Source organism: Dermacentor andersoni, chromosome 3 (genome assembly GCF_023375885.2).
Source record: "Dermacentor andersoni chromosome 3, qqDerAnde1_hic_scaffold, whole genome shotgun sequence".
Taxonomy (NCBI): domain Eukaryota; kingdom Metazoa; phylum Arthropoda; class Arachnida; order Ixodida; family Ixodidae; genus Dermacentor; species Dermacentor andersoni.
The window spans coordinates 29,491,765-29,627,315 of NC_092816.1; the positions used below are offsets into that span (position 1 = coordinate 29,491,765).

Sequence of the window (135,551 nt, forward strand, 5' to 3'; positions counted from 1 at the left end):
ATGTTTGTGGTATTTTCGTGACGCATCCACTCATATTCTAAACGCAAAACTTTGTGAGGAGGCTGCTTTACGTTTACACTGTCTGAAAATATAGACCTTATGCGGCCCGAAACTTCGTTGCAATTTGTAGTCTTTAGAGATGTTGACAAACGGTTCCTGTTACACGGGGTAAGCCACTATCTGGCTAGTTCGAAGGAGTCAGAAGGAGCAAAAGCGTTTGCCCCCCCCCCTCTCCACTCGCAGGTGACGTAAGACCTGATACAACAACAAGCCTTTACCAGTGCTTTCTTTATCTCCCTATATCTGATACCTCGTGCGCTAAAGAGTCAGCGGAAGGTCTTCCGAGAACGACGACGCTCGGACTTCTGTAATTCGCGGAAATGTTTTTCTTCTCTGGCGAAGGGTTCGTGCACCCAGAAAGTGCATAAGACTATTGTGTTGTTTGTTTCTGCATGCGTTTCGCTACAGTGGACGCGCGACAGACATCTCGCCGGTTGACCGCTACAGCGGTGTACTTAGAAAGAAATTATGAATAAAGGGAAAATCAGACATCCGCCCGTTTGTAGCAATTGCTACAAAGGAAACCCATACGGGTTCCTCGAAAGAAAAGCCTCCTAGTTGAAGAAAAATTCGTCCTGGTCCGGGACTCGAACCCGGGACCACCGCCTTTCCGGGGCAGCCGCTCTACCATCTGAGCTAACCAGGCGGCTAGCAGATGGCAGGGCGAAGTCGAATTTTTCTTTCGAGGAACCCGTATGGGTTTCCTTTGCAGCAATTGCTACAAACGGGTGGATGTCTGCTTTTCCCTTTATTCATTACTTCTCTCCACCTTGCGGGTTTCCGCAGAAATACTACGTAAAAAACCTTAGAAAGAAATTATATTCAAATAATACCCTGTCTAATTATTTGTTTATTTAATCAAGCACTAAAAAACTAATTACTCTACTACCCAGTCCACCGAGGAAAGCAGTTCACATAGTATCTGGATGATGACATTTTTTTTTAATTAGCTGAACAAAACCTGTCCGATGTTTCGTGCTCGAACACGATTATCAATCAAGCGATATAGTTCGATATCCTCTTTTTGTAGGGGTGGTAGCAGGTAATTATATTCCAATATGTACGAGACATGCATAGGTTGGATTACCGAGATTGACAAGTGGATCAATCAAACGCCATAGAAGGTTACTACTTGTACATTCACCTTACCGACTATCGACATTGCTTTCTGTCTCGACCCCAGGTTCGGCAAAAAACTGAAAATAAAATTTTCATTACATATTTGATTTCTTTATTGATTAATTATTTGACTGAATCGGACTACGGTAGGAGAAACAGTACTAGGTTTTCTCATCACTTTTCTTTTTTAGTTTCAGCGTGAGTTTATTGGTTTTTTTTTAAATACAGTTAATGGGTTAGAGATAATATACAGACCGTTCAAGGAATAAACCTCGCAGTGGGTACGGTTACCGCTCTTTCATAGCGTTCAGCGCTTTGAGGAGCTCCTACACATGACGCAAGAACCGGTAGCTACGAAGAAATATTGGGCTTATCGCAGCCACGTGATTCCTGGGCTTATCTGTTCACAATCACACCAGAGACGTATCGATGCGAAATGTATTGTACAGGCCCTGTTCTCGCAACACTGTCAAGCACCACTCGAGCCAGTCGCATCGAAGTGGTTGGTTCGCTGCATGGTTGCTCTGTAGCTGGTTGCTTTGAAATATCAGCTCGATTTTCATTGTTATTACCGGCACGTCAATCTTATCACGCGCAAAGAACTCTTCGGGCCCCTCAAATATGAAACAAATGTTCCGGGAAGCTGCTGCATGGTCACCACAAGCCCTAGGCACCGAGGATGGAGTGACCGCGCCAACGTATCAATGAATCCGTTATCATCGATCACGCATCTGTCCACAGTGCTTGAGCTACGCGCTGCAAAACAAACAAACGATTTATTGCCTTCCTTTCGCTGCTGCTTACTTCGGGTGCAAACGCTCGTGAGCCCCGCCAGCACGAACATGACGGTCACATAATATCCAGGCCTGACCTTGCTGCTGCTATGGCATTACCATGCATTACTTTGCTCTTTAGTGCAGCGTACAAATGTCTTAGGGCTTACAGACAGACGTGCGGACAGATGTGTGAACGGATGTGTGGAACATGCACTGCTCCACCATCAACAACGGACATTTGAAGACTACCTGTTGTGGCTGTGCCCAGAAACGAGTACTACTCGAGAGAGGATTCTAAGAGCTGCAGCCAAGTGCTGCGAACAGATCAAACAGTTATGGGCGTTGGCTCATGGATGATGCGTTCACTAAGCCACTACTGAAGCCTCTACACAAGAAAAGCATCCACCCTTTTGTTTACATACGCATCTATACCACAGGCAAGCTGCGCGAAAATAAGTATGCGTGGAAGTTTGTATACGACAGAGAGGGCAATGGCGTCGGTCTGGCGTCGACGCGTCTGATATGGTAAAACTTGTAGATAAGTAGGGGTGGGGTGTTTGAGCAGCCGAATTACCGAATCGAATCGAATACCATATATTTTTTTTTTCATTTCTAAACAAAGTGAAATGGGAAGGTTGCGTAGAATCCGTTTGGTTGAGGAGTATATTGAGGCGGAGGCGGCAGGCTTGTTTACGTTAGTTGATGCGTTAGTTGTGAACGGTATATCATGCATGGTACCGTTCACAACTACGTATACTTCTGGTCAACTGAGCAGCTTGCAAATGAGAAACAAGTTGAAGGCGATCGCATCTTAGCGCAGTAATGAAACGCGTAATGAAATGGCAATAATGAAACGCGGGAACAGCACATCACCGGCTGTCAAAGAAGCAAGATGTAATACTACAGGATCGCGCATCCTTTTAAAGAGATGCAAACATGGAGATTGTCCAAATAATAAGTTGTTAGCCTAAGTCGAGAAAACAAGCTCGTTGGCTGCCTAAAAGCGAGGCATACTTATTTATCTATACAGTCAAACCTCGTTATAAGGAGAAATAATTAAATAATGTGTTTAACGAAGTGAAATTCCCTTTCAAATCCTCATAAAGACAGATACTGCAGTACATGTGCGATAAATGAAATAACGAAGTAATGAACATAACGAATTAAGTTTGCCTCCCCAAGGCAATACCTTTATTATAACGATCTTTTACTGTATTGGAAATTGGCGAGTTGTAGGCAGCTGCAGTCCATGCGTTCTCTCAGAAACTGTCTCCCATCTCCGTAGCAACCGCGGTTATAATGTTGCAGAATCATTAGGGATAGCCACCACTTGCATCTGTCTTCATTCCTGTAGACTAAGTGTTGCTATCTCTCACAGTCTAAGAGAAATGAATACACGACAACTTCGAATAGTGGATTCTAGAAGCGAATACGAATCGAAAAACAAATACTATTCGAATAGTATCCGAATTTTTTAATATTCGCGCACTCCTGTGCCTTAGTGTCTCTTAGAGACGACAGGACACTTCACACGGCATTCTTATATACACGCTCTGCGATGGCTCAAAACCAGGGATGTCACAGAAACCGGAAACTAAATGGCGGGGAAAGATACGTGTCGAATGACGTCATTGATGGCGACACACCATGCGTATACAGGCAAGGAGTCTCGAGAGGCATATGCGAAACAGGGGCGTTATCAACGCGGGCATTTGTTAGCCGGTAAGAAGAAATATATCTTTGTTCTATTGTCCCAGCTTTGTGAAGCTGCTCCCTCTATTTGCTGCATAACTGCAGATCTCGAGTTGGCGAACGGCACTCAACATTTCCGTTTACCTCTCGACGCCTCGGAGAGTGTATTTTGTGCTTAATAAGCTTGCAGTAATCTAAAATTGTCCCTCTACTCGGAGTCGGCGAATATCGAAAGACAGTTGTCATATGAAGTATTGGGTTAAGTAGGTGGCCAAAATTATCTGGTAAATAAGTTAATTTAATTGAACTGCATCGACTACGCGTGTGTCACCGGCCTATATATCGGATGCTTTCTTTATTATTCATAATCATTAAAAATTTCCTGAGGCAGATAGAGCAATTTTACTCCTTGAGCTCGATATTACTCTAAGAGCCAGACTTTACAAGGCTGACATGACTTTTGAACTCACGCGCTACAATTTGTAAATTGCAATATGTGCGCTAGAGTAAATACAGGTATACTATTGTCATGAAGGTAATTAGATAACCTACTAATGAGTAAATGAAGCATTTCAGCCTGCCTCGTTGAGTAATTCATTGAAAGGTGTATTGCGCTATCTACCATAAGCAAGCTTTAGAAATTCGCTAAACGATAAAGTGAGACACCTGGTATATTAGGGAAGACCCGCATATTCGGGCGAGTTCAGACGTATATTCGGACGAGTTGGTTCATGTTGAAGGTAAATTGAAGCAGCGCGATGAGACGGAAGGCAGACATGGAAAACACACACAACGGGACTCGTGGCGCAATGAAACAAACGCGTCATCAAGTTTGCGTAAAGTGCTTTACTGAGCCCAGTTCGAAAAGAAGCACAGATGAATTAGAAAGCACAACGAAGACTCAGTGAAGAACTTGGTTCACCTGAGCGTATAAGGCTATATGTACTGTCGCCCCGACGAGTCATATCCAGCCTCCGAGTCTGATCTTGGCCGGTATGTACGACTCGGTCAAGAAGTGCTGTCCAATGCCGCACAGGCTCTGAATCTCGGCCTTGCGCTGCATCGAGTCCAGCAGCAACAGCTGCTTCTTCCACTCGCGGTTGGCGTCCGCGTACGGCCGGGACAGCAGGTCCCTCAGCTTGGACTTGTCGCCGTGGCTCAGCGGAGGGCAGTCTCTGAGCCGAAACTTCTCAATGTCCGAAGGGTGGACACCCAGCCAGCGTATCCCGGGCACCGCCAGCGAGTCCGTCTCGCTCGCCATCGCCAGCGAGCCGTAGGCGTAGACGCACAGGATCTCGATGCCGTAGGGGTCGGCGTCCACCAGGGCGTAGACGGGCAGCTGCAGCTCGACGTGCAGGCGCCGCACGAACTCCCGCGTGTTGACGTCCGGGAACCCCTTGCCCGTGACGAGCACGCAGCGACCCGATGAGGACGAAGCGTTGAGGAAGCCGTCGTCCAGGATCTTCTGGAAGCTGGCGTCCTTCTCGACGACCAGTATGCAGGAGGCGGATGAAGCAAGCTCGCTGATGCTGCTCACATCGGTCGGCATGAGCGTGACCGCGACTGAGCCGTCCACGAGGTTCCCGCTGGCGTCGCGGAACCGGATGTCACCGGTGAAGACACCTTTTGAAGTGGCCAGGATGTTGAGGCAACGGCGCGGGACCTGTACAAGCACACGGGTATGTTGAGCATACCTTGTGATAAGGTAAACGTTTTGTCAAAGAAATTATTGGGGGCAGATTTAAAAACGTGTCGGCGACCTTACACGAGATTTACCACAAAGCTCAGATATTTAACTTATTTTTATTTGGCACCATAGATGCCAGAAGTAGTCACTCACTCACTCACTCACTCACTCACTCACTCACTCACTCACTCACTCACTCACTCACTCACTCACTCACTCACTCACTCACTCACTCACTCTATACGTATACATACAACCGTCTCGGTCGGTGGACCGAAACTGTTGGATGGACATTACAGCCGTCACCCAGAGAAACTAATTATATATGCTGCATTATTTTTCGAAGCCAGGTCTGCAGCAGAACGAACCACATTAGCATGACCACAAGGTAAAAAAATGCATCTTCTTTCAGTTATGAACAGACATCTTGGTGTGGACTTAAGAGGAAGCTTTAGCTCGGGCCCAACTCCGATGCGGCCTATTCAAATACATGTAAAACGCAAAAACGTTTTTATGAGATAACCCCTGGACCGATTTTGATGAAATTTGTTGCATTTGAAAGAGAAAGTTAAATTCTAGTGACTGTTGGAAGCGGAATTTCGATTTAGGGCTTGAATTTTCTTAAATCCGTTTTCAAATATTTGACCGTTTGAAAAAAATGGAAGCACGAAGTTTACAAATTCATAGCTCTGCATCAAGAACTGATGTCGCGGTTCTGTAAACGGCATCCATTAGATCATTCAAAGCGGACAAATTCAATATGTCATTTTACATCTTACGTGAATTTGTTACGTCGGTTACAACGGTCTTGCAAAAGTTGTATTTCCCTATGATTAAATATTTTTTATATTCATGTGTAACACATCAATTTTGTCCGCTTTAGATGTACTATTAGATGCAATTCACAGAATCGTATTATCATGTTTAGTGGTTGAGTTACAGAGTTGTAAACTTGATAGTTTCGTTTTTTGAAAATTTTCGATTTTGGGCAATTTTTAATAAAAAATTCACGACCTAACTCAAAAATTCGAAACCAACAGTCACTAGATTTTAAGTTTGTCTTTTAAATGCAACAAACCTCGTCAAATTTGCTGCAGTGGTTGCCGAGAAAAACGAATTCTCCTTTTACATGTATTTAGATAGGAGCACTCGAGCTAAAGCTTCCTCTTAAGCCATATATTAAACGACGCACACATACCTGTAGCATACAGGCGATATCCTCCACAATGGCGTCCACGATCGTCTGAGAGCCGAACAGGGCTACGTCCTCGTAGAAAATCTGGCGCTTGGTGCTCTTGGTGTTTGTCAGCAGCAGGTAGTGAATCTTGGAGAGGACCTTGAGCATGAGCGCGAACTTTCGAATCGACGTCGCCGAGCCGAAAGAAGTAACCGTTTTCGCGGAATTGTCTTTGCGAACGAGTCCTCTGCGGTGGCAGTAGACGACGCTATCCCAGTCCTGTCGGCGGTCGTACACAAAGCACGGTGGTTCGTCGTTCGCGATCTGCCTGATCACGGAGAGGACGATCGCCTCGATTTTCAGAATGATGGTGTACCTATCGGGGACATTGGGTGCGGAGGGCGGTTGGAGCGCACCTCGCGCGAGCTGCAGCGACATGTATTTCGACATTTAGTACTCCGGTGGCACGCCTATAAGCGTTCTGTTCTTCCTGACGACTAGGCCTACTAGGCGGCGCGGAGCAACAGCTTCTGTACCAGACGATATTACTAGCCAACCGTACGTCAGCTTGATCCGCGAAAAGAAACAAAGCGAATTGAATCTCCATAAAAAAATAGATGCGTTAGTTGTTTTTTATAAAGTGTTTTAGCATAGCGCGAAATGCTACTTCTGCATGACTATACCGTCTGCTAAATTCCGCCTGCTCCTGCGGTGCGTGTGCTCACCTGCGTGTGCTCACTTGGCGCACCGCCAGGTGCCCACACTCATAGGAAGTCGACCCCATTTTGCTTTTGTTACGCAGATCACGTTTAAAGGCAAATGTGTTAAGGCGACATAGGGACTTGACCAACGTGAGCCGTAGCGTCGTAGCACCGCGTATTACAATTCTGCACGACGTGATCCTAAATTAAAATTAAATAAATTGTGGAGTTAAAAAATTAAATTCAGGGGTATTACGAGCCAAAACCAAGATTTGATTATGAGGCACGTCGTAGGGGGGCGGGACTCTGGTCCAATTTCGACCACGTTTGGTTCTTTAACGCGCCCCGAGTGCACGGTACACGGGTGTTTTTGGATAGAATGAGGGGTGCATAAGCGACGGAGCGCTTAAATTTTTTTAATGCACTATGTTCGGGATAGGCCCACATATTGATGTATAAAAACGTGTTAGCTCATTTTAAATAATTTCTGAGGCCAAAACCATGATCTGATTATGAGGCACGCCCCGTTGTGGGAAAAAAAAAGCGTCCTTGGCGTAATGATTACAGTATCGGGCTTCTGCAGTAAGCTATAAGCTAGAGGTCAACTGTTCGAATCCAGTCATTGGACAATTTTATATATATGTACTGGGTATGTGTATGGACCAATAATATATATAAATATATATATATATATATATATATATATATATATATATATATATATATATATATAAACCGAGCTGTACTAGCCCGTTCTAAACTTATGTACCAGCTCCTACCGTGACAATAAGCTTAATATTGATACCTCTAGATACTTCTCCAGAAATGAAACTCGGCCAACGCGACATAAACAAACACTCAATGAGTGTTCTTTTCATACAGATTGCTTTAAGAGTTCCTTCTTTCCTTTAGCGATAAGAGAGTGCAATAAACTGAGTGAATCCCATTAGTAACAGCTCCTCATTAGATACATTTGCTAATTCAGTGGAAAAACATCTCCTCGCCTTACAGCTCTGATTTACTTACTCCGGTCTGTTACCGATCTTCATAGCCTAACACTTTAATCTATGAGTGTTCTTTTTGTATGATGTATTATACGCATGACTGCATCCTGTTTGTCATGTTCATTAGGTGTTTTATATCACATCTGTTTACAGGTGGTTTTTTTTTCTTTCTTATTTGGTTTCTTCTGTTCTCAGATTCCTCTTCGTTATAGTATATTATACCAAGCCAAAATATTGCATTTGTGATGAAGAACTTAATTCTTTTGTTTAGCGAAGCCAAAACCTTTGTAATAACACACTCGTGATTATATAATGTATTTATATTCTTTGTTCGCAAATACTACCATATGTACTCGCCCTTCCTCTTATAATCCCATGAGGGATTATAATACATACATACATATATATATATATATATATATATATATATATATATATATATATATATATATATATATATATATATATATATATATATATATATATATATATATATATGCACACTACGCTACCTCCGGGATCAGCCCACGAAATAGGCTAGAAACATGCCATACACGGAAGAGCTTGGGCAAATGACCAAGGCTTTGTCTCGAAAGACAACCCAGATCGAGCAGCTACAAGCTAGCAATTGGATAGTTAACCATATATTATCTAATAACTTATAGTAAACGGATGGTTTCATCATTCATGTAAAAAGAGCGAGAGCCATTGAAACGATCATCGACGTTTCTCCGTTACAACGTACAGTGGTGGGTAAGACGCACAGCTGGGTGATTGCTGGGGTCCAAATGCGGTAACAGTGCATCACAAACGCCCTCACCTTCGTGGTATACAACAATGCATCAGCCCAGTGGCCCCAGCGACGGGGAGTGACTTTTTGAAACTCTTTTTAAGATAGCAGCTTTGACACTGCCGCGCGAAAGCGGTCGCGGGTCCTTGCACTGAAACCGTCATGATAACTTCTTACCCAAGTAGATGGAATGTCCGTGAGGCCAGAACGGGCAGGCTGAACACATCGCCTCGCATTGTCAACTGGGATGTAGCTTTCTCGCAGAAATTCACGGACACATATGGAAATTCACGAGTACAAAAAGCACGCGCGTGCCTTGCAGTAGCAAGCACCCCAGTCCACTGCTGCTGCGTTCATGCGCGCCATGCGCGCCATTTCGAAGCCGGCGCGGGCAACGGGTGCGGGAGCGCCGGTAATCAGACGTGTAACCAAACACCCGTATTTACGATGTCTCAGTGCTTGATAGCGTTTGCAGCGAGTGAGCCCGTACAGATGGCCTCCGGTACGGTGAACTAGACCTCTGCTGCGTATTATTCTAAAGCTGTGCAGGTCATGAGGTCAGTGCGATGTGGTGAAACTGTCTTGCCACTTCTTGAAGACCTGTCGAGATTAGCAAAGTCAGAATTTCGCAGCTACCTTGTGGAATGTTGTTGTGTGCTTCCGAATGACAAATTAAGTCAACAAAAATGTTTTGCACCGATATGTCACAGTTTGTGTTTTAGAAGGTTAGAAACAGTATGTGGTTCTGCTGAGGGTAGGAATTGGGTGTAAAACCTGCTCAAACCCCAATATTTCTTATCTGAAGCTTTGTCGTCGATGATTTTGCTTCTTGTACTACGGCACAGGCACCGGTAACCTCGAGTCCTTGGACGGCGCCCACAGCTACTTGCCCACAGCTCCCACAACAGGCACTTGATGAAAGTAGTGAAGTTTAGCGGGAAAACAAAATGTACACGGATCAAGTTGGCAACCAAACCAAAACACTGCGGCGGCCGCGCAGCACGCCGATGGTCCGTAGCGTAAACATGGCGTGAAGCCGCGCAGCGAAAGTTATGGTAGAAGCTAAATAAGCTTGGGAGATCCCTTCTTTATGTTTCACTCTTTCAAGGTGTTTAAACCTGTGAACTGACTAACATATTGCTAAACACACTCAGCCATATAAACTCTGTACGCGCGCACCCGTTATGGAAAAGCCGGAGTCAAAATCGGTGCCTACGTCGGAGAGGTAAACGGATGTTTGCGCTCATTTACGCGTTCATATCTAATCTTTCTTAGTCATACAGGCGACTTCAGCATAAATAGAAGTGTGAGCAGGGCTAGCATGGAATAGTTTTAGCCACTTCTATGTTTTCTTGAAAGAACCAGTTCTCTAATAGGTGACGAAACACAGTACAACTCTCCACACGGCTTCGCCTTTAGGAGCATTAGGAAATAATGTATGTTACCTTGCGCGTATTTGCTGCAATAAAACTCAAAGAAAAACCTACACTCTCAATGACAGATTGCATCAAAACTTTTCTTTCAAAAGTCGCGTTAAGACTGTTAGCAATCTAACAACTGACGTTTCGTTCTTGCGATTGTCATGCCGCTTGCTGCGAATTGCAGGAAGCAAGCCATACTGAAAACAATCGAGAGGCGAGACAGCTGCAAGAAAAGAGCCGCGCAGATCGTGGAGGAGATGCTGGAGAGCTCGCTGTCCGAGGATTGGCTGCTTGGAGTTGTGAGTAATGTCTAAGTGAAACTGGAAATGTTCATAGTGTGGGCGATCTGCGAGGAACTCTGGCCAATGTCGTTTGCTTGTTATTGGATTTGCGCAAACACGCGTGAAGTGTGTTTAATTGTTTACCTGCCGAACCGCATAATCTGCACTGAAAAAAAGAAAGTGGTTTGTCACTGCTACATTGGTATTAGTTTACCCTCATATTATAATTCTGCCAATGGGATGTGTTAACCTTTACACATTGTGTGTTGCAATTAATATCTGGAAGTATGGAAATAATTCAGGCACCGATTGTGAACTGGCATAGGCTCCCGGCGTCAATATACTGCTGAGTTTTTGTTTAGGGTGGCCAAGCATTGGTGGGCGCCCACCGCCAGGTGTACGAAACGACACAAACTGAGCACAAAAGAAAGCAAAAGGCTTATAATGGAGTTACACCGAAACAGCGCTTGGGCGTCCCAATCTAAAATTCTCCGCAAGCAGCAGGTGTCTGCCCGTTTCCACAACTTTGATTGCAAAACTAATTACTGATTGCTTTGGTCATACACTTGATACTTTAGAGACCATGTTCTCATTGCAGATTTGAAACCAGGAAGGGCTTATGGTATGTGTACTTTGTAGGTACCACAAGGCCAGCAATACTTTTGGCATATCCATTACCAAAATCTGTCTCAACAACTGTTCGTGTTCTGCATAGCTTTGTACTGCAGTTCTTATAGAATGCTTTGTGGGAAAATATTGTATGGAATGACGATGGAATTGTTTGGCACTCTTTATCCATACCTTGCTTTTGCACCATAAATATTCGTATATCATCATCGACCAATGCAATTGTCTCAGAAATTTCTGCAATTCGTTTTTCTGCAATTTCTGCAAGTCAAGCTGCGTTTATGTCGCAGCTTTTTTCCCGCATTCCACACCACACATTGTATCTTTGCCTCATGTATAAATATGTAAACATTGAATCACTGTGGTGAAATAAACTCCAACTCCAACTCCAAACCTGACATATTGGTTGCTGCGGTGTAGCTTAACTTCGGATAACTTGGTAAGGTCTCTGAGGTCTCTTCATGTTTGTTTGAAAGAAGACAACTGAGCTATTCTACATTCTTTTTCAGTTGCATGAACTATCTCAACAAGACTATCAGGATGCCGTTGAGGAAAGAACAATAGTGCGGCTTTGTGGCTATCCGCTCTGCAACAAGAATATCGCTCAGGTAGGCCTTGTATTTCTCTGTATTTGTTCTGCTGTAGTCCTGCTTCCACTCATTGGAGGAGTCTAAGCAGCTTTCTATATGGTCTACATGTTGTTTTTGGTGATTAGCTAAGTTGATATAATTTCTTTGTTACATCTTTAGGTACCAAAGCAGCAGTATCACATCTGCATGAAAACGAAGAAAGTCTATGACATTACACATCGCAAGGTGAGGAAACTGCAATTTAAACCCACTACTATTTAAACCCATAGCCCAGCATAAGAATTAGCATGGGAAAAACTGCATGCTGTTGTATGGTGATTAGGGCGTATGTTATTAGATTGCATGGGCCATCACACATTGTTGCTTTGTACTTGCAATTTATGTTCTGTTTGGAATTTGGGGCTTTGTGATTTATTGCATTCTTTGTACTGTTGTTCCGCAGCAAAATTAATTACATGTGTCATTCTTTTCTTTCTTTTCCTTGTTGGTCTTGCTTGATTTATTCGGTATCCATCATAAAACCGGAGTGTAGATAAACTTCGTTGTTAATATCAATAATTCAAGAAAAGCCATTTAGATTTTCTTCGTAGCCTCATGATATCTCATGATATCTCATGGATGGAAATATTTTCTTCTTATTTAAGTACCCTAAAAGCCTATGCAGGCATTACCTAGGTGTGTTACGATAAATCAGGTATTATTAGAGTACACATTCAAATGGATAATGCATGTTAACATCTTATTTTCTTTCATTAATGTTCCTCTACCCTGCAGACTTTCGCAGGAGTTGATGATTAATTCGACCTTGCTCGGCAATTTGCTATCCTTCTGGCTAGCTCATATGATAGTAGAGCAACCACCCTGGAAAGGCATATGTCCCGGGTTCAATCCCCAGACGAGGACAAATTTTTCTTCAACTGCAAGGCTTTTGTTCGAGAAATACACATGGATTTCTCAGAAACCACTTCCTTGCCGTGGACAAGCTGTGTTCATCCATGTGTTTCATGGGGGCCAAGGACGAGCTTAGCTCCGGGATGATGCTTCTCATTTTCTTGCACTTTTCATTTTATCATCGACTGTACTTTCCACTTTCTTGTGTAATGCTGTTTAACATCAATTTAAATAAATGGCAGATAATAAATGGTTGATATCTTTCATAATAAATGCTTAAAATATCGACTCTATTGTTCTTTATAAAGGATTCCACAGTAAAAAGTTTGGTCATTCTTGGTGAGAATTTAGGATAATTGCATGATGCCAAAGAGGTTAGGACGCCCTTCAGCCAAGTGAAGCTTCTATCAACTAAAACATACACATGTCCTTGCCATTGGCATGGACATTTTGTGGCCCTTTGTTTAACGGTGATGTTCATACACATGATGTTTAATCAAGTGATCTTTTGCTCTACCTTTATCTGTTTCACCTTGTTCTAGCAATACTGCAGCAACACCTGCTATCGTGCATCAACATTTCTGAAAGGCCAACTGTGGGATGGGCCACTGTGGCTTCGAGATGAGGCAGACACTGCTACAAAGTACAGAGTTTACCATGAGGAAGAGCACCTTGCACAAAGGTACCATCAACTTATTCAGGCTGGTTTTCCGCAAAACCCCATCAACATTCCCAGATTTTCAAACATGATTCAGAAGTGTAGTGATACATTGCCAATTAAGCACAGATAGCTGAGGAATAGCATATGGCCTTCTGCCAGTGATATAGAGTACTACAAAAGCTATTACTCTTCAAAGTGGCCTCTATTCCTACATGTCATGAAGTAATGAAAAGGCCAACACAAACATCTTATCCTTTTATCCTTATCAGCTTGCACAGCTTTCTATCATACTAAGCCACAAGGTATACTGTAGAAAACTCGTCATTGCAAATTTATATATGGAAAATAATTCTCATTGATGAAGCTTTCGCAACAGTAAAACGACCACTCCAAGTATGCATCATGTGTACTTGTTCTGGTTGTTTTATTGTTCTTAAACTGATAAATATGCAATGTTTGTGTTGTCGCTTTCATTCCTTTTGTGTCTATGTTTTCTGCACCTAGTTTTCCAAACTATGAATGCCTGGTGACACGCACAAACAGAGACCACTTTTAGAAGTTGTGGCTTCCATAGTATCGTACTCACTGGCAAGAAGCCATCATGTTTCACGTGCAATTTAGAAATTAGGGTGCGTCATATACAAAAGAGAGAGAAAAATACAAGCATTACAAGATGCACGCAGTCCGAGATTCCACATGGTGGGGGATAGTAGTCTAAATAAACCTGCATTGCCTTTGCAATGAGTCGGTGTCATTAGTGGAACAATGTGTAGACGAGGTGTTTCTAAATTAGGGTGCGTCATATACAAAAGAGAGAGAAAAATACAAGCATTACAAGATGCACGCAGTCCGAGATTCCACATGGTGGGGGATAGTAGTCTAAATAAACCTGCATTGCCTTTGCAATGAGTCGGTGTCATTAGTGGAACAATGTGTAGACGAGGTGTTTCTATGACATTGTAGTGTTCTGTTGTCAATGAAAAGTCAGCAAGGCAGGAGAGATTCCCCTCAAGAAGGCGTGATGCACCTGCAATTTATCCGTTCACTTTTTACAGAAAATTCGGCAGCGACACTTAAGACTTCTTACGTGTGGGAATGCGAAAGCATTATGCCATTTGTAGACCTCAGAATGTCATGAACGCGCTCATTTTATACACTCAGGACATAGTGCCACCACCTCCCCATTGGCTGTGCCACAACGTGTCCAATGATGCACACACTAGGCCTCACCTTTTGCTAGCTAGATGGCTGCAACCTGACTTGTGCAATGATGCATGCACTAGGCACACCTTTAGTCAGCCAAAACCATAGAGCTGCCGTGGCGTCCGGGTAGCAGGCTTGCTTCGCTCTCCGGATGCATGGGTTCGATTCCCACACAGACATAAATATACCATATTTTCTTTTCAATGCCATTAATTTACTTTGTTTACTGCAACCTTCCTGAGAAATTTTACCCCAATCCAAGCATTTCTTGGTGTGTTTTTACTCCTTGCGCCATTGGCCGTTTTTGGTACCATCTTTTGGTCACGCCGATGCTGATGGACTTTTGCATAATGGGGCATATAATGCTTTTACATTAAAATTCGCTTTCAAATGCTACAGGTACAAAGAGGAGGAGCCCAAACTGTTCAGCTGTGCACACTACGGTCATGCACCACATGCGTGAACAGCCGAAATTTCCAAGTTGAAGATAAAGACAGCTTACAGCACAAACAGGCCATCTGAATAGGTGATTAGAAGGAGAACCTCATGCAAAAAGCACCTCCTCCTCAAGAGCCTTTCTCCACCACCTTAATTGTGTGTGTGTGTCAATGCTTAATGGCCGCTGCATAAGAAAACTCCTCAGCAGTGCGAGGGGTTTTGTTACAAGAAACCATCTGAGAAAATTGAAGGCGAGGACATCGATGCAGAGAATAAGGAAGGAAAGGGGACTATAGGCAAGTTGATTCACTGGCACATGTACACATGTTACCTTGAGAGACACTTGCTGCTGTGTTTTTGACCTGTCACTGAACATAGTACTGTTGCTTCTTGAAGTCATGCTTTATCATGTCTACTTGCACTTCGTTGAAATTAAGTCCACATTTATGTTCCTAGTATGATGAATAAGCAACCAAACAAAAGTAATCGTTTTTTCCTCCAGTGTAAAGAGAGACGGCCGTGGCGAGGAGGTAGACCTTGGTCATAGCCGCCTGTCTGCGAAAGATGTTGAAGGCCCTCAAGAGAGCCCACCTGCAGATATGCTACGACCTGCGAAGGACGTCTCGCCTTATGTGACTCCTGATGCTTTGAAGAAGTTGGCAGATAGCATTGACAAAATGACCCTGGACAGTCCAAAGTCCACAGCCCAGGCAAGGTGACTGTTGATGTGAATGCAATTACCAGACAGCCTGCTTGAAATTTATGCTAAGTAGCGTTGTTTTCACATTATAAGCTGTGCTATTTTGTTTCTTCATTGCATTGTGATTTAGCTGCAAGGCACTGGAGCTCTTTCTATGTTTCTGTAGTTTCCTGTTTCAGATACTACCTGTTGTGGTAGCTTAGTGGCCATGGCGTTGGGCTGCTGAGTATGAGGCTGTGGGTTTGATCCTGGCCATGGTAGCCATGCTTCAGTGGGGGTGGAATGCTGAAACGCTTGTGTTTAGTGCTTTGGGTGCACTCTAAGTAACCCCAGCTTGTCAAAGTTAATCTGGAGACTCCCTCTACAGCATGCCTCATAATCCGTTGATGATTTTGGCAGGTAAAACCCAAGAATTAAATTTTTTTGTGTTGTTTTATATACCCTCAAGCACTGCAGCATTGTGAAGGGTAGCCTGTTACAGGGGAGGGGGGGTCGCATCAATTAAAACAAGCAAATAGCACTCCACAAATGTAGACTCTAGTAAGTTCAAAGTGCACTGCTGAGCCAAGATGACTGTTCATAAAAAAATGTAAGCAAGAAAATAGCATTGTCAACCAGCATCATGGGATAGAGAAGATGAGAAATACAATGTTGTGCTTCAGAGAAAAGCAGAAAAGTGGCATATCAATAATGCTTGCAGTTATGCATCAGAACAAGAATTAAAGGTGCTGTAAGTGAGCAATGAAAAAGCAAAGTGATGAAACACATGTAAATGTTTAAGCTTCTTTTACAATGTACTACAATAGACTTCTTTTTTTGGATATGAGGTACAGTGTGTGACCAGTTGCTTGGTTTTTCATAGACCCAACAGAAGAAGGAAAAGGCAAAAAGAATTGACACTTTCGCTTCAAGGATGAAGTATTAAAAGTGGTAGCAAGATTTAGCGATGCACTGAAGCTCCTTCGACAATGTTTAACAATGTGCGAGGGCAATAGGCTGGTGCAACACAGCATATGAGACGACTGCTGCTCTGCAGCAGAAACAATGGCCTGGCAGCTATTAAGCACCTCGCTATGCTAGTGTGAGGAGGATCAATGCCACTGCTGATACAGGCATTGCACCTTGATGGGGCACAAAATGAGGCTTGTGGAAAACTGTCGCCGTTTGTCACCGTCTGTCACCGTTTATGGTGAACAGATATTTGTAATAGTTACAATGTTGGTTAATTTGTTTCTATAAAAGAAAGTAACAGAAAGAGAAAACAAGACAATTTGTCACCATACTCAAGCACTTTTGGCACACAGCATGTGTCGTCTGCTTTTGTTACAATCGGCTCCATGTTGTCACAAGCTGCGCTATTAGTGTTGATCTCGAGGGTTCTTTTGGTGAGGAGCATGAATCGCCCTTGTTGCGTTGTGGGTTGCAAACCTAGCGATTGGCGTCAGGTCGAGCTGTGACATCGGGTCCCTCTGCAAGGCAGTATGCGAGAGGAGTGGCTGCAGTGCATCAGGCTGTCGGTATACAATCAGTGCCAGGAACTACGCATTTGCAGCCATCACTTCACACCAGAGGATTACTACCACAACAGAGAAATTTAGCATATCCGTTATTCCGATAAATGCAGGTGGACTGGGCGTTTTGGCAGATGGGCAGAGGCACAAACGTGAGCAGTCCGCAAGGTGCAACCACCTGGTGGCACAGAGCTTGACCATACGAACACAGAGCTAATGTAGCAGTAACCAAGCGTACTCTACTTTGCTGCTGGCGTAAATTTTCGGCAACAGCGTGATAATGAGCATGTTGTTTTTTTAAGTGCTGAAAGAGTTTTACGCTTGGTTACAGCAATATTAGTTTGGCTGGTAAGCTCTGCGCCACCAGGTGGCTGCACCACCCAGGCCGCTCACGTTTATGCTAAAGCCCCTTTATCGCCATGTAGTAGTAATATGGAGGGACTTTAGTTTACAGCCCCACCCATCTGTTGAAACACCGAGCTCGCCTGCCTTTACCAGAATACCGGACATGCTCAACACTGCAACAGAATGCTCACAATGCACGCTGCTTGGATAGCTCTCGCTGGGGATCAACGGTCAGGCGGCTAGTGAAGAGGTTGGAGAGGCTTCACGCGCTGGCTCCAAGAAACCAGAAGTAGATGACACAACCTCATATCATGATGTAGAGCCAGTGAAGGCGGAGCTTAGCCCTGATCACTCGGCGAACAAGTTCAGGGGAAAAAGCACGGACTGGAGAGGAGGGTAACTTGTAACCGTCTGTACATCTCTTAATGAGATACCTCACTTAAATTGTGGTGCGACTGTTTTACTGCAGCTGTACCCTTTGAGTCTACAAAATTTCTTCGAACCATTTCAGGCGCCCTTTAAGTAAGAATGCATAGAGCAGCACTTCCTATTATGCAGATCCAACAACTGTTTCTTTTTACATCTGTATTTTCATTTTAATTCTGTTTCTTTCATTATTTTTTATTGTGGACATTTGGGCTCACCAGTAATATAGCGGCTTTTTAGTTTTGTGGATTACTTCTATTAGCACACGCTTTTGATACGACAAACGGATTTTTATGATCCCTTTGAGTTCGTCTCGGTGGAAGTCAACTGCCTATCAACTGCACTCAGCAAGTTCATCCTTCTATCTATCAGTAAGAAAAAGTACAGTTTATGCACTTACCATATTGCATCGTCGGTCCATGACATGACGCTACAACTTGATTGCGAACCACTAAAGCGCTCTAAAAGAAACTAAAGTTTCTGCATGACAAGAAACTAGATGAGCGGCTCTAGTAGGGCCACCATCTAATGTACATAAGCACTCAGCACTTCTCTTATCAGTGCAGAGTAGCAGACTAGAGCACAATAGCTCAAAATGACCTCCCTGTCTTTTCTATCAATAAAATCTCTCTTCTATCTCTTGTCGCTCAAATTTGTTTGTTTTTGCTTGTATGATTCCATATTTGATTAGGACAGGAGTGCAAAATTTGGTATCCTTTCACGAATTAGCTCTATGAAAAATTTCTAATATTCGTTTTTGAGGAACTCAAGATGAATTCTCTAATAAGTTAGATAAATAAAGTTAAATAATTTGTGAACCTCAGCTTAGTTAGTTTTTGATTTCGTGCCCTTGAGTTGCTGCGATCTTTTCGTACGACAGATTTGGGGGGGTCCCTCTGTGTACATCTTAAAGGGTGTCAGCTGTGATTGTTTATTCTTATTCCATTCATTGGAGTGTGTTCTCGAGCATATGCATTATTGCATTTCAATACTCAGACAAATCCATGTCTGATTTGTTTCTCCTTTAGAAACATTGAGGAGTCAGGCACTTATGATCAAGAACTAGGTGAGTATATATTCATTTGCTTCCTGGAAGTGTTTTAACACCACTTTGCAGATAACTCATGGATAGACTGAATAGTCATTAAATAATGATGTGGAAAGGCTGGACTGAACTGGTATGCTTAAGTCTGCTGCTATTCTTCAGGAATATCAAAACAGGGTAGCCATTTAAAAGGGTAAAATCTGGTAATGCGTTTCAGTTGACAGCCTGCTGCTGAGCAACCTTTCCAAGTCTTGCAGATCATTATTGGGCCACAAGTGTTTCACTTCCACTAATACTATGCAGAGATAAAATAGTTTTTATACTTCACAATATGACAATGTGCGACTAATTAGCAAGAAAAGACAAGTTTCTGAAGGAATGATGTGATGAAAAATAAAGTGACTAAGCATAATAGTTGCTCTGTAAAGGAGCATATGGATACTATAGTATCCAAAGATGCAGTAAACATAAACAATAAGTAATAAATAAGAATATATACTAGCACACACATGCATATGCAAACATATACAGTGCTACTTTGTTCATAAGTTTTGAAAAGAAATGCAAGAAATATCTTGATAACCGGGAAAGCGTACAATCCAAGTTCACTAAATAATTTGGCAGACTCAACTGTAGTTGACATCTATTTTATGGGAAGTGTTGGACAAATCGTTGCAGCACGAGATGCTGACGCATGTTGAGCTGGTGGGTCGCAAACGACCTGCGATGCACGTTGTCGTTTTTGCAGCTTCGGCAAGCTCACATTTGGGCTCCTTGATTTCGGCCTGGGTCAGCAACGTGTTCAGGTGGGGCATTCTGGCTGGAATTTGTTACTTGCCCACTCCGCGAGAATCGGTGCGACACAAGACACCGACGTGCATCGAGCTTGTGGGGCTTGAGTGGTCCGAGACACATTTTGTTGTTTTCCTGCTGCGCACTGTTTTAAGACAGCGATGAGAAAGTGAAACAAAATCGAGCATGTTGGCAATGCTGGAATGTGACGCTGCCAGAGCAAAACATGATGCTCACTTCTTGCTGTTGGGGGACGGCAGGAAACGGCGGTGCGTTTTGCTTATCGTCTATTAAAAGCGTGCAGTGTGCTTCTTACAGTGCTACTACACATGCTGTCAAACAAATAAATGCAGATGCTTATCGCGATAGGGTTAGCAGCGACAGTTGTGAATGCAATGTGTGATGGCCCGTGAGATTTGCTGGTACCGGAAGAGGAAACTAAGTGTGTGCTGGCATTTTTTCATTACACGGGCTGGTGAGTATTTAGGGAAGCTACCGTGGTAGGCGCCTATACATGATCTTGCAGCCAAAAAATGTATCATGCGATTACAGTTTGGCAATTTACTGCATGTTGATGCCCGAAGACTGTGCTTTCCGATAGCGTATTAACCAGTAAAACAGAAGCGCAACTGTATTGGGCCATTCTTTGTGTTCTTGATCGTGAACATTGGTGCCGAGAAATCGTACGACATGGGATCGTTTTAACGATGTTTTACTATGTGTGTGCGTATATATGTATACTACATATATGAGTGAAGCATTGAATCACAGGGTCCTGCAGTAAAACAGCTAAAGAACTAGAAGCAGGTAGAAAAAATAATGCTGGGAAAAAATGTATACTATATTCGAAAAAAATATTTCAAGGGCAGAGACAGCTGGAAGCTAACGAGGAACCTTGCACAGCAGTCTTGAATTCAATTCTGCATAATGAAATGCCACTATTATGGCTCCCTTGGTTATAAATGTCAGATAGTGATTTGTTAAACTTCTGTTGTATTCAACATTGTTTAACTGAACTCTGTAAATTATTCTAAGACATTCAGAAGTCTCAGTCAATATGTCCGTACATTTATAATAACGTAAAAGCTCGTTTATTTTATTATGAGATAAACCAACCTTGCTCTGCCATTAAAAATGTGTTGCATCGTAAAAGAAAGGTGTTTTTGAGGTAGATGGTGCCTTAGATTGTTTTTAAAACTGCCTGTTCCTGTACGTTCGCAGAGGATGGCTATGACTATGAACGTGAAAGCCCCAACACATATGAGAGGCATCCTGCAGCAACTTCGCTTCCACACAATGACGAACCGACAGCAGCTCAAAAGTTGAACAGTCAAACAAGGAAGAGTGTCCCCATTCGCAACCAGAAGTCGTGGCAGCAGGCATTGGCGAGTGAGCAAGCCAGGGCAGTAAAAGCTCCTACCACAAGTAGTGACACAGTTGGTCCTCCAATGGAGCGAGTCAGACATGCCCTGAAGCAGTGGATCACGGCGGAGACAGTTGCCTTTCTTGTTGGAGCTGGTGCAGCCAGGCGATTTCGGATTAACAATAGGAAGCGGGAGGAAGCCATCAAAGTTGAGCGCTATCATGCGCTCTATTCAAAGCTCTGCAAACGCCTCGACGAGGAGGAGAGGGCCGAGGAAAGGCTCGGGGCAGCTGCATTGGACTCTGATGATGATGAAGATGTGCAGGTTTCAAAAAAGCCATCAGCTCCTATGCCGACAATGGAGCAGCTGCGACAAGATTCACAACGAAGAAAACTGGAAATTCGCGAACGGCATCAGGATAGCTTTAAAAAGAGAGAGGTGCATGCAAAACCGAAACAAAGTGCTACGTCAGTGTCAAAGACATGTGACAGCAAGCCAAGAAAAGAAAAGCAGACAGAGGTATGTGGGAACGCTGCTCTTGCTGCCTTTGTATTACTTTATTTTCAATTAAGTTGTACCTTCATACTATGAAACCATATTTTCAATGAAACAGTTGATATTTATGTCATATCCGTGTAGTGTACGACACACCTTTTTATTCGACTGGCAAGATTTAATGTGACTATGGACATATGTACTCCCATCATGAAGTAGCACTGATCTTAGCAGTGTTGTACAAATGCAAACTGGAAACAGCCTTCTGCATTTGAATAAATTTAGAAGCTGTGTATAGATTTCAGCCAAGCTCGTCCTAGCTTGGTGAGGCTTGAATTGCCATTTTTCCGAGGTGCCTTTTGCTATTCCTCAGGGTTTGTGTTGAAACTTTCCTGCAATGGTTATTGGAGAGGAATCTTGTTGTGTCTCCTGCTATGTGCATTAGAGGAATTATCTTGTGCAGTATTAAATACATTGCTAGCAAGTGCAGAATAATAGTGTACAGTAAAGCCAGTGTCTGTAAAGTACTGGGGTCCCACGTCTTGTGTTACCCTTCGATGTGAGATGTGAGATGAATAGGGCAGAATTTTCTTGACAACCTGCAGTTCGCTAACTGGAACAATGTTTTCAGGACCCTGACACGACAGAGTCATGTGAACGAGAACCTGTGCTTCCCCTTGTAGACAGCCATGCTCAGAATGTTCACCGACGCAGGATAGTCCTTAACTGGTTGAGGAAAGTGTAAGTAGCCTGACACAATATTTGTGATTTGGCATATTTTCGCAATAAATAAACACTGTAACCATGGGAAGAATACTCGTGAGCGTCAGAGCAGTTAAATAATTTAATATGATACGATAAAGCCTCATTGTGATGAATTTAAAGGGGGAGTCAAAGTTACTTTGTTATATCCATCACTTTGTTATATCCAACATTCCATGTACTGCAATATGAATCTGTGGATATTTAAAGTGGAATTTCACTTCGTTACATCCGTTATTTCCTTATATCTAGTTTCATTATGACAAGGTTTGATTGTACATGTTTTTACGAACCAGTCTTTATGTCGGTGTCCGAGACGTGGATGCATCATGACACCACGTTACTCTGGCACGTGTGGTCACTGGGATTACTGTGGTAGCTGCACACAAGTGCAGTTAGAGGAAACATGTGCAGCGCACTTGTTGACTTTTTTATGATCAACATCATTGTACCTAGCCTTATTGCTAAACAATGTCATCAGATTTTGCTCTGTGTCATGATGTCACAATGAAATTAACGGCGCCAGGTCTGGCATTCTGAGACCAAGTTTTGCATAAAATTAAAATATATTTCAAGTGTTACCAGACCTTCATGCTTGCCATGTGCCATCCTTTTATGTGCAAGTACAACTTCAGAAGTGTGTGTCCGTACTCCTTTCATATTGGATTGGATTGGAGAAACTTTATTTATGCCTGCAGTTGGGCGCTCGTGCGCCCCGACGAGGGCCTACGTCATCCTCGAAGTTGCCGTTACTCGGCGCGGGTCTCCGCTCGCCGTTGCCGGCTCGCTGGGTCCGTGCCTTTCGAGCGCCTCGAGGACCTGCTGGACGGCCCAGAGCTGATCGTCTCGGTCGTAGCTCTTTGCGGCTGCCTCGAGCCGCAGTGGGAGTGTTCTTGATTTAGCGTCTTCTGGATATTTAATGCAGTCCCACAAGATGTGCGTGTAGTCTGCGGTCTCCCTCCGGCAGACTCTGCACATATCTGTCGGATATGTCTCGGGGTACATGCGATTCATCAGTTTCAGGCTCGGTAGCGATCCGGTCTGGAGCTGTCTCAGTACTACCGCCTCTGCTCGACTCAGTCTCGGGTGCGGGGGTGGAAGAGTCCTGCGAGCCAAGCGGTAGGCCTTCGTGATTTCATTGTAATCCGCCATGCGGTCCTTAGTTCCGAACCACGTCGGACGGTCTGTCGCCGGGGCGCGGTTGGTTAGCGCTCGCGCCGCGGCGTGTGTCGTCTCATTATGGTTCTCATTGCGTTCCGACGCGTCGCCCACGTGCGCCGGGAACCACTTGAGTCGTACTTTTCGTTCGTCTAGTTTTACCGCTCGCAGTACGCGCTCAGCCTCCCTGCAGATTTGCCCTTTGGCGAAGTTTCGCACCGCCTGTCTAGCGTCACTCAGCACCGTGTGGCAGTCTGCGTCGGCGATGGCCAGGGCGATGGCTACCTCCTCCGCTTGTTCCGCTTCGGTGCTTCTTACGCTCGCTGCCGTCCTCGTGGCGCCGGTTGACGCCTCTATGACGACCGCTGCGAAGGCGTTCCGTTGGTATTCGGCCGCGTCCACGTACCGCGCGTGTTCGTCGTTGGCATGCTGGTCGATGAGAGCCTTGGCCCTCGCCGCTCTTTTTCCCTTGTTGAACTCGGGAGTCATGTTCTTCGGTATGGGGTCGATTCTGGTCTGGCGTTGGACCTCTTCGGGGACGGGGAGCTTCATCTCCACCTTGTTCGAGCGTCTTATTCCCAGATCGTCCAGTACCTTCCTCCCGGCTTTGGTCATGGACAGCCGCTCCAGTTGAGAGGTCCGTTGCGCTTCGGCTATTTCTTCGAGCGTATTGTGTAGCCCGAGCTGTAACAAGCGGGTTGTGCTTGTGGACTTGAACAGGCCCAGCGCCGTCTTGTATGCTCTTCTGATGAGCACGTTGATCTTGTTTCGTTCGTGTTGCAGCCATCTGTGGTAGGCTGCAACGTACGCGACGTGGCTGATGACGAAAGATTGGACGAGCCTAATTAGGCTCTCCTCTCTCATGCCAGCCTTTCGGGAAGTGACTCGTTTGAGGAGTCGAATCGCGTTGGCTGCTTTTGCCTTGAGACGGGTGATGGTTTCGCCGTTCCTTCCGTGCTTTTCGATGACCATGCCTAGGATCCTAATTTTGCCGACCTCGGGGATCACGTTGCCGGATTTGGTCACGATTCTGATTTTTTCGTTTTCGCGTTGTCTGGTCTGGTCTGATTGCGTGTTGTGTAAACTTTACGGGTTTACTGCCAAGAATTTGCTGTAGCTAAGTCTCGTTTTGAAACGCAGAACCCATTCCTGCGCAAGAAGTGCAGTTGCGTTCGATATGAGTTGCAACGCGGTTCCCATGGTTGCATAGGCTCCAAGACTACACCAAAGTAGGAAAAAATAGAGAACTAAACACCTTTCACATTACTTCAATCAAGAGAGGAGTTTACAGGAAGATGGAAGCTTGAAGTGATGAGCAGTAGTCAAACAGAATTTAGCTGAGGCCAATGTTTCATTACGGGAACTTTTCTTCATCAGGGCCCATTACTTGTATTTTTTAACCCAATTTTTCGTATGTTGGCGCCGCCGTGCAGTCTTGGAACCCCTTCAACAACAGGCACCGTGTTGCAGCACATACTGAATGCAACTGTTCATCTGTATAGTGATGAGAAATAAATATGATAGAAATTGTGATCTTTGACCTTTATCCTTGGACCCCCTTGGAAACTTTTATCCTTGGTAAAAGAGTGGTGTTCAGTTCTGTTTTATCTCTGATAACTGGGCACCTTGTTTGTGTAACGACCACAAGGGCAGCAGAAAAGAGTGTTTATTAGGCAGGGGTGACAGGGAACAAACCAAGTTTTCTTTCACTTCATGAAGGGGTAAATTCATCCTTACGGTTGAAAACGTATTCCTAGCACATTTCTCACATCTTCAGCATCCCTGAAGACAGACATCAGCAAAATGCTGTAGAAGTTGTAAATTTCTCAGTGTGTTCGGACACTTCGTTAAAGTAGGCCGCTCACTGAATCCTGACAAATATTTCAAATAGAGAAACGAAATTATCTGTTTCAATGCAGCATGCTCAGAAGACCCTTTGGGAATTCCAGAAGCTTACCTGATATACCGTATTTGTACAATTATAACATGCACTTTTTTTGGATAAAAAGCGCGTTCAAATTTGCATGCACGTTACCGTCGTAACTAATTCTACTCAATGTAAAGAATGAAACCGATACTTACTAAAAAAAAAGCTCAATGCAAGGTAGCTAGCCATATTGCCATCAAACGTTCTTTTTTTTTTTTTTTCTGGCTTGGTTTATGGTCGCCATTTTGCCGTTTGCTGTACGTATGACATTCCTAATGCATTGGGTGGAGCAGTTGCATTAGATGTAGCAGTTGCATTAAACTACTGCTACAGGATTATAGCCATCATGGCTGGCTGGTCTAATAAACTGTGGCCATCGTGGCTCCCTTTTTGTGCCACCTCCACATCACAGTTGTAGACAGCACACCTCGGAGAGTTAGTTGCTGGGGGCAGAAGAACAGCCACAGCTCGTTCTCTACATACAGCAAAACTGTGCTTCAGGGAATGGCATGTTCTTTTATTTTTTTTTAAATTGTGAAGTTTTCGTTGTTTCATAATGATGGTTTGCAGGATGAGTTGGTATTCCAACCTTGAGGAATTTTGCACTGCTCAAACTAAGATTTTTATTGTGTACTGCACACAATGGATCTGACATCTGTGTAAAAAAGAAATTGACAGAGGACGCCATGTCCCTTTGCTTTGGTGACAATTGTGCCAACCTTTACATTTGGCAGCTTTAAAGAGGAGTGCTAAGGATATGTAGATTTAATGGAGACATTATGCAATATTGCTGATGCACATGAACAAGAAAGATTTTTTATTTCAGGCTTCCCGACATCTTGGATGTGCTGTACATGGATCTGTCAGAGGTGTCATCTTATTTGACGGAACTAATCTTGACGTTCAGGTAAGAAACTGGTGCTAATTGTGTTACTGCCATACAAAGTAGTCTGTGTGACATGCTAATACATGCAACTTTGCCCTGATTTTCTCTTGTGGCAGTTAGTGTGCGGGACGTGGCCACCCACGTAACAATTTCCAAATCACCAGTTTGGAGGATTCTAAATCACTCGCCCTTTCACTCGTACCACCTTAGCCAGCAACAATCTTGAAGACGGGGACCTGCAGAATCATCTAGATTTCTTGAATTGGTTCCTCACAAAAGCTTATGATTTACCGGACTTTTTGAGCAACATCATATGCACAGATGAAGGCAATTTTCGCAGAAATGGTCAGGTAAATTTGCATAATGCACACTATTGGAGTGACTCCAATCCATACCAGGCAAAGCGCACTTGGGACAGTACCAGTGGGCGTTCAGTGTATGGTGTGGAAATTATGCCGGTGCTATAATCGGTCCCATCTTGTTTGATCACACACTGACTGGGTAGGGTCACATGGACGAAGTAATTGAAGGAGTGGTGGATTAGTTTCTCAGTGAAGTCCCGTTGCCGCATCTTTCACTTTTGTGGTATTAGCAGGATGGGGCGCCAGCACACAGCAGCAGCCGAGCACGAAACTGGCTGGATGCAACTTTTCATGTGCAATAGATTAGAAGGCGCGGGCCTGTAAATTCGCCGGTTAGGTCACCTGACCTATCTCCACTTGATTTCTTTCTTTGTGATTATGTGAAATATTGTGTTTACATGATCGAGGCAACCGCGTCATATGAGCTCAAGGTAAGGATAATGGATGTCTGCCATAGAATTCCAGCGTCGGTCATGAAGAAAGCCACTGAAGATGTGGTAAAGCGGACTCATTACTGCATAGCTACAGAAGGGCACCTATTCAAACCCGTCCTCTAGGCACCAACTGTGCTTACGAATTCGCAGATAATAAAGGCACACTTTAACTGATGGTTTCCTTCTTCTGTTGTTTTTTGTGCAGACGTCCTGATTGCCTATTCGGCTCATTAAGTGCTACATTTACTTCCTTGAATGCATCGGTTTTGCCCATTCTCTACACGTGGGTCATTTCCCGGTCCGTTTATTCGCTTTTATTTTTGCCACGAGCTTGTTTTTGCAGCAGGTATGCACTCTCGTGAAAAATAAAACTGTCATTCTAAATTTGCTTTGGTCCGAGGCAAGTTTCTGGCACGAAATATAGCAATATAGCTATGCACACACTCTTTCGATGCAGTGCGAGCAAAGCCGGGATATTGAAACATTCTATGCCTATTCCATTGCTTCTTGCATTTCGTGTGTGGTAAGAGTGGCGGTTCGGCCACATTCTCAAAGGGCTTTTCTTATCAATGTGATCAGTTGACCTTGAGATACTGATAAGTGTGACATATAAATGAGAGGAAGGAATAGCTGCGAAGCCACGAGACTTGCTGTTGGTGCTCCTTCCGTACCATTATCAACGTGATGCACTTTCTTTTCAGGTTTGCAAAAGGGAAATCAGTTGCTTTCAATCAGTTTATTTGAGGGCACTGCTTTATGATGCGAGTTGGAGCGCAGTCACGTGATGTTTTCCATATTTCATGGAGTATCTTTACCAGTCGTAAATGTTTAGTATGCAATTAGTGCATCGCTGAAAACACCACAGTTAGATGTCATTTGGGGCTACCTACAAATGCCTCATTGACACTTTGATAACTAGGACAGTACTTCTTGAGTTAGATAATTAATTACTATTACCTCAATAAATCTCAGTAACGAAAATATTACTGGCGGCTACTCCACTGTACTGGAAACAATATGCACTAGGTTTTCTTCGAGTAACGCAATTGCTCTTATTTAAAGACTTAGTGCATGATACTTGGGACACCCTGTATAATTTACGCAATAGCCGAAATGAGGCCAGGCTGGATTCACTCGAAATCAAAATCAACAGCAGTCATGTGCAACAGCACTTGTACTTGGACTCAAAGTAAAAAAAGAAGAAATAGAGAGAGAGCCAGAGCCTGCAGTTTCTCCGGAAAGGCAAAGCAGTATTAGTGATAGCGAAGTATACGACAAGTACACGAAGGAAGATTACATCACTGAGAGACGCCAGATTCTTGGTGGTGCGAGAAGACTCCGGCTGTGAAATTGAACTGTCTTTTACTATGAGGTCTTGTAAATACTCATATAAGGCTGTCACTTCAGAGAACAATTCTTCGAGATCACACGAAGTTTCTTCAAGTGCAACTGTTATTAATATATATGTGGTGTTTGGAAGGCTGGTCGAGGCCCAGCCCCCCCCCCCCCCCCCCTGGAAAATGAAAACTTGCCGCCTATGGTCAGCAGAGACATTGAGGATGGAGTTCGTGCCAGTTGAAGCTGCTTGGAAATATTGACTAACAAAAATTTACAATAGCGATCAAGAAGTCGTCCATGACCGTGTTACTGTTTCAAATGTTAATAAACGAACACTGGATGCATGTAACACACTCAGCAAACTATAGTTGCAGTTTTTAGAACTTAGTGGCTTGCCTTTTCCCGTGCTTTTAGCATGGCTGACATCTACTGGATCTACTATGCTTCGCTAGTTTCAGTATGGGAAGGCTCCAGCAACATGGCTGGTGGCCATGCCCATGATGTATGAAAACAAAAATATTGCTCTTTCTGCACAACTCATTGGCCATATTAGCACTGTGTAGTGCTGTCTTAACTCCAAATTATCGAACCTTGTGCTCTAAGGTATCTGAAATTTTGGTCATTCTTATGCAATAAGTCTAAGGGAGCAGTGCTGCGAAGCTGTGCAAATAATCATCGAGCATGGTTGGCGACTGCGTGCACGAAATCATGAGGATTGGTGGTTGTAGCTCAATTTTTTCAAGTTATGGCTGCAGTCAGTACTCAGACTTGCAGCTAGTAAAGGCATGTCTTAGCATGCAGTTGGTATTGCATTATATTGCTGAACAAACCTTGTCATCTGTGGTAACTACCATGAAGAATACTAGAGAAATGACATTCATATTTTAGTATGGACATTATTGTAGTACACATAGAAAAAAAAAAAAGGTGTCTGAAGATCTACTTATATATGAGTTGTTATCAGAAAGCTTTAAAGTGAGCTCTGTTTTCAAGAAAGTAATTTGTTGATCTACATTCAAACACTGTCACCTTCGAAGTAGTCCCCCTGTACAGCAATGCAGCCTTCCCAACATTTCTCCAGCTTTGCGAATATGTCCTGGAAGTCTTCTTACCAGATCAAGCTGGGCATCTTCTGCAATTTGCACTTAATTTCAGCAAGTACATCAGATTTATGCCCTTTTGAGCTGGTTTCTTAATTTTGGTGAGAGTGAAGTCACTGGGAGCTAAATTTGCCTAATGACCCATATTTCATGTTAAACATCATCACAGGGGGTAACTAAGAGTCTTCGCAGTGGAAAAGCGCATCATCTCTACAACCAAGGCAGGCTAGGCAAGGGCTAGAATTCAAAGCATTCTGCATCAAGAATTTTCCTAGAATGGCGAGACTGTCAAGAGTGCACTTTACTGTCATATTTTAGGGCATCTTAAGGAGGACATAGACATTCGGTGACAATGCATCTGTGGCTCAGAAGCTGGATCACCCTGTCACAAAGCTTGCGACACACGCATGAGTTTCTAATCGGAAACAGTGTGGTTTCTCTTCCACACCCATTCGAGTTGCCAGATTTGGCTTCTGCTGACTTTAGCTTTCTCCCTGAAATTAAAGGAAACCAGCTTAATGACTCCAGGTTGATGTGATTGTTGAGATCAAGCCCAAATAGCAGAAGGTGCTAAATTCGTTCCCGAAAGAAGACTTCCAGGACATATTAGCAAAGTGTGAGGCACACTGGGAGCTCTATATTGCTGTGCAAGGGAATTATTTCGAAGATGAGAGGGCTTCGATGTGCATAAATAAATTGGTTTATTGAAACCAAGTCTGAAATGCTAAGCCATAGTCTTAGTACTTTATGATTGCAAATACAGGTATAATATATCTGCCTCCTATAAGGAGGGATTGGTGATTAGGCGAAGAATTACTTGTCTCTGTCTCTCTCTCTTTCTGTGCGTGTGCGCGTGTCTGTGTGTGTTTGCACTTGTTTTATTACTGCTACTGCTTCTACACTTTAGGCTCTCTGCTGAAAACATCACCTTCAGGTTGGAAACCTGGACACATATAGCAGCTGCGATACTGGTCATGTGAGTTGTACACTTTTTCATATCAATGCCATGGCAATAAAGGCCAACTGCAATGATACAATGGCCTAATCACCACATGACGTGCGTCATCTGGTAACACGCTGTTTTAATCTTGTTAGTAATAAAAATAAATGAGTTACCAGCCTTGGAGCTTTGTTGAGATTCTTTGATAGTATATATACTGCCCATTTATAACAAAATTAGCCAATGTAAAGTTTCATTGCAGTTGGCCTTTAACTGTGACTGCACCGTCCCACATTTGCACAGCAGTGGCAGCCAAACTGTGACTCACAATCTCACATGTGGTTCTTTTTAGCTGTGCTTCTTACTTGCACTTGTATACTTGGTCAGGCTGTCGCATTTCATTGCAATCCATTGCTCCTCATCCAATGCACCGAATTTCATGAGCCTTTTGCATTTGAAAAAAAAAGAAGTTAGGATCTAACTACTTTAGGAAGCATATCTTTTATACATCAGCTTTCTTTAGCAGAAATCATCACTAAACATGAAAGAAAAAAAATTCAGAAGCATTACACTTACAATTTTTAAACTCGGAAATAGAAAATGATGCCACATTTCTTAGAGTGCACCTATTAAGACATCTAAAGTAGGAAGAATGGATGTATTATACAACACACTTATACATCTAATTTGTGAGAGGAATTTATGCAAAACTCTTATAAATATTGAAACAATTTCATGTAAGCTGTAAACTTGTATGACACATTTGTTCGCTTCAGAAATTGTAACAGATACAGTTTACAGAACTGCGAGATGTATTTTTTCGTGCGAAGTGGCAAATTTGAAAAGCTAGTGCTTCAATTTTTTGTAACTTACTAAGTTTTGGCAATTTTCATTTTTTATGAGAGCCTATATCAAGCTTCTGCCTCGAATAGCTGGTGGTATTCAATTTTCTCTCTTAAATAAAACAAATTTCTTTAAAATTGTTTCAGTGGTTGTCCAGTGAGAGGAGTATTTCTGCATTTCACATGTATTTGAATAGGGAACTGAGAGTTCATCCCAAGGTAAAGCCTCTTCTTAAAGGGCTCGTGAAACGGTTTGGACAAATTTTGTATATGCATAAGGTACAGCTAACGTTAATCATTCGCACCACAATTTGTGTGAGGTGTGTCATATTAAGAGAGCTACGGACGGTTACAAGTTGCCCTCCTCCATAGTCATGCATTTTCTCCTCAATTTGTTCGCCGAGTGATCGGGGCTAAGCTCCGCCTTCGCTGGCTCTGTGTCATGATGGCACGTCATGTCGTCGACTTTCGGTTCTCTAGGAGTGAGCACACGAAGCCTCTTCAATCTCTCCGCCAGCTGCTTGGCAGTCGACCCTAAGCGAGAGCTATCGAAGCAGCGTGCGTTCCAAGCATTCTGTCGCAGTGCCGAACGTGTCGGGCATTCCGGTAACCACAAGTGAGCTGGGCATTTCGATGGATAGCTGGAGGCATAAACTTGATCTGATGAAGGAGCTTTACCGTAGACGTACGTGAGTGGCCTGATCGGTCTGCATGTTCGGTCCTGATCGGTCTGATCGGTCTGGCAGTGGCCTGATCGGTCCAGCCACCTGTTGGCACAGAGCTTAACCAGCCAAACAAAGCGCCAATATTGCTCTAACCAAGTGTAAAACATTTTAAGCATTTACAAAAACAACATGCTGATGATTACACTCCTGTGGAAAATTTACATCAGCAGCAAAGAAGAATACATTTCGTTAGTGCTACTGTGTCTGGTTGAGCTCTATGCCACCAGGTGGCTGCACCGTGCAGACCATTCACATTTGTGCTTCTGCTCATCTCGTGAAATGGCACGGTCAAACAGCCAGGCCCTGTCCCCTTGCGCTTGCGTTTACTCGAATACCAGACTCTCGAAACGCTATTGCGGTAGTAATCCTCCGGTGTAAAGTGACGACCGCAAACGCGCAAATCCTGGCGCCGATCTGATAGCGGCAGTCTGATGCGCTGCAGCCAGTCCACTCATCTGCTGCCTTGCAGAGGGACACAGTGTCGCAGCTTGACATATTGCCAGTCGCTACATTTGCAGCCCACAACGCAACAAAGTTGTATCATGGTGCTCGCGAAAAGACTGAGACCAACTTTGAGAGCGGAGCCCTCGTCAAAATGGAGCATGTTGTAACACAAGCAGACACAAGCTTGCTGTGTGCAGGAAGTGCTTAAGTGTAGTGAGAAATTGTTCTTGTGCATTCCTTTTCTGTTACTTTTTTTTATTAAACAAATTAACTAACATTCCAATTATTACAAACAACATTTGTTCCCCATAAAGTTGGAAAAATTATTGATGACGCACCCTGGGCAGCCAATCAGATAGCTTGCCCTACCGATGTCATTGGGGTAAATGACGTCAAATGGGTAGCGGTGGCTTAAAATTCAGCTGAGCGATGTGCTGCGATTGGCAGCAATGCACATTTTTTTAAAACATTATAATAAATTACACGCTTTACGTGGAGCACTTAGATGCATCAATTAATGATCAGAAGGACCTACTCTAATGACTCGGTACATTTGTACAAGATCGACAAAATCGTTTTGGGGTCCCTTTAAGTTAGGTTAGGTTTGGTTTCAATGCACACCTTTTGTGATTCACTAAATATTGCCACAATGTGCTGTTATTGAAGAAGCAGAAGCAGTACCAGAAAGAATAAATAAAAATAGATCTTCATATTGGGTAAACTTGTGCCCAGAAAGCAGGCAGCACTAAAGTCGCAACAATGCCACAGCTGGCAGTTGTTGAATTACGACTGTAAGTAGCTGGCTGCTATTTGTATATGATGTAGGAGGCTATTGATAACTGTTGTAAAACAGAGCAAAGGTTTGTGAAGGAGCTCGAAGGTGCTTTGATCTTTTTCACAGACCCGCTCCTTCAAGAACTCTATCAGAGTGAGTTCAAGACGTATTCTAATGAAGTATAACAGCTCAAGTTTAAAACAGTGTAGGTGTGGCGATGTGGTATTGGCCAAGCAATGTGACAACTCTAGCTTCTAAACATAAAATGATAGGGTCACTTGTCTGCTTAGTAAGAAAAAATGTGGAAGGCGATTGAACTTCCAGTTGAAGTTGATGCAAGGAAATGTTGTCTTTGGCGAGGTGGATGGGAGAATGGGATGTATGAACTGTATAATTTATTGAAAGCCGTATTGGAGCGACAATGTTTAATCGAGGTAATCTAGAGGTTAAATCGCCTTCCAACCTTTTGTCATCAGCTATCATCATCATATCATCATTGTCAGCATCATAATAATTATCATATTCATCATCAGCGTGGCTTTCAGTATAAATTGTATGGTTTATCGTCATCATTCATTATCGTCAGCTTTGTGACATTTTTAGACTACACCGTCTTTGGTATCGGCCCATAAAAGAGGCTAGAAACAGACTGTAGAAACCTACATACCCGTTACGAAAAAATGACGGTAACTCGTCAAGGAAGACATTATCTTCAAAAATAAGATTAAAAACAGTAAAGCAACACATCACACGGCAATACTATATCTGTTTGGCAATACCTGTTATATGAATTCGAGGAAAGTGTGTTGAGAGGCTAGTTGGTAAGACATTATTTCGTTGTTAGTCTGCATTCGTCCTGTCTTCTTCTGCTTCGGTGTCTCGTCCTTAGCGCACTTTAAGTTCACGAAACCTGTTATATGACATGACACGTTTTATTCACTGCTGTAGCTCTTAGCTTTATAATAGTGATAGCCTTGGAATTTTACTCTTGCGATATATTGTTAAGTATAATTTAGCTGTAATGATATTTAAAAGGTGCACTTTTTTTTAGTTGCAAATAATTGTGTTAAATGGGTTGCCATTAGTCTGTATGAGAGCTTACTTGTAGAAAGTTATGCAAGCTTATGTGGCTTAAAAAAATGTTGCAGCAAGGCATTACATTTCAGTTTCATGTGGCTTGTCTTTGAGACTGCTTTGCTTGTTTTGGACTGACTTAATGCCAGGCGTATGGCCATACAGCTAGAAATCTTCCACATTAACAAGCTGTTCATGAAACCATGGTGCTTGATAAACATCCGCACAATCCAAACATAACAATGGACAGATTTGTTTATTATGTTCAGGGGAGAGGTTTTGAAGGCCCTCATAAAAATAAAGTGTCATTTTAATGTTTGGACACTTTCTGGCTCAGTGTCATTTGTTAGCAATAAGTAACAAGCAATGCTTTCAATAAGGCCATCACTGATTGATGCACAGGGAAGCATAGGAGAATTAACAACACTTAGTGACATTTTTAATCATAAAGAATAGTATTACCATATTCTGTTCTGGTATATGTTTTTTCCCCTCCTGTCATAGACATACCTACATAGGTTGATTATATATCATCATTACAATCACAATAACAGTTATCACAACATCCAAAACACCTACTCTTAGCTTTGAGGGCTGCTACCTTTTCTAGTTGCTGCTTCATGGAACAGTTTCCTACATTTTGTGATTCCTTTTGTGAAATGTTGTTTTAGGTCATTTTATTTTTTTCGTACTATTACTTGCTGATGAGCCTTGTGCAAAGGTGTTGCATAAATTGAGTAATGGCTATCTGATTTTAATGCATGTAATTTTTATGAACTAGGCCTTGCAAAAAATGTAATGCCATCTGAAATGTACTGTATCTAACGACCTTAATTTCTCATTTTCTGCATCACAGGCTTTCGAGAAAGTGTCCACCACTGAATTCCGCCATTATGATGGAGGAATCGCGGAGGCGCTTCTCCATATTCTTGGAAGACAGTGGACTTTCTCTGCAGGACACAATGCATATGGTTGACGACTTGCTGGGCAGTTAATGCTGCCTCTAGGCTTTATGTATATTAAATAAACTAATTACATGACCACGTTACATGATAGTGTGCAAGATGAGACACATCAGTAATCAACGTTTGGACAAGGGAGTATCGATACAGTCGACTTTTGTTAATTCGACCCTAATGGGACCAGACAATATTGATCCAGCGTTCCAGCGGGTCGAATTAAACAAGGTGCAGAAAAAAACACCGAAATTCACCGCCAATGCATTTGGAAGTATTTGCCTAAAGCGCGCCCACTTTCTGGGGTGTCCAACATAGAAAAACTAACATAAAAAAGACAGTTTTGCCGCAGTACATTTGTATTATGCGGTAAAGCATACGAACGCCGCGAAGGCAGTTTTGGTTTCATATCCGGTTGCACCGTGCAGGCAGTTTTCTGCCCAATTTCCTGTAAAAATAAATCAGTAAAGGCACGCGTTAGAAGCGGGTAAATGATCAGACATTGCACTCAGCTTCAAATACAGTTAATTTCTTTTTCGATTATCATGCTTGATTTGTTTGAAAAATGACAAAACTGCGGATGTCAGCCTGCTGCGGTGGCTTAGCGGCCATTGCGTTGCACTGATAAGCACGAGGTTGCGGGTTCGATTACCCGCCGTGACAGCCATATTTCGATGCAGGCGAAATGCGAAAAATGCTTGCGTACCGCACGTTAGATGCAGACTAAAGAACCTGTGGTGGTCGAAATTAATCGGGTCCCCTACTATGCGTGCCTTGTAATCATATTGTGGTTTTTAGCGCGTAAGACTGCATAATGTAATTTTACTGTTATTAAAATTGATGTCTTATACAGCATGCGAGGGGTGTTGAAACGATAAAGCATAGGGATAATTTTGCTTGAAGGACTAAAACGTGCAAGGTGGCCTGAGGTCATGGGTTCCGAAAGAAAAATCAGGACTCCCCTAGGGAAAAATGAAGCAAAATGACTGCAGTTCATCTTCTACGATCTTTCAGAGACACACGTGCGCACACTAGAGCGTATATCGATTCTTCTTAAGGAATGTGTCAATACTGCAGTGTCTTGGAATAAATATTTGCGAAACTGTGCCTCTTCATAAGCTTCAGAGTGTTCATTTGCTAAAGACAGAACTGAACAAGTTGGTGCTCATTCATGCAGGCACAAGTTGGCACTGAACGACAGGCGCACCGACTATCAACCGATTTATTAGTAAAGGAAACACTAAAGGACAAAGAAAAACATCTAACAAGAAACTGCGCATGAGTCAATAGAGGCTACTCGTGTTGTTTTTCCACAGACGGTTCATTTGTTGCTCCCAATAGACTACTTTGCTGCGCCAAAGGGCACTCCAAAGCGATCGCCATCACAGTTAACAGAGTACAATCAATCAATCAATCAATCAATCAATCAATCAATCAATCAATCAATCAATCAATCAATCAATCAGTATTTATTATGTTTCAAGAAGATGAAATTCGTACATTCATAGATGACTTGAAGAGGTTGTTTTTCCTAAAGAAAAGATTCGAGAAGATACTTATAACGCTGCTTCCTGCAGCATGCCCGTAGCACTTGCACTTGCGCCTGCCTTCGCGTTCGCGGCTGGCACTGCGTCCCTGCGGGTTTTGTTCTTTTGCGCTTTCCGGACGAAGGCGATGAAGATTTGCTCCAGTGTGTTGTCGGACACGAGAACGTGCTCGAAGGCAAAGTTCTTTTCCAGGGCCGCGATCTTCTTGAACAACTGGCTCCATGGAAGCCTGTCCTGCGTGCGGCACTCGACGGATTTCTGCGAAAGGCAAATTTAAGTGGTCACAGAATGTGAGACATGTCACGGAGAAGAGAATAACAACGGTCCCGGCCACATGAAACCGGACGCTTCCTCGTGTTCGTCCGATTTCGCCATTTCCGTGATCGAGAACTTACTGTAGCTATATCCTTACTTTTGCAAGTGTGCTGATGGTATTCTCTCTACGTGCTGTGAGGCTACCAATCAGTTCACTCTGTACTATACTTCAGGCATGGCGTTGACAGTGCTGTTTGCTGTAATGCACTGAGCCTAATGTACGAGGTCAGAGAAGAAACTGATGTTAATGCTATCGCTTCTCGCCTATAGGGACCATCCCTTTCTGCCTTTGCCAAAAATAAATAAATCATTCACTAAGGAAGCCCTTCAATGATTCAGTGAAGACTCCACATAGTGTGCAGTAGGGAACCAGGGACACCACGACCGCCTTTCGTTCTAAAGAACTGCACTATGATGCTTAAACGCTAACACAAACGTTACCAAATTAGCGAATTACCCTTCTAGAAGACAAAAAAAAGAAAAAAAAAACAGACTCTACTCATACTGTGAGCAGGTGCGTGGTAAGCCAGAAAGGACGCAAAACGGAAAGACAAGTGGCGCCGCCGCCTTGAAGTTCCCGCACCGCCCCGCCATGACGTCATCGATTTTGGCGCCGCCAGCTTGTGCCTAGTAACATCTTTATCTAAAGATCGAGCGCATAGTGTTATAATACACTCAAAGACGGAACTTGGAAAATTTCAAGGGCATTGAAAGGGACACTAAAGCGAAACGATTAATCAGTTTAGACTAATGAAGCATTCTTTGAGAACCCTGCAGGCAGTCATTTAAAAAAAAAGTAGTTTGATTATTAGATGAGAAAATGAAGGTCGAAATGTCAGTATTTGAATTTCGCGCCGAAACCCCAGCGCCGGTACGTTAGCGTGACGTCAGGGATTCCAAAGTATGTTTTCGCATTTGGGCCGCGTTGGCTGAATAAAGGTTCCTGAAACTTGCCATGTTTAATATTTGGTTCCTTTAGAACACAATGTAGTCAATCTGTACCGCTATATATAATTAGTAGGCCCTACAAGATGCCATCAAAATGCAAGACGTCACAGCCCTCAGGTGCGGGAACTTAAGTAGAGGTCACCACCCGTATGTCGTTCTTGAGCTTTTTCTGGCTTACCAAACGTCTTATCGTTGTAAGCGTGGTGTTTTTGGTGTTGTAGAAGGGTAATTTACGGATGCAGAAGAAATCATTTTTCACTTTAGTGTCCCTTTAATGAGCAACAACGGCCGAAATGTGTAAAAGTATTACACAATTCGTGACGTCACATTTACGCACCGGGCCTGGAGCTCTGGCGCGAAATTCAAAAATCTAACTTTGACCTTTTTTTTTTCTATAGTCACCCTATCACCGTGAAATCAAATGAAAATATAGAGTCCGGGAAGATTACTTTATCAATTTAGAATGATTCAGTGTATCTCTCCTGTGTCCCTTCAAAAAATCAAATGCAATATAACGCTCAAAAACCAACGTCTATGTGACTTTTATATGCACGACTTACGTAAGCCTATACAAGGCAATTGAAATGCTTTCACTTAAGAGGAAGCTTTAGCTTGGGCCCAACTCCGACGCGGCCTATTCAAATACATGTTTTTCTGTGATAACCCCTGGACCGATTTTAATTAAAACTGTTGCATCTGAGAGAGAAAGTTAAATTCTAGTGACTGTTGGAAGCGGAATTTCTATTTGGCGCATGAATTTTGTTGCAAGAATTTTCAACCGAAAGCTTGAAAAAGATAGAAGCACGAAGTTTACAAACGCATAGCTCTGCATCAAGAACAGATATCGTGGTTCTGTGAACGGCATCCATTATATCATTGAAAGCGGACAAATTCGATATGTTATTTTACGTCTTACGTGAATTTGTTACGCTGTTTACAAGGGTTCTGCAAAAGCTGTATTTCCATGTTACAACGTTTTTTTTGAGATTCATGTGTAACATATCAATTTTGTTCGCTTTAGATGTTCTATTAGATGCAATTCACAGAATCGCATTATAATTTTTCGCTGCTGAGTTAGAGTTGTAAACTTGATAGTTTCGTTTCTCGAAAACATTAGATTTTTGCCAATTTTTAATAAGTACTTTACGACCTAAATCAAAAATTAGACACGAACAGTCACTAGATATTAAGTTTTTCTTTCAGATGCAACAAACCTCATCAAACTTGGTGCAGTGTTGCCGAGAAAAACGAATTCTCCTTTTACATGTATTTAGAAAGGAGCACCCGAGCTAAAGCTTCCTCTTAAGTGATCACCCGGCGGTGCTGCAGACAATGAGATTAAAAACTAGCTACTTCCCACGTCCAAAACAACTTACGCGTATTCTTCAGGACGTCAACGAAGCACCTAAAATTTTATAGCTTATTTTGTATATCTTCATTACGAAGCTTGGCACGATGTGGGTCGGCAGACGCTTTGTGACTTCAGTGTTACCTCAGTACTTTGTGTGTGCTTGTAAGCGCCTGCCGAAAGAAATGCAAATGCTGCGCATTGAACTTAACAATGCCATAATGTGCCGAATAAAACTGAAAGCACAAGAAGAAAATCCGTCAAGGTCGAGTCAAGTGACCGATAGGCACGCATGGCATGTGCCACTATGTCCGTGTGAATTTCAGAAACGCGTACTGTATAATTCCTTTTCTTACTAGCAATGAATAAAATAAAAATTCCACCAAATCTCCCGTAAGCGGAGGTATGTGGGCTATGCGAAATAAAAACGCTTACTATATTATTCTTTTTAATAGCATTGAGTAAAATAAAGCTTCCACCCAATCTTCGGTCTCCGTCTGCAGAGGTATGTGGGCTATGCGAAATAAAAACGCGTACTGTATAATTTTTTTTTCTTACTAGCACTACGTAAAAAAAAAAAAAAAAAAAAAAAAAAGCCGAGGACACCTAAGCACTATGAGTTGTGAATGCGAAAGCACGAATGTCCAATGGAACGCCGCTGAGTGGTCCTTCGAGTTTTCTCCATTAGCGCTACGTGCTGGCCGAGCTAGCAAGCAGCACCAGCCGCCTGGCCGACGCCGCATGCCACGGACGCCCTGCGCGACGGGTGACCGAGGAAGCAGCAGCGGCCACCAAGCCCGGCAGGCGCGCGCAGCAGCTAAGCCCATGCAGTGGGGGAGGGGGGGAGGGGGGAGACAGAGATAACAGACTGTACGTGTACCGGCTTCCCTCTCCCCTCACGCAACACTTGGCGCGCTAGCGTGCCAGCAGGTGTTCCGATTCGCCTGCTCTGCTCCTTCAAGGCGCGCTCGTGATGCGGCATCGCAGCCAACGGGAATTTAGGTGCCGTTTCGCTGCTACAGACGCCGACTTTATCGCTCAATGGGCCATTTGATGCTCTCGCATCAAAAAGTTTCCACCCACTCTCCCGTCTGCAGAGGTATGTGCGCTGTGCGAAATGACCAGCCGTTGTCAACGAAAAGGCTTACGTTTGCACTCGCGGCAGAGTGTTTGTCTATAGCGTCAGGCAGCTGTGGTCGATACGAGATACCTTCGTCGTATGGAAGAAAGCAATTAAGACAGACTGACCATTGTTTAAACGCAAGGCGGCGGCAGCATCAGAACGAAGTTGTAGGGTATGGCAGGGAAAGTCATTTCGCACTCCGTTGTCGACAAATTAAGTGCAGCCAGAGCTATGCGCGAGGTGCTGTTATTGTAACGAGTCACGATAAGTGACTCGGATGCATATATCGTGTTTCACGTGCTGTTGCGAAGGCTGCGTCCGAACAGCAGCTATATGTTCAAACAAAGGCTGCGGAAGTGTATTTTGAGTGTAGAGGCAGGAGCCGGGGATTGGAAGGGAGATTTCGCTTACACACACCTTTCGTTATTGCTTAATTAATGTTGAATTACTATATTACGTGGGGGGGGGGGGGGGCAGTGCCCTTCTGCATTGGAGCCTGTAGGGGCACTAGCCCCCGCTGTCTCCCCGGCTCCGAAGCCCCTGGTATCACATTTATACTGGCCAACGAAATTGGCCGGGCTACAATGGATTTCATCACGCAGTTGGGCGGATCCACGCAGTTAAGGCAGTTTCCAAGCTGTCGACAAAGAGGTCGAGTGTGCTACGAATCGCATATGTAAAGCGTTTGCGTATCTGACGTCCTGCTGTGGTACAATCGAAGACTGAAACGCCCGCGCACCCACTGCTCCTCAACGATCGTAACTCCCGGAAAAGCATCGGCGATGGCTTTGACAAGCTCCTGCGGTCCAACGGTTACGTTTTCGGGTCGTAGGAACTGCAGCTTGTAGCCCTTGCCGAACCTGTCCTTGATGTGCTGCAGCGTTCCCAGACACGCCATCTGGCCGCCGACCATGATGCACAGTCGGTCGCAGGCCAGCTCGCATTCATCCATGCTGCGAAGGAACGTCGGACACACCGTTATAAAGTATTTCATGGTGGTGAAACTTGGCATCTGTTGCACCCTAACATTAGGCTCGGATCTGGCGTGCGCGTCCGACTGGCTGTATAACATCCGCGCCATGTGCAGATGACTAGTGGCGTGTTACCGTAGCCTCCGAGATAGGGCGGCGCACGCGTGATTCGCGCGCCACCATATACAGGCGATGAAGGTTATATGAACGTGCACATCTGCATATGACTAGTGACGTGTTACCATAGCCTCCGAGATCGGGGGGCGCACGTGGTATTCGCGCGCCACCATATACAGGCGATGAGGGTTATATGAATGTACACGTCGACCGCAGACCTCGTCTATCTTTAGGTACGGCATCGTGTATAGGCGAGCGCGACGCGCGCGCGCTTATACACGATGGAATTGCCGAATTCATATGGGAGCCAATAGTCCACTGTGGCGGCCAAAGATGTATAAATGTTTTAGTTGCTCCAGCATCGCAACCATATCACAACGCCACTTTCCCAGAAATCATATAGTCGGAGCATGGAGAATCTAATAAATGTCGTGTGCTAGCTCCGGCATCTCCGTATTCGCACGCACTTCAATGCACAATGGTGACAAGTGCTGAAGGACCGCATTCCACAGTGAGTTATCAACGTTTGAGGCTGCGGCACCCTCTAAGTGACCTGGTAGACCTAAAGGTAGACCTATACTTTTGCAGACAGTGGGACTATAAGATTAAATGAACACAAGACATGGGCGCGCACTTCAAACTAAAGTTTATTGCGCAGGGGCGAAAGATATAGCCAGAAAAAAAGATAAATGCAATAATAAACACACGTATCGCAAAATGATTACATGAATGACTAATAGACCTGCTCTTTCCGACTCGAGCAAGGACTCGATGTCAGGGTGGCACGAACGGGTGTCAGCACGCTCCGGGAATCCAGCCGCCGCGCGCAAGTTGCACCGTGCGCGTAAAAAAGCTCGCCTGTTGTTATTTTCTTTATTAATCAACCTAATGGTTGCCCGCAAAGTAGATGTTGAAAGTATGCCCTGCGAATACAAATTGATGGTTCTAGGGTTACAGCGCGAAAGAGGCAGAACACAGGGCAAGCTTGATTGTACGGCGACGAGGACAAGCACTGACTGTCGAGTGGTGTCGTTTATTTGTGAATGCTTATTTACAATCCACAAGAAAAGTGGTAGCAAGATAGAAGAAGTAAAAGTCACCCAATCACGTGCCAAATGCCCCGCACTTCACGAGAACTTCAATTCTTAGCGCAGTTTGTCATCCAGGCATTTGCCCTTTTGACCATAGCGACTCGTACACTGCACGGGGTGGTAATTTTTTAAGCTTTCCGGAATTTTTAAAGATCGCCGGTGACAGATAGCATACCTCTTGTCCTTGAGCTGCATTATACGAAGAGGAGGACATTGCTTGCACGAGAACTCGAAACGCATATTCAACTAATTAACAAAAACTTACTAATTCACTTAATTACTTTACGACACAGACTGCAACTTTTGAACTGTAGCCGGTGAGTTTGCAAGGCGTATTCACTTGAAATGAATCTCCAGGATGACATCCTGCAGTTTCGAGATATTATTTCCCGAAGTGTGGCACGAAATTAATACATGGACGTTCCAGTTACTTCGTGCTTCAATGCATAAAAGAGCGTTTTATTGAAAAAGTAAGTGGAACGACAGTCAGGCACGAGACTGGGCTAGTCGGTATTCCATTACGATTGGCACAGCGTGGGTCACGGGCAAAGACAAGTAAAGCAACGACGAGGACAAGCGCTGTGCACATCGTAATGGAGTGGCAGTGCATTTTCACGGCGAGTTTGATGCCGCATATCTCCTGACTGGGCTCATCCTGGAAGTTCATTCCAAGTGGATATACGCCTTGCAAGCTCACTGGCTACAATTCCTATATTGTCCGATATGTGTCGTAAAGTAATTATTTAGGAAATTAATGAGTGAATTCTTGTTAATTAGGTGAATATGTGTTTCGATTGCTCGTGCGAGTAATGCCCGACGGTCTCTTTGAACAATCTAGATAGAACTGTGTGGTTTGGGACAGGCGATGTTTAAAAAATTCCGGAAAGCTTAAAAATGATCACCCCGTACACTTTCCGTGCGCACACTCGACGTTTCGCGTCTTAAATGCTCAATCTTGCATTCATCTCCGAACAGGGCAGCTTCTACTCTGTGTACACAACTGGGGATGTGCGCGTGGTGCTGAAAACGTTGCTTGCACGCCAACATGCTTCGACGCGGGCTGCGGTAATTGGTATTACATGATCGTAAAAAAAAAAAAAATAATGCGTGGTTGCGCTGCTGAGATTGAATACACAGGAAAACTGACAGGAAAGACACGAAACGAACCCGTACCTTGCACTACTTTCACAAACTATCTTAGTCGGTTCGAGATAAGCAGCATTTATACGGGATTACTGCTCCTTTCCCCCCGATGGCAAGCGCTCCTTACTTCTGCCGTCTTGGCCAGCTATGCTGCAGACTCGCCTTTTCCGGCCTGCGCAACCGAAACCAGTAGCACTCGCGTGTACGCGGTGGCCCGCGTTCGCTCAGTGCGCGCCTCGGTTCTCACGTTCCGTATGATGGCTGTATTTTAGCCGAGCATTGACAATTAGCGTTGTTTATTGATAGACGTTTTAGCTGACTTCTTTTCGCGCTGTAATCTTAGTATCATGAGACATAAACAATTAGCTCCATCCAGCACGATAGTAAGCTAAAGGAGAACGTGTTATTGGGCTAGTTGGTGCTTGCTTAAAGGCATATCTATGTAGCTCAACGACAAAATTACCAAGAGAGCGTAACAAACCACCTGTGACGAGTGTCTACGCGTCTCTTTGTGTCGTTGTGCTACATTGTCGTTAAGCTTACAAGTTGCTTCAGTGTTTAGCTTCAATGCGACTTCTGCCGGCGTTCTTTTTTTTTTTCTTCTTTTCTTTCTTGTTATGGTAAGCAGTGTGCGCGTATACTTACCTATGCGACGTGAGCACCATGGTGTTCTTTGTGGTACTTTTAATTCGGTCGAATCCCCGGTAAATATGCGACCGGGCTAGCACGTCGACGCCGGCGTACGGTTCGTCCAAGAACACCACTTCAGGGAAGCCTATCATCGCCACGGCTGTGGACAGCTTACGCTTGTTACCGCCGCTGCGACCGACGTTAATCGAAAAAGAGAAAATGACGGACCATGTTATGCACGTTGAGGGCATGCAGTGTTCTTCACACCATTATCGCGAAGCAAAACACTGCAGTAGTTGATCAGCGCATCCGTACATGCATACAGCGTTCTGCTGCTAAGCTCGACGTCACTGGTTCGATTCTCGAGCGTAACAGCCGCGTTCCGGCGGGAGGTTTAGAAAACGATAGAACGCTCGTGTTTATAGGTGTTATCATCGTCACCATCGTATTTTACGCCTTATGTCTGCTGCAGAACGAATACCTGTCACAGCGGCATTGTTACCCATTCTATAAGCCCTCGATTTCCCCACTCTAATCCATCCACCTAATCCTGCTAGCACTGAGGTTGCCGATACCATAGTCCGATATACAAAATAGTCTGATAGCCCATTATCTGATACCCATAGTCTGATAATGTATAACTTATGTCTAACTGTAATGGTTAACTTTGAGAGCAAAACCCAGTTCACGCACCTTGCCTCATAGGCAGGTAAATAAGGCAATAATTTCAACCATTTATACAAAAGAAACTTACTAGCAGTATCTAGGCCAGATGAATGAACGGCACGAATATCGTTGACAGTGATAATCAGCAGCATATTCACGCCACCCAGCGCTCTAGTTGCCCTCGACTACTTTGGCACTCCATTAGACGTACTACCGGTTACGCTACCGTTTGCTTTCTATTTCCACTGTGCTTAACATGACCTGCCCAACTAAACTTCTTTCTCATCATCTCAGCTGCAGAACGTCACCCGCTGCAGTGACTCAGTGGTTATGGGACTCTGCGGGTTCGATTGCTGTCCGCGGCGGTCGCTTTCTGGTGGGGCCGAATGGCAAAAATGCACGTGTATTTCAATTGAAGTGCACATCAAAGAACTCCACTTGGTAAACATCATTCCGGAGCTCTCCGTTACAGCATCCTGTGCACCCTTCGGGACGCCAGAAGCCATAAGATTTAAAGATACAAAAAACACACCCGAGAATTGTTTGCGCCTGAATTGGTTTCGATTGGAGATGAAGTACCGCGAGGTTTTTTCCTCAACCGGCCGATTCTTATAGAAAGCGGAGTGTCGTGCAGTGGAACGCTTGTACCACTTTTAATGCGTAAGCATTCTTTGGCGAGCATCCCTGCAGAATCTGTCTGTCACGCGGAAAGTGTAATGTCTTGTATCTGCGCAAAAATGCACAAATTGCGAAATTCAAACGTTTCATCGTTATAATAGAACAAATGTAGATGATCGGTAGCTTTATAAGCGATAAGGAACAATTGAAAAAAATAACAAAATTGTTTAATGCGTAAGCATTCTTTGGCGAGTACCCCGGCAATATTGTTAGCAAAATCGTGTCCTTAACGCGAAAAGCGTGGCACCTTACCCATAGGGATACATAGGGCTCCATAGAAAACGCATGGGAAAGCCTAGGGGGGCCAATTGAAAGCCTCAGGTATAGGATGGGCCAACAGAAATTTGGGGGTGGGCCAGCTTGAATCAACCTAGTATTTAGGGGTGGCCCAACTTTTGGGCGTGGGCCAACTTAAATTTGGGGGTAGGCCAACTTGAAATTTGGTCGTTGGCCAACTTAAAATTTGGGTGTGGGCTAACTGAAATTTGGGAAGCATTGGCGAAAGCTAAGTTACAGCCGAGTCAAAGAATGTTAGTAGTGGACAATTCTCAAAATTTCTTTATAATTTTCTTTACCGGTAGCTAACCCGCAGCAGTGTGTTTCGAGTCCACCATCTCCTGCCGCCAACGCTGACGCTCAAACACGAGCCCTCATACGGCTATGGTCCAACTGCGTTTGGCGCTGAGGCATGAATCAAGGCCACCGAACTCTCCCAAAATTCCACGTTACGCAGCTGTGTGCCATGAGAGAACCTCTACACACAAACACGTTCAAGCGTTGTAAGCGTGCGTCTGAAGGCTACGTCATAAGAAGCTTTCGTACGTCGAGTGTAGCCAGCGCCCACTTTGGTTCGGCATGCGCATCTCAAGCTAGAGTTACATGATGGACAGAGTTCCGCGGCTGAGCTGTCGCCAATGGCGCCGGTAGCGGCTCGTTCTTGAGTGCAGCGTGATTCACGACGTGGCTCAGATGCCACCAGTACTTTAGGGCTGCATGCGCGATTCGGTGGCACTGAAGAACGTCACGCTCGTACACGGAATTCGGTAGGTCATTGGAATCGTGATTTGGTTCTCTATGTACGAAGATTACCGAATGTATGGATTGTGGAGGACGGAAATCGTACCTATAGTAGCTGCATATCCTAGCTGCTTGCTCGCGGAGGTCTACGATGTTGATCATGTTCTCTACAACCGCGGCCAACTTATCCTCGGGCACTCCGCGGAGGCGACCGAACAGGTAGAGCGTCTCGTAAGCGCTGAGCTTTTCTAGCAGCGCTCCGGCCTGGGGACAGTATCCCAGCATCGATTGCCACTGTGTGAAGCAAAAGAGGGGAAGAGAGAAAATTTTTAAAATAACACTTATCGGGAGGAATACACGTTGTAAGCAGGCATGTGTCGCTGTTTCTGACGCGAAGCTTTCGATGTCTCCAATGAGCCGTATTCGTTCCTTAGCTGGAAGGCTTTATACAGGGTGGCCATGTTTAAGTTTTATGAAAATTTTAAAGATCACCTGTCGCAGATAGCAAGATTGTTCTCTTTTAGCTGGATTATTCGAAGAGACGGACTTTACTAGCATGAAAAATCGAAACATATTCAAATAATTATTAAGAATAACTTAATCATCTTAATTATTTAGATTACGGCACATATATATCTACTTACGAATTGTAGCAGGTGAGTTTGCAAAGCCTATCCACTTGGATTGAATTTGCACAATGACGGCTGTTTAGAGATATGCGCCATCAAACTCGCTGCAAAAGTGCACCGTTGTTCCACTTACTTTTTGAACAAAACGTTCTTTTATGCATTGAAGCACGAAAGTAACTGGCACACCCATGTATTTCGTCTCACATTTTGGGAAATAATATCTCGAAGCTGGTGCCATCTGGAAATTCACTTGAAGTGGATACGTCTTGTAAACTCACCGGCTACAATTCGCAAATTGCAATATGTGTCGTAAAGTAATTAATTAAAAGGGTAATCAGTTTAATAGGTGTTTCAATTTTTCGTGCCAGTAATATCTGCCTTTTCGATTAATCCAGCTCGGTCTGCCGCAGGTGATTTTAAAAATTCCATAAAGCTTAAAAATGATGACCCTGTGTATAAGATTGGGAAATGCCCTGTGTGTTTTTCGTGCTCCACGACAATAAATTTAATGGTGTTACAGCACATTAGGGTCTTGGCCGCGGCGATCCGTTCGCTGAGTTCACGGAGTGGAATTCCACAACGATATTCACTATACGACGAAAAAAAAAAAAGCCCTGCCTTGTATTTCTAGAAAATAAGTTGGCTAAAACTCGAAAGGCAAAGTCTGTGCTGCGAATGCTCCATTTTGTAAGTTTTACGGAATAAATATTTTGCCGAAAACTGATAAGAGAGCTTCCACAACGATTCTTTTGCAATGACATGCTGCAAGCAAAATGATAACTTGGTTTTCGATTTTCTAATAGTGTGATGAATGTGATGCCAAATAACCAGACCATCTTCAGTATGTAAACAATGCACTCCGGTTTCCAGTGTCTTTATAAATTTGTGTGCCTATGTATACGCAGTGCTAGTACAATATCTCAGTGTATGTTTGTGAAACATACATTGTTTCTTTTTTCGACTTTCTGTGCAACAAGTTATGTGCACAGTAAACCTTCCGGTTTACTGCCCGTGAGTTGAAACAATTAGTGATCCGGCCTATTTACGTAGTTTTAATTATCAGACGAAAGAAAGAACGTTCCTCTTTGTGGGGTATTCCCTCACTCCCCAAAGGTCGTACGAAAGCCCGAGTCACTGTAACGAACGTGCCACAGGATTGCATGCGAACTTCACGCAGCTGTTGCCAAAGATTTACAGCCATTCACACAAGAGTGCGAAGTAGGACCAATTGGTTGAGCAACATCTTGAAAAAAAAGTAACAGCGTCAGCTACGGGACCACAAGGCACCGCTCGTCTTTCTGTGGTAGTGTCGCTGGAGCCGTTTTCTTTCTTTCTTTCTTTTTTTCTTTTTGAATGACACACACTTGAGCAACAGCCCAGACATGCCACTCGGTACAGGCACTACAGGCGCGCCAACTTTACAGTTGCGCCCCCCGCACCCGCTCTCGGCCGCACAGCGCTCGCTGCAATTTGCTGTGCTCCTTCGTTCATTCAAATGAACTCGACGCAAGCGGGAGGAGCCAGCAGTCGAGCTGATACAGCCCGAACCGACCGCGTTTACGCGTATCTTGCCAAGCTGCACGGTTGGGGGGAGCCAACCGGCTCCTCGCAGGCAGGTCGACCAAACTCGACCTCGACGCTCTTCTCACCTCGACCCGATAGCATACACATGAACCCAACGATCGGTTTCGTCCCGGAAAGCTGACTCGATACTACTTTTATCGACCCGACCCTCCTTTTATCGGGTTTCGGGTAAACTTGACTCGGGATTGCGTTCCGTTTAACTTCACGCCGCGGGCATGCGACAATGTCTCGAAGCTTCGCCTAACATTCGCCGCTGTAGATCTCGTCACCTTACGAGTGTCTCGGGACAGAACTGCGTCCTTAATGTAGGCGTCGCCGTAGGTCAGTCGGAGCAGGGCGACCAGCATTCGGAACGTGGTCGTCTTGCCGGCGCCGTTGACCCCCAGCAGACCGAAGCACTCGGCGGGCTTCAGGGCGAACGACAGTCCCCGCACCGCGTACGCGTTGCCGAACGCCTTGTGCAGCTCCTGCGCCACGAGCGCGTTGTCGGCTCCGAAGCGCTGCTGTCTGCATATGTCCGCGACCGCGGCCCTCTCCGCGGCCACGTCGGCGTCCTCGGGCGTGGTCGACCGCGGAGGCGGCGTCGACGCCTCGCGACCGAGTCGGGACCAACCCGAGGCGCGGTACAGGAGGTAGGCGAACAGCGCGGCGCCCATGGCGAGCATGATGACGACGTCCCAAAGGATCCCGCACGATGAGAACGAGAGCGCGGCCGGCTCGCTCCAGACCTCGCCGGTCCGCCCTCTCAGTACTGCGACGGAGAAGCAGCGCGATTGTTGGGATCGTGTAGGTTTGTTTAATGCGGCAAAAAGAAAGTGCTGATGCTCATTTTCCAAGCATTTTTGAAGTAACGACATGTGTCACAATGTTATATTTAACCTTATAGTCTGCTTTCTGATTTGTTGTACTTTTGAATTGTTTATGGGCCTATTGGCGCGATGAAGATTTTGTAAATTTTACCTCTACGAGCAGTTTGTGAAATACTGTATAGTCACGTGTTTTCTTGCTTTTTTTATTATTACTTCTTTATTTATAAGTAAAATTATATGTGCCTCTTTCATTACCTTGTTGTCCAAAACTGTAGTTGCCCATTTTGGTATAGTTAAGGCGGGTTGTGGTACATTGTCAGGCATTTAGTTGCCTTTTTGTCACTCCTTCCCACACAACAACCACCGCGTCAAAATAATTTGTATGTCTGAACGAGTGCATGAAAAAAAGGAAAACTTGATTCTCGCCCGTAGAAGAACGACACTTGACAGGTATGAAGGTTGGGACACTTGTAAGATGTTTTAGATATTGCATAATAGATCTGATACTAAAGTTAATCTCTCGATGCCGGCTTGGCGTCCTGGACGTTATCCTGCCATCATGACACGTGCCAAAATATGCTGACGTCTCGTAGCAACAGGGCTGGATGCGGGCGCGTTTCATTAATTTTTTTTTTGGCTGAGTGAGTAGGTCATGACGCCTGCAGCTCCTGGGTAACGAAACCGAAATTGTTTCGTAGAAATAAGTGTTACGGTAAATTATTTAGGGCGCTCTGACGCTTGAGAGTATGCCTTGAAGGGACCAGAAGGCTCGGACCTTTAAAACACACACACGTCAAGCACTCCTAACGTAAGCACTGCGAAAGGTGAATCAACACATTAAAAAAATTTCGGCGGAACTCATCCCACCACGAATGTAGGCATTAACGCGATTAGCCTTGAAGCAATGTATCGAATCACCGTACTGCCACCGCCGAAACGTGTAATTTATCAAGCGTTTATGCGGCCGGACTCCCCCATCTCTCGCTGCCCTCTGGACACGCTGCGCCATCTGGCGGTGCCGCTGCGAAGTCCGTGCGTAGTTCATGTGTGAATTTATATTCAGACAACGTGAGAATGGCGCGTACCCAGTGACACATACCCAGGAACCCAAGTTGTTCCGACGGTTGGTTTCGGACACGGTTGGTTTCCTCACCGTAGCAGCAGGATGCTCTACCCATAGACCATGGACTACCCGATGACCCAAGTTGGCGGGAAGACAGTTAGAGATAGATAGATAGATAGATAGATAGATAGATAGATAGATAGATAGATAGATAGATAGATAGATAGATAGATAGATGTGCGGGAGGTATCTTAAAAATGCTAATCGCATTGATAAATCAATTTAACCCGGACCAACCAATGAGCCTATCGGCCGTTAACTGCCTCAAAAATTTCCGTACTTAAATGATGGCTCTCTACACGTGCTGTCGGAAGGGTCTGCGGCAAGGCTTTATGACAGCATGTGCTATAGCATAGGAAGCATATAGCACGTGCTATGCTATAGCATAGGAAGAACGCACGAATGACCGCAGCGCACTCACTGTCGCAGCAAAGCTTTATCGTGGCGCCGTAATTGTGTGCATCCTTGCAGAAATCGACGTGTTTCTCTTTCGGCGTCGTCTTGCTCCGAAGGTAGTCGCACATGGCGACCTCGTACTTCATGTTGATGGCCCGCACCGTCGCCGCCGGGAGTGTGAACGGCGGGAAGAACATGAAGGGCAATCGCATTTCCTCTCCGGAGACATACGCCAGCTGGAAATATCCTATGATTACGCCGGGACCTGCGAAGGGAGCGAGGAAAAACGCAGAATGCGACCTGAGCGAGTTGGTGCGGCCAGATTGGCGCAAAAGCGCGCGCAAAAAAAAAAAGGACGAAAAAAATTTATGCGGGTCCGATCCACATCTTGGATGAAGGCTCGCTTTTGGAGCAGTTAAGCAAATGCGGCGATTATCTCGGAGCTAGTTGGCTGTTAGTAGGATCGAAGTAGACGTGCGCTTGTGGCCTAATGGTTAAGATATCGGTCCTCTGGGCTACGAGACCAAGCTTTGACCTCGACATCGGGCAAGTAATTCAATTTTTGTTTACGTGTGAGCAATTCGTGGAGAAAGCAACAGCCACGGCATAAGTGCCGGATGCAAAAGCGTTCTGCGACGCGCGCGGCGTCGCTGGAGACTATCGTTCCTGAAAATTGTGGAGAGAGTTTCACCATTCCAGCAATGCCGCATTCTCTCTCTCATATATATATATATATATACATATATATATGTATATATACTCTTCTCTACTTTGACACTGCTAATGCATTTATATGATCCTTTACTTGTATTTGTTATGTTCACGATAAAGAACAACAGGCAAGTGAAAATTAACCCAAAGCCCTTCGCCACGGCGTTCCTCTTGGATGCGTTACACCCAAATTAGAAAAATGAAACTGCGAGGCATTTTTCGTAATTTAATGCGAAATCATTATATGCCGCATCACGCGAACATCCGTCGCTGTAGTCGGCGGCGCGACCGAACGATAGTACCTAAAATGTCCAGCCCACAAACCGTAACGACGCGTCAAAAAACGCTCGCAATGACGTCAAATTTCCTAGGGATGTTCCTGTAAATGAAGCACACGAATGGCTTTGAAAACAAAATTTAGTAAATTTCGGTCTGGGTGGGAATCGAGCCCGGGCCTTCGCGGTGCGAGACGAGCACGCTCCCCCGGCGCCACGGCGGCTCCACGGTTCTGGATGACGAAAATTGTGCGTAGTGTCTGCGTCATTGCACACGTCACGTCGCAGTAACCTGCCCTCGTTGCCTGGGCCGGAAGGGTCGCTCCTCGTGAGGGGGCAGTTCTAGGATCCAGGCCTGCCAGATCTTACCTGAGCGGAATTTTAATAAAGTTGCTGCCACCAGCTGGCTTTGTGAACGTGTGGCCTATGCGTGCGTCGTTAGGAACGTGGTGCCGCAGCCAATGGTGAGGAAGTGGCGCCACGTCATGAGTATATTATTAAATGCATAGAATAAAAAGCATTAATACCCAATTCAACGTCGCTGAGCGGTCCTTCGAGTTACGAACTCCTCGCGGGCAAGCGAGCGGGTTCATACGCCCAACGCGATTTGATTCGGCCCTATCGCGAGGCGCAGTTAGAGAGCAGACGAGAGCTTGCGCGTAACAGGAAGGCGTGAAAAAAAAAAAAGAAAACATTTCACCAAAGGGACTATAATGATTTCGCATTCCCACGCGTAAGCAGCCTTAAGGGCGTCTGCCGAATTTTTTTTCTTGGTTACTTGCCTGCTACTGCGAATAGCCCGAGCATGATGGCGTACGCCGTGCTCCCGTCAGAAGAGTGCTCCGTGGTAAGGTAGGCGAAAAATATGCCGAGAGGAGCAAATGCCAGTGCGATGACGAGAAGCGATGCTAAAGAAAGAAAGAAAGAAAGCTACGTCAGTGTACGCGTCAACAAAGGGTCGTCTGCCGGGCTTCGTGCAGATCTCGAGCGCTATATCGTGAGCCAGAACGAACACCATGAACTGCACACAGGCTGTTGCAAGTGACTTCGCATTTGGTATGCGACGACTAAGTGTGCAACCAGTAACCGACATTGAAGCCGGAGAGCTCCATTTCGTAGCTGAATTGGTAAACCACTGCATGCGTAATGCGGGAGAGGGGGGTTCGCTGCCCACCCCGCGGCAAGATGTCTTTCCGTTCGCATTCATTTATTTGGCTTACTACTTGAATACCTTTACCTGATTAGTAAATTTCAATATAAACGTAACAGTTAACTTACCCTGTGCTTTTTCTGGTTTTGTTATCTGATGATTTGTTATGATGGTTGTGACTATAACCAAACATTGAGCCACTCGAACATCTTTGTTCTTCCGACCATAAGTATACGTGCATTCGGCCGCAGTAGTGCATCAATTTGGACTACATCGCCACGGACAGGGAAACTGCGGCTTCGTTGTGAGCATCAACAATCGCCTGATTGTAAGTGCATGTGTATTAACATAATCTGAGGAATAGAAATGAAGAAAATTGCTGTCGGCCGCACTGGGACTCTTCGATTTCTCGTCCCCGACTGCCCATGAAGGGCTGCCCTAGGTCTTCAGCCAATGGAGCGTTGCGCACGCAGCGTCTCCGGCAGTCCTGAACAGTCCTGGACGACAAATAGAAGAGGCCCACAGTCGCTGACACTGACTATCAGCTCGACCGGCTGGCGTCTGAACGGTGGCCGGCAGATAGGAAGGGGTTGTCGGATAAACCAGGAGAGGACAGCGGAAAGAATAAAGGAGGAGATAAAATGCTATTTACATTGTGTGTAGAAGGTTTACAAGTGCGTGCAGCGGTGAATTTTGTATGCATAATGTATGTATAGAAAGCTTTCACGGCAAAGTTTTTAAGGACTAGTTCCCGCAGGATCGTGTCCGTGTGTCGAAACAAAACTCGAGCCTTCTCCTCCGGCGTCCGCGTCAAACGCCACCTAGCTGCGTTCGTGCCGTCGAGTACGAGCCGTTACTGACGCAGCCCTACTACAATAAAACGTCATTACGTGTGGGCCGATCCCGAAGATAGTGCAATTCCGGGCCGATTCGCGGCAGAGGTGAAGCAGGCGTTAAGCGTTCCCCGTACCTGGGTCGATCCCGAAGATAGTGCAATTCCGGGCCGATTCGCGGCAGAGGTGAAGCAGGCGTTAAGCGTTCCCCGTACCTGGGTCGATCCCGAAGATAGTGCAATGCCGGGCCGATTCGCGGCAGAGGTGAAGCAGGCGTTAAGCGTTCCCCGTACCTGGGTCGATCCCGAAGATAGTGCAATTCCGGGCCGATTCGCGGCAGAGGTGAAGCAGGCGTTAAGCGTTCCCCGTACCTGGGTCGATCCCGAAGATAGTGCAATTCCGGGCCGATTCGCGGCAGAGGTGAAGCAGGCGTTAAGCGTTCCCCGTACCTGGGCCGATCCCGAAGATAGTGCAATTCCGGGCCGATTCGCGGCAGAGGTGAAGCAGGCGTTAAGCGTTCCCCGTACCTGGGTCGATCCCGAAGATAGTGCAATGCCGGGCCGATTCGCGGCAGAGGTGAAGCAGGCGTTAAGCGTTCCCCGTACCTGGGCCGATCCCGAAGATAGTGCAATTCCGGGCCGATTCGCGGCAGAGGTGAAGCAGGCGTTAAGCGTTCCCCGTACCTGGGTCGATCCCGAAGATAGTGCAATTCCGGGCCGATTCGCGGCAGAGGTGAAGCAGGCGTTAAGCGTTCCCCGTACCTGGGTCGATCCCGAAGATAGTGCAATGCCGGGCCGATTCGCGGCAGAGGTGAAGCAGGCGTTAAGCGTTCCCCGTACCTGGGTCGATCCCGAAGATAGTGCAATTCCGGGCCGATTCGCGGCAGAGGTGAAGCAGGCGTTAAGCGTTCCCCGTACCTGGGTCGATCCCGAAGATAGTGCAATGCCGGGCCGATTCGCGGCAGAGGTGAAGCAGGCGTTAAGCGTTCCCCGTACCTGGGTCGATCCCGAAGATAGTGCAATGCCGGGCCGATTCGCGGCAGAGGTGAAGCAGGCGTTAAGCGTTCCCCGTACCTGGGTCGATCCCGAAGATAGTGCAATGCCGGGCCGATTCGCGGCAGAGGTGAAGCAGGCGTTAAGCGTTCCCCGTACCTGGGTCGATCCCGAAGATAGTGCAATTCCGGGCCGATTCGCGGCAGAGGTGAAGCAGGCGTTAAGCGTTCCCCGTACCTGGGTCGATCCCGAAGATAGTGCAATTCCGGGCCGATTCGCGGCAGAGGTGAAGCAGGCGTTAAGCGTTCCCCGTACCTGGGTCGATCCCGAAGATAGTGCAATGCCGGGCCGATTCGCGGCAGAGGTGAAGCAGGCGTTAAGCGTTCCCCGTACCTGGGTCGATCCCGAAGATAGTGCAATTCCGGGCCGATTCGCGGCAGAGGTGAAGCAGGCGTTAAGCGTTCCCCGTACCTGGGTCGATCCCGAAGATAGTGCAATGCCGGGCCGATTCGCGGCAGAGGTGAAGCAGGCGTTAAGCGTTCCCCGTACCTGGGCCGATCCCGAAGATAGTGCAATTCCGGGCCGATTCGCGGCAGAGGTGAAGCAGGCGTTAAGCGTTCCCCGTACCTGGGTCGATCCCGAAGATAGTGCAATTCCGGGCCGATTCGCGGCAGAGGTGAAGCAGGCGTTAAGCGTTCCCCGTACCTGGGTCGATCCCGAAGATAGTGCAATGCCGGGCCGATTCGCGGCAGAGGTGAAGCAGGCGTTAAGCGTTCCCCGTACCTGGGTCGATCCCGAAGATAGTGCAATTCCGGGCCGATTCGCGGCAGAGGTGAAGCAGGCGTTAAGCGTTCCCCGTACCTGGGTCGATCCCGAAGATAGTGCAATGCCGGGCCGATTCGCGGCAGAGGTGAAGCAGGCGTTAAGCGTTCCCCGTACCTGGGTCGATCCCGAAGATAGTGCAATGCCGGGCCGATTCGCGGCAGAGGTGAAGCAGGCGTTAAGCGTTCCCCGTACCTGGGTCGATCCCGAAGATAGTGCAATTCCGGGCCGATTCGCGGCAGAGGTGAAGCAGGCGTTAAGCGTTCCCCGTACCTGGGTCGATCCCGAAGATAGTGCAATTCCGGGCCGATTCGCGGCAGAGGTGAAGCAGGCGTTAAGCGTTCCCCGTACCTGGGTCGATCCCGAAGATAGTGCAATGCCGGGCCGATTCGCGGCAGAGGTGAAGCAGGCGTTAAGCGTTCCCCGTACCTGGGTCGATCCCGAAGATAGTGCAATTCCGGGCCGATTCGCGGCAGAGGTGAAGCAGGCGTTAAGCGTTCCCCGTACCTGGGTCGATCCCGAAGATAGTGCAATTCCGGGCCGATTCGCGGCAGAGGTGAAGCAGGCGTTAAGCGTTCCCCGTACCTGGGTCGATCCCGAAGATAGTGCAATGCCGGGCCGATTCGCGGCAGAGGTGAAGCAGGCGTTAAGCGTTCCCCGTACCTGGGTCGATCCCGAAGATAGTGCAATTCCGGGCCGATTCGCGGCAGAGGTGAAGCAGGCGTTAAGCGTTCCCCGTACCTGGGTCGATCCCGAAGATAGTGCAATGCCGGGCCGATTCGCGGCAGAGGTGAAGCAGGCGTTAAGCGTTCCCCGTACCTGGGTCGATCCCGAAGATAGTGCAATTCCGGGCCGATTCGCGGCAGAGGTGAAGCAGGCGTTAAGCGTTCCCCGTACCTGGGTCGATCCCGAAGATAGTGCAATGCCGGGCCGACCCGCGGTGAAGGTGAAGCAAGTGTTAAGCACTCCCCATATGTGGATCGATCCCGAGAATAGTGCAATTCCGGGCCGACCCGCGGCAGAGGTGAAGCAGGCGCTAAGCACTCCCCATGCGTGGACCGATCCCGAAGATAGTGCAATGCCGGGCTGATCCGCGGCGGAGGTACAGTTCGCCATTAAAGGGCCCCTCACCAGGTCTGGCGATTTTGAGTTGATAAGCGCAGAGCATACATTGCGCCATAACGATCGTGTCTGCAAAGTATTACGTCGCTACACGCCGCGGAAAGATATGAAATTTCAAACCGAACGCCGTTTTTCCTTCTCGCGGCCGCCGCGCTCCAAGCCGGACGGTGACATAGTCGTGCCCCTGCGCCTACGCAGTCGTGTCCGCAGTGTGACGTCGCTCGTGGTGACACGTAACTCGAGAATCATTCAATACATCTGTTATCTGTGTGACCTGTTGCTTGAATTGACGAATTGAAGTTTAGAGAATGAATAAAACACACGAACTGAATGTCTGCGTGTTTTTTGTTTTACTTCGCACCGAAGCATGTGAGATGTACTTCCGCTTCGTCTGCTTGTTCCCACGGTCGTGCGGTCACGTGTGCAGGTACCGAAATTATGCCATATTCTAGCGCGTTCCAGCGCGCGATCGTGCTCTGTGATCCGCTTGTTCTGCCTCAGTAGTCGTGCAGCACTGAATTGTACCGCTAGTCATGCTTCCTTGTGCACAGCGCGCAAAATCGTGCGCTGCACGAACGAGACAACAGCTCGTGCGCGACGCTGTCAGCGGAAGTGCGTAGCGCCGAAAGAAAAGGAACACAAAAAATACGAAGGCGAGGCCTGTGACGTATGCGTCATGCGATCCTCGAGGTCCGGAATAGGAGAACGCAGGAAAGGAATTTCGCCTGCGTAGGCTAGATGGGGCGAGTGGAGAGAGCGTCTTGCTTGGCAGTGGAGCCCGCCTACTGAAATCCTGGGTTCGCGGCACTGAAATATTTCTATTTCGACTATTAATGAGCCGATTTGAAAAAAATTGTGGCAAAGCGCTCCCTAGAGAACGCGTAACAACTTCCAGCGTATTACCAAAATTTGCTATGGGGCCTTAAGCGGCCCACATACACAGCTTCGGTGGTTATCCTTTTTCACATAATGGAAGGGCACTGGATTTTTTATTAGAGCCTTGGAGGGAGCTGTTTATATATGCATGGTCTAAACAAAACACCCTGTAGAATAGTGGGCCGCAAATGTGCAAAGTACCACGAAGAGCATTGCGGGCGCCTCCGTGCGCTGATTTTTCCATTTATAATTGCTGACTTTGAGCGGCATGTCTAGGTAGCGTAACAAAAGGGCGGTGCACAGGCCGCCCGCTTCGATCTGGATTCGGCCTTGTTACTTTGGTGTTCGTGTGTTAATGAATATATAAACATGCTGCTCACGGTGTTGATTGGGTATAACTTACCCCGTGTATCCGATGGCAGGTCCAAAATGGCGGAGTATCCTAGGAAAATAGCCGCCATCGGGACTGCGTAAAAAGCCAAGTCGAAGACGAAATGGGCGAACAGGTAGAGGAAGCCCGAGACGCCCGTCATGAGCTGCAACTCGCGGGCTTCGCTGACCACTTCGAGCGAAGGCAGCACCACGAACGACGACACGATCAGCCCGAAGCTCACCGACCCTATGAAGGTCCAGTACACCCACGTGTAGATCGTAAGCTCCGAGAGGCCGAACGAGGGATCCTGGTGGTAGTCATCATTCTGTACGGCGATATGAAATTCTTGTAGAAGCCGCCGATATAACGACTGCCAAATTGAACGCGACCTACTTTGAAATCCCCTGTAATTCTGCTGAGTTGCTGCCTGAGCACGGGAATTCAAGTACTGAATGCGCACCGGTATTCACACACGGGTCTTGAGAGATACATGGATGCGTATAGGTAGAGTCTCATGCGCTGTCTCTTTGAATCGTAGTGGCGAATGGGCCTTACTTTGCCATGAAGGCCGAACATATAGGAAGTACAGGTCGTCGGAACTACTCTACTTTCCTTCGTTAATTAATAAATAAGTTCTACCATACTTCGCCATAATCCTCCCTTTTAATTTCGTTTATTATCTTCCTTGCTTATTAAGATTCCCTCCTTACTTTTAACGTTCTAGAGTTTCTTTGATTTTCTTTACTTGGCGTTGGTGGTGGCAATGAATAATCAGCCTACTTAAGCCGAGCAACGCCAGCGATCTCTGGTTACAGAATATAGCGACGATCTCTGGTTACCCCGGCTCTGTTGAACAGATTGAACGTGGTTCTTTGAGAACCGACCCGACTCATCGCATGACTAGAAGTTTCCTAGTATCACCGCACCCGTTAGCGCTGTGTCGCAGTCGAGAGCGTTCCCCTCCACTTGGCACCCCGTCTTAGTTCGAGAAACCACTGCGCACGTTGTACGCCTTGCAAGTTTGAACGCGTTTCGTTAGCCCAATTTGGAACCCTGTGCTGCTCCACACCGAGGAAAAGTGAAACAACTTGTTTACCATTATTTCTGGCCAGGGAACGGTGATTTATGAGGAAGAAAGAAAACAATTGTGGAACGTCGAGTAAACACATATTTTGTCAAGTGATTTATCAATTTAGTAACTGCTCTGCTGAACCATCTACAACTGAGAACTCGCTGCAGCGCATCAGAAACGCAACTGTAACCTACGAAAGCTGCGACTTAAGTTTCCCGCGTTTATATAAGAAATTTCCACTATCGGACTCGGCGTCATAAAACTGACACTTTGGGTATTAGAGGGTTAGCGGTGAATAGTGTATCGCCTACAGGTATCATGTATAAACTATGTGATCCCTAATACCGCATTCCTATATTTTTAGCCGGTTTCTTATGAATTATGTTGCTGAATTGAACCGAACTCTGGTGTTTTACGTGCAAAACCACGATTTGATTACGAGGCACCCAGTAGGATTAATGTTGACCACCTGGGGTTCCTTAACGTGTCCCCAATGCACGGGACGTGGGCGTTCTTGCATTTCGTCCCCAGCAAAATGCGACCGCCGCGGCCGGGATTTGATCCCACGACCGCGTGCTTAGCAGTGCCACGCCATAGCCGCTAAGCTACAGCGGCTGGTTTATGTTGTCGCCGATGTCCTTGTAGCATCAGCTGAGTTGCACATATCCTATAGCTGAAATAATACAATTATGTCCCCAGGCAGCCATTGTCGTCAGTTAGCCAGCTGAGGTCTCAAATACCAAGGCCCTTTGTGTTATCGTACAGATTTTATTTTTGTGGTTTCTCGTTTGGCACCCTTCTAAATAACCGTGTCCTCTTTGTTTCGATCCCTTGCATCCAATTTACCGTCTCTGTTTCTTTTTGATGATTGATAACTACCCTGTACTTGGTTGCCAACTTTGTTAGCGTCTTCCTCCATTCCGTGTCTATGCGTTTGAAGTACAGATATTTGTGCACTTTAGCCAGCCATTTCTTTCCATCCATGTTCCCGAGTCTGTGCTTCCCTGACTTCAGGAGAAGCCCGACCCATGTCACCCCGTACTGCCTCATTTGAGGTTGTGTCGTCGGCCCCCAATGCTAATCGGCCCACTGACATTTTTTTTTTTATTTTTTATTGCGACAGCGTGCCTTCTGGCATAAAGAAATATTTAAACGTGTAGATACACGCCGGATTCCCGGAGGAAGTCCAGCAATGTCCGGTGGTGGGGCGCCAAGATCCAACTGTCTGCATCTGGCGGCCGACCTGGGGGTGGTCCACATCGAAGCAGGTGTTTCTGGCGGAGGGCACTTAGAGAGGGGCAAGTCCAGAGGAGGTGCCCAATGTCCACCTCGCAGACAGGAGCGGGACAGATGGGGCAGGAATCGCTGATGGAGGCACGGTACTGTGCCGACCACGATTAGGTTACCGCAGGGGTGAGGGTTACACGGAGGCGTAACCTTCGTAGCAAGACCTCTTCCCAGCGCGCTAGGCCGCCAGGGAGGTCGGTGCCACATGGTGGGAGAAGTGCTCGCGTGGCGCGCCGAAGGTGTTCTTTTTCTGTGAGGAGCCTTGTCTCCGGAGAGGTGGGGGCCAATTGAAGTGGACGAGAAGTTTTGTTATGGCTTGCTGCATCCACTAAGGCTTGTGTGGGATGTGCATTGCGACGTATCCATTGTACATGTACTGTGATGGGTAATTTCTCAACAGTGTCCTGAATCTCCTGTGCCAAAACGTCGAAATTCAGAACACGCCGCAGACAACGGATGGCAACTGAGGGATCGGTGAAGTTTTTGCTTAACTTCCAACACCGACAAGATCTGTTATTTTAAACACGGGATTGCATTTGCAAACGTTAGCGCTAGGACCATTACTCCTTTCCTAATTCCGCGCGCACCTCATCATTATTGTAGCCCCAAAGTACTTTCACTATAGCCGAGTTTCGCGTACCTTTCGTCATTGATTCGTTAATTTGCTACGCGTGTTTAATTCTTTCTGTTGTCCACGTCTCTTCTGTGCATTTACACGTTCTTAATGCTCAGTCAATACACCCAACTAGCTGTGCTGATAATCGGGGTGCAATTTTTTTAAGCGAATAGCTTTCTTTGCCTCTTTTGTCCGTTTCTTTTATTTATTTTTTTTGGTTGGTCGGTGGTCGTCCGCCGGAAGTCGATGGTCGGTGGTCTGACTCGGCAAGCAAAACGTTTAGCCGTTCTTTCTTTCTTTCTTTCTTTCTTTCTTTCTTTCTTTCTTTCTTTCTTTCGTTCGTTCGTTCGTTCGTTCGTTCGTTCGTTCGTTCAGGCTATTCACTCGCATTGACAATCATCGTCGATGGTTTCTACCAGCTGCCCGAGGCTGGCCTACGGTAAATAAAACCCTTATTTAATATTTCCCAATTGCTTTTCTATTCCATTAACCCAAAGTGTCCACAACAGCAGATATTGACAACATTCTTGTTTCAGTCGTCGGCACGTTTCCAATAGTTCTGAGCATTTTCAGCCTTCCAGGACGGCTTACTCTGTTATTGCTACACATTTCCGTGAGCAGCTTTACGAAGTGGCATCCATGCCTCTTGCTTAATAATATCACATAGCAATTTCGCATATAGTCTAGAAACGCTATCGAAAATGGTCTACTCCGAGTCACTGAAACCTCTAGGTGCTGAGTTAACTCAATTAATCCACCAATCGTCGGCGTTGCCTGGTTGCATTCTATCGTTCTACCAATATTCAGTTTTCCACCGAACGCTTTGACTGCTTCATTTTCATTATTTGCATTGTCATTCTAATATTACCGACGTTACGGTGATTATTCTGTACGAACTAATCTTATCCCTGACCCCTTTCTCTTAGGTTAGATTCATACTGTTTTCACACCAACCACGCGGCGCTGACGCCAGCTAGAGCACACGTTCCTACAATTCCAGCGAACATGTTCCGCCTAATTCAATGGTCCAAAAGGAATTAGTAGCAACAATAATTAAAATACAGTAATTTTTTTCCTTTCTCCGATAGCTAAGCCGCAACCCAGGGACGTTTTTCAGGTGCTCTGTTTGAATAAAGCGTACGTAACAAGATGGCAATACCAGCGCTGATGTTGCCACCCTCGGCGTCCGGTTTTCTTTGAGCAGTAATACAATCACGGGCATGCTTAACACGAAGGCAAAGCAATTAAATATTTATAAACATACGTAAATAGCACCGGACATTCTTCGCTTTACGGTACAGAACGTGCATGCTGACGCTAAGCACGCGTACAAACTCACGTATAGCTCTTCATCTGTCAGCCTGTACAGCGAGACACCCGTGCGAAAGCGGCTTCTGGCTTGGCCAGTGTGTTGACGCAGGAGCACCGTGTCGATCATGTTGCGCAAGACGTTTTGCGCGACCACGCCCAACGGGTTGCTCCACAATTCGATTCTGCGCCGACGAGCAAGAAGGCGCGCTGAGAACTAACACACTACAGAAGGGCTCCAGTCGTCGGTCCCTAAGTTTACGCAGTAAGGCCGAGAGCTCATTCATCCATTTGCTCGTTCGTTCACTGTTTACGTTAGATGAGTGACTCTTAAACATCAAACCGTCACAGACCCGCACACTCGCTCGACATGGTCCCTCGTTCAGGGATCCCTTTCCGGTGTACATTTCTTTTGCAAGCAACACGCATAAAAATATAAAGCGGAGTTGATGGGGCCCTAAAATCTGAATGTTTCAGTCTACGAGGCGCGCGTCATAGTGTAAACTGATTACGTATACTAGGCGATTTACAGCTATTTCGGACTATACGGCCAATGGCGAACGTGACGTACCCCAAGCAGGTAATGAGTCAGATTCACATCCGGACCTAGTGAAACACAAGCGAGGTCCCGAGTCCTCTGTCTTGCCCGCATTTCCTTTCTTTAACGCTGCGAGCCCGGTACGAACAGTTACGAACAGCTTGCGCGTTATCACCGTGACACAGCATTCTTGACAGGAAACTAGCGAGCGCTGAGTTTTCAAGAAAAGAAACACAAGCAAGGCAGATGACGATTATCGGTGTGGGATAAACATATTTTGCACCCAAAGGGTGCAAAATTTTGTAAGAGTGCAGTGACATCTGGCATTTTCGTCTCCTTTCAGCTTCGCTTTATTATGATCACCACGGGGCCCGCTCGACGTGATCCCAACGGTGGAAGGCACGCAATTTTTTTTTTTTTCCGATAGAGCATACAGTTGGGCAACATAAACGTTCGAAGCTTGATAAACCTATCTGTGGCTAAAAATGCAAGCAAGCGGTATTATTCGATGTGCCCCTTTTTCAATTTTCTTCAGCAGCGTTACCATGGTTATTGCTGCCGGCTTTTCAATGACGCAGCATTTACCCTTGCGAGCGGCGACCGTAACTGAGCCGTCTGTTCCTGACGTGACGTGTCGTCTGCGGAAAAAGCGCCGCAGACAGTGACGGCGGTGCGTGTGCTGTGCGGTATGTGTGAGAGGCATGCTGTGGATAAGACAGTTTTGCCATCTTTTGTGGCAGCAGAGGCATTTAGTGAAGGATGTTTCGTCTGGAGGGCTAAATCGGAAATTTCGGGCTCGCCGTGCACCTCGGACGAACGTAACCATAAGCGCGGGCAGAAGCAATTCCGCCTGCCTGCTTCCAGTGATGCAAACGTCACGAAAGAAATTCTTCCAAACTTGAAAGGACTAAAGGTACGGTATCTTTCTCGTTTTATAGCCGTCGCTTAATTTGCGCGAGAAAACTATTAGCCCGGGGCGGTATTAGGCGAAGAATAGAACTATTTCGTTCTAAAGTCTAACCGGTTGTAGCTGCGCTTTCTACGCAGGTGGCTGGATGAATGTTGCAGCTTAATGGTATATATAAGGACTTACGTGTGAAGTCACGCTTTCTTTTTTGTCTCGTTCTAATGCTTGTTTAGACGTCAGCTGGACGAGTGAGAAGCTCTGTGGACCACAGCAGAAATTAAGGTTTCGTGTTTTATATTGATTGCTATGACGGGATTCGCAAAACAACTTTGGGCTATAATTATATGGAGCTGAAACGTAGCAAATCGTGTGACCTGAGCTTTACGGATTTCGTTCTGCGACTGCACCTTTAGATTTTTTGCTTAGAAGTCATTCAAGTGCCTTTGCTTCATCCCACCAGCTCTGTACAGAGTGGTGAAATCTGCAGGACGAGCTCGCAACGTTCATAAGCAGCAGGAACGAAGTCCCTGATTTTCTACGGGCTGGAAACAACGCCGGCGCGCGAGGTGGACGCCAGTTACGTATTGACACAAAGCTGTGAAGGCATTCTAGACTTTCAAACTTGTTGAAGAAAAAAGCTGAAAAACACAAACCAACATATTGTTGCACGACACGTGCTCTGCGCGTCTCTGTAAATTAAGCACTCTTTTGTTCTATTGCGATGGGGATATGTCACAAATTTATTACAAAGATTCTTTAAAATTATTGTGAAGGCGTACACACGTTCAGTAAACGTTTCCTGTCACACTTAACAAAACAAACTAGAAACTATTTGCTGTTTTACTTACTCGTTTCTGTATCCGAATGCTGGTACTGAGCGAAATCCTAAAGCTGAAATGAGACGTTACCTGAATGGCGTTACCTGACGCTACCTATTGATATTGTGCGCCGTCATTGTTGCTTTAGCAGCGCCTCGAAACACCAGGTCACTCATACACTCTTAAAATATTACGTTTCACTTCGTGAAAGCCGGTGACACGGAAGCGTATGGATGGTAAAGCGCGCACGAAGCTATCGTCCTTCGGTATGCCTTGATTCCTAGATTCCGTCCGCATCCCAGATCGTTCTCAGGATGGGGCTCGCAAGGCCGCATCATATGCAGCAGCTGCCGGAGAGGAAAGCTCCGCCCTCTCCTCGCCTCAGTGCTTTGCGTGCGACTGAAGACGGCGCGCTTCCTCCCCGCTTTCTTCCCTTGCGCGCGCGAGATTGAGCCGCCATCATCGGGTCACTGTCGCACGCTTTCACTTGCACATACAGCATATGGCGCGCGGGGACGATGTTATCACGAGACGAACCCGGCACGTACATAGCGCACACAGAACTTGTACCAACTGCCAGAGGAGGTCAGCCCAGCGCGCCTCCGCCTGCACTTTTCCTCCGCGACGCTTCGCCACAGAACACCTATAAAGCTTCGCCTCCTTTCTCCTTTCTCGCTTCGTTCAACGCCATCTAGATTTTCCTCCAGGTTGCTCTAGCGCGCTCCTCCGTAGTATGGTCCCCAGAGAAACCATATCCGTACATTCCCAGGCAGTGTATTTAGAATTGCTCGTAGATACAGCGGGGCGTGCCACTTTTGACATAGCTCGCGTTTCTGCGCAGGCGCGAGTAAGAGCGGGCGCGAGAGAGAAAATCTGGGGGCTTTTGCTCCTTGAATATATGACTCAGCCTAGGCACTACGGAGGAGGTTTCTTAGAGCGCGTTGTATTCGTTTGTCCCCTAGACATGCCGGCATTGCGGAGTTCGCTCGAGTTGGTTTATACGCTCCGCCGCTGGCTGCCCGCGCGGTGAGGCAGTGGGCGCGGACACCGCTTGGTGATCGCTGTGTGTGAAGGGACAATGTTCTGACCGGTGTTTTATAAGTCGCGGGTCGCTTTTTTCGTCGCGACGATAGATCGGATTTTTTACAAGCACTGCTCCAGGAGGGCACATGTAACCGGCAAACGGAGGCCTCATGAGAGCACCTGAGGTTATAGTAAAGCAGGCGGCGCAGGACCTCCGGGGCACCCCGACCCACGGACCAGTCCGGCTCTAGCTTTGATATCCCCGTTGCCGCTTTGGTGTCCTGGAGGCGTCGCCAATAATGCGAAATAATGACACGCTGTTTCCATTAGTTAAAAACATGATCGATTAAATATGATTGCGTCGAGACGCCAACTTGCGATGCTAAGTTCAGCACAACCGCGCCCCGCGACTTCTGCCGGCACGCCTAGGGACAAGCGCATACACCGCGCGCCAAGAAACTCCTCCGTAGTACCTAGGCAGAGTCGTATTTTCAAGGAGCAAAACTCCCCACATTTCCTCTCTCGCACCCGCTCTCACTCGCGCATGCGCGCAAACGTCCGTCGTCTCCGCAAGTTCCACGCCCCGCTGTACCTACGAGCAGTTGGAAATACGCTCCCCGGTACACGATTCTCTTCTCCACCTCCAGGCGCCTTCCTCATTCGGCGCTCGCTTTCCTCCCGGCGATAAACGATTTAACCCATTTCACAGACGTGGCATGTACGCTTAGGCGTAAAAATATGAGGAAACCAAATAAAACGTACTTCGTCCCGTTGAAAACGGTGCCGAAAGCATAGGTCCTTGCATACTCGAGGAAGTTCTCGTCGAGCATCGTCATGAGGGTCTCCGTGGCGTTCCTGAAGTTGTCGAATGGCACTTTTTCGCTCTCAAGGATCACTTTGTATCCCAGAGAGGTGTCGGTTGTCTGGCTTGTCTGCAGAAAGGTCCTCAGTGGTGGTTCGCGATCAGCGTCGACATATGCGGCAACATCGAAATCGATGTATCTGTGTGGTCGCGGGACGCGCAGTGAGCCGTGTTCACTCGGATACAATTAAACAAAACTAACTAAAAAATACAAACCTGTTAAAGTTAAACACACGCGCGCGCGCGCACACACACACGCACACACACACGCACACACACACGCACACACCGTATGAACATATAAGGATCCCATATACATACTTGCGTGTTCATACACGTACACTGGATGCGGGGCTATGCGGCGTGCTTCTTTTTTTCTCAATAGGTTGTCCCATATTAGACATGACAATAAACCGGTTTCTACATGGGATTTCGATATGTTCATACGGAATCATTGGATATGGGACGTGTGGGTTTTAGGGATGGGTCGATCAATTTATTCAACAAAGAAGCCTAATCAATCAACCGATTAGTTAATCAATGCAGTGCTGCATAGCATGTCTCGTGTACTGAAACATTTAGTCTGGATGATATAGCAGTGGCTGAGCAGCAATCATCTGAACACGAAGTTGTAGGTTCGACTCCTTGCTATGGTGCTCACATTCCGAGAAAGGCGGTATCCGGAAGCGCCAGAAGTATTCAGTGTTGTGTTCAGTTAGAAAATTTCGTTATCCGAACGCGCTCAGGGTTAAGTCCACCGGTAATGTTAAGCTGTTATTATAAGCCTTTTTCTTGTCGACTGCAAGGCGAACAGCTCGCTTTACGACTTAGCGTCCATCTACACCCGTTTGCTCGTTCTTCATGGGGAGAAATGTTGGTAGTTACGAAACCTAGGCTATGAATCTACCTATACTTTATTTACGTGCAAGTACACCAGTGAGTCCAAGGGCATCAGCATTGTGTGAGAGGGTTGGGGATACAAGGGTAGCTCATTATAAGAGCAGCAGTTATTTAGTGGTCATTACGGGATACTCACATCACTGATATGTCATCGTTATACAATACGCAACAGAAAATTGAGTGATCAATCTACAAATCTATACCCTACGTTGGCATAAATAATTAAACGTGAACGTAATAAGTTCCTGAATACTGGTATGCAGGCGGAATGTCTTGGGAACTATGCTTGATGACGCTCAGCCCGACGAATGCGATGAGCACGGGAAGGACCCAGCCGGTGATGAAGAGGAAAGGCGAGCGCCATAGGATCAGCAACCGCTTCTGCACCAGGGCCCGGAAGCGCTGGCAGCAGTTCGGTTGCCTCGCAACTGCCACGAGAGGGTCGGCCACTGCGCAGTCCGCACTGATCAGTGAGTGACGCGCTACGTTTGTCATAGAGTTCTAGCTTGTCGGTAAACGTCGTAACGTTCGCGGACTGCCAGGTTACCGCAGAGTTGCGCGACAACAACGACGCTGGTAGCACCATCCTGCGATGCAGAGTTTAACCAGAGAGCACGAAAGGCTAATACAGCAGTGACCTACCGTATTCTCCTTAACTGCTAGTGTAAAGCGGTGGTAGCGAGGTAATCGTTAACGTACACTCCTCGAAAAAGTAGTTGAGGTGAGTGACCAAGAATGAAGACGCATTGCGGCGTTTCAGTACCTGTACGGGGTCCGAAACATCTGTGTTTCTTCACGTTGGCTTGGCCAGTGACCGCCGCTACTGATCACGTTACTTGACGAGGCGAATTTTCGTAGAACTCTGGACTACACGTGCATTTCTTGGAGAATGCTTCTTCCAGCGACAGTGCTGCTAGCCTCTGAAGCCAGTTTTAAAGCGATGTCTTTAAGGGCGTCGTTACGCAGTGAGCACGGCGCCAACGACGCTGAGCGTGAGCGAAAACTCGCTGGCAATCCCAGCGTGCCGCGTGCCGTGTTTCTACCAATCACAGAGCGGCACGCGATCCGTGCTTTCTACCAATTATAGCGCGGAATCCGCGACAGCAGCGGCGCCTGCCGGGCGGGCGGAAAAACAGTTGTTTTCAAACAGAATACAGTTGTTCACTTCGCCAATATACTTTTCGCAGAGATAAACTCGTTTGTAATGCAGACAGACTGCGAAAGTATAGTTTAAGTTTACTGCCAAGCTCGTTTTTATAAATTTAACCAATGAAGTCGTTGCGCTCAACCTTAACTGATGTTGCAGTGTAAGTTTTTGCAGGGCAAAAGTTTTTATTTCATTCACAAATTTTATCTAGATATAAAATAGTCTTTCGTAAACAAGTCCTTAAATTCCTAGATGTAGGGAGGTATTCCTAGCGTTGGGAGCACTGCTATAGGGTTGGCAGCACTGTTCAACGAGAACCCTGATGAAACGCAGATGCTTCAGACCCAATGTAGTTGGGTAAGGCGTCACACTGTGTGTGCGCGTGCGTGCGTGTGTGCGCGCTCGCTCGTGTGTGTGTGTGAGAGAGTATGTGTGTGTATGTGGGTCAGTGCCGGCAACTTAGCGAAAAATCGCTAAGTGTAGCGAGCTTTTAGTCACCTTAACTACAAGTTCCCCTTTCTGACCTATTTTAATGACGTGTACTGCAATAAGTTTTCCTGGTAAAGTTTCTCAACGTATATGACCAAGTTCAATGACTTCAAGGAGGATATCTTATTCATGGCACACATAGGCTCCTTCATTTGTCGCTAAAAACATACCTAATAGCCTTACGACCTATCTGGGTGAAGCAAAGCTACTTTTCTAGGCTAAGTAAGATCATTATATTTGATACCACTTTAGAATACCGGGGTTATGATCATGATTTGTTGTGAAAGTTATGCGACCTGTCCGACTAATCCGCTGAGAGAGACAGCATTGCGCTTTCTTTCACAGGCGTAAATATATATTAGAAAAAAAGAGAATGTAGTTGTATACAGTTATGCAGTTCGAGTTTCAGATAAACTACCAGGAGAAATACTGGCGCTGCTACCGCTCAAGCACAAGAAATGACGCATTTTGTTTCGTACGGTGCTACTCCATGAGAAGAGAAAAAGACTAAGAGGACCGTCACGCGACAATATAAAGAAAAAATACAAAGGAAAGGCTCATAAAATTTAAGCGCTCGCCGCGTGAGAGGAAAGCGGTAGTTTCTAGTCGCCGAGCGAGGGGAGAGCGTAGGGAAGAGGAGCGGAGAGCGGTTGGCATCGCCAATCGCGATGAGAGTGTCACTAAAAGGTACTGGGAAGGAAACCACGAAAGCTACGGCACCCACGAAGAGCCTATTTGTCAAGAGCCGACGCACAGATGAGCCCTGAAGGATAAGAGAGGGCGTCAGAGCAGATGAGGTTGGCTTGCCGAGGCCATCTAATCTGTTTCCTTATTCCATGAATGTTACTTAGTTGGAAACGGGGCATACCCTTCTGTGCGAATTTCCTGAACGGCGTTGTACAACACAACGGGTATTCCGTGGGTGCTGTATAGTAGAGAGTGAGATCCAGTACAGCTCAGCATAAGGCTTACAAAGTGCAAAAGGAAACTCACCATCCTTTTGAGGAGGCTGGTCTTTCTTGGCGTCTCCAACCCACTTTGCGTATATTCTGGTGGAGAAAAGCCGGCGAATAAAAAAAAATTAGGACACAAAGGTTAGAACAATCTTGTTTCTTGTTTTTGCGTGCAGCATAAGCTGTCGTGCGGTAGTAGTAGATAACCTAATGCCAGTTGTTGATTCTAACCTAATGACGGCAATAGGGGGTGTCCAGATCCATGCCACAGCAACGGCTCTTTCTGGGTAACAGATCGAGATCTCGAAGATTATGCTTTTGCTAGCTGCATGCGCCGGAAGCGGTCGCGCGGGCCAGAAAAGCGGCATAGACGGCCTTATTTAGACACATCTTATTGCTTGCGGTGAGATCTCGGATGTCAAGCTTATGCAGTGTAAACTGATTACTAAGAGCGCTAAGATAGGTAAATGGGACACAGTCTCACTTTATGTATGCCTCCTTCATCGTAGCCACCGTCACTCCGATACTCTTAATGCCGAGCGCCGGGCCTTTAGCTTCGAGCTCGTCGAACATGGCCACAAAGCCATCTCGATCCATCGTGTTCAAAGCGAACACCGCTTCGTTGTCCTTGTCGTCGTCCAGAGCTGCCAGCGGTGCTGCCTTCAGTATCGCAGATAGAACTGCCTTGCTGTTGAAGACGTTCGGGACCTTGGAGATGCGCAGCTTGTAGCCGACACCTGTGGTGTGAAGCGCAGCGTGGGCTTCTTTAGTGGGTGGCGGGCCAGAAAGGAAGACGCTTCTTCTCGTCGTGACGCATAAAAAAGCACTGTTCATGGGGCCCCGGCTCCGTCGCTTGGCTGTCAATTTTTGTGTGACTGTGCAGGTTTGACGTGCCGGAGGTTCTGCACACGTATCAGTGGGCCAACTAGTTCGCACTAAGCGTGACATCGCTTCCATTTGCGAGTTAACCTTATATAACGACACGACGACTACTAAGCATGGCAATAAAGCTCTGGTGCCAAGTTTTACGCGTTCAAACATGGTTACGGTCCTTAATTGAGATAATTAGTATTATGTGTACATAGTACCGTTTACTGACTACTGTAACACAGATGATGTAGCCTCATATAGCCGTTGCAGACTGATGTCGACATCTTGTAACCAAAGTGCGCATAATTGTTGATTATTGTAGTAAGCAAAGGCCCTTAGTGTCCCCCTTCTGGATCCACCAGCGACATCAACAACTAGTCCGACAGTCTATTCCTATGTTTTGCGGTCCTATCTCAACTACGCAACTTTTACAGCGAAGCTGTATACGTCTACCCCCCCCCCCCCCCCCCCCCCTGATGTATTTGTCGTGTCCTTGGGCAAAATTAATCTCCTTCGTGGGCCGATCCCGGAGGTAGCGCAGTACCGGACCGACCACCGGCGGAGCTGAAGCAGGCTACAAGCACTACGCCTCTAATAATAATAGTAAATAATAATAATAATAATGCACGAAATAAATAAATCAAGATTTTCATGTATTTTTCGTTTGTGCGTCAACAATAAAAAAGTGAGTGTGAGTCCAGTCAGGAGATAATGAAATACCTGGCCGACCTCCGTCGGCGCTGGAGCTGGCTACAAGCAATCCGCCTCTAATAATAATAATAAATAATAATACATAAATAAATCAATATCGATTGCTTCAAGCCTGTAGGTATAGTGATATTGTTTGTGAGCAGCACATGCACTCACGACGGAGGCCTTGCCACATACGCAAACGGCAAAATGAATGTAAACTATGCGCCCTTGACTCGCAAGGGGACAATGGCACCGACTGTGGGGATCTCCATGTCGTATCAACAAAAGACGGAATTGTGATCTCCACTGTGTAAATAACTTCAGGCGCAACTAAGCGTGATACCGAGAAGTTCATGACCACGCACTTTGCATGTGTTAGCAGTAATGACACTACCCCTGTCATCATCACTGAAGACTTCAACATGGACATTTCAAAACAAGACAAGAAATGGTTCACTCAGCTTATGCTAGAAGAGTTTGGTGTGAAGTGCCACGCCTATCCAAGTCACTGAACTGCTCAACAACGGTCGTGTACAGATTTAACTTTGGCCAAGGCCCTGTCTAAGGTAGTAACCGAACCAATCAGTGTATATCACAATAGTCACAAAGCTATCTTCACTACTATTAGCAAATCATAAACAAAAAATACATGTACGCATGTCTAAACCTGTGTGATGTGCTACAGCATCGCTGGTTATCTACCTTCACAGAGTGGAACGGCTCTTCTGTTCTTGTTTATTCGCTAACACCTGGACTTTCTGGTGATGCGCAGCATGATGCGAACCACGCTGCAACGACGTGCATGACGTTGAGCGAGAACAAAACTGGGGCACAAACGCAGCGCTACGTTTCAGCGGCCATTCGGTCATGCTTAGCGGATGGCTCAAATAATAAAGCAATGTTCTTACGATAAGCATTTGTCTCTTTGGTGACACGTGATTGGCGCCTAAGAGCATACATAATCGGTAACGAAGTGTCGAACATTTTTATGCGATGCATTACATGTCTCTTTTTTAAAATTCGGACACTAGGAAAACGGAGACACACATATCCACAAGGTGTCTCTATAGACACCGCATATCAACTGCGTAATTTGGCGTTCCTTGACTCACTTCAGTTTCGCAAGTAATTCTGTTGTATTACACGCCAAAACCACGACATGATTATGAAACACGCAGCAGTGGAGGACTCCGCAATAATGTTGACCACCTTGGTTTCTTTAACGTGCACCAACAATGCACGACACACGGGCGCATCAAAATGCGGCCGCCGCGGCCGGGATTCGATTCCGCGCTGCCGGGCTTAGCAGCGCAGCGCAAAAGCCACTACGCCACCACGGAGGCTAATTTCGCAAGTGCCCGCACGTTTCCAGATCTAATAAACACTAGCAAGCGAATTTGAGGAGTTAATCAGTGGTTGTCAGACAATTTTCTATTTCCACTTCCGCGTATAATGCCTCGCTTAAAGAAACAGAAATAAAAAAAAAAGATACTTTATCTCTACTGTGCTGCTTTTTCGAAACCAGTCTTCGCCTGAACACTCTGGTGTACACGAGAACTTCCACACTTCCGGCCAATTCGTTTATTAATTTATTAATAGTGCGGGTTAAAGTTCTTACCACAAGCATCTTTGAGGAAACTCGGCGTTCCCCAGCAGACGACGGTGCCGCTGTACATGACTATGATGCGGTCGCCTAGCGCGTCGGCCTCTTCCATATCGTGCGTGGAAAGTAGCACTGTGGTATTGACACGCAGTTCTTGCAAGACCTTCCAAATGACGCGTCGCGTATCGGGGTCCAGTCCGACCGTCGGTTCGTCCAGGATCAAAACCTTCGTCGTGGGGTCGAAATCGTCATCGCCATCGTAAGAAGACAAGAAATTAAAAAAAAAGTATACGGTGCATGCAGCCATGGCGATTTTTATTGCAGAACCGATTAAAATGCCACCGGGAACAGTGCGTGACTACTGTTAGTCGACTCCCGTGTAAGAAACCCTCGTGTACTTAGATTTAAATCGTAATAAAGGTCTCCTGGTGGCCGAAGTTAATCAGGAGTGCCGCATTACAGCGTCCCTCATAGCCCATGCGTTAATTAGGAACGTCAAATACCGTAATTTTCTTTTCTTTCGCGCGAATTCCACGACATATTCGAGTCAGTCATGAATCCTGGTGTCTAATAATTTGCTCTATATACATTTCATTCGGTTCTGATATGGCACCCATGAGCAAATATAGCAGGAAATCCTGCATATCAAATAGTGGTTCCTGCATGGCGTATCGATTCCAACGTAGTAACAGCTTTACAGCGCTTAACACTTACAGCGCTTAACACCTAGTCCCAAGGAATACTTATGCGCTCACGATGTTGATGGCGAGCAGCTATAGCACCCTTCGTGAAAATCTCGCATCTCCGTTTCATATTGCTCATGGGGAAACGCTACAGTTAGAGTTGGCCGCAATCGTGAGGGCGACATCCCGACCGCGAAATGGTTTTATGCTTCGAGTGCCCAATACACCCCCCACCCCTCCTTTTTCTTTGCGTTTTGCCCGTGTCTTCTAGCGCAAAAATCATTTCGCAATGCATAACCAACTCGCTCAAGTCACCGCTTTGACCTCCTGACGCTGCATAGTCGATAATAATCGGGCGAAGGGAGATCCGAAGCGCGAACGTCTGTGAGAGCCACGTCGATAAACGGCCGGAAAAGTGCATTATCTAAGAAACGTATTGAGCAGGAAGCCACTGCAGGCAGGCATATTGAAACATCGCGAAATAAAGCACCAATATTATCATTGCTGTAAGCACGCATGCAGTACTTGCGGTTTGGTGATGAGGGCAATCGCAATGCTCAGCTTCCGCTTCATCCCGCCGGAGAGCTCGCGTGGCAAAGCATCCACCTTGTCAGAAAGCTGCATGGTCCTTAGCAGAGTCGTTATGTTCGCGTTAATCTTGGAGCTGCGCATTCCTTTGAGCTAAGAGAGAAAAGAGACATGGTGGATCAGGACGGTTGCTCACGACTGTGCTCCTTGCAGGATATGGACGTATTGCACAAACTTTTTTGAGCCCGAGTGCCACTTACTAGTGAAGGAAGTCGCTGCGAGGAGCTCATTTTCTCGAAGTTACGCAAAGAAAACGAAGTCACTATTTATCCTCGCATGTGAGTCTACATATACACACGGCACGCAGGCCACAAGCTCTCGTGCCTTTCCGTTGCCTTCCCGAGGCTTCGGCACCTGAGTCAGTCTTCTGAACCACCATTCATAGTTTTCTTGCGTTATGTATTTGACGGGAACGGAGTGAGTGAGTGAGTGAGTGAGTGAGTGAGTGAGTGAGTGAGTGAGTGAGTGAGTGAGTGAGTGAGTGAGTGAGTGAGTGAGTGAGTGAGTGAGTTAAACAACTTTAGTCGGTCCACAATAGACTCGAGTAAACTCAACGGGAATGGAAGAAATAAACTACCCGCCGTGGTTGCTTTGTAGCTAGGCGTCGGGCTGCTAAGCACGAGGTTGTGGGATCGAATCCCGGCCACGGCGGCCGCATTTCGATGGGTGCGAAAACCTCCGTGTACTTAGGATGTACATTTAGGAGCACGTTAAGCAACCCCAGGTGGTCGAAATTTCCAGAGTCCCCTACGGCGTGCCTCATAATCAGAAAGTGGTTTTGGCACGTTGAACCTCATAATCTATTTTATTTTATTTTAGGAAATAAACTGGAACAACACAAACGATTGCGTGAAGACGCAAACTATACCAACTGATTTTCTTACGGTGAAGCGAAAGTCTATGTTAAAAAAAGTGTATAGTATATGTATATAGAAAGTGCCCGGAACAGGATCTCTGAACCCTCTTCTGGGCACGTCACTTTCACAGCGGGGAACATTATAGTATTTAGAAAAAAAAAATACACGCGTGCAACGTGTTTTGGTTTTAGAACGTCAACATATAAAGGGACATTTCAAACATAGGCAACAAACTAAATAAATAAATAAATAAATAAATAAATAAATAAATAAATAAATAAATAAATAAATAAATAAATGAGTTTAATGTCCTGAAGTTGAACAGTGAGTTGAGAGCGACGCTGTTTGGGAGGGCTCCGGATAATTTTGATTGCCCCTGCTTTTTTTTTTTAACGCGCACGCAAATCTAAGTGCATGAAATTCGGCCACTGCATCCGGGAATCGCACCCGAGACTTTGTGCTCAGTAGCAAAACATCAGCCAGTCATCTACTGTGGTGCGTCAGCAGAAATAAACTTTGCAGATGTATACATTACACCGATAACAAATATAGTGATCTGAACTAACCGGTACTTATTCTACCAGCCCTTTTCATCGAGTCCCGTGTTTTTTGCTCACGTGACCGGATCAGCTGCTGGGTATTGGAGCTTTTGCGAACACCTTTGCGAGCAGAAACTGTGGCTGGTTAGATGGGTAATCCTTTCTTTTGCAGCTTTGGAGCTACAATTCGAAGGGGCGCGGGAAGAAAAGGAAGACAAGGTCGTTGTTCTTGGTCTAGCACCCGACCCCCATCCAGTGCTTTAGCGCCGAGCCTTTTAAGTACCTTCCCTCTCGCCTTGTAAGATTTCGTGTCACCGGTGCGAGCCTCGATTAGGCGTTCGAATCTTAACTTACCCGCAGAACTCTACATTTCCGTGTGGTTTGAGATATTCGCATAATAATTGTGGACTTACCAATCCGAAGTACGTGAGGTGATCAGATACCGTGAGATCATCGAAAAACGCGTCGAATTGCGGACAAAAGCCCATGTTTTTACGGACCTCAGAGCCACTCATGTGACGTCCGCCAAGAGTGACAGCGCCGCTGTCGGGCTGTATTAAACCTGGAAGAAAACGATAGCAATCATGAAGCTCGAGCCAGGAGAGTTGTTCAACTTCCCATGCACCATCACGCGGACGCCCAGGCCCGCGCGATCGCCCTGCGTTCGTCTGACCGATGTTAGCCCTCGCTTACGCGGGGGTATGTTTACGCCTCAGAGAAAAAAAAGAAATCCTTCCCAATGTATGTTAATTCGAGCAACTCATACATCAAAGACAGCTAGTGAAGCTGTATAAGAGAGCTCTCACACTTTTGGGATTTCCCATGGTCCTTTCTGGTTCGCCATTTCCTGAAATACACCCGGAACTTCGCAAATGATTCGTTATAGCCGGTGCAGTCCCTTCGTTTATAATCGCGTTTTTTCAAACGCTTCACTATATCCGAGCTTAGTACTTCTATACTCCTCGCTATATCCACACACATGCGACGCACGTTCCTTTGCGTTGCACCGGGGTTGGTATACCGGACATCGACAAAAATTCACACATGTCAAATTCGCCATCTTGTCAACTCTCATTGGCTCACAGAGCTGCTGCGGAGTATCGGATTGGCTCGAAAATGCCGCCATTGCAGAATTTGCCCATATAGCAGGATTTGATGATTCCCAGAATAGCACCCCGGTTCTACCGACGCCTGGCGTTTGTACGCACGTTCAGACTTCCTTGTCGTTCGACTGCTTCACTGTTTTGACGCAGGGCTGCGTTACTGGCTGTGCTCTGGTTGATATTCGATAACCACCGCGCAGCCCCACGTTGCTGCCGCCCCGCGTAAACTCGTTGTTACAACTCTCCTAAAACCACTGTTCACCTAAATTTGCTGTAAAGAGCTTCGTTCGAGTGGTAGTATGTTGAGGCACGTACATTAAGTCTGCGAGTGACAAAAAAAAATCTTCTTGTCCTAATGACGCTTTGCAACTCGACAATTTAATGTGCGGTTAGCATTCGTAAATTTACCATTGGTTAAGACGCCTGGCGCAAGCGGTCCGTGGCAGCCTACATTTCGGGCCGAATAAACCTACGTTATACAGGATCAGCGACGACATCCGCAGTGCTATGCTGAAGTGGACTGAGCAGTAAAACATACCTGTGAATATGCTCATCAGCGTCGTCTTCCCCGCGCCGTTGTGCCCGAGTAGGATTGTCACTTGGGCCTTGTGGATAGTCATGTTTACCTTGTTCAGGGCGACAATGCTGCCGAATGTCTGGCGTGGGTAAAATAAGACAGTCAAATGACAAACTAGTGACAAAAAATCCAGAGAGCTGTGAAGATGGAAGACCAGCGAAGCTGTATTGCTTAATAGCTATATGAAGTTCTATATGATGGTTATGCTATATTGGTTGAATAAAGGCACAAACACGTAATTTCGTTGTTTCTACCGTCTTTCTTTATTTTGTTTTACTCTTATTTTTTGTTTTATGCATTTATTTTTTACTTTTATTGTTATTTTTTATATATTTATGCATATATATTTATGCATATACATTGACGTTTCGACAAGCACCGACATAGAGTAGCGTTTGGGCAACAGCATTCATCGCTCTGGCGCATTCTGTCAACAGCATAACTTCGTTGTTTGTTTCGTCGTTTCTATTTCTGGTATTTTCTTCTTTTCTTTTTTTTCTACTTTTTCATTCCTTTTTCATTTCGTATTTTTAGTCTTTTTTTTACTTCAAAGACTGATGTTTCGACACATGGGTTCCATGTGTGACAAGGGTAGTTCAAGGGCACGCTAGAGGTCCCCGAGCTCACAGGGGTATGTGCCATTGAACTTGGACCCTTTCTGCACTATCACCAGTTTTTGTCATCTCGGACAAATTACTCCCCCCCCCCCCCCCCCCCAGATCCCAGCCATAGACAGCTTCGCTGTAAGACGCGAAGACAAGGTTTAGATTTTCTGCCATTTAACGTTCTTGCTACGCCTGATTTAAGAGAAATCTCACATTAGTGTCCTTCGGAAAGTTCAGTGAACGCATACATCAATAAACTTTGTTGACAATCGTGGAGATTCCATACGGCTATCCATCTCAGACATTTTAGATAAGCAAACATACTTCCGTCATTCAAAGTCAGAATTGCTTTTTCGAACGTTAATATTCAGATCGATAGAAAAATTTCGCTCTTAAAAATGTTCTGTACATAGTGCAATACAAAAATAAGTGCATGAAACTGTACGCAATGCATGTAGGCGACGTACCTTTACGACGTCCTTACAATTTATAAGGATCCCGAAAGCTGGACGAGACTGGAAACGTTCTCTGTTTGGGACTCCTGGCAGCATTTCTGTGAACGTGACTTCCTTCGGAAACCAGTAGCTGGGCTGTGGGAACACAAGTTCAGCGCTAGCTTATGCTTGTTGTACTTCCTGTATTTGCCTAGTCCACACTTTTCCTATTCAGCGTTTACTTGAAATGAGTCATGGCAGTGTATGTCTCACATATCATGATGCTACGTTTGTGATCATAAAGATCATGAGGCTGTGGTTACAAACGTGCTGCAATGGCGTTACGAAACGTGGTGAAGTGTGGTGTAATAGCAATTCATTATTAGCGTTTGCGCTGGTTCGTTCGTGAAGAATCTTGTCCGAGGCCTCTTGTAAGTCATACTTGTAATCGTGATATACACAAAAAAGGCAGAAAAAGAAGAAAAACGTTCACCAAAATTCCGGAGAAAACGGAAGTCATTAGCCAAATCACGTGTATCACTTATGATGACACTACACTGCTGATCATTAGAATCATAAACCCTTATGGTTACAAACGTGATGTGAAGGCCGCGGGAAGAAGGCGGTGAATCATGAATTGATAGCAAGTCATAATCAGCGTTTGTGGTCGTTTGTTCATGAAGCTTGTTGTCGGAGACATCTTGTATGTCCGAAGTTTAATCATGGAAAAAAGAAAAGAAATTTCACCGATGATTACGATACTCCCTAATGCGGAAGTTGAGCGCAGCTCTATACGTTCTTTTCATTTCGCGATATATTTGCTAGCGCGGATAATATCTCGTTCGGCACGTTGTAAACGGAGCGAAGTGGGGCGCGTCTGCCTCGCTAATCAGGAGATCGTGACAGGCAGCGCGTGGGTTTCACAGCAGGGTTTCACGATTCACAGCAGCCGCCACAGACAGACATCCGCTCATGCAGCGCTTTGTTTCCATATATGGCATCGTTGGCGTCATCGGTGAACAGACGACGCGCGCTACTCTGGCGTCGTCTCGTAGCGGTCGTCCCCGCAGAGCCCGTCTTGCGCGGCACTACGCTTCTCACGCTTTCGCCGTACCCTCCTCCTCCGCTTTCCTCCTCGCGCTCTCTTCGCTATCGCCGTCTTTCAACCCTCGCTGCACTCGGCGTTCGCTCTTTTATCCTTCTCTGTGCTCCTTCGCTAGGTTACGCCGATGACGCCGACGCTCGCCGCATGAACTGGCGCCTAAGAGCCGCGCTCTAAATAGGGGGAAGGCGGCCAAAAGAGGCAAAGGGTTTCACTGGAGTCCGGGAATCAACAGTCGTTATTCGACGGATGCATGTCGGAACATGAACCTTTTGGTTTTCAAGAGTGTCGCCGAGTGTCACCGCTACATTACTAGATGAAAACAATGACTTGGATATTTTAGCGACCACCCTTCGCCTAAGTACCCCTTACTCTTTGCACATAGTGGCCCCATCAGTGGTCATTGTGATGTGGCGAGTGTATACAGGGCGTCCCGCGTAACTTGAGCCAAGCATAAAAAATATGCATTGCCGAATTACCGAACCAAGGTAATGGGATTTGCAATCGCTTCGAGATACTCAGATTATTTTTTCATTCCGCCTAATTAGATAATTACTACTAATTATTAAACTTCTTGAATAGTATAATTAGATGAAAAGTGTCGATGAGAAAATTGTAAAGCAACATGAAAAACTTCCGATACGGCTTTTTATTGCTCGATACGTGCTACATAAGTGTTTTTCCGAGCGTGAATGAAGCCAGCGAAAACATGCAAAGTACCTCGAGCGGCCAGTCGCGCGGCAATTTTGCGTGTATTTGCGACTTCTTTCAGGCTCGCCTCAAAAATGAGATTTGTAGATCCGTTGTTTTCTGCTATCAACAAATCTATAGTCGCGCAATTAGCGAATATATAATTTTGAAATAGGATGCCGATATTCAGTCTATACTGCTTCAGTGTTTCTCTTTTGAGTCCCTTTAAAGGCAAAACCAGAAAATAGTCGTTTGATAATTTTTGGCATTGCGAATAATTGGGTGGCGGGGGGTCGTCCTTGTTTTCGCCGTACGTACCGCTAGGAAAAAGAGCGGGTGCACAGGCGTCGATGTAGCCCAAGGGAGGACCTTCGACAGGTAGACAATCATGACGATGAATACGCAGCAGCTGGTGCCCATGATTGACAACATTTCTAGGATAGTAACACGATCCATGTTCAGGGCCGACGTGGTGATGATATCCCAGCCAGCCGACCCTTTATCATCCAACAGGCGTGGTGCATGTACGGAATGTAGAGATCATGATTAATTTTTCACATGTGATTTATTTTATTACAGCAGATATAAGCATCAAGAATATTAACATATACACGGTATATATATATATATATATATATATATATATATATATATATATATATATATATATATATATATATATATATATATATATATATATATAATCAACGAGAAGAAAGGGAGTTAACCGAGGGGCCCGATATTTATTAATCGTATCCTGAGAAGCCAACAAACAAGTACGCCAAGGACAACATAGGGGAAATTACTTGTACTTACTAATTGAAATAAAGAAATAAATTAACGGCAATGAAAGTGGATGAAGAAAGAACTTGCTGCAGATGGGGAACAATCGCACGTCTTCGCATCACGCGTGCGATGCTCTCGCACGCGCATCGCGTGCGTAATGCGAAGACGTCGGATAATTCCCCACCTGCGGCAAGTCGTGTTTTCATCCACTTTCAGTGCCATTAATTTGAAGGAACGGCAGCGGGAGCGGGCCACGCGTCGTGAGTTCGGCTGAAGAGCAGGCGGCGTTTGATAAACGCCGCCAGCCACTCGTTCGAGAAAGGACTCGTTGTCGACGTGCCGACCTCGCCGTGAAGGAGCGCGAAGCCGAGGCGTTACAACGAAGAGCCGTGGATCCCGAGCTTCGCTTGCACCCCTCTTCACAGTAGCGGAAGGGCGGTAATTTTTTTCCGCAATACATCTGCGCTCCTCTTTGCAAAATGAAGTAACTGTCTTACTTGGTGTTGTAAATAACACGGTAAAATTTTCCCCTTTCCCCAGCTTCAACCAACGCTGATAAAAACGAGCAGCTTTTTTCAAGAGGGATCTTACTTGAACGCACATGGTCTCAGTAAATTTCCTTACATTGCCATAAAAATTAGTTCACGAGTATATGTGCTCTGATTTTCCTTCGTTATTTTGCTTGCATGGAACAAAGCCCATACCGACTACGAGGTAAGAAGCCGGTGTTTGTCACGGAATTCACCAACGCATATAATGTTCTCGTCCCTAGGCGGGGGAAAATGAAATTAAGAAAGAAAAAGCTCACGTTGCAATTGCAAAAAAATGCAGAAATTTTACGCTCGAATATTTTTCCACCGAGGGTTAATGTCATTGCGAAAATGATCGCTTCCAACCCAGCCAAATTTTCAAAGTTGTGCATCCAAGTGTTACCGAAAGAAGGTAAAAACGTACTTTCGTAGTCGTCAAATATGCCGATGATCTTCATGATTGTACTGAAGGCCACGTTGGGATACAAGGCTGTGCGAAATTTCTCTAGTTTGCTTTCGCTCAGGTAAACGTACAGAGAGTGCCTGAAGAGGCTGCTCAACTTGTCGCCGTCGCAGGTAGGAAACATGTAATAGACTGCAAATCCTATCACCATTGCCCATCGACCTGAAAGAGAGTAATAAGAGGACAATAGTTTACTGAAGGGACAAAGAAAAAAGGGATTGTTTGATTACTAAACGAACAACATGTCACTGCGGAAGCTGCGTTCGCTGAATGTCATAGGAACATCGAAATAAAAAAAAGAACCATGACTCATCCACGGTTACTGGCCAAGTATTCGGATAGTCGAAACATGTCATGCATGAGGTGTGTATGAGCCACAGCAAATTCAGCGCGAAGTCCTTTTCATGGCCTCCGAGATCACGTGGCCTCCGAGACTGCACCCGTGGCGCGCTGGTGCGCACGAACTTAATTCGAACCACGCACTGCAACCACGCTTCTTTCTCGCGCTTTCCCCCTGGACATGCTGCGCCAACTAGCGGCGCCCTCGCGAAGTCCGAGCGTAACCTCCGAGATGCGTGGTGCACCGGCGCGTGCGAAGAGTGAATTTCTTCCTTCCCGCGGACACTCGCGCCCGAAAGCGTCGGGCTGCGGTGCTTGAGGAACCCGTGGGGAGTCTGTTTGATTCCACCCAGCCCAAGATAAACTTTAAGGGATTTTGAAAGGGTCTATGTTGGCGATTGACATACATTTTTAGACTGCGCTGTCTCCAGCCCGTTAAAACGGTCAGATAGGTTAGATAGCCGGAAATAAAACTGGTCTCACAGTCCCAAGAATGCTTTTCGCATTAATAGTAGCAAAGATGTTTGCGAGTAATGGCATCTAAACGAGTGTTATACCCACGAAACAAGAGTACACTTAGGGAGGAAGCACCAGAAGGCAAGGAAATATTTAGCAGTGGAGAAACGTGAGGCAACGCCATCACCGACCACTGCACCTAAACTTTCAGAAGCCACAAAGCTCTCGCGTAACAGCACATGCGTTTCAAAATTCGGCGGCGAATTCGCCCGGTCGAGTACAAAAAAGCACATAGTTTCCTGAAATAACTCTATGCGAAAAAGGGTTGACGTTCACACGTGTGCGTGTCAGCACTTTGTACAACTAAACCCGGCTGAGATTTCACATCTCGACCGCAAATGCCATGTTTCGTACTTTTGATGGCGTTCTGATTTCTTTTCTTGTGTGTGAAAAATAATTTTTTTTATTGTACTGTACGTGCGCGTACGATTCTGGTTTTATTTAGGCTCACGACTTTAACAAATAGTTATAGTTGTAAGTGTAGCACTCAGGTGTGCCTCGTTCTCTTACTTGTGTCGTATTTATTGCACAGTTAAGCATGGTCGACTTGGAGAGAGCACGAAGTCTTGCCATGCCTGTACAAGCGAATTTCACCTATGACGCCTCCCGCAACTTCGTGAGTCCGCTGGACCAACCTAAACAAGCTGAAACGAACTGTTTCCGGCGACTTGCGTTCTGCCGAGGGGAGTACACGGTGGCAACCGTCTCTCATTTGGATAAGCCAGCGTTTACGCGAACCGCACGAGAATGACTTAGTGCTAATGCACCAAGATATACCGCCTCGAAATACCGTCTCCCTGCCCCATCAATGTGATTGGCCTTCGTAGCGCACTATACTGCCGTTTACATGAATGCGATGTGAATGGGACGCGACGCGCCAGTTGTCGAATTAATGCACACAGCGCCAAGGCTAAGCCCTAGATGGCTAATGGGTCGAACATTTGACCGTCCAGAAAATTCAAAGGCACGAAAATGGATGGCGCCAAAATTGGTGGTGCCACGACGATTGGTGGTCGAGCCCATGACCCTTGGTGGGAGTGAAACCCACGACCTTTGGTGTTAAGGCAAAGTCAATCAAGGCATAGTTAATTAAGATTGATTTCACTAAGACACTCGAACTCACAACCTTTGGTGTTAATTAAGGCGAGGGTAATCAAGGCACGGTTGACTAAAATATATTTAATTAAGGCACTCGAGCCTTCGACCTATGGTGGAGTCGAACCCACGACCTTCGATGTTAATTAGGGCGATGTTAAGGCACTTGAACCCACGACCTTTATTAAGAGAAAACAAGTAATAAGAAGTAACAATGCATGCGATTGAGAATGTCAGATAATTTAATGAGTTAAACTACGTGACATCGATCGAAGGCCTGCGTGATCGTCTTCATTCTCTTAGGCGTATGCTAAAGTGACTGTCAACTTTTTTTCATTCCTCCATGAAAACAGCGGGCATTGCCTTAGACTCACCAAATGGAAAGACGCAGGCGACGAGAAGGGCCAGCAGAGTGTGGCAGACAGTGAAGAGCGTGAAGGAGGCGAATACGAGGGAGGCGTCCGCGTTTTCCAGATACGACGTACTCTCGGGGACCTTCCTGTGCACACGGATGTACTCGCGCGCGTGATCGGTAGCCGACAATTCTGAGTCGTCTTTGTTGTACGGGCTGTTCGGGTCCGTCGGACGGTATGGCTCTTGGTGAAGAAAAACCACGCAAGTTGCGATGACTGCTTCAACGAGAGTCAGGGGCAAGGCAGAGAGAAAGTGGCCCAGCCAGAACTGGTTGGACGACAGCCCCATGATCTCCTGCATGTCCTGGGGGCCAAAAAATAATAATTATAGTACAAAACTACTACTCGGGGAAATGATTATGAGCAAACAGAGAACAAGGTAAAAGCAGGAGCCAACGTTTGGACAACTGCACTTGTCTTATTGAAGGCGACGTGGGGGAACGTATCATACAAGCATTTTACTTTACTTTAAAAAAAGAAAACTGCTGAAATCGTCGATCGGTGATGGTTGCCGATGTAAGCGCACAGTCTAACGCTTCTATAGAAAGTTACTCGCTTAATTAAAAGAATGATGCGCTTGAAGGTGCACGTTTGTTGCCCTGAGACCGTTTACGTAGCGTTTGTTATTTCGTTGCGTAATTCCGTAGAGAGCAGAGCCGTTAACCAGAATACGAATAGTAAGAATTGAACATCGAATCGAATATCGCATAGTCAAACGTAGGCGCGTACATGTACAGCAGGAAGATTTGTATCGATACGATTAGGTACCACGCCTGTACTGATAATGATCGTGATACAATGTACTGATCAGGGAAAATGGATCCGTTTTAGACGAGAATCAATCAATCAATCAATCAATCAATCAATCAATCAATCAATCAATCAATCAATCAATCAATCAATCAATCAATCAATCAATCAATCAATCAATCAATCAGATCTCTTCGATTTTCCAGTATACATGATGGATGGTCATGTTTGGCTAAAAGCTACATAAGTAGACGTGTCCCAAAAGACCTTACAAGGCAAAAGCGATCAAACGAAATGCAACAGAACCTTGAAATGTCGCTATGCCATACATTTTACACATAACACTCCTTTAGCACGCGGGTACAATGCAATGATGCCGAGGGATGCACACAAATGGTGTTCTGCTGACGAATAGACTCATTGTCGAAAACTTTAAGAAGAGTGAAAAAAAAAGAAGAAATATTGCTGAGGTGGGAGAGTATTAACTTTTTTCCCAGCGAATATTAAAATTCCCAACTGGAATTAAAACAAAAAAGAAACTCCATGAATAACCTCTCAACAACTTCAGAGGTTTGATGCAAACAAGCTTTCCAAGAAATAATGGCTGCTATATGACTAGCTCTTCAAAAAGTGCTAACTAAATGGTTGCTGAGAAAAGATGAGAAGTTGTGGAAAAATGAAGCTGCTGAAAGGCCTCTGTGCCGTGAACACATGTAAGAGGGCCAATCGCAAGGAAGACATCACAGGTGGTAGCGTAAAAGATAAAACTGCTACATGAACAGACTGCCCAAAACACGAAATGCAAGCAGACTACAAGCAGAATTTCCAGGTTGTATTGTAGGCTTCCGCCTCGAAAAGGAAACAAAGCCTGCATTACCTATTTTGTTTCCACGTTGTTTCGAAAACTTCTCTCGTTGTTTCACGTCTGATGATATGCAATACTTTGTTTAGCAGAAGGAGAACTGTAAGCAGGCTTTAACAGTCGTTTGCTGCGAAATATTTGGTTAGTTTAAATATTCGAAAATACCGAATAATTCAGTTTTCAATAAAATAGTTAATGTGTAGCATTCAATTCGTATACGAAACTTCGTATTCTCGCCCATCTCTAAAAAGATGTGAAGGTGCAGGAAGATAGTTCAGCACAATGCTTTGGCGGGTTAGTTGGTGCGAATCCATGAATACTTTGTTTAGCGCAAAACAACAGACACAAGAAAGACGACAGGACAAGGCGCCTTGTCCTGTCGTCTTTCTTGTGTCTGTTGTTTTGCGCTAAACAAAGTATTCGTACAGGAAGAGTTTTTCAATTTTATCGATGCGCGCCCACAAGAGTGCAATGTTTTCTTCGACGAGTGCGACTAAAAGGAAGCACGTCACTGTGTATCCGAGTTGCAAGTTTATTCGCAGTACAACTGTCAGCGCAATTCTAACTCACCCAGTTTAACTCTTTAGAAGTCGCCCGTTAAAGAAGCCCGAACGCCATTGCCCGTGACTAGGAGAGGGAATGCTTCGCAGTCACCATCCTGTGCTTGCTGTCCTATCGCTGGTACACGAACCAGTGACGGAAAGTACGCCAGAAAGTTCTCAGCCATGCAGCATTAGAAGAACTTCAGAATCGGTGCTATTTTTAAATGTTGTCAGAAGTCGTTTTCTTTTAATATACGGATATATAAGATGCTCCGTCTGATATTTAATGCACCAGCTGTTTTGAAATTATAGTGCTGTGTTCCTACTTCTTTTCATATTACGGTGCGCCCTGATGCATACTTCACCGACGCGACGTAGTCGCCGGATGTTGTGACGCACTTTTGCTGTGCTGTACGTGTCGTGTGTGTCTTGTTGAAGAGTACATGCGCACATCTTGTACCAACTAAGTAAAAAAATATGACGAGTGTTAAGGGCCATACGACGGGCGAGATTTTCGTACCTTGAGGCCCGATGCGATCTCCGTGTTGACGTCTCGTATGCGCCACACTAGAGGAAGGCAGAAGCCGACCGAGAGGGCAGCGAAAAATCCGTTCCGGTAACCTTGGATATTGGAGGCCGGTAGCTGACCGGGAAGCACTCCGACGTACAGCTGAAAGTGAATACGCGGTTCAGTTGAAATTGCTACGCCATATTTCCGCGCTTGCAGACGGGAACGAGGCATCGTCAGTGCGGCCGTGTGATGAGAATGTGAAATCACGAGATTCACTTGCAAAAATGAGAGAGCGCGAAATCTGGTTGTTTACGTTGTGCAATGACAAGGTCTTCATTTAAACATCGGCTAACTGGCACACTACGCATTGGGCAATTGCAAAATGGCCACTTTTATGGTCCGAGGGAAGGCTTGGCGAGAAAAGAGAAAACGCAAAAAGAAAAAAAAAAAAACTATAATGCACTGGTAGCGACGCCACACTGAAGTTCCCGCACCAACCAGCTGTAAGTGACGTCATGGGTATTGACGGCGTCCGCTTGGTGCCGGTCGGCTTGTTTTGGGGGCGATAATGCACTGACGTCATTGGAAGGCACCATTTTGTTGTACAGCTAGGACGTTGAAAAGGTGAGCTTTTTAGAGACGCGCGTACCTCCAGCAGCACAATTCAAGCTGCGAATATGGCAACCAAATGGCATAGGTGACGCCACGTGAATAATTCCCATAAGAAAGTTTCGATTGCGTCAAACGCTGAACCTAGCAAGTTTCGTGGAACGTTCCTGCACTTGAATAAAGAATGCGCAGATATTCCTTTAAATCCATGACATCACCCCTTACTGAAGTACAAAAAATTATGTAGTCTTGCTATAAAGTTTCATTGTCTTCTACAGACTTTCTTTTAAGATTCAGTTATGCGCCATGCATAACTTTATTGGCGCTGTGGGGTCGCCGGAAAAGTAAAGGTTAGTAAACTAGAGTTTTTTGCCAAATTAATATATATTTAAAAGACAACGCTCCGCATGTGTAACCTGTTTTAGTGTTTTTTGTATGCCGAATATTTTACTGCTGACGTGGTGAAGTGTGTGTAAGTTTAACTTACTTTGGGCGCACTTGGAACTGTAGCATGGAGGCTCATGTGAGCACGGTCAATGAGCGCCTGCCAATGGTACGTTACATCTGGATGGAAAGAAAAAAATCAAGAAATGGTTGTAACAGTGGTGGAGCGGAAATGTAGTAAAGAAAGGTTCTCCTTAACCATGAAATAAATAAGCAATAAAAATAAGCACTGTGCAGCGTGCGCAGTGGCTCTTCTGCCACAGCCAGTCAGTGCTGCAGCCAGAAGAACAGTCAAACCACAGCAGCGCTCGATCAAAACACACAAGTGTTAAAGCGACTTCCCAGATTGGTATACTCGCGCCAATCTTGGAGGTCATGGCTAAACACGGTGGCTGAACCTTCCCGGCGCTGGAAGGCATCATTTACATACACTGGAGGCGAGCGCGCGAGAAAAGTCACAGAATCAGGGATGTTCGAATAGCAGATTTCTTTTATTCCTATACAAAAAATACCCTTCGAATACCTTTTGTGTTTGTAAACCAATTGAAATTTCAAGGTCACGTGGAATTTGTTTTGGTAAAGAAGTCGTACTTTCGCTCGAAAGGCGAAGCATTGATTGCGATAGCGAATTATTAGACAGGTATGCACAGTAAGGTTTGTAGTTTTAACAGCTGTGCAAACTGCGGTAAATGTTCGCTTACTAATTGAACTTACAAGCATGGTGTCAAGCGCACACTGGCAAAGATGAACATGCATCACTCGATGAACGCGGACGCTCGCTGTCAGAAACCTGGCGTGATGACGAACGGCAGCAGCGGCGAGCGAATTCCCCTTCGTGCTGCTTCTCACTTCAACGCTAACTAGGCGCACGAGAACACAGCACACACGAAGCCATCAGCTCAGATCGGCAAGCCTTCAAAGCCACCGCAGATTGCCTTCAAGATAGGATGTGCACGGCCGCGCTCATCCGTGCCGTGCGCAGCCGATGTACAAGCGTATATGCGCGCTACCATGCGACCCACCTCCTAGCGCGCGAACATCTTCCCCCCATTGTGCGCACACGTCGGCGTTCACCCTCCCCGCCTTCCTTCCTTGCGGGCGCGAGAAAACGCCTTCGCACCAAGCCACATTCTTCCTCGGCTCAACCTCGCACACTTTCTCTCGCGTCTACAGCATACGACGCGCGTCCGCGATCTAACAGCTGTATACGCCTTGAACGGAATACGGAAATTCGCCTTGAGCATCCATATTGTTACGTGTGAAAAGACACAGACAAAAGAGACTTATGGAGACTGAGGTTAGGTGCACTACAACAATGTGTGAGTCAGCGAGCGAAAGACCTGAGAACTGTTCGGACCGATGGCAGGAGCCGAAGAAACTTTTTTTATTCTTATTCTTCTAACCTTACAGCTCGCAGCACGATGCACGAGACAAACGCACGGAAGCGCGCCATGCATGTAGAAAAGGCGGCCGAGTAAGATGACGATGGCTGCTAGAAGACTATTTACACCGTATTTACACTGGAGCCAGAACACCAGACAGACACCCCCTCGCGCCAAAGCATCTGTCGATGATATCGTAATACCACCTACCGGCGGCAAAAGCGCCTTCCCGGTGCTGTTAAATATATAAGGCGCGTGGAGAGTTGTAGGGCTTGAGCCTGGCGACGTGGACAATGTCACTGGTTCTCACAGCGGAGGACTTAGTGGGCGTGGCTAGAATGATTTCATAGGTGACTTCGGTCACTTGACGGAGCACGCGGTATGGGCCTGTGTAACAGGAGGGTACTTTTTCACAAAGGCCTAATTGACGAGATGGTGACCAAAGCAACGCGACGGTGCCGAGCGAAAAATGAACATCACGGGGATGGAGGTCGTAGCGGTGCTTATGTTTGTCTCTAGACACTTGCAATATAATTGCCATCAGAATAAAAACGATGCTTATTTACATTAGTTGATAGATGTAACGTCGTTTCCAAATGCACGTCCAAAAGCAGTGATGGTACATAGTGCACCATGGCCATGGAAGCAATGATACAATGTTCCCGGCGTTCGGAAAGAAAGACTATGTCGAATTGAATTCAATTACGTGCCAAAACCACGATTTGATTGAGGCACGTTGTAGTGGGAGACTCCGGATTAATTTTGAGCACCTGGGGTTCTTTAGCATGCCTCCAAAACAAGGGACACGGGTGTTTTTGCATTTCGCCCCCATCGAAATCCGGCCGACGCGGCCGCGATTCGATCCCGCGACCTCACGCTTAGCAGCGCAACACCACAGCTGCTAAGCCACTGCAGCAGTTTGAAGTGCTGTGTTCGTTGATGGAGCCAAGTGAAGTACATCACATCGCTGTATAAGGGTGCAAGCACGGTGAGGTTGTCGAAGTAATAAATGCTTTGCCTAAAATCGAGAAAAACGAATTCGCGCTTTGTTTGAACGGGGGACAAGCTTACCTTTAATGACTTGAAATGACTTAGCAGTAATTAGCTGCTTCATGCATTCGCAAAGCAACTATAGCGTCTCTGAAGCAACCGCGTTGGTCGTGCGGCGTAGTAGTTTGGAGCACTCGCAGCGGTCTTTATCTCTGTATTCCACCAAGTGTTGCTCTCCGTTTATATTCGCACATAAGCGAATATTTGACAACACCAAATAGCAAAATTTTCAATCGAATTAGAATCGAACGTGCCAAAGGCTATATATACCATGCGTACTCGAAGTTTCAAATATTCAAATAATATGCACATGGCTCAGCGTGTTGTTCGGGCACGAGAATTCATAATTTCGCTTTTTGACCAGGCACGTACGTTATGTTCGTTGCGCAGTAATTCTCAAAAGCCCCGAAACATCTGCGAGTTGCTTGTTCGTATAGGTTAGCCTGTATTCGTTCGCTACCAGGCGGTGCAACATTCGCTGCGATACGAGTATTTGTGCGTGTGTGACGTCATCGGGAAGGAGGCGGCACGACGACGACTGCGTGCCGTCGTCGTATATATTGCCGCGTATATATTGGTGTGCCAGTTGGCCATTGCAGTCGTAAAGGCAGCACACTCATGGACACAGGGACGAGTACTGCTTCAGTGTTCGTCCGTGCGTCCACAAGTGCATTGCCTTTGCGACAACAATGAATATTGCGTGCCATGGCGACCTTGATTTACTGTGATCCGAGTGACAAACACTATCTGCTTCGCTACAACCTTCGCCAACCCGGATATGTAATGTTTGAAAACCACTGCTGCCGTGAGAAAAGGAAGAAACAAGGTCGCTCGTTTTTATAAGCAAATTGTTGCTGTGTGACGCGATGCACTTGCAAATCGTCTCAAGGCTCTTAGCTGCCGCTCGCAGGAAGGCGAGTGGTAAGCTTGTTATTCACCCGTACCATGCATTCGCTTGTAATCTAATTGGCCTCACGCCTTAGGTCGCAGGCGGATGCGTGGGACCGGTGATTTACTCCCTTCGCGTTATTCCAATACTATATCCAGCAGCACATTTTGCCGGCCCAATGGTTACACCAACCGCCCACAAAGGGGGAGGGGGGGGGGCTGGACCGAGGTTCGAATTGCACTGACTGGCGCATGCTTATCATTGCGGAGGCCACGAACGATTCGACCCAGGAGCCTACAAATACTGAAGGTTGCCTGGTGAAAAACAGAAAATGCGTCGCATAAAAAAGAAAGAAAAGGCATGAAAGCTAGCGAGACACCAATCTCACTTGTGCTTGTGTAAACTCACCTTTGATCGTGTCTATCTCGGCGCTTGAGTAACCGAAGTGCGGGTTGGTGAGGGCTTCGTGCAGGTCCAGCATGATCTCGGTAGGGAACGTCGCGTCAGACGGAAGTGGCACGACAAAGTTGTACGAGAGACTCTTGGCGGTATCGCCGGCGGCGTCAGGCGTCAGGAACTCGACGCAGAGCGTGCGCTTCAGGGCGTCAGTGTATGCGTACTTGAACCGACCTCGCCGAGTGATGGCTTCTCGACACTTCGCGACAACGGAAGCAGCGTCGTCCACTCGAACCACAGTGTGGGAGACCTTTGGCCATTCCGGCGGCTTTGGTGTTTCTGGTTCTAGGGGGAAAGGAGGGGGACGGGGTCAGCGCTGGTATACAGTCGTTTAGCACAGATTAGGGACTCTGTAGCCTAGGCGAACAACACTGAAAGCGCCATATGTCAATTTCAGCCATTATACGCTTACCGTTATCGTTAATACCACCGCTCAGGCTACCTGCCAACCACTGAGCTGTTAATCTGAGCTATGCACGTACATGTAGGTGGCCTGGGATAGCCATCTCACTACTAATATCTGGCCGGTGGCTGGATCGATAACGGCAGTAGTATCACACGCTAAAGCACTATATAGAAAGCTTTAGCATAATGTGCTTTGTAGTTACTGGCGCCGTCTCTACACATATAAGTTTTGCGACTGCTAGCTATGTCGCAAAAAGGCAGGCGCATGCGGTGCTTAGCTGAGCTGTGCGAAAATGCAAAAGTGGCAGCTTGTCGAGGCGGTAGCAATATGCTAAAGCTCTCCACTAAAAGTATCCGGCCGCGACATCTTGTGGAGGTGCGAAGTCACATAACGAGCCAGAAATGTTCCTCTTGTGCGGTGCAAATAAATAAATATGAATGAATGAATGAATGAATGAATGAATGAATAATAAAGGAAGAAAAATAGTGTAGTCTTTATCAAGTAGACGACAACGCCTTTACGCCGGCATATACCTCGTTAGGTGCAGCGGTGGCGTAGAGGTAGAACACCCGCCTCGCGTGCAAGATGTCCGTGGTTCGAATCCCGGTGCCGCGCAATTTTCCACCGGATTAAAAAAAAATAATAATAATAATAAATCCGCGTGTTGATAAAATTGCATAAACAGGCCTGGAGTGTGGCCTGATGCCGGTGACCAGAACCGGTAACGCACTCCCTCACCAGAGCAGGATTGGCCACCCTGGTGCAGTACTTGGCCACAACCTCCTATATGAACACTACAATCAAACCCCGGCCCTCAGTCCCCAGCAGCTGCGAAGCAACTGACCACGGCGGCGGTCAGACCTGCGACGCTGCAGAGGGTGCTAAGAATCCCTGGCTCCGGACAGGCCGCCATTGGAATATGAACCTGGCAACGTTTAACGCAAGAACATTATCTAGTGAGGCGAGTCTAGCAGTGCTATTGGAAGAATTAGAGGGCAGTAAATGGGATATAATAGGGCTCAGTGAAGTTAGGAGGCCAAAAGAAGCATATACAGTGTTAAGAAGCGGGCACGTCCTGTGCTACCGGGGCTTAGCGGAGAGACGAGAACTAGGAGTCGGATTCCTGATTAATAAGAGTATAGCTGGTAACATACAGGAATTCTATAGCATTAACGAGAGGGTGGCATGTCTTGTTGTGAAACTTAATAAGAGGTACAAAATGAAGGTTGTACAGGTCTACGCCCCTACATCCAGTCATGATGACCAGGAAGTCGAAAGCTTCTATGAAGACGTGGAATCGGCGATGGGTAGAGTGAAAACAAAATACACTATACTGATGGGCGATTTCAATGCCAAGGTAGGCAAGAAGCATGCTGGAGACAAGGCAGTGGGGGAATATGGCATAGGCACTAGGAATAGCAGGGGAGAGTTATTAGTAGAGTTTGCAGAACAGAATAATATGCGGATAATGAATACCTTCTTCCGCAAGCGGTATAGCCGAAAGTGGACATGGAGGAGCCCGAACGGCGAGACTAGAAATGAAATAGATTTCATACTCTGCGCTAACCCTGGCATCATACAAGATGTGGACGTGCTCGGTAAGGTGCGCTGCAGTGACCACAGGATGGTAAGAACTCGGATTAGCCTAGACCTGAGGAGGGAACGGAAGAAACTGGTACATAAGAAGCCGATCAATGAGTTAGCGCTAAGAGGGAAAATAGAGGAATTCCAGATCAAGCTACAGAACAGGTATTCGGCTTTAAGTCACGAAGAGGACCTTAGTGTTGAAGCAATGAACGACAATCTTGTGGGCATCATTAAGGAGTGTGCAATAGAAGTCGGTGGTAACTCCGTTAGACAGGATACCAGTAAGCTATCGCAGGAGACGAAAGATCTGATCAAGAAACGCCAATGTATGAAAGCCTCTAACCCTACAGCTAGAATAGAACTGGCAGAACTTTCGAAGTTAATCAACAAGCGTAAGACAGCTGACATAAGGAAGCATAACATGGATAGAATTGAACAAGCTCTCAGGAACGGAGGAAGCCTAAAAGCAGTGAAGAAACTAGGAATTGGCAAGAATCAGATGTATGCGTTAAGAGACAAAGCCGGCAATATCATTACTAATATGGATGAGATAGTTCAAGTGGCTGAGGAGTTCTATAGAGATTTATACAGTACGAGTGGCACCCACGATGATAATGGAAGAGAGAATAATCTAGAGGAATTCGATATCCCAGAAGTAACGCCGGAAGAAGTAAAGAAAGCCTTGGGAGCTATGCAAAGGGGGAAGGCAGCTGGGGAGAATCAGGTAACAGCAGATTTGCTGAAGGATGGTGGGCAGATTGTCCTAGAAAAACTGGCCACCCTGTATACACAATGCCTCAAGACCTCGAGCGTACCGGAATCTTGGAAGAACGCTAACATAATCCTAATCCATAAGAAAGGCGACGCCAAAGACTTGAAAAATTATAGACCGATCAGCTTACTGTCTGTTGCCTACAAAGTATTTACTAAGGTAATTGCAAATAGAATCCGGAACACCTTAGACTTCCGTCAACCAAAGGACCAGGCAGGATTCCGTAAAGGCTTCTCAACAATAGATCATATTCACACTATCAATCAGGTGATAGAGAAATGTGCGGAATATAACCAACCATTATATATACCTTTCATTGATTACGAGAAAGCGTTTGATTCAGTCGAAACCTCAGCAGTCATGGAGGCATTGCGGAATCAGGGTGTAGACGAGCCGTATGTAAAAATACTGAAAGATATCTATAGCGGTTCCACAGCCACTGTACTCCTCCATAAAGAAAGCAACAAAATCCCAATAAAGAAAGGCGTCAGGCAGGGAGATACGATCTCTCCAATGCTATTCACAGCGTGTTTACAGGAGGTATTCAGAGACCTGGATTGGGAAGAATTGGGGATAAGAGTAAATGGAGAATACCTTAGTAACTTGCGCTTCGCTGATGATATTGCTTTGCTTAGTAACTCAGGGGACCAACTGCAATGCATGCTCACTGATCTGGAGAGGCAGAGCAGAAGGGTGGGACTAAAAATGAATCTGCAGAAAACTAAAGTAATGTGTAACAGTCTTGGAAGGGAACAGCAGTTTACGATAGGTAGCGAGGCACTGGAAGTGGTAAGAGAATACATCTACTTAGGACAGTTAGTGACTGCTGATCCAGATCATGAGAGTGAAATAATCAGAAGAATAAGAATGGGCTGGGGTGCGTTTGGCAGGCATTCGCAGATCATGAACAGCAGGTTGCCATTATCCCTCAAGAGAAAAGTGTATAACAGCTGCGTCTTACCAGTACTCACGTACGGGGCAGAAACCTGGAGGCTTACGAAAAGGGTTCTACTTAAATTGAGGACGACGCAACGAGCTATGGAAAGAAGAATGATAGGTGTAACGTTAAGGGATAAGAAAAGAGCAGATTGGGTGAGGGAACAAACGCGCGTTAATGACATCTTAGTTGAAATCAAGAAAAAGAAATGGGCATGGGCAGGACATGTAATGAGGAGGGAAGATAACCGATGGTCATTAAGGGTTACCGACTGGATTCCGAGGGAAGGGAAGCGTAGCAGGGGGCGACAGAAAGTTAGGTGGGCAGATGAGATTAGGAAGTTTGGAGGATCAACATGGCCACAATTAGTACATGACCGGGGTAGTTGGAGGAGTATGGGAGAGGCCTTTGCCCTGCAGTGGGCGTAATCAGGCTGATGATGATGATGATGATGATACCTCGTTATAACAAAACAGAATGTAAGGAAATAATGTATATAGCGAAATAGGGTAATTCCCCTTGAAATCGCCATAGAAATTTGCAGTGCAGTGCATGCAGTAATGGTTACAAGCAAGTAATGAGTACAACGCAGTTATTCTGGCTCCTCTTTTAACTTCGTAATAACGAAGTTTTACTGTAAGGGGAATACGGCCGACCTTTGCACTAACTGTTTCGCACACCTTGACTGCAAACGTGGCACCACACGGTGTCCCTGCTAAAGCGCTGTGGCTCGCATCTGTCTTGTACACTTCTCGATTCTGTAAAATATCCCAATTTCGAATTTCTCAACTCTTGGTTATTCTCTTGTTGCTGCCCACGCATTCGTTAAACGTTGCCTGCAATTTTCTTCGGTGAGTATAGGATCTATTCGGATACTGACAGTTTGCCTGGTTATGTCTCCTCTTCTATTTTTCGGGGTAGTTGCACTGCGTTCACTTCTTATGTCCTTTAATACTAGCTTCGTATCACAATTTGCACTGCGTTATTGAATAAGTTTGTGTTTACATCTGTCAGTATCCAATACCGTGACCTTGTCTGTGTAGAGGCGGCTGGAGATGCTAGGGCCTAATCAGATGTCTCTTGTGAACACCTTTCACCTAACTACCATACCAGTCGTGTGTATACTCGTGCATTATCAAACAATTGGAAATGTATAAATAATAGATATAAATAAACACGTGTAAACGTGTCCACGGCGACGTAACAGTGAATAAGGCTTGATGCCGTTTGAAGGGAACAATCGTGACATATACTGGTACGTTTCTATAGCACGTTGCTTCCGATCCCATCGTCGCAAAATTTTGCCACCTTCGCTGCTGCTCTCAATCAATCAATCAATCAACCAATCAATCAATCAATCAATCAATCAATCAATCAATCAATCAATCAATCAATCAATCAATCAATCAATCAATCAATCAATCAATCAATCAATCAATCAGTCAGTCAATCACTCAATCAATCAGTCAATCAATCAGTCAGTCAATCAATCAATCAATCAATCAATCAATCAATCAATCAATCAATCAATCAATCAATCAATCAATCAATCAATCAATCAATCAATCAATCAATCAATCAATTTCCACAGAGAGGAATCGATTTTCGCCGCAGCTTCTGGGCGGTTGAATGCGTGGTCACCTTTTTCCTTTAGCACGGCGGCGATCAGGTTGTCCCTGTGATTGTTTCCGGGTCCATACACAACCGTCAAGTTTGTCGGCTCGTTGTGAAAGTTCCCGCTCACATCCATGGCCTCGGAGCTGTGGAAGCTCACGAAGGAGCGGTTGTGTTTCAGCACCTCCTTCAGGTCCACGTGGTCGCTGTGCAGGATGAACAGGAACGCGGCCAACACGAAGGCAAACTCGAACGCCAGCGCCAGGTAGTGGCGCCGAACAGTCTGCACCAGAAGTCTTCGCCAGAGCAAGAGCCACACGTTGTGGAACGAGCACATGGCGACGGCCAAGGAGCACGCGTGGGGCGACGACGACTGTCGGCGTGGAAAAGAATACGAGCTGTCGTGAACCAGCCTTAATACACGCTAATTATTGACGCGTGTACACTTGTTCGTCTTTCTCCTGTGGCCACTTTGCCCCGGCTAAAAAAATTTTTAAAAGTTATCGCTCGGCGCCGGCCGCGCCTTCATGCATATATTGGAAGTTTCTCGAATGATTTTGACGGTTTTATCCGTTAACCCCTGTCACCGAACCTTGTGTAATTTGATTGTATGCGCTACGCCACTTGTGTATATATGCGTACGTGCCCCAGGGCGTGCTGCACGCGGCAGCCGATCGAATTGCGTTGTTATCAAGAGCACTATCTGGATTTTTCCATTTGGTAATCATGACTTTCTCTTTCCCTCCTGATTCATGGTGAGAGGAACGTCTTGTCGGAATGACGCCGATGGTTTGTCAAAAGTAACAAAAACATGACGGTTAATGTGAAGGGTGGTTATTTTACGGTGCAGTGAGATCTCATCAGACTATGCCACTGTCTCGAAGTGGCATTGCAGCTCGCCGTAAAATGTTACGGCTGTTTATAAAGGGATGGGTGCCCGTCGCGCCATCATACTGAAGTGTCCGTTTAATCATCACCGCCCCCGGCTGTCTCTCAATGAGATCTTGCGTCGTGTAGTTTGTCATCCCAAATCAACACTGGGGGCTGTAGAGGAAGCTGTAGACGAGGGCTGACAATGCAGTCGGTCTAAATATGTCTTTTCTTTTAACGTGAATCAGCAATTAGAGTCTGGGATCACCATACCCGTTTACCGTGCCGATATGCTGCTCAGTGGGTTATAAGGACGCCGTAGTCGATGGCCATGGCTTTATTTCGGCCCCCGGGATTTTTTTTACGTCCACGTGCATCGAAGATCGGTGGGCGAGTGTTCTCGCAATCCGCCCCTATCGTAACGGGCCGTCGAATCAGGAAATCGAACCCTCGATCTCGTGCTTAACACAGACTGCTGTAGATTGCCATGCACCGAACCACCGCGACGTCTGGAAGCTCTGTGACTTAGAGCGTTCTGTTTCTTAGCAGCAGCTCTGCAAATTTGGCGTAATCTTCAAATCGCTATTAAAATGACTATAGACGGTTTCAGTCATAGCACTTAGCAGATAATGCTACGGAGGCTATCGAGATTTCTCCGACTGCTCTCATCCGCGACCGAAAAATAGTGCTTCGCATATAAAAGGAAAAAAAGGTTACGTAAGCACCGTGCAACCCGGCGGAAAAATAAATTCCGTACTTGAAAACCGCGATATAGGACGTATTTTGTTAAATTGAAGCGCGTCAGAGATCTGAACCTGTTTGCCACCAAAGCGAGTGGAGTGACTCGTTTCGGCGCCCCTCGACCACAGCGTATGAACTGCGATTCAGCGAATACGTAATGCACCTGCATCCTGAAAAGAATGAGAGAAACGCACGCTGCAACTTACTTTTGCTGCTTTTGTTCCTCAGTGTCCTGGCGCAACACGCTCTGGGGGATCGGTGATGATGATGATGAAGCCTCAATGAATGGCACAAGCCCACTATGGGGGATATGCCACGAATCGGGTGGTAATATGATTGAATAAATAAAAGAATTTGGTTAATCAATAACTAACACAAAAAAGTAAGATACATATATAATCCAAGGTGAAAATAAACTGTGAATACATGCGTAAAAGTAGTGATCAATACTATATTAAGCCTTGCGTTGATAGGAATAATAAAAAAAGAAAGAGAATAATAATAATAAAGAAACATATACTTAAACTCGAGTAAGGTAAGTTTTTTGAATAATAATACTAGTAGGATTTAAACTGTGCATTTGTGCTTTTACTTTTTGAATTTTCTAGACTGGAAGTAGACGTAAATCAATTGTGGAAACAGAACTATTAACAAGGCCTTCTTTTTGTGCCACATAGAAAATTATCGGGTTCGTTGGTTCGTTTTCCTTACCTTTCTTTTGCTTTGCTTTCCTCCGAGAGTGGCTCATACCCACTATGGGGGATTGGTAAAGAATCGGGTGACTTAAGAAAAAGATTATCCGTCATAAGCCCCGTTTACATGATAGCGACAGCGGCGCATTCCGAAGCGCATTCGGCAAAGGTGATGTCGACTATCAGTGAGGATTTTTTCCGCACTTCCCCATTCGAAGTCTTTGAAATGCCAGGATAGTGTATCAAAAGTCCCTTTCGTCTGCAGCATCTCCTTTATCATAGCATTGTTAAAGGTGCTTCAGTGGAACTGCCGCTCACTATTATCAGATTCTGTAGATTTATTTCCTCTTAGTAACCAACTTAATCAAGGTATAATAATAGTACAGGAAACTTCGTTGAGAATGGAGAAAAATTTTCATTGAATATGTTACAGATCTTTTGGACTAGACCGCCCTACAAGAGAGGCTGGATTAATTATATTTATTTCTGCTAAAGTATGCCATACAACTAAAATTTTATATGGATGGATGGATCCTGAGTGTGAAATTATGGTTATAGAACTGACTCTTCCTGGATGTTTCCCACTTCATATCACAAATACTTATTTTCACTCCGGTGTGCAAGACATTCGCTCTCTTGACAGTGTTCTAGCTAGCTGTGGGCGGGATGTTTCACTTAGTGGAGATTTCGGATTTCGATTCACATCATGTTTCATGCGGCTTAAAGGCGGATTCGTGCGGTAAGCGCTTGTGGAATTGGTCATTAGACAATAACCTTTCTTGTGTAAATTCTGGATCAACTATATTTGTGCATGACCAAAATCAGTCTGCAGTCGATTTCACATTCTCTATATAGTCGTAGTCTCTCTGTGTCTTCGTGGCCGACTGCTGACTGTGCCAAATAAATTGCCAGGAACATTAAACTACATTGTAATAATTTGTAATTTACATTGCCACGAACATTATATAAATTTCCGTCTGGGTAAGAATCACACCCGGGCCTGCGGGGTTGCTAGACGAGCAAGCTTCCCCGATGCCAGGGCTGCTCCACGGTCCTGATTGGCTGAATGTGGGCTTAGTGCCTGCGTCATTGCTCACGTCACGTAGGAGCCATCTGACTGACTAAACGTGTGGCATGGTGTGCGCATCATTGGGCACGTGGTGGCGCAGCCAATCGGCAGGCAGTGGTGCAGCGTCATGAGTGTATAAAACGAGTGTATAAAATAAAAAAAAGCATTAATGTCCAATGGAACGCCGCTGACCCGTCCTTCGAATTACGAACTAATCGCGGGCAAGCAGGCGCGTCTCAAGACGCATGGTGCCAGAAATCATTGGTGCGTTTTCATTTGGCCTTACCGAGGCGCAGTTAAAAAACGCAGGCGAGAACTCGCACAGACAAGGAACGCGCAGAAAACTAAAATCAGCGAAAGTACTATAACTTTTTCGCATTCCCACACGTAGGCAGTCTTCAAAGTCTCTGCCGAAATTTTTGTTCAATATTACAGCGGCATGGAACCAAGGGTTTGACAACAGCTCCTCTGCTTGGGAATTGGCCCAAGAAAGACATTGACCACAGTCTAAATGAAAATTTTAGTGTGGTCATTGCTTTTCTTGTGCTTTTGTAGCGAGACGTAAAATGAGACGTCAACCTTCGAAGATCGTAAACATTGTAAGTAAAGCTAACGCTAACTACAGCCCCTGCGAATCTGAAACAAACCTGAACATTGAACGTCTACACCGCAACAACAGCAACGCTTCCCGAGGGGGCTTAGAGCTGTAAGTGGACGGAGCATTAGCTGAGCTACCAGCTGGCTTGTGGAGGTCTAGGTCTAGAGTAGAGCTTACAAAAGACGGCGAATAGCTGTGGCCTTAGCTAGGTCAAGCTGTAAAGTAGACGTCTACTAGCTAGCTGAGTTCTTTGGAAATTCTCAAAGCTCTATCAAAAAAAGAGGAAATGCACTATGTTAAAAAGTAAATTAGCACACGGGAATAAAACAAAAATCACGACAGCAAATTATAAAGCTCTCAGCTTCTAATAATTTTGGTGGGCGCTAGTTGCAGTTAGTGACCATTCTGAGGAATAAGTACTTAAAAAAAGAAGTCCCAGTTTCGCCCGGAAGGCGAAGCATCGATTGCGATAGCAAAGTAGTAAACAGGTATACGAAGTAAGATAGTAATTTTATCGGCCGTGTAAACTTCAAACATTCGCTTACCAGCTCAATTAACAAGCACGTTGCACGGCCACTGGATATAAAAAGCTTTTTTTTTATCCAGCGGCCGTGAACGCTGTCAGCGCGCACAAGCAAACATGAACACATCACACTCGATGAGCGCGGACACTGCCTGTCGATGCGCTAATACGCAAGCGCGGCAGCAGCAGCGAGCGAAGTGACCTTGCTGCCGGTTGTCGCTTCAGCGCAAGAGTGGCAGAACACAGCGCGCACAAAGGTATGAGCCATCTACAGATCCCTCTCAAGATACGGTGTGCGCGACTGCGTGCGGCCGCGTAAAATGCGTACTTGCTGGCAGAGTCGAAGCCCCCTCCTCCCCCTCCTCCTGCGCTGCTTCCGGCTTTGCTCGCTTCCACGAGTGCGCGAGATTGAGCTACGATTGTCAGTGCCCCTTGTGCCCGGTCGTGAAATAGGCAGTTGCTACCGGAGCACAACTCCGCCCCCCCCCCCTCTCTCCCTCCCTATCTCCCAAGACGGCGCGCTTCCTTCCAGCTTCCGGCCCTTGTGTGCGCCGGATGGAGCCGCGAACGTCAGCTTAGCCTCGCACGCTTTCACTCGCACATACAGCGTACTGCGCCCGGCGACGGTTTTATTGCTCTTGGACTCTATACGGAACCTCACGGCGACTGCGACGGTGGAAATGCGCCTGGAATGTCCATAATTGATATCTAAATAAGATGTTAGTTCTGGCACGGAACGGGGTTTATGAATGTGTGTGACAATGCTTTGTTAGGCGCACGTTAGTGATTTAAGATATAGATTCGGACTCATTGACAACTTTTCGGCGTAGAATGAAGCTATAGCTGTAGAAATTTGTGCCAAGCTTTCAGTGTTCATATGCCGTTGTCATTCATTAAGAAAAAAAGAGTAATTAACAACTTTCAAAGAGAGTCACTAAAAGAAAGAGCCAGCAGTATGGAATTTGGAGAAGATAATCGAACAGCTTTTCGTTTAATCATTTCCAAGGCCGCATTGTTAGTCTTCGTGTATGGATCACAATGTGCGCATGCGTACTCTGGCGTTGGTCTAATCATCTGTAGTGTAGAAGTTTCGCTGTAGAAAGTGCACATCTTAATCCAAATCCGACTGCGTGGTGACGAGAACGGATAAGTGATTTGTGCGTGCGGGATTCATAAAACCAGCATGCATGGCCAGCGGGAAAAAATAAATTCTGAGGTCTGGGAATCAGAAAGTTCTCTTCTCCAAGGCATATTAAACTGATCTTGCTACCAAATAGTGGGCACTAGCTTCCAAGCCCGGGTATCGCGCCTGAAGGCCCCAGGGCGTGCCCCAATGCTTGGCGTGTCGCAGTTAGCAAAGGTGATCCGCAGGCAAAAGAACGGCAATGGTGAAGTGGCTGCAGAAGGGAACACCGATACGCGCCAAAGGGTCGCTACGATTCCGCTTAAACATCAAATGGCCCAACGGCTAAAGAAGATAGGACAACGTGAAGGTGTTCGGGTGGTGTTTTGTGCTCCTCACAAGCTTTGCAAGCTTTCAAGGAAGAAGCATCCGATTCGGGAAGCAATAAGGCCCGTGTATCGTGAATAATCGTGACCGGTGCTTCAAATGTTCGCGGCGGGTCGTTTATATAATCACCTTGAGCTGTGGCCATCGCTACGTGGGTCATACGGGCACGCCCATAAAATATGTTTTTTTTTTAGCCCTGCGTTGCCACGTATGTGGTTGGCAACCGTGGTCGGGCACACAGGGGTCATCTTTAGGCACATAGATGGTCGCACTCGCACAGTTGTCGAAGCAGCCAGAATATATTGCACGCGAAAGTGGGACTTTCTTAAGCAAGCCAACCAGTCACCCGGTCGCAAAGAAAGTTGGCGTTTCTTAGGAATACCAGCAGGCGCTGGAGGCAATGCGATGTTCTGTTCACTCATTTAAATGGTCAATATGTTGTCACTTGCTCACATGTGATTTATTTTTTTCTGATCTAGCAATTTTGTGTCATTTCTACAGTGCATAAACATCCCTGCAAAGTTATAAATTGCAGTTGGCAGTATATATCCGGTTGTCCTCGCTGTTGCTCGTCCTCCTGTCCTGACTCGCGCTATGGCCCTGCTTACTATGGTACCTCCTTAAGGTAAGGACGTTATTACACGTAGCAGGTAAACACAATTTATTAGGCGAATAGACAATGCATGACAAGAAAAAAAAGGAATTGTGACAATAGCAGGAGTAAGGTTAATAGAAAACATGAGGTATTCAAAAAGTAGACTTTCTTGCAGGTACGTCAACACGAATTCTCAGATCATTGAAAAAAAAAAACCAAAAAAAACGTGGGGCGTCAATTAAATCGCGCACATGAATAAGAGAGTACGAATGTGGAGCCCCTTTCCTAATGGTCCCTGGGATAAGGATGACATGTTACACATCGGTTGCGTTCGTACTAACGGTGGTGGAAGTAGCAGTAATAGTTTGTCTGGGTTTCTCCGCGTGCGCTTTCCGAGCGAACTCGATGAAGATCTGCTCCAGGGTGTTGTCAGACACGAGGACGTGCTCGAAGGGAAATTCTTTCTCCAAGACGGCCAGCTTGTAGAACAACGTGCTCCAGGGAAGCTTGCCCTCCATGCGGAACTCGAGCACTCTCTGCGATGAGAATGGAACAAGAAAAACATTTTCTTCGTTGTGTTAAAGCCTCTCCCCTTGTAGCTCTTCTTCCTACGGTATTGCGCAATTCTTATGTGTGTGTGTGTGTGTGTGAGAGAGGGAGAGAGAGAGAGAGAGAACAACTTTATTGAAGATGCCTGCAGAATCGGTTAGGCTCCCTCCACGCACGGAGGACAAGCTTTTACCGCGACGCGGCCACAACGTCAGTCTCGTGCGTTGTGCTCCTCGAGATCTGCTCTTAACTTACAATATCTTCTTCCTGTTGTTATATGCATACAGGGTATTCAAAATATGATGCCCCAAGATTGAAAAATATGCAAATGCCGCGTATAATTGGGCAGAACCAAGGTAATGTGTGCCGTCGCTTGGAGATACTCAGATTATTTTTTTTTATACCTGAACGAGAACAAAGGGAACTGAGGGGCCCGATTGGTACTCACATCATAAGAAGCCTACAAACTAAAGCACCAAAAACAACATACGCTAAATTAGTTGTACTTAGTACAAGTACTTTTTCTCTTATGTTTTCCTTGGTGATTGTTTGTTGGCTTCTTATCATATATATATATATATATATATATATATATATATTACTTGCATATTGCTATCATATTTACGCATCTTTTCTGTGTTATCGTACACTTTGCTCGGGTTTGACATTCTTTTTTCTGTAGAAGACCTCTTTTCTCCCTGACGTAAGCCTATTCTTGTGCTGGCTTTTTGACGCAGTTGTCTAGGCGCAACAATGCTTCTCTGCTCCGCACTGTTATAAAGCACGAGGCTGTGTTCTGCTAGATCACGCTACATCACGATCATCTAAGCACACAATCCGCAGGCGTGTACAGATACTACCGATTCCCCAGCGCACGCCACACACACACACAAACACACACACACACAAACACACACACACACACACACACACACACACACACACACACACACACACACACACACACACACACACACACACACACAGACACACACACACACACACACACACACACACACACACACACACACACGCACGCACGCACACGCACACGCACTCACACTCACACGCACGCACGCGCACGCACGCGCACGCACGCACACGCACGCACACACACGCACACACACACGCACACATACACACACACACACACACACACACGCACACACACACGCGCGCTCACGCACGGACACACACATACGCACACACACGCACACACACACGCACGCACACGCCCCCGTGATGTGCACACACAGTTTCGCATACGGAGAGCACTAAAGGCTGCTCAGTTACGCTCTGTGTTCAGAGGGCGTATATCTAGATTAAAATACATATAGTTGTATTATTAAACTGTGTTATGTTCTAACCTTCATAGATGGCGGTTTACTGTACGTTATTCGTGCAGCAAGAGCAAATTTTCAACTGCAGTGTTGAAGGACAGACTCGCGACTTGTTCAATATATTACCTTCTGCACGTAGGAGAGAAACATAGAGCAATTGTAGCAGACACGCGATGAAAAAAAAAAGAGTAAGGTCATTTTATCGACGTGAGAAACTGATCTGCTGTCGCTAGCCGACGCACTTCGCGAATAATCAAATATCAGGCCGGAAATCGTGGCGGTCCTTACGCGCCTCACGATTTGCTCGTTCCCCTTATCAGTTGTCAGTCACCCGACGGATTCTCAAGAAACCTTTTAGTCTTATTATTTCTTGTTTTTGTTGTATGATATTGATATTTACGGCAACATAAGGGCATACTAATAAATGTCATTTGTACATGCTATGAAAAAAGGAAACAGGCCAGAAGGTGATGGGTCGGTCACGCAGGGATTTTTGCCTGAAGACAATTCTGCGGATTTTAAGTCCCCACGTTGACTTCTATAAAAATAAAAACTCTACGCTTGAGTTGCATCGCTAAAGTGCGGGTGTATGCAGCTGGGGGAAAACGGATGTTCTACTACGGTAGCAATGTAGGATAGTGGAAAGAAATTGTGCCTTTGAGCTTGCCGACGCAAACAGACATAGATAGTTATCTATGCCTGTTCGCGTTAAATGAAATTTCAATCTGAATGTTTCCTGCTGGAAACTAAACTTGAAGGAATACTGACGAAGATTGCTGCACAAGTTGCTCGAATTGACGTCGTATCAGCGAGGGCTTTTGATTGGTGAACGGAATTTGAGTCGTGGTCGGGCTTTGTGCTCTCCCTGTACAAATTTCGTCAAAACCACGCGGCTGCCATTGCTTAGCCTTTGCATGTTGTTTTTTGTAAATACCTGGATAGGTGCGGGGGCTGAATAATGTATAATGATGGCAATTATGGCGATTACTACTCACACGGCGCACGTCAACAACCGTGATTTCCGGCAGTGAATTGAGCACGCCTTTGGTGAGCTTCTCGACAGCGTCCCACGTGTCTTCTTCCAGTGTGAACAGCAGCTTGTATCCTTTGCCAAACCGGTCCTTGATGTGCTGCAGCGTTCCCAGGCAGACCATCTCTCCATCGACCATGATGCATATCCGGTCGCAGGAGAGCTCGCACTCCTCCATACTGCACAAAAGCATCGGACGTCTGTTGCTTGTAGCTTCAGAAAGCTATCCGTGGGCAGTTTACAATAGAAAGTTACTGAAACGACAGCAGCCACCGTAGTTCAATTGGTAAAGCATTGCATGCCTAATCCGGAAGGTGTGGGTTTGACTTCCATCGGCGGCAAATTATATTTTCGCCCACTTTCTTACCGGTTTCGTTAATGTTTCTATATGTTAAAATCAGGGTTAATTTTCGCTATGCATTTGCTGGCTTTATTCTTAAAGGGACTGACAACTGGTCAGAATGTGTTGTGAGACGTGTACGAAAATGAAAGAACCATGATTTATAGTGATAGAATCCAGCACGCTGTCGGCGATGTAAGTAAGAATTATAATATTAAATTCGCAAAGGAAGTATCAAAAACCAGTAAGTGGCGAGGCCTCACGGGGAAATCTTGGTGCTTCGGATGTATATTCTACGAGATTACCGTACGTAAGTCGATTGTTATTAAGTACAGTTAATTATTCTTTACTATTACAGTTTGTGCATTATTAGACACTCGCGCTTTATTGTATGTTCCGGAAATCAAAAGCACACGCATGGTTACGGCAACACGCTGAACTGCGTAACACATGTAAGAGCGTCGTTTCTTTTTCGATCCTATTGGTGTCGTTTTGACTGGTTAGTACCAACGCAGTTGGACAGGAAAGCACGAAAACATGTAGCTGTTATCGCAGAAATATGTTAACACTTCGGAAAACATGAATCGCAGGAACATCGACTTGATAAACAAAGTAATACTTTCTCACAGCTATGGCTGCCCCTCTCGTCTACCTCTCACTAATGCAGGCGTATAATCGATATCACCCTCACCTATCACAGTTTTCAGCATGCTTCCAGTGAACGACTACGACCTCACTGCAGATGGAAGCATTCTGATATAAAATGTTCCACGGCGTTTTCCGTATTACCACTTCATGATTTGACACTCTGACCGGTAAGCTTTCCATTGTACTGAAACAAAATGGGTACCATTGAAATTGGTTGTCAGTTCCTTTAATTGGATTTGTATGCTTGTGACTAAAAAATAAATAAAAAATTGAACGTCTAGGTTTTCCTTCTTTTCAGAAGTTTACTAGACACTGTGTTTTTCTAACCGTATAAGGCTAGTTTTCCCACAAGGCCCTATGCCAAGTTAATGGCGGTTTATACCGTGTTTTGTAATGAGCACCTACATATGTGTCTACCGTTTGCAGCTTCTTTGAGATGGCAAACGATGACGTGACTCGTTATGACGCGACGCAGGTTAGACATGCTCAAACATGCACATTTCACACACATTTCGTCTTCATTTGAATGATGACCATGGGACAAAAACGCCCAATTATGGTAGTTCCCGCTGCCGGTAGTTCAGATATCCTTTCGTACGTCAAGTTCATCAAATCGCGCCGTAATGCGATCGCCCCGTTCATGTAAATGCCACTTGTTCAAAGTGGGTGAGCGTCGGGGCGGGCTGGGTCAGCCCATCTGCTGCAAGCCTTTGATTGGCTGGACCCGCATGGTAAAATGAATGTAAATCTCATCCGTTCAAGATGGCGGCCTCGGAGAGGGGCTGTGTGTCCTTCGAGCACACGGCAGTGTGTCGAGACCTATGAAGCTGTCGCTTCCTTAGCGAGTACGTGCGTAGAGCGCTGCTGTCCTTTTCGCCAATGGGGTGTTCGTGCAAATGCGGCAGCCGACGAGTCCCAACTGCATCGCTGAACCCGCCTGCTTGTTCTTCTCGCGTCTGTCGGCTACACGTGAATGAGCTTCACGTATGTAGTGGTAGCGACAACAGACGAATTCAAGAAGACGTTTCGGCTCTCAGAGGCAGTATTGTGCAAATGTTGCCGTTGTGTAGAAAAAAAGGATTTGGCTTTGTGGCAACTGCACAGATCTAAGCGACATCTCGAGGAGTCCCCAAAACGACTCGCCCCGTGCAAAATGCTTCAACGGAAAATAAATTCAATTCACCACGCTCCATCGTGACGTGTGCCTACGTAAGCGAAGGATTTTGGCGAAATCAGGTATAGCGGCAGCGCTTGATTATTTTGGTCATTAAAATATATTCCTTAGCTTTTAAAAGGTAGCCAGAACATGACACGTGACCTGCGCTTAATCTAGCCGGAAGCGTGTGTATTAAAGTGCGAATGCCGGCACAGTGGCGAGTACCTGTGCGAGGTGAGCACGATGGTGGTCTTGGTCCTGTTCTTGAGTGGGTTGAGCGCCTCGTGTATACGCGTCCTGGCCAGCACGTCGACGCCGGCGTACGGTTCGTCCAGCAGCACCAGCCCGGGGAGGCCGATCAGGGCCACGGCCATGGACAGCTTGCGCCTGTTGCCGCCGCTGCCATGTTCGCGGTGCCGAGGGACAACAACACACCCTTCGTAAATCGTATACGCCCCCACCGCCACACCAACAGCTCTTCCGAAGCAAACAAACGAGGCGCGTCTTTTGGCTCATGTCACTTGTAGGGCGCGTGCACATAAGTGTGTTACGTTGGACACAGCAGCCCGCACGTATATGCACACACTTTATTCCATCGTGCAGTTTCTCCATAATTGTGAAATTAAGAATTCTATTAATCGAGGAACAGCCTAAATTGATTCCAGGATCTGCTAAAAATATTTGCTTCTTATAATGACCATATTTGCCTAATCAGGAATCTGCTACCTGAAATTCTACCTGAAATCTGCTACCTGAAATAACAAGCAGTAGCATAACTTAAGATAAGAGTTGATAGGCCATAATCAAATGCCTCCAAGAATAACCCAGCTGCAGTGTTTACAAGGATCAGAAACGGCATAAGCGTCGAACTTAACATATACACAGCAACCACGTGGGAAGAATTCGTGACGTATACAGTTTTGGTGTGGTGAAGGCCAGTGTCGGGGGTGCTCATATTACGCCTATCGGTGACCACGATCCGATTGGAAATGTGTATGGTCTTGTTACCGGCCATATCGAAAACATCCCGGTGCGTTTCTCGGCTCGGAAACAGCATAAATAGTGCCGTTGATGTTATGTGAAATGGGTGCCTCGATGCCGTCTCTACGACACACTGAAGATGCGTGCAGGTGTCACATGCACGCTTCATGTGCCTGGTTACCACTCTGAGGACGCTACGCGCAGTGAGGCTGTATTAAGAAGAGCAGCCATTGACCAGCGAGAGGTATACGATTTGTTATGTATTGCTATATCGATTTATGCTACCACTGCGCCACTTCTCACAGCTTCCATGGCCTCTTGTGACAAAGTCACAGACGTATACCTGAATCAGTCATCCGCGGTGTGCTTGCATTGAAGGGAACCGGAAAGTTCCCTGTGCCAGTGAATTAAATATTAGAAACGCAACACCAGTGATACATAGAATACCAAGGATGTAGAAGGAGGTCTGAAGGTTAGAAAATGCTGGCCTGAACAAGCCTCGAAGAAGGGTGAGTGCTTCGCGGTAAGCGTTTAAACTATTTGGGTTTGACCGCTTGTAATTTGTGTCCTACTGGCCTCGTACGTAAGGATGCATAGGAAGTCGCAGTGAGCTCACCTGTAGTGCTGGCACCTCTTTGCCGCCTGATCGCTGAGGTCAGTAACGTATATGATATGATCCACCGCCCCGGGGAGGACGTCTTCGGGAACGCCACGAAGGCGACCAAAGAGGTACAGCATCTCGTAGGCATTCAGCTTGTCCAACAACGCTCCGCCCTGAGGACAGTAGCCCAGCTTCGATTGCCACTGTGTAAGGCGTTGGTGAGACAAAAAAAAATTATTATGCAGGTCCACGTACTGTGGCAATGGCTGTAAGCGAAGCATTGTTCGTTCTTAACAGTCCTCACACTCCAGCCTCTTGCCCTTTAATACCTATGGTTCATACCGAGAGATTATCGCTTCTAAAGGAAGAAACAAGTACGTTAAGCAAGCACTCACGCTAAACGTGTTATTTATCGCTTTGCTAACACAGATTAGCTATTCCATTGCCTCAAGATGTATAGCTGTCCCGAGTGAAGAGTGACATGGTGGGAATTAATAATGATACGCTTTTATAGGCCTTCGCGCTTTTCTAAGCATCAATGAGCGTTTGGATTGTCACAATTGTGCTGTTTTACTTGGGTATCCTGGCTCACATCCCACCATTGGAACTGTTCTGTTTTATTTTTTTTGAGCGACAGCTTGCGTTAAGTTCCCACCAAGCCTACTTGGCGAGTACAAGACCGACCTAAGGTCCCTTTAATGCTACAGAGAAAAACGTCAGCAGCAACAACAACAGAAACCGAAGCATACACGCAGCCTTTAGATCGACCGACCCACGCCAAACTCCGCACAGGTTGGTGAACTAAGCTCTGCCTAAAAGAAAAAAATTATGTTTTGAATTTCTTGTAGACCGTAGGCAGCCTCTCCTCCTGACAACCCTTGTACATTATATTGGCACATTCACTTCAACGCTTTTCAAAATTTATTAGAAGGATTACTTAAAATATTCATCCCCAATATGGAAGTCAGATGTACATAAAACTGCATGAAAGTAATTTATTCATGTTCTTGCCATCAGTGTTCGAAAAAAAATGACAATAATTTGATCTATATAGACCGCTATATGTTGCCGAGACGACGAAAAGCAGCCGGGTAGGGCTTTACGAATACCGCGAGGTGACATGAAAATCCAGGATGCGGCATGAGATTGTAACCGACAAAGGCCACCACACGATGTTCCATCTTCATCTTCGTGTTTTGGCAAAGAAAAGCGTTATTTACCATAAAATGAAGACATTACTTTGGCAATGTGCATGGAGAAATTGCTTTTATCATCTAACCAGAATATTTATTTAAAGAAAATGGTTTTCCGGCGTGCAAATAAAGTCCGCCTAGTAAACCGATTATATCACTGAGTTGCTTTCGTGTTTCACAGTGTTATAACCATAGGTCGGCGAACTCACTCATGTGTCGACTCCCTTACGTTCACTCAGGCTCCCACCGACCGGTTTGTCCGAGTCTGAGCGAGTCCAGATGAGAACGCTTTTAGTGAATTTGAGTGCGAGTGAGCCTTGCTAGGACTGATTTGGTGAGCGTGAGTACAAGTGAGCCTTTTGAGTCAGATTTCTGGTGAGTGCGAGTTCGAGTGAGCCCGGTTGAATCCGGTGTCGTGGAGTCTTGAGTCCGACTGAGCGCTAAGTTATTTATTTCGTGAGCGAGTCCGAGTCAGTCCTCCTAATTTTTTTGCCGAACCTACATGGCTATAAGAGCGTAGAAGTCCATTTTAGCAAAAGGTAGCTCAGTGACAGCTCCTCTAAGTCCTCACCTTCCGAGTCTCGTCGGACAGGACGGCGCCCTTCATGTAGGCGTCGCCGTACGTCGCCCGGATTAGGCCGGCTAGCATTCGGAACGTGGTCGTCTTGCCAGCGCCGTTCACACCCAGCAGGCCGAAGCACTCACCGGGCTTCAGTGCGAACCAGAGCCCTCGCACGGCGTGCACCGGGCCGAACACCTTGTGCAGGCTTCGCACCACGAGCGTATGCTGGTGGAAGCGTCTCTGCCTACAGATGAACTCGACGGCCGCTCTCTCGGTGGCAACGTCCTGATCCTCCTGGTCTGGAGACTTCTGCGGCGGCGGTTCCAGCTTCTGTCTCGAGAATAGATGCAGTGCCAGGGCACGGTAAAGCAAATAGAGGAACACGAGGAAGCCCAGCAGGAGCATGATGGAGATGTCCTGGAGAATTCCGTGCGGCGAAATGGACACGGCTGTAATTTCGTACCAGGGGCTCCGAGTTCTGTTCATCAGTACTGAAACAAAAGAATAGACAGATACAGTCGCTAAAGAAACAGGACGGTTTGTAGCTTTCAATGCAATGCCTACTTTAGCGGGTTACCCCCACTTTACTGTATTGGGTATCTGGGTTCCTAGCGTTATTTCGTGGGCCGATTCCGAAGGTAACGCAGTCTAAAAACGTGACCGAAGATGGTGCGGTCAAAAAATCTACTAGCAGTGTGATGGTCCTCCTACTCCCTCCACGCAAGGGGTGACGCGATAAAAATGCCGTGCTAAGCGACTCCGCGCCTTTCTCAACCCCAACTCGCCCAGGAACGTATTGTCTTTGGTGAACTTCAAATAGAGGTTGAATCGCCATCCAGTTAAATTGCACTCGGCGTACTCCTGCTGAATTATTATGTATATTACAGCGAAGCTGTATATGGCTAGCCGATTCGTGCGTTCGTCCGTCGACTGTACGCCGCAAACTCCTGCGGCACAACCTCATGCGCATGCGCGACAAAAAAAAAATGAAAAGGGAGAGAGAGGGAGAGAGAACGAGACGCGCGATTGGTTGCGCCAGTAGCGACGTCGCTGCTCTGTCGCAGCCGAGCGCTCGCGTAGCAGTTTTTCTCCGGCTCCGAAATGGCTAGCCGACATCTCATCCGTACTCCTGAGGAGTAGGTAGCTTTTGATCAGCAACGCCGCGAGCAGAACCGGGAACGAGCTCGGCTACGCCGTGCCGATGCTGCAGCCCGGGCACGACAGCAGGCTCGCGAATCCAAGTGCAGGCAGCAACTGCCTACTGTTGCTTCGCAACATGTCCAAGCGCATTAATTAGACGTTAGCCACGAGGCAACCCCACCCATCCATCAGCGCCTATCCAGAAGTCAATGCAGAGTTGACACCGACTGCTGACGGGTCCACGAAAATCCCCCTACCTGACAGCCTGAACTAATGATGAAAAGGGCCAACATCAAATGCTACCGAAGAACAGCGCCGACCTTGTATTCCCAGGTTGATATCCTGTCACGTATTCCATACCATCGGAGGTGGGAATACTGTAGAACGATGCGATATCATGGGCAGGGTATTGGAACTGATTGGACGATTATGATTGGCCGCGATACAGTAATCAAATTCCCTAGTCGAGTGGCCTAGGGAAGACGACGGTATTAAATGCGGAGACCTTTCGCGCAGTGAGGCCGACGTGTCCTGATGTGAACTCGGATGTTTAACATGCTCCTGCATGGAGTGGGCTTCCGTAACTGGAGCTGCTTAACTAATGTCAAATAAACCCATTTTCCCTCATTCCTGCTACGAGACGTATTCGTCGATGGGCTTGGTGGATTCCTTGCCCTAACGCCACTTCGAACCGCAACACTACCAAGGATCCGGCAGCCTACCAAGCCGTCGCTTGATGAACCGTTGGGATTACCCCGTGACAAACACCGAGGCCTCACGTTTAAGCTTTGCTGGTTAACCATCTGTACGGAGTACTTGTGCGGTGAGCTTTTTCCTTTTTCTTTGTGCTTCTGAATTCGTTTTTCTTTTTTTTTCTTGATACAGAATGTGTGATATGCCTGTAACCCACTCCTCTCTGATGCCTTGAAAGCCATTGAGGGTGTCATGGTTGTGTATATATATTGACAGAAAATTCTGAATGTGACATAGACAGTAGGATTACAGGCTTTAAACTGCTGTTTAGAATATGTCGACCCATCACAAACAGCAATCCTGCGAGTATATAACGCCGTTCTTCCTGCTTTAAATCGAGGTAACGGCGTACGTGTGCTAAGCAACCTCCGCCAGTGTTGCTTGTTGAATTAGTCGCGCCGAGAGTAAGCGCGAATGACTGATAAACACTAATAAAAGTACTCGTTGAGAAGATAATCGGTTAAGCTTCAGAAAGCGCCAATCAGCCCGAACTAGCGTGCGCAATCAAAAAAAAAAAGAAGGAAAAAAGACAGGCAGGAGGAGCACTGCACTTCGATCAACTGTTTTTCGCGTGGCTATATGGAGCCATGAAAGCGCAAGGCAGCAATTGCGAGTTTGACAAGCCTATCGTATCGAGAATAGACCAACTGTTCGCATCAGTGATACTCACAACTACGAAATATGCTGTTCTGGATGGCAAGGTTTGATGTGTTAAACAACCTCGCACTCCACAACTTACTGCCGGTATTTGCGCATATTTATAGTGCCTATAGGAAAGATAGAAATAAAGGCTCTGCTAAGCTATGTTGCGTTGGGCGAATCTCGCTCAATGCTGCTGGCCTTTTGTGATTTTCTCGGCTTCTTGCTTATCTTGCTGAAACTTCTTCAATTATCTTTTAAATATTTCGAAAAATAATTACACCTTTGTGCAATTTTCTCGAACCAAGTATACATATCTTCTCTAACCTACACCCCCTCTCAAATAATGTTTTACTACCTCTTATCTTACAGAAGCACCGCATGCAATCATATGCTATGTTTCTTGTTTGTCGGTGGGGAATTTTGTGCCAACCGTAATATAGCATGATCCAAATCGTAATTAACACGCTCTCCGGTACGGTCTTTTAACCTTCGCATTTTACCCAATAGAAAGATGGGCTTGTAGCGCGCACGTCATCGCAAAGCTTGAGCGTGGAGGCACAGCTTACGCGAACGTATATGGACAGCACGGCGCAGACCGAGTCTCTCCTGGCCTTTGGTCGTTTCGATCATTGTCGGGTTGTTCTACTCTTAACGAACACTTTTCGAAATATACCGCCGTGAACAGACGAATGCAGTTGGCACACTCACCGTCGCAGCAAAACCTTATGGCCGAGCCGTACGCGTTCACCGAGTCGCAGAAATCGATGTGCTTGTCCAGCAGTTTCTTCCTGCTTCGCAGGTAATCGCATATTGCCACTTCGTACCTGAGGTTGACGGCGCGCACGGTTGTGGCCGAGAGTGCGAATGGCGGGAAGAACATGAAAGGCAGCCTCACGTTCTGGCCCTCCAAAGCGTCGGACGCGTACAGAAAGCCGATTATAGTGCCGGGACCTGGAACAACGGGGCAGAGGTTAGCTAACTCTGATGCACCCGCAATGGCACCTTTTGTTTTTCGTCTTCCAGCCAAGCGAAAGTAATGAACTATTTACTAAGCTGCCGAGGTTTTACGCTTCGAGCACTGCTTTAGGCGTTAATTATGTAATGTGTTTAGTATGGCGTACAGACATGCCGACATGAGCACACTATATGCGTGTGCTAGAATACCAGTACATGAAGATAGGAATAGTGGCGCAAAGGGCGAAATATGTCACGGCTGTGTTGTTCGCGACAGGATAAATTTTTTTTTCGTTTCGTCCTTCTCCTCTTGAAAGGAGAGGAAGAGAAAGAAACGAATAGAGCGAAAACAAGTCTCGCAATTATATTTTTATTGGAAACACGATTCTCTCACCTATATGTGGAAAATAATGATTTACTGCAATTTGAACCCTGCGCACCCTCGTTGAGCACGGCGTCTCAAGGTGTAGCCATTCGCGTTGATGTTTTTATCTAAAGATGCAAAGTGACGTCCTGTAGAAAACATCAACAAAAGACAGCTTCTTTGCTAACGTCGATGTCAGTGGTTACCGCTAGAATTCATTTAGTGTTGTGCATACACCTAGCTCAGGCATGTGCCATACTTGAGTTTACACATACGTATTTCGATGTAAATGTATACTTATGTACAAATCAACTTCCGTGAGTGCATATGTGCTTTGATGCTGGTGCGTGTACCGTTAGGTGATCTGTATTCACTCCCCTACCATATGCTCGTACATCTACACTAAGTGTTACAAATCTATTCAAGAAAGAAGTCCCTTTTTCAAAGACATTTTCTCGCTTGATGCGTGTGGTTTTTTGACACAATAGAACCTTTCCCGCTTAAAAGCGTATTCGGGTAGCTTCGAAGGTGAGGACCGCGTGTAATACTCGGGTTAGATTACATACACAAATGTAGCGGGACAAGAAAAGAGGAATACATCGGCGTTTTTCCAAGAAAAATAAAATTACAGTTAAATTTAGGTAAGAATGAGGACGCATAACAAGATAATTATACCAGTGCATTGTCTTTTTTTTTTCATAGCGAAATAATTCAGCTGAATAGACTAGCTGCCCTTAATGTAAACCGATGTTAATCACAGCCTCAATGTTCAACATATCTTTATGGTCAGTAAGCTATCCTATAAAAAACACACCGTGTCACGTACGATCATGTGGAATTATCGGATGCGGAAATTACGAAACGGTGTCATGTTTCTTTTTGCTTTCAGATGGAAGCTTATACATCGAGGGGATAAACGTTATCGCCACTACGGCTTTGATAAAATAATAGTGCAAGAGAAACAGACGAAAACGTACACCTTAAACTTACCTGCTATCGCGAAAAGTCCGAGGACAATGGCATATGCCGTGCTACTGTCGGAGGCATGCTCCGATATGAGATACGGGAGAAGTATGCCCAGGGGAGCAAACGAGATCATGATTATAAGCAGCGATGCTGAAACAAAGTAACAAATAGTTACGTAAGCGGTCGCCAAAAACCTTTAGGATTAATAACAAAGTGTTACACTAATACCAGTATTAATTGACACCACCACACAAGAAATTGTCCTGCCTGCGCACGCCAATAGCTAAGCCATTCCAAACACGTACACCATTGAAGGTGCAGCGAAGAGGAATACTAGAACAGTTAAATATTTCAAAAGGCAATATTTGTTAATTTCGCGGTAAGAGGTCGTTTACTATGTAAAAAAAAAAAAAAAAAAAAAAAAACATTAAGCCGAAACTTCTTGTTCTCTTAATTTAGGGCTAACACTACAGGTGCCGCTATGCGTCATTATGACGTCGTGGATTGCTAAGTATTTTCTCATATTTAGGGCTGTTTGTAATGGAGCGAAAGTTCTCGAATCTTGATAAGCTTAGTCTGACCCTTTTAGAATACTGAGCAGTTAATATTTACCGACAAAAAATAATTAGGACCGAGCAGACACCATCTAAAACCATGCACGTCGCGTCTGGCTGGTGGAAGTGAGAACTTCAAGGCAGAGTCGCCAGCCAGTGTTTGATTTCTTGTCTTTTCTAGGTTATCGAGCCTCTTCTCACGGGAAGAGTGACGTTTCCTTTGTCCTAGAAAGTTAATTTACTAATACAGGTTAATATTTTTTATTGATTTAGTGTTCCCATAACCAGCAGCGGAACCGGACGGTGTATATACCGTTATACACCTTTCAAAGAAAGTCGTGTGTTTGAAAAGATGCAAACCACAGTGTTTCTGCGACGTCATGAAACTCAAAAAAGAATGACTGCCCGACGGGCGCCTGCACGTCGCGTGAGAGTGGACCACTCGGAGTGCCCAGGTGGTATATCACCTTGCACCAAAGCTGGTAGTGGCTTCCTCCAGGTCTATGCGCGCCGTCGTGCGCATTCCCGGACGCTTTGTTGCCCGGTGCCCATCAGCGACCACCACCTTTTCCAGCCCGGAAATAAACCGTTGTTTTCTTACAAAGATGTGCTAAATTGGCGACGAGGAATTGGTGGAAGCTGCAAGCTGGACCACAGAAACTTGGGTCACATTCCGGACTACTCTCAGGAAGGAAGTTTCAACGTATTGTGCGAAGGCCTGGAATTTTTCTTCGAGGCTCACGATATCACCTGCACCAAGAAGCGCGCTCTGCCACGCTCACGTGCGGACGTGTGGTGAAGTCGTGAGCCTCGAAGAAAAGAAAAATCCTGGCGTTCGCACCATGCGTTTCTGTGGTGAGTCCACGTGTGACATTATACAAGCGCTGCTTGCACCAAGGCGACCTTGAGATGTCTATTTTGAGACTACACCTTGACTAACGATTTGACCCAAAGCCCAACGAGGTGCTGAGCTGCGTCAGTTTCGATCAAAACCTGGCACCGACACATTCGATTGCTGGATACGTTGTAGTGCTAGGCAACATAGCACGCGTCTGTAACTGGGAATTAAGCCCGACATGGACGCTGCAAGCATCGCCGCCACTAGTAGCTGTCGGCACGGCCACATCCCTCGACACAGCAGCGCCAGCGACAATACCTACCACTAGTGGGAGGTGTTCTACACTGCATCTGGACATCATGTACAGAGACCGTCTCGTATGCGGAATACGAGACAGTCACCTCCAAGAACGCCTGCTGGCTGAACGTGACATCATATTTCGATCGTGCTTACACCCTCGTCTTGTCAGCGGAGTCTGCGGCACAGCAGCAGATACAGCTCCAAGCCGGCAAGCGAGAAGGGACCGTACAATGCGCCAGATTTTCTACCCGACGCAAGCAAAATGTGACCAACAAACCGTATTTCCGATACACCAAAATGCATTCACCGGATGCAGGACTGCGAAGAAAAATCTGCGGAGTACGCATATTGCTCAAAAAAGTCCACATCGTAGTAGCTTGCTTCTGCAGCAAGAAAGAATTGAAGTCCACAGCTCAGCAACAGCAAACGCACGCATCCACAGTACCTCAGGGACACAGGAATCACCAACTCATGTCCCACATCGGCTCAGTGGGAGATCACCATGAACAGTGTAAATGTGGGTTCGTCAACACCGATCACAGTCGAATTAACTGTGAACGGGCAGCCACAGCTGACGAGGATAGACTCTGAAACGTCTAATTCGGTGATCAGCGATGAGTCTGTTCAACGTCGCTGGGCTTCTTGTTCAGCACAGCTACTGCCTACAGATCTTACACTGCACGTATGGTCAGGACAAAAATAAATCTGCTAGCAAGTTGACCAATCCCAGAGCCGTACAACTGTACCTACACCTCAAGCAGAGCACAAAAATAAACCGTTGTTTTCTTACAAAGATGTTTTACTGGACGACGAGAAAAGGGGGGGGGGGGGGAGGGAGAGGAAAATAGTATTCACGCGTGAGGTACTTTGGACCTTCCGTAACTTTAGCAGTTGCTTTTCTTTTCTCGGGGCCTAGACTATCGGCTTCAACCGCAAAAGTGTTCGCCTTGCCACGTACGACTTACTTTGTAAAACAAAGTGATTGCTGCGCGAATTTGACATTGGCCTTTTTTTTGTTACTCTTAAAAACAATTTGCTAATACCGCATAGGCTTATATAGTGTCTCCTTAAGCAGGTGTACAGGAACGCGTCTTACCTAACGTGTCGCCGTGCAGGTTGAAAATGACAGCGAAGCCACCGTAAATTATCGTCATCGGCACCAGGTAAAAGATCAGGTCGAAGAGGAAGTGGGCGACGAGGTAGAGGAACCCGGAGACGCCCGTCATAAGCTGCAGCTGACGGGCTTCGCTGCACACCTCGAGGGAGGGCAGCACCACGAACGACGACATGATCAGGCCAAAGCTCACAGAGCCCATGACGCCCCAGTAGGCCCACGTGTGCTGCAGAAGCTCGGCCAAGTCGTTCAGCGGATCACGCTCGATGACATTGGCCTGTACACGAGTATGAAGCAATACTGAGCGGGCAGTCGTGCAACGGCTGCAGCTATTTTTATTGTTTTTTTTAAAGCGAAGCTGCTATAGCGGCTGGAACCACACAATAACGTCAACCTTTTATCTTGTGGTCACTATCATTCCTACTGCGCACTATCTATTAACGAAAGAGAATTCTGCTACATGCACAAATTGCACGCTGCTGGTGCTGTGAGCTCTTCAATAAGCCTAAGAGTAAACGGCCTTGTGCTTTACTGCCTAAGTTGCTTTGGGCCGGCTGTGCTGTTCAGCGTCATTGATTGGGATGGCATTGTGATTAAAGGATTGGAAACTGCTTGTGTGAATGCGGGTAGAAAGACCGCAGGCAACCCGTGTGTGGGAACTTACGCGTATCTCCTCCTCAGTCAGCGTGTACAAAGAGACCCCGGTGTGGATGCGGCTTTGAGGCTGACCCGTCTGCTGTCGGAGGAGCACGGTGTCGATTAGGTTCTGTTGGATGCTGGCCGCGATCACGCTCAGAGGGTTGCTCCACATTTCGACCCTGCGTCCGCGGCAAAGAGGACACAGATACGTGAATCTCGTGCTTCGACCGACACTGACTTTGTATCGCTTGGCACGTCGTTCCAGATGTCTCTTCCGTTGCGCCCATTGTACGTGCAATAACAAACATGCGAGCATTCGAAAAGATGCCCCGCTGCATACAAACTTTTAAAGAAAGACATCTTAGTACTTGCCGAAGGAAAAATCCCCATCAACCACTTAATTCCCAAATTCCTAAAAAAATCAGTGATTGCAGAGTTGCAAAGAATTTCTACAGTCAAATCCGCGTTGTTCAAAGCAATTCGTGATAGTCATCACTTATTCTAATTCTAAACACCTAAAAATTACATAGCCTGAAAAGTATACTTTGATATGTTATACTTGAAATGTATGTAGAAGTATGCATACTTCTTTCGTGTGCATTCGTCTGCGCTGTTGCGTACTCCGGGGTAGCGTATCGTACTGCTGCCGAGTTGTAGCAACGCCTGCCTATCGAAGCTCGACCGACGTTACTATTGGGTAGCGTGGCGCTGTCGGCGGGCTGCAGGCATCCGGTAGACCATGGCGACCGGGCAAGGACGAGACGATTTCTAGTGCGAAACTGGCATGGTTTATTCAAAGGTTGATGAAAGATGAGAAGAGAATGAATTGATCAAAAGTACATTTCGAAGCCCCTTAAATAGGCTCTCTACAATCGTGGGAGGGATCTTGCTTCCGTCGACGTCACGTGACCGGCACAGAAAGAGGGCCTCTCCTCTGGTTACACCGAGTCTGCTGCAAGGAGGAGGGCGTCCCACCTCCTGGAATCGCTTGTCCGTCTCTTTTGCGCGTTCCTGGTTCTTGGAAGTTCTCCTGCAGAGTTGGACTGTTCGAGCAAAGGGTCCGTCTGAAATCGCGCCCGCCCGCGCGCGCACACGCACGCACGCACGCACGCAAACACAAAAGAGGCCTGTAAACACTGCGGGGCCTCCGCCAGACACTCGAAATGGTCATGGCGAATTAGGAAGTCGCGCTTCATTCCGACGAGGCATGGTGGGTGAAGGTCGGGTGAGAGAAAGTCCTTTCTGCACGAGGTGCGGGACGCCAACCGTGGCAGGAGAAGTCACGCCTCATTTCGACGAAGAAGGTAAGGTGAGAGAAGCTCGGGTGAAATTCCTTTTTGCACGAGGTGCCAGACGCCAACTGTAACAGCGCCTTGTGTCCCCATGGTAGTTAACCGCAACATGGGGCAGTAGCATTTTCGGTCTCACTTTTACGCTGAGACTTTTCCAACTGTTCAATTGACATCGTTACGATGAGTTGTTAGGATAAAATTTCTTTGTGCTTGTGAGTCACGTGCATAAACTGCAGTCTTCGTTCTTTAATCGCAAATGAATCCAATATATCCCAAATGAATCATTTGGGATATATTGGAAAGGAGGATTGGTTCACGTCCCTGGCCACTCAAAAGAAGGGACTGTCTTTCATACATGTGAACATTCAGTCTCCAGCAAGCTACCTGAATTAGAAACATTATTTCTGATATAAATAGTGAGTGCAATGTAGTCGTGCTCAGGGAAACATGGTATTGCTTTGATGATGTCTTTCGCCTGCCTTGCAAAAAAGTATTTCATAAAAACCGAACCTCACGTCGCGGTGGAGAAGTATCTGTTCTGATAGATGATTCCCTAACATGTGAACTGTTAGCCGAGTATTCTTGTATGACAGAAAACTGTGAAATGTTGTGTGTCCAAACACCGGGTGTACTCTTTGCCGTATGTTACCGCCCGCCGGATGGTTTATTGGAACCTTTTTTTTATTTTTTAGAGCGCATACTAGAATTTGCGTCAGAAAACAAATATAAAGTGGTCTTAGGAGGAGACTTCAACATTGATATGAGTTCCGATGGTGCTAGGAAAACAGTATTTCAAAGAACTTTTGTGTCAAGCCGATGTATAAATGCAGTTGAAACCTTCACGAGAATAACAGAAAGTACGAAAACTACTCTTGATCTTTTTATAACGAACTATAATTCATTCTTAGTAACAAGTGTAGTCTTAAACTGTCCTCTTAGTGACTACATGCCAATAGTCATGTTTTACACACAAGAGCAAACGAAACCGAAAAAGATAACACTGAAAAAACATTTCAGACATTAAACGAGTACACATTAGCTGCCTTTCAGGATTAACTGCCTTTCAGGATGCCTTGAGACAAGTATCTTGGAAGGAAGTTTTTCAACAAAACGGAGGCTGAGCTAGCATACAACATTTTCTTGAAAAAATTTTCAGCTGTTTATGCGCAACATTTCATACACAAGAAAAGAAACCACAAAGCTTATCGGAAACCTTGGATCACCAAAGAGCTTCTAAAAAAATAAAGAAAAAAGATAAACTTTATGCCAGGTTTATAAAATATCGGAATGGCGAGGATCTAAGATGCTTCAAAAGTTTTAGAAATAAATTAAATAAAGAGTTAAGGAATACAACAAATCGCTATTATTTGCGTACTTTTTCTTCATGCGAAGGATATACAGAAAAGATGTGGAACAAGTTAAATGAACTAATGGGACGCAAACAAAACACTGAACCTATAAAGAAAGTTTCTGTAAACGGATGCCTTTTAACCGGAGATCACTTAGTTAACGCATTTAATGATTACTTTACAGACAGTGATTCCCATTCATCACAAAGCCCACCATATACATTTGAGTTCCCTGCAACTATGGACACTATTTTTTTTTTCAAGCGACAAGCTCTACCGAGGTTTGTTCAGTTTTTCTCAAACTGAAAAATTCATGTAGCTGCGATGCTGATGGCCTCCAAATAAGACCTATCAAACACGTGATTTGTGACATTGCACCTGTGTTAGCTTATATCTATAACTTATTCATAACATCAGGTACTTTTCCTGGAAAAATGAAAATTTCAAAAGTAATTGTGTTATATAAGAAAGGTGAAAATCTCGATATAAAAAATTACCGTCCGATATCTATTCTCCCGCAATTTTCTAAAGGCCTTGAAAAAATTATTCTTAACCAATTAACATCTTTCAGCAATAAACATAAACTAATAACAGACGCTCAGAACTGTTTTCAACAAGGTAAATCAACAGAACTAGCACTTGTAGCACAGAAAGAATATATACTGCGCAACCTCGAAAATAGGTTACTTGTAAGTGGTCTATTCATAGACTTCACAAAAGCGTTCGACTGCTTAAATCATGACCTCCTAATACTAAAGCTTGAAAGATATGGCATCAGGGGCCTTCCTCTTCAGTTACTGACATCCTACCTTAAATATCGGCAGCAATATTATCTATAAAGACTAGCATATCATCTACACGACAAATACAAACAGGTGTCCCTTAGGGAAGTATCCTTAGTCCATTTCTGTTTAACATCTACATAAACGACATAGTTCTTATCCACCGAGAAGCAAAATTCATAAACTATGCAGATGATACGAGTGTTTTTTTATCAAACAACTCTTATACAGGCCTCATTGGCGCAGCGAACATTCTCTTAACCCATCTATCAAAATGGAGCCAGGACAACTTTTTAAAAGTAGACTGGAATAAAACACAAGCAGTCATCTTTAAAACATGAGGTACGTGTACTCCATTGACCCACAACATATTTTACAACTTTGAGAAAATAGAGGTTGTTGACACGGTAACAGTACTTGGCGTATATGTTACCGACACATTGCAACGGGACGCTCACGTGGAGTTTATACTCCAGAAGCTGAGCCGCATAACAGGTATACTACATCGGAATCGCTACCTTTTACCAACGTCAGCTAAATTGATCATATATAATGCACTGTTCGCCTCGCACGTAAATTATTGTCATCTTGTATGGGGCACAACATCAGATTCCAATCACTCTAAAATATTACTGATGAAAAATAAAAAAATAAAAAAATAATACGCGCTATCGCAAATGTGCCGTACAACTCACACACTGAAGGTCTTTTCATCAAGTACAACAAGAAGTCATCATCTCTACAAACACACTCTCCTATGCACCTACTACTTTCAGGTAAAAAATAGAAGCAACTTAATAACAAATATAGCAAACTTAAAAAAGAATACACCCACATATCAGACGCGCAGCCATGGAAAATGGCTCATACCTTTTTCGAGAACAAATTACAGCCATCAAATGATTGCAAATACCTTGCCACGGCTACTAAATTCTTATCTGGAAGCCGGAATTGACATCCATGCATTGACACCATCGGAGCTCATCTGTCTGGTAAAAACTACGACTTAATCGTGGTTCAGTAACACCACGTATATTCACAATGAAAGAAATTTAATTACTCTAATTGATATAACCCACTGTTATTTGTTTTTCATTTCTGAAAGTGTTCTTTGCCACCGGTCTGTCAATATGTAAAGGGGGCCAGGGACCACTCAAGCTGCCAATAAGCAGCTTTTACCTTGGCCCCCTCCATTTGCTTGTAAATGGGCCCAAATAAAATGAAATGAAATGAAAGTGATGAAAATCAACATACGCAGCTTGCATACTCCGACTTGGAGGGGACGATTGTTTCACAAGCTATTCTGGCCAGCGAGTCTGAATTAATTTTCTCTAATTTCTTTCTGGTCCTTCGTCTGTTTGAAACTCGTGTGAGCCACTTACACTTTAGTGTTGAAGATAGTGCCGAAAGAGTAATATGACACGTATTTGAAGAACTTCCGGTCGTACATGATGGCTAGCTTGCTCAAGGCGTCTTGCATTTCCGTGCGCGGGACGTTAGCGCTCTCGAGGAGCACCCTGTAGCCCAGAGATTCCTCGGTTCTATGATCTTCCTGGATGAATGTTCTCAGGCGTGGCATTTTGGCTCCGACGAAAGCACTGGCATCCAGATCGATGTACCTGCGATCAAGCGACACGCGGCCAGTGATTTTGAGGCTATAACAAACTATTGCACATACATATCGTTCTGGGGTTTTACGTGCCAAAACCACGATTTGATTATGAGGCACGCCGTAGTGGGGGGACTCCGGATCAATTTTTACCACCGGGGGATCTTTAACGTGCCCCCAGTGCCCGGGACACCGGCATTTTCGCACTTTGCAATGCCTGCATATGTGCAACTCTGCGACGAGCCTCTTTGACGTCGACATGATCCACTCGGGATGCGGCACTGGATAGGTGGCACTGGGCATGTACCATTCTTCAATGAACCTCTTTGACGCCGATTTGCAGCAATGGGCCTGGACCACTCGGTCTGTGCTGCTCCTTAATGAACCTCTTTGATATCGACTCGAGTAACTAGCCATGTACTACGGGGTATGCGCCCCTCTACAATGACCAAATACGATATTTTAACTTTCCCCGATGATCGTCGGAATCGAACCCCTTCGACACGCGGACTTCGCGGTGGCGCCACTGGATGGCACAGCGTGTGCAGTGGGAAGCGCGAGAGAGGATCCCTGCCGCATGCACGTTTGAATGTCATTGCTTGAATGTCAATCGTATTAACGTCGATGTTCATCGTGAGTGGGGTTGTGCTGGAATTTCTTTTATTTAAATAATTTATTTTAAAAATTCGCAGCTGCCATTTTCCTGCACATTGTCCAATTGTTCCCCAAAACGCACATAACTAAACCTGCCGGGAATTATAATCAATTTTGTTGCATGCAACGCAAAACGGATATGTAGAATGCAAGCATCTAGGTTTTACAATAGCATTCGGAAATTTCGGCTATGTGCAGCTCCTGCCGCCCTCTGCTTTTTATGAGCACATCCAACGTTTGCAACCGCATGTTCGTGACCGCGTGCCTGCAGGAGCACGTGTGCGCCTTTTGGTTTGCGTTGGAGGCATATAAGCAGCAGCCACCCGGGGCCATGTGGAGATTATCCGGGATAGCCCAGGACACGGCGCTCGGATAAAAGCGTGCCCTGTGCGCATGCGCCTGCCGGTGCAACTTTTGCAACTACCCACCGCGACATGGCGCTGACTAGGCAGCCACGCACAGTAACTATATGTCGGACGACATTCCCGTGAGATTGGTAACCTCCTGGAGAGCTGTACCAGATACTTGGACTAGATGGCGTATGTTCCCTGAAGTAGCACCTGCTGTTCCAACAACGAGCAGCAAAAGAATCGCAAGCACCGCGGCGCCATGTTTGCGATTTCGTTTTCCGAGTCTTCGTTTTTCTGGACGTGTTCTCCGTTTGCTCTCGTGAATTGTGAATTGCCGAAGTCTCGACACTTGGATAGCAGCTAACATAACACGCGCGAGGAAGGTAAGTCTTACTCAGGCTGTCTTTGCTCACCGATGGTTGTCGTGTCTGCTTTGTTAGATGTCTTTGTTCCTTCCAGGAATATTTGGCCCGTATATAGGTACTGTTATCGCGAGAGATCCGGCGTACAGCACTCACTCATCTCCTAAATAAACAGCATTCAAACACATCCAGGGGCCGTTAAAGCGTTTAGCTTTCTTCGCAAGCTAACCACAATTTTCTGTGAATGAGTGCGTCACCGTTTTCGTGAGCCGATCTCGAAGATAGTGCAGTAACACAGAAGTAAAAGCCTCACGGTGGTTCGGTGCCACTGGCGCACCGATACCGGTATTACCTCTGGTACCATGCAGCACCGCACGGTGGTGAGGAGTAAAGCAAAGCACCTTCATCAGCTGACGCTTTGGTAGTATGGCGGGATTTTAGCGAGGTGATTGTTCTTACATTCCTCCCCCGTGACAGGCATCGTTTTGAGACGATTTCGTTGAGACGCTGAGCGACCAGGCGCGCCCGCATACGCCGCACGGGGTTCCAAACTGGTCCTTGAGAAAGTGGCGCTCGAAGAACCAAGCTGGCTCCCGCGGTACGGTAAACGGAAGGTTTGGCGGTAAGAGGAGTGCCACCCAAACACATAGTGCAACACAGCGTCTCGAATAACCACCTCCAAAAGCATGCTATACGCACTCTTGGATGACATTGCTTCTTCATTATTCCTATTTAAAATACGAATTAGGCGCGCCCACCTATGTTCGAAGGGCAGCTGGAAGGAATTGAGTTTGACGATGCTGATACCGATGTAGGCGATGACCAGGGGAAGGATCCAGCCGGTGAGGAACAGGAAGGGCGTGCGCCACAGGTACAGCAGCCTCTTTTGAATCAGGGCACGAAAGCGCTGCCACGTCCGGGGGTCCCTCTGACTGCCGTGCACGAACGCGGTGATCGGGGCCGCTGCAGCTTTTCGGAGATAGCACAGAGCGCGAAGCGTACGCATACAATGTCACGCGCCCGTAATCCAAGGTGGGAGTTTTACTTCACGCAATAGCCGCCGCGGTAGCTTTAGCGGTTAGGACGTTGGGCTGCTGAGCTCGAGGTCGCCGGTTCGACCCAGGCCGCCGCGGTCGCATTCCGGTGGAGGCAAAGCGCAAAAAAATTCGAGACATCTTGCTTTCACCCTGACGCTAAAGCGAAACTAAATATAGAAAGAGTCGATGCTAAAGAAGACAAGGTCGACGTATGTGGCGAAGTAAATGATTAGATGATTTAATGTTGACTATGTGTCCCTGTTCTGTCTCTTTTTCGAGTTCCTTGTTCACTCAGTTCATATCTTATTCGTATCGTACTTCAAGTGCAATTATGTCGACTTTGTTTTATGTAGCGTCGGCACTTGGTTGAGCCTTTCTTTCTTTTTTTTTGACCAAAGGGTCAGGTAAATTGATTGCGGAGGTAGTGCAGTCTGTGATGCAACGTGGTTTATTTTCGAATATATTGGCGCTAATTACCCCCGGACCACTAATTTTATCTACTTTGCAACTAATCTTCCCGTCTTGTCTCATTGAGACTTACACTTCAAAACCTTTTGCGAATCGCTACAACGCTCTGGAGACGCGAAACAGCCGCTTCTTTTTTTTTAATTCTAGCATTGGTTCCAAGATAGATAGCCAGATTGCAGATGTGGCAAGCCATGTGAAGTCATCAAAGAAGACCTTGACTTCAAAACTGTCATGTACTTGGATTTAGGTGCTCTTTAAACAACCTCAGGTGACCTAAATTAATGCGAAGTTCCACACTACGGCACATCTTATAGCCCACTTGTTATTTTGGCTCGCAAAATTCCAGAATTAAAAATTTTTTAACATCATGTAAAAAAAAATAATTGCCGTCTGTCGGTCTGAGGCGGAATTCCACGAACGGCAACCATTGCTCAATTTTTCTACGCTCGCCTTTATTTCAGTGACTGGGAAGAAACTGAAGGTAGCGAGAAGAAAGCAATGTTAGCCACTGCTAAATTACTGGCGTCGTCACCCTGTACAGTAGGTCAGTGTCGACACATAATACAAAGGGATGCGTAACATTCACTCCGAATTATAGTTACACAACAAACTACAAAACAAAATGCCAAAAGGCAGCGTATTATTTTGTTTACAGTGGAGCACACTCATACGGATGATTGTGATTAAAAATAGTAATAAACAAAAGATATTACGAAGTCGTAAATAATGAAGTCATAAAATTACGAAGTCACATGGCCTGCGAGGGATGCCGTATGGGAGAGACTGAATTAACTTCTGCCACGTGGGATTCTGCACCATGCACGTGAAACAAAGTACACGACCAATCTTGTAATTTGCTCTTATCTAAACGAGGTCGCTGTGGCTGGGATTCGAACCGGTGACTTCGCGCACGGCAGTAGAACGAACGCCATGACCCTCAACCCTCGCGGTGTGTTTACAGTGTCCTTGAAAACAGACTTCCGCAGATGACAATCTTTTTTTCTTGGCCCGGGGATTAAACTTGGGGCCGACCGCCTTTAAGTTTATGCGGTCGCTCAGTAACTTATCAGCTAGCCAGAATTAGGCAAGAAGATGGCAACATGAGGCTAAATTATTCGAGAACTCCTCGAAGCACTGGAAGTTTGAACAAATGCATTAGTCAAGCGTCGGTGTGTTGTATATATAAGAAAAGTGAAAGTGTACAGCCTCTTGTAGCAGTAAAGGGTTTAATTCATGGAATCTGTCTTCATTACACAAATGTTTAGAAATCATGTGGTATCAGAAACGGTGAAAGAATAAATATACAACGCGGAAACGAGAGCCGATGTCAATGTATTGTGGACAGCATCACTGAGGGCTCCAGAGAACACAAAAACGATGCGTCACATATCTGAAGCATGCGCGCAGATGTTTCGACAGGAGGCTTGCAAAACTAACGTAAACAACGCGTAATGTTTTCCCGTAAAGTGTAAGCTAGCATCGTCACATTTATTAACTAATAAGTAGTTTAGTTAGGTGTGATGCTTGTCTTGAGAGACGAGTTGCAAATCTGTGAACTTGGTGATTGACTTCTTTATTTAGCGCTTTTGGGCGCTTGAGTGTAAAAAAAAATTGAGATCCCAATTATTTAAGGCCTTGTTTCCAAGAGTGCATGTAGTTTTAACATTTCCCTTAAATGCAACAAATTTCACTCGAATCACTTCCACTGCTGCATAATGAAAGCGTTAACTGACTCGTTTAAATAAGTAGATCTTCATAGGCTACGGTATAAAGCTCTCCCTCGAAAAGAATTACAGAGTGAAATGTAAGGTTGTTTAGGTTAGGTTAAATCAGCGGACGTGGGTTATGTACGAAAAAACAGGAAAATAATTGCTGTATGTGGGCTGTTTACGACTGGTGCAAAAAAAAGAAGCACCAGTTCATAAACAGGTAAAATTAATGAAACAACTGTGGTTACAGGTAGCCTCTATGGTCATACAACATAAAAAAAAACTTCGAATGCCCGCACAGCATGCCAAAAGAGCTTACTTGCAGTCACGACACCTTTCTCCTTGGCACCTTCCGCCCAAATGTTGTATATTCTGGCCGAGAGCACGTACATGAAAAGAAAACGTGAAGCGCTATCGCTGAAGTACTTTCTTTGCATGCAAATGAAGTTCTATGCTGAATAGAGCGCGAGTGAAAAAACATCAACACCGCGCTTAAGCTTACTGCTGACATAGGAATGTTTACACGACTGCTCTACTGTCACTGTTGCAATCCGTGTCTCCTGGCAGTGATCCGCATGCTAGCTGATCCCAGCATCATGTGCACCTAACGCGGTGATTAACTAGCACGTGCAAAGTTGGAAGGTGGCAGAAGGGGGAGTGGTAATTGAAAAGCGTTAGCGCTGCGCGAACCGACTTTACTGTCTTAGCAATATTTTTTTACTACAGCAGTCACTAAAAATAAAAAAAAAAGTTTTGTTATGTTATCTTGTAAGCCTATACCTTAACTTCAATATGACATATGAGACCAGAGAAAGGTCATAGTGCTCTGATTGTAGCCAATAAAGTATTTATTTTCCCCTAAGTGAAGCTGGTTCATGGATTCTAGCTGACTTTGCTGAAATGTGAACTAGTCACTGAAAACGCGTTCCGGTTTTGCGCCTTCGCAGTTCCGGAGCAAACCAGATACTGCGCTATATGTGAAACGTTAACACAATGTATTTGTAACCAGTGCTGCTTTGTCTTAGCATTTAGAGTCTCTATGGCGAATGCGAAACCTAATCGACGTCACGTCTCTGTCATGAACGTCTCTTATCGCTCACCGCATGTGCGGCACCCCTGCTATAGCTGTGGCCGTAGATTATCTGGCGATCAGCTCTATAAGTGCTTCCTTTATCTTAATATATTCTGCATAGTTTCTTTAACACCATATGCACGGGGAAATCATGAGCTACCACCTGTGGGATCTGTCTAAAGGCGCTATGATTCAATGGTTTCACCAGGATATGAAAGGTTATGTTTGCCTTGAACGTGGCTTAGCTTAAAATACCACCTTGTGTGTGCAGATAAAGCTTTCAAGGAATTAGGTCTTCATAAGTAATGATGATTGCCTCGTCATGCAGATTGTATTAATGTTTTCTAATACAACATTAGAAGGAACCTCAGCAAGCCAAAGTTACCCACTGAAACCAGCTCACAAAGAACAAGGACCAGCTAGTTGTCGCTCAGTGTTTAGCAGCCTCAAAACGGCGCTGTCGACAGTTTATATAACTGCGCGTTCTAGCTAGATTAACTGCACTTTGAATAATAGCTGAATATACAATACAGCAATGACAAAAGAGCAGACTTGCACGCTTTTCTAGTAAAAAATACCTTATCGTGCCCGATTCAACAAGTTTATTTCTAACGTGCCATAAAGTTGGCCTGGGCCGCCCTGTAAGGTGAGAATCCGTAGCTACTACTTGGCGGCATTCCTACCCGTGCAATAGCGTCTCAGCGCGACTTTTCCTTGTGGGTGACCGTAGGAAGCTTTGTGGTGGCCGGTAATAGGCTCACCTGAGGTAGGCATCCTTCATTGTTGCCACGGATACTCCTAGGCTCAGGATGCCGAGAGCTGCACCCTTTCTCTCCAGCTCGAGAAACATCGCCTGGAACCCGTCCCTCTTGAGCGTGTTCATCGCAATGACCGCCTCGTGGTCCTTGTCCTCCTCCATGTTAGCACGAGGGCACGCTTTCTTTGCGACGGCGAGCACTTCTTTCGCTCTGAAGGCATTGGGTCTCTTGGAGATGCGCAGCTTGTAGCCGACGCCTGCGGTACAAGGAAGAGTGACTTCACTTCGTAAACTGTTGGGAGTGACACGTTTTGAACGCCGCTTGTCTACTTCATGTCTCAATAAGTGGTCATTGAAATTGATATATGGCTTGAATAATGTTTAAAGAAAGAGAGGAAAGAAAGAACCAGCGTGAATGATTTTGATCGCGATCTCTGACGGTCATAGTCGTTACAACTCACCCCCTTCAATTTTCTTTTATACGACCAAAGCCAAGGAATGGTCGGATCCGAATTAAAAAAAAATAAATGTGTTAAGCAGAAACGCCAAAAGGAAACATAAAGAAGTGCCCCAGGCTTGGAACCAATATTCACAAAGTCTATCATGACTGCTCCCATAACCCTTCTAATGCGAAGAAACAGTAGGCGCGATAGAAGCACCAGACAGAAGAAGGAAAGATTCTCGTTGAACAACTAAGTGTCCATCACTGAAGTCCGGCTGCACTTGCCTGCAATTGAAATTGTCCTGCTATCTGCACGGGTGACTACACTCTCTGCCAGCTTTCTGATCAGCCGCCACATCGACTTCGATACTTCTGTTTTCGTCAGATGCTAAAGAACCCTGGGTGCGGGCAACATGGGAACGCCAAGTAATGATGGATCCCCAACCGGCTTAAACGTGGATTATTACAGAGTCCGTGGCAGATAACGTTCACGACCCTTGGCTGTTACTACAATCACTAGGTAACCTTGTCAATTCGTTTTCCTTATATATGACGTCCTTGTTGCTTACCGCAAGCATTCTTGAGGAAACTTGGTGATCCACTGCAGATCACGTGGCCTTTGTACATTACTACGATGCGGTCGGCCAATCGTTCCGCCTCTTCCATGTCGTGCGTGGATAGTAGCAACGTTGTTCTGCCACGCATGCCTTGCACTAGAGTCCAGACAACGCGTCTTGTCTCGGGGTCCATGCCCACAGTTGGTTCGTCAAGGATCAAAACCTGCGCCACGGCAGCCATCGATCATTTACAGTCTGCGCTGTTTGTCACCTGCTGAGGCAAGCAGAGGAAGCAGATGAACCGCGGCGGGTGGTCGAAGGCTTTCGATCGAGTCGTACATACCGAATTAATAAATAAACTGATAGAAATTAATATGCATTATGAAGTTATGTGGATCCACTCATACCTTACAGGTCGGACACAATACGTTGACATAAATTCTAACCTGTCTAACCAATTCAGTATAACCTAAGGCACTCCACAGGGACCCGTTTTAGGACCACTTCTTTTTCTAGTTTACATAAATGATATTGCCCATCACATAAGTAACGACATAACCATCTGGTTATTTGCAGACGACTGTGTAAGATGCCATGACATCAATCACAAAAACGATCAGGCGTCACTTAGCCAAATACTTAAAGCTGTAGAAGTATGGACAGCAAAATGGAAAATGTAAATTAATCTATCTAAATCAGTCATGCTCGCAGTTATGAACACATCAAAGCATGTTATTGAGTGTAATAATGGGATGAATTAAACGATTCTAACTGAAGCTGAAACGATAAAATATCTAGGTTCAACAGTTCCGAAAGACTTAATTTGGAAACCCCACGTAGACAGAATTTGTGAAGCTGCAGAAAAACGTTATGGTTCCTTCGCCGCAAATTAAAGCTAGCAACCACAACCGTTAAGCTACTTGCTCATTTAACTTACATTAGACCGACGTTAGAGTATGCCAGTGTCATATGGGATCCGTTTCAATCAGCATTAATAAACCGCATCGAGAAGATACAGAGAAAATCCGCAAGGCTAATTTTTCCCCCCGGTATTAGCGTGCTGACTCTGTATCTGAAATGCTTCGGTTGCTTGATGTGCCTACACTGGCTCAACGCCTGAAATCGGCTTTGCTTAAATTTCTTTTCATGTTATCAAAAGGACACTTCAATTTTGCAATCACATCTTATCTTGCTTCCAGGCAGGCTAGAAACGTCAGGTCAAACAACCATTGCATGTTCTCAATTCCAAAAGTATATCTGGACATGTACGCTTATTCATTGTTTCGGCGAACGATTGAAGAATGGATCAGTCTGCCGGTGTCTGTTTCGCAATAGAGTAGCATTGAAAGCTTTGAAGAACGCGTTAAAAACTTTTTATGAAATCGAATCTTAATGGTGTCGTGCAAACGTTGTCAGACTTTTTGAGAATACACCCTGTAGCCTTTCTTTCATTCTGCTTGCGATAGCAGTGTCACAATGTTTCAAACACGTAGTTCTTAGCCAAAGTATCGTATTTTGTATTTGGCTATTCCTTTTGATGGTTACCGTATTGTATTTCCAACATTCATTGATTCATGTCCTATTTATGTTTTGTAATGTGTTTATATTTCTTCCGTTATGTGCAAACTTGATGCACCCACCCTGTTACGGCCAAGACGGCCTACGGTATTTGAAAGTAATAAAAAATAAATTACCTCGAGTGGTAAAGTTTAACATTACGTCATCACTGGCTGAACAGTTATATTTCTTTAAAAAACATCTTCAGGAGAAGGCGACACACCTGTCTCTTGAAAATCTAGGTCATTATCATTATAAGCTAGTTCA

At 45.8% G+C, this 135,551-nt stretch overlaps 5 protein-coding genes and 1 non-coding gene across 6 annotated transcripts; 1 reads left to right on the top strand and 5 right to left on the bottom strand.

Moving 5' to 3' along the window:
• Nucleotides 1-631: 631 nt before the first annotated feature.
• TRNAS-GGA (transfer RNA serine (anticodon GGA)) lies at nucleotides 632-706 on the bottom strand. The gene has a single exon. It is a non-coding gene; the product is annotated as a tRNA-Ser (tRNA).
• Nucleotides 707-4,507: 3,801 nt separating this feature from the next.
• mei-W68 (meiotic W68) lies at nucleotides 4,508-7,287 on the bottom strand. The gene is made up of 2 exons (XM_050168210.3): nucleotides 6,533-7,287; nucleotides 4,508-5,310 (listed from the first exon to the last, which is right to left on the bottom strand). Exons 1-2 carry the CDS (start codon nucleotides 6,959-6,961, stop codon nucleotides 4,609-4,611), a joined length of 1,131 nt encoding a protein of 376 aa, XP_050024167.2. The 5' UTR covers nucleotides 6,962-7,287; the 3' UTR covers nucleotides 4,508-4,608.
• A 2,727-nt stretch (nucleotides 7,288-10,014) lies between these two features.
• On the top strand, nucleotides 10,015-35,611 carry LOC126518345 (putative RNA polymerase II subunit B1 CTD phosphatase rpap2). The gene is made up of 12 exons (XM_050168196.3): nucleotides 10,015-10,231; nucleotides 10,612-10,726; nucleotides 11,845-11,943; nucleotides 12,085-12,150; nucleotides 13,359-13,498; nucleotides 15,621-15,833; nucleotides 19,129-19,166; nucleotides 21,159-21,820; nucleotides 22,428-22,537; nucleotides 26,470-26,550; nucleotides 30,671-30,739; nucleotides 35,420-35,611. The coding sequence occupies exons 1-12, from the start codon at nucleotides 10,191-10,193 to the stop codon at nucleotides 35,556-35,558; spliced, it is 1,773 nt and encodes a 590-aa protein (XP_050024153.2). The 5' UTR covers nucleotides 10,015-10,190; the 3' UTR covers nucleotides 35,559-35,611.
• A 1,358-nt stretch (nucleotides 35,612-36,969) lies between these two features.
• LOC126520748 (phospholipid-transporting ATPase ABCA3-like) lies at nucleotides 36,970-47,401 on the bottom strand. The gene is made up of 4 exons (XM_055077699.2): nucleotides 47,220-47,401; nucleotides 44,768-44,941; nucleotides 41,540-41,753; nucleotides 36,970-37,324 (listed from the first exon to the last, which is right to left on the bottom strand). The coding sequence occupies exons 1-4, from the start codon at nucleotides 47,396-47,398 to the stop codon at nucleotides 37,076-37,078; spliced, it is 816 nt and encodes a 271-aa protein (XP_054933674.2). The 5' UTR covers nucleotides 47,399-47,401; the 3' UTR covers nucleotides 36,970-37,075.
• Nucleotides 47,402-104,672: 57,271 nt separating this feature from the next.
• Nucleotides 104,673-113,972, bottom strand: LOC126518270 (phospholipid-transporting ATPase ABCA3-like). Its single transcript, XM_050168117.3, has 5 exons — nucleotides 113,033-113,972; nucleotides 111,284-111,471; nucleotides 109,912-110,085; nucleotides 107,508-107,721; nucleotides 104,673-105,159 (listed from the first exon to the last, which is right to left on the bottom strand). The coding sequence occupies exons 1-5, from the start codon at nucleotides 113,507-113,509 to the stop codon at nucleotides 104,938-104,940; spliced, it is 1,275 nt and encodes a 424-aa protein (XP_050024074.2). The 5' UTR covers nucleotides 113,510-113,972; the 3' UTR covers nucleotides 104,673-104,937.
• A 444-nt stretch (nucleotides 113,973-114,416) lies between these two features.
• LOC129380196 (uncharacterized) lies at nucleotides 114,417-121,460 on the bottom strand. Its single transcript, XM_055078384.2, has 5 exons — nucleotides 121,313-121,460; nucleotides 120,631-120,925; nucleotides 117,867-117,992; nucleotides 116,267-116,509; nucleotides 114,417-114,433 (listed from the first exon to the last, which is right to left on the bottom strand). Exons 1-5 carry the CDS (start codon nucleotides 121,457-121,459, stop codon nucleotides 114,417-114,419), a joined length of 828 nt encoding a protein of 275 aa, XP_054934359.1. The 5' UTR covers nucleotide 121,460.
• Nucleotides 121,461-135,551: the final 14,091 nt, after the last annotated feature.

Coding starts and splice junctions, on each gene's coding strand:
- mei-W68 (XM_050168210.3), bottom strand. CDS start 6,961: ATGTCGAAATACATGTCGCTGCAGCTCGCGCGAGGTGCGCTCCAACCG. Junction 5,311..6,532: donor ATATCGCCTGTATGCTACAG/GTATGTGTGCGT, acceptor GTGCTTGTACAG/GTCCCGCGCCGTTGCCTCAA.
- LOC126518345 (XM_050168196.3), top strand. CDS start 10,191: ATGGAAAAGCCGGAGTCAAAATCGGTGCCTACGTCGGAGAG. Junction 10,232..10,611: donor TCGGTGCCTACGTCGGAGAG/GTAAACGGATGT, acceptor TGCGAATTGCAG/GAAGCAAGCCATACTGAAAA. Junction 12,151..13,358: donor ATGACATTACACATCGCAAG/GTGAGGAAACTG, acceptor ACCTTGTTCTAG/CAATACTGCAGCAACACCTG.
- LOC126520748 (XM_055077699.2), bottom strand. CDS start 47,398: ATGCTGGGATACTGTCCCCAGGCCGGAGCGCTGCTAGAAAAGCTCAGC. Junction 44,942..47,219: donor AGGATATGCAGCTACTATAG/GTACGATTTCCG, acceptor CGTCGGTCGCAG/CGGCGGTAACAAGCGTAAGC. Junction 37,325..41,539: donor CGATCGTTGAGGAGCAGTGG/GTGCGCGGGCGT, acceptor TGCCTTTCGCAG/AAATCCGTCGAGTGCCGCAC.
- LOC126518270 (XM_050168117.3), bottom strand. CDS start 113,509: ATGAACAGAACTCGGAGCCCCTGGTACGAAATTACAGCCGTGTCCATT. Junction 111,472..113,032: donor TGTCCGACGAGACTCGGAAG/GTGAGGACTTAG, acceptor CGCCTTACACAG/TGGCAATCGAAGCTGGGCTA. Junction 107,722..109,911: donor ATCGTGCTCACCTCGCACAG/GTACTCGCCACT, acceptor GCTTTTGTGCAG/TATGGAGGAGTGCGAGCTCT.
- LOC129380196 (XM_055078384.2), bottom strand. CDS start 121,459: ATGTGGAGCAACCCTCTGAGCGTGATCGCGGCCAGCATCCAACAGAAC. Junction 117,993..120,630: donor CCTGCACGGCGACACGTTAG/GTAAGACGCGTT, acceptor ACTTTGTTTCAG/CATCGCTGCTTATAATCATG. Junction 116,510..117,866: donor CGGACTTTTCGCGATAGCAG/GTAAGTTTAAGG, acceptor CCGTTGTTCCAG/GTCCCGGCACTATAATCGGC.